General features: G+C 35.7%; 1 protein-coding gene across 2 annotated transcripts; it reads left to right on the top strand.

Moving 5' to 3' along the window:
- Positions 1-38,195: 38,195 nt before the first annotated feature.
- Positions 38,196-105,258, top strand: LOC131067553 (uncharacterized). Of its 2 annotated transcripts, none has more exons than XM_058002623.2 (4): positions 38,196-38,962; positions 80,806-81,734; positions 81,861-82,110; positions 104,772-105,258. In XM_058002623.2, exons 1-4 carry the CDS (start codon positions 38,258-38,260, stop codon positions 105,021-105,023), a joined length of 2,136 nt encoding a protein of 711 aa, XP_057858606.2. In that variant the 5' UTR covers positions 38,196-38,257; the 3' UTR covers positions 105,024-105,258. The 2 variants fall into 2 exon arrangements, with proteins under 2 accessions (XP_057858606.2, XP_057858607.2); XM_058002624.2 differs by lacking the exon at positions 104,772-105,258 and adding an exon at positions 95,461-95,960.
- The last annotated feature ends 38,921 nt before the right edge of the window (positions 105,259-144,179 follow it).

Raw genomic sequence — 144,179 nt, 5'->3', positions numbered from 1 at the left:
CCCTCTCCATCAACCACTGTAGAAGTCAATTTCTTTTTGGCCTCAATACAATGACACAAAAAGTAATATGTTACTTCTTTGTTGTTCTCATCTAGGGTTTCCAAAGGTCTACAAGACCATTGGTCAACCCACTCTTTTGATTCACATCCATCCCACACAAAATACATACACGAAAAGCAAAAGCATGCAATCTGTCTAGTATAAATAACTAATGATGTTGCATTTGAACTTCTAAATGAATGCATGTCACTTGATCTGATAAGTGTACAACAATCTAGATAGTTTTCAATGTTAGATTCACATATTAACCAAAAATATCTAGAAACCATAGACTTACCTGCATTACCTGGTCCCATCGTAGAGTTACACCATTGCACAATTGTTTCTGCATCTATTAACATTGCACCACCTTTGTACTTCAATTCCTCTTTAGTAAGAGCTCTTTTCACACATGTTCCTTCACCATCATGCTCTCCCTTTCCATGCCCTGCCTCAATGAAATTCCAAAAATGTTGCACACCACTTGTCACATGCATCCTAGTCAACCAGTAGAACATCCTTGCATTCTTAAATTGTGCGGTGCAATTGTCCGACCATATTAAGTGTTGGTTGTATCTTATATCTATTTCCCTTAAACTATCATAGAAGACTGTAAAGCATCCTGGCACAAACTCTGAGGAATGAGTATGATCATCACTGATATAGAAGTGATATTCTCTTATAACCTTTATGTCATCCTCGGTGCTATCATGTGCATGCATGAATGCTATGTGTACAAAAATTGTAACTTGTTTAGAGTGGTAATACATAGATTGTACTTCATTTTACGGCTTTAGTGTATAATTCTCAGCAAAATCAACGATAGAGACAATAGTACCGAGGGGGAAAGTGTCCTTACACAACTTGAATTTCTCATCTAACCACCTAGCTCTATGCGTGTGACCTATGTATTCATACACCAGTTTCTCTTGAAACATTTTCATAAAATCAGCTATGCATATATCCCTTTTCACTAACTCACACCTCTTTAATTATTTTCCATCTTTAGCACCATATGTGACTGACTTGTGTTTTCCAATAGAAACTAGTTCCTTACCAATTTCATGTGTGCTATCTAGATGTAGGCATCTATGCAACAGTTGCAAACCACCACATTAGGACAAAAACCTCTCAAACACGTCATCTTATAGTAAATGCACCCGTCATCTTGTCTACATAGTACACTTGAAATAAATTCTCTCAGTGACTTAGGAGGTGCTTGTAGACCACATTCCTGCAAAACATCATTCTGATTAATAAGAAAAACAGGTTTTAAGGACCCAAAACCTTTAACAAAGGAGCATATAATAGTTCATCAAAAAGCATTCAGATCTATTAGGAATAGCTAACAAAACGACTGGCAAAAAGCCAGTCAACTGAAAGGACAACAAAAGAAAGGAACAATAAAGCAGAAAAACCAGAGAAAACACAACACAACTATAAAGACTTAAGGAGCTCCTCCACCTTATTCACCAGCTGGTCATAGTTTGTCGCAACATATTTGAATTCTTCCATGTCCTTGTTTGGCTTTTTCTACTTCTTTTTACCTCTGGTCCTTGTTCTAGGTCCTTGCACTTCTCCCATGCCTTCAATGTCAGGTTCAATCTCCAGGGAGTCCTCCTCCTCCAGTTTGCTGATGAGGATTTTTGTATTTCAAGCTAAGGCCTTCAGAATATTTAAGCTTTGTTCTACAATGATTTTAAGGCTTTCTTGAATTTTATTGACTTTTTTATCAGTTTCCTCCATTCTTTGATCCATACCAATATCATTATTTTTCCTCTCAGTCAGGTCTTTCTCGATTTGCTCGAACCTGGGGTTAAAGGAATCTTTGATCTCTTCGGCTCTGGCAACAGTTTTAGTCAAATCCTTAACCTGTTCTGCCATAGATTTGCCTCCGCCAAAACTAATAGTCTCCATGATTTGGACTCTGTGGTTGAGCTTCTTATTATCCTCCACAACTTTCTTGTAAATGGTAATTATCCAATCAATGGTGTCCACAAAGCCTTTCAAACCCTCGAGAGGAGGATTTGAGGAGGGTGATTTCTCACCAGAGTTGTCCTTTTCCTTGTTAGAGATGTCTCCCACAGTGATTTTACCAAATTTTCCATCAATTCTCTGTTCAAAACCTTCCCCAGTGGTCTCCTCCTCCAAATTCTAGTCGAAATCTGGATTCTTTCTCTGCTCTTATTCTGTCAGCTCCATAACATTGACTTCCTGTTTCTTCTGTTTGTTCCTTGTCTGGATTGAAATTTTGGTTTTCTTATTCCGAGGAGACTGGGTTCCTCCTTCTCAGAATCCTCAGAGACCTCTTCCTCCGAGGAGGAGCTAATTTGGAGAACTTTATCTTTAGATTTTTTCTTACCCTTCGAGGAGGAAGGCTTGGTTCTCACATGTTTTCTTTTCTTACTAGTTTCAGCTTTAGAGTCATCCAGACTCTCTTCAGACTCACTCATCGAATCACTATCTGACTCCTCACCGATAGAAAAAACAGAATCTGACCCTTCCTCCTCAGACTCAGAGATATAAGGCTGAGGGCGGGCAATTTGGTTGGCTTTTAGGTGGTCATAAATTAATACCATGAGACCTTGATGCATGGTTGTATCACCCTTAGGGTTCTCTTTATGGGCCTTAATGGTAGCATTCATAGAGCACAACAGAAAATATGAAATATTAACTTTTTCATCATACCTAAAATGGTTCAGCAAAACAAAATGGTAGCCATATACTTTTGTGAATCTAACATCCAAAGTTACATAGCTCATTATAGCAAATAAGACCTCCCTCCATGGTTTAACAAATGCCCTAGGTGGATAGTAAGTTTTACTTAGCTTAACCAGGTGCTTTTTCTCCTTTGTTGTTTCAGGATATCTTTCAATGGCCTCCTTGCTCAATTTTTTGTCTTTGTAGTAATTGCTTCCTTCCCTACGGAGACCTGTGACCTGAGCAATGAAGTCTTCATATATGGAGATTGATTGATCTCCCATCTTCAGAGTGCCCTTTCTCCAGTTTTTATAGAAGAAATTAGTAACTGTGGCGTCACGCCCATGGAGCCTCTCCATAAACTTTGAAAACCCACCCTTCTGCAAAATGTTCCAGACAACCTCCTTTTGCTTCCACTCCTTGCAATTGTTGGGTTCATAGCGGCGTTGATTTCCTCCCATTTTTTCACTTTTCAAAGCAAAAGGTCGAGAGTTGCAGAGATCTTTAGGCAATAAATTTCTCGGAACTACCAAATATACCCAGAAAGTGTGGGATAGCATAAATCTTGCAATAAATGGTACTGACATTATTATAATTACTCATAGCACTCCTATTAATCCGTTTCATCATTACTTTGTCCATTTATGATCTTTGGGGTACTATTGTATCGATCCTTAAAAATGATTGATCTGACATCATCAAGGAGGTGCTCTTCACCCTTCCATGTGATCATTTTATCTTGAATGACCGCCACATTGGCTACCCAGTCAACTGAACCATTAGCTTCACGATAGATATGAGATATGAAGCATTTATCAAAAGTGTTGATGAGATCTCTAGCTGCCTTTATTATGTTATTGATAGTCCATGAAGGCTGAGAGGTTTCCTTTAGGCATTTGATGATGTTATTAGAATCCCCTTCAATCCATAGATAGGGACAATTCCATCTTTTGTCCAGGAGAATACCTTGGAGTGTTGCCATTGCTTATGCCTTGTGGTTAGTTTGACTCCCTATAGGAACAACAATCATTTTCTTACAGTTACCATTTTCATCTCTGAGGATTGCACCACATCCCGTAGGGCTAGGATTGCCTTTTGCAGCACCATCGAATTTGACTTTGAACCAACCATGTGGGGGAGTATGTCATCTAGCTTCTAGTCTTTTGTTTAGAATGGGATCGGAACTACCAGCATTCTTCAGATTCCAGGAACTTAAAATGTGAGTTTCCATGGGGTTGGCAGAAATGTAAGGATTCCCAATGATTCCAATGTTCTCCACAATAGCCCATTGAATTTTTTGGAAAACAACATCCTGGGTGAGAGATGTCCCTAAAAATATGGTTGTTCATTTCTTTCCATATCCCCCACGGAATGTGAGGGAGAGATAGTTGCCACAAAGATCTCAAAAAGGGGTTAGCCCAGTGATAATTCCAAGAATGGAACAAATCACTGATAGTGTTAGGAAAAACCCAATCAATGCAAAAATTCTTAAAAAGTCTTTCCCAAATTGAAGCAGTAAAGGAACAGTGGATAGCCAAATGGTCCACAGACTCTTCCTCCTCAAGACAAAGAGCACATCTATTAGGGAAAGAAAAGCCTCTACCCTTAAGATTATCTAAGGTCAAGATTTTATTTTGAAGGATAGTCCAATAGAAAAAAATGATTTTAGGGATTAGACCCTTTATCCAAGCTTTAGACCAAAAAGGATTCTCTGAGGGGGCAGGGGAAAGAACACCATACATTGAAGAGACAGTAATGTTGCCTTTAGGTTCATATTTCCAAATAAGGGAATCTTCCTCTTTATTCAGCCAAACAGAAGAAAGATGGCTCTTAAGATTAATAAGGTCCGGGTGAATACTTTCAATGTTCTTCCATTTATCACCTATCCAATACCCCTCAACCAAAAGGCCAAAGATTCCCTGCAAAACATCGTTAGTGTGCAAAGTACAACATATATAGTGATAAATATCATAATGCATGGAAAATTCAACATGGACCCTACAACAACATGTAGTACGTGCATGATTAATCTTAACATAAAATGGTTTTGTCATCTCAAAAAATCTTTGACTAATTTTAATCTGAGGAAAGCTTTGAAGAAACCTTTCATAAAATTGTGTTTGAGTTGTATCTAAATAGTGTTTTGGATGTGGCTCACGATTACTAATTCCAATTCACCTTCTAACAACATCTATTTGATTGGGTGAAACCCTTGTGTTGTCATGCCAATATTTCTCAATTAACATTCTTAGTGTATCAACAACAACCTTGTCCTTGCGTGGGAGTCTACCTGAGAATGCCCAAAGAGAATTATTGTTAGGATCCTCAATTTTCTCTCGCCTCTCTAAGACATAGTGTAATGTGGTTCTACTTATCCTTAATGACTTGCTTGTTTTGCTTATTAAACGAGATTTTTTCATTTCCTTCCCATTATGGTTATGTGAGGACACGATGAGTAACATTAGCATCTTTAGTGTGTGATTTTGAACCAATGGCTTGGTCTGCATCAAAAGATTTCTCACAATGGTTCTTTCACTATTATTTTCGGATGTTCTTAACTCCAGAATTTTTATTGACTCTCTATATTTCAGAATTTTAATCATTTCAACAACTAATTGGCATCTTCCACTTTGATTTAAGTTTTCAAAATAGTTATTCCAAATTCTTCTAACCGTTCTTCTACTAGTTCTTTCAAAAAATTTATCATGCATTGGCTTCACAATATTTTCATCAATATCTATTAGGAACTTTGGTTTTCTATGAATTATTCTAAGAGGTGTTAAGATTGGTGCATGCTCTTCGTTTTCATTAGGTGTATTATGTGCATTGATCACATCAAATTCAAATGGTGTATCTTCTTCAATTTCATTAACATGTGCATTCACCGAATCATTTTCAAATGGTGTATGTTCATTGCATTCATTAGGTGCATTCATCATATGCATTTGAATTGGTGTATGTTGATCATTTTGATTTGGTGCATTCATCATACCAATTTCAATTATTGGATGTTCGTCACTTTCATTAGGTGCATTAGATAGCGTACCTTCACACAATCTCCTCATACGCTCCCTTTGTCTTTCCTTTGTTTCCTCTCTTTGTTCATTCATTCCTCTCTTGTTCTTTCCCATTGTCCTACACATAACATCATGACGACAATCCACAATCAAATAGCAAAAACACAACAAATGATCATGATTTTTTTATAATCTAAAGTAACAATAATAAAATAAATTAAAAAAAAAACAAAATACAAGACAAATCAATCATGATCAAAGCAAAAAAACAACAAATGATCATCATTTTGTTATAATCTAAAGTAACAATGATAAAATAACTTCAAAAACAATCCAATATACGAGACAAAACAATCATTTCAAAGCAAAAGTGACAAAAAAATATGAAAACCTGACTGTTACTGTCCCAGAAAATCATGTGCAAAAGCAATGGGGCCTTCAAACAACTTGCAATGCTGGTTTTTAGGCTGTTGGGACTAAAATATATTAAGATTTTTCCATAACCTGTATGGGTTATGGAAACTTTTAATGTGAACGTTCAAAATTTCTCATAACCCGTACAGGTTATGTAAAACTATAAGTTTTGGCCGTAGTTCATAGAACTAGAAGTTTTGCCCTTAGTTCTACGAGTTATGTAGAACTAGGAACCAAATAGGAAGTGGGGAGAGAGGGTGAGAATATGATTTAAGAGAAGGGAGAGAGAGAGAGAGAGAGAGAGAGAGAGAGAGAGAGAGAGAGAGAGAGAGAGAGAGAGAGAGAGAGAGAGAGAGAGAGAGAGAGATAGAGAGAGAAGATGCTAAGGAGAGAGAGAGAGAGAGAGAGAGAGAGAGAGAGAGAGAGAGAGAGAGAGAGAGAGGAGATTGGGAGAGGGAGGGTGGAGATGGGGAGAATATGATAAAGAGAGGGAGAGAGAGGGAGAGAGAGAGAGAGAGGGAAGGGGAGAGAAAGAGAGAGAAGGGGAGAGGGTGAGAATAGGATAGGATAATGAGAGAGAGAGAGAGAGAGAGAGAGAATGGGATAGGGAGAGAGAGAGTAGGAGAGGGTGAGAGACATGAGGTAGAGAGAGAACGAGAAGGAGAAAAGGGTGAGAGAATTGATAGAGAGAGATGTGTGAGGGGGAGAGAGATGAGATAGAACTCAAGCAGGATAATTAGGGCTCAGAATAGACAGAGATGGTGATGGGGGAAGGAAGACGAGAGAGAGAGGAAAAGAAGAGATACATGCATGTATACAAACATATATAAATATATGTATATATAACTATAGATATGCATATACATACATAAACACATATTATATATGTATGTCTATACATATGTGTAGTAAATGCTAAGTTTACAAGCATACATTATTATGTCTTCATGACCCGTACGAGTTTTGTGAAACACAAAATAATGATTTTAGTTCTACATAACCCGTACGGGTTTTGTGAAACACAAAATAATGGTTTTAGTTCTACATAACCCGTACGGGTTATGTAGAACTGTGAATAGTGTAGACACCTAAAATTGTCATGTCTAATTAAATAAATATTTTATTTGTTTAATTACTTTAGCCTAATTCATCTATTAATTAAATAAATCCTTATTTATTTAATTCATTCATTTATCCTCTTCTAGCCTTATTTCTCATTTAAATAAATACATTTATTTATTTAAATTACCCTTTTCCTGAATTAAATAAATATTTTATTTATTTAATTATCCCACTTCCTCTATTAATTAAATAAATCTTTATTTATTTAATTAATTCATTAGCCTTTTCTACCCATGACACATGTCATTCATCTCTTAATTCATACACTACCTACCCCTTTCATTATTTTATTATTTTCTTTACCTACCCTCTAATCATAGCCGACCTCTTTTACACCTCTCAATCTTATCCCTCCATTTCATATAGTGTCTTCTATATAAGGAGATGCTTCCTTCATTATCAAACCCCGACGACTTGATCAATTGACTACACTACGCTTTGCACCTTCATATGCGATCCTACTTGCAACCACATTTCCGTTCTTTGTTGAGCTCTTGTGCATACATAAAATCTGAGAGCAAATATATCAAGCAAGATCAATGGAGATAGGAAGAATAGAGATTCAAACCCTATTGGACATGTGATGGTATAATCTTTGTGATTTCATTTGATTTGCATTGTCTTAGGTAATCTTCATATGTTATGGTGGATCTTTGTTGTTGTTAGGTTAGGGTTTTGTGGTTGAATCTATTTAGTCTTTCAACATTGTTGATTATCCATTTTCACCATATAAATTTTGGCACGCCCGGTGGGACTCTTGTCCCTTTTGCATTTAATATCCTTGTTGCAGATTTCGTGTCTTGAAGTTGCAGATCTGACATTTTCGACAGCATTTTGATATTTTCACGTCTGCGTACTTTCGGATCGCGTTTTTGGTTTTTTGTCGCGTCTGTGCACTTCCAGACCGCGTTTGTGATTTTCTGCCATGTCTCTAACATCTGGAATCACGTCTGCGTCAACGACACTGTTTCATCTTCTTCTTCTTTTTTACAGATTCCGGAAATCACGTTTGTGATCTCCAATCGCGTCTGTGGGGTTTGTAGGTGCATCTGCGTCCAGAAGCCACGTCTACGTTATGGAGCCACATCTGTGTCTCATAGAGGCATGTCTGCATCCCAAAGCCGTGTCTGCATATTGTACCAGCGTCTGTGCGTACTGATTTCATTTTTAGGGGTTTTTCATCGATTCAATTTTTAATCATTCGGTTTTTCAGATCTAGTTTATTTTGAGCTAACATCTTCAGATCTAGCTAACGAAATTGGTGCAGCTTGTCTTGAAAGCAAAATCGTTTGGTTGAAGGCCCCTATTTTCACAAAGTCTTTTGGATTTAAAATTTACCTAACTTGTGTGCTTGCAGGAAGGCGTGATCATTTGAAACAATCCAAACTACTAATAAATCTTTGTTGTAGGTCCTTGGCAAGGGTTTTGGGATTTTTATTATGTGCCTTGTTTTCATAGACTAGCAAACACTTCAATTGGTGCTTTAAAATTGAATCATTGTCTTTTGTGTCTTAATCAATAGGCTCTTTTTGTTTAATCTTTAGAGGGCCTGTCTTCCCGTGTGGTCATTAGGACTACTAGTGAGAAGAGAATGACCCAAGTGGTAGCAAGGAAAACCCACCTCTTTCGAACCACTATAAACAACTGTATTCATGGTGAAAACTATGGATAACATGTGCTGATTAGTTCATACCGACACTATGTCTCCCCATAAACCCGTTTGATCAAATTTATTTGATCATTTGTAGGGCGTAACCCCTACCGGCTGGGAGCCTTCTGTATTTACAGAGCTGAAAGTGTCGCATGTATGGCCACACGAGCGGATGCCCTTACTAGCACCTTTTTGTTTTAGAAGCCCAAATCCTTCTAGTTGTTGAGGCAGGAGGTTGGACCTCTGGTAGCGGCCCACACACATACGATTCTTAGTAGAGATATAAAGTTCGCCACAAGGAGTTTTTGTGGGGACTGATGCTTGGCTGCCCCGAGAAGTGAGTGCCGAGGGTGGAGCCAGTGGGGTCAAGCATCTAAGTATCCACTCTGAATAGCGTAGCCTCGAGGGTAAAACCCCATGTGGGATCAACAACTATTGTCTTGGCCAGCTATAAGAATTGTGCTTGACTTATTTTAAACATTCAAACATTCAAGACCAAACATCAAAACATTGTGTCTTTTATGTCTTCAAGTGTATGCAAAACAATTTTACATCAAATAACACACTTTCTTTGAGTCATATTTTTGAGTCTAGACACTTGCAAACATTGAGTCCTCATCAACACTATGTCCTCTTGTCACGAAAAAACAGTCAAACATTCAGATTTGGTCACAACAAAGCAACTTCACAGATTGGAAAAAAATTGCACAAATTTTGCAGAAACGTGTTTGTGTCTGACATAATAGCATCTGTGTCATATAACCGCGTCTGTGAAGGGCGGAAACGCATCTGTGTTCTCAGAATCAACATTGCATTTACAAAATCTCAGACTCGCGTCTATGTTAAACAGAACCACGTCTATGTTAGGAAATCGCGTCTGTGTAGTATACAGGCACGTCTGTGTTCAGAATTGAAAAACTTTTACAGTCCAACAAACAAACACAGTTAGTTACGAAATTCTTGAGCTTCCTAGGTTATTTCTCTAGGTTTTCATCTAGCATTCAACCTGTCTTTGGGTCTCACACAGTCCATCATTGCTTTACACCTTACATTACATTCAGATTTGTCTAAACTTGAGTCAAAAGGTCACTTGCTTGTCCTCATCATACTTAGTCAACTCACTACATACAACAACATTTTGCTAAGTGGTCCCTCATCAAGGTCTCACCTTTGGGTCTCATTTGGTCTTACTTAGAGTCAAGGTCAACTTACCTCATCAAGAGAAACTATCCTCTCTTTGGAAGCCACACCTACTCTACTACATACATACTTGGTCTTACACTTTGGTCATTGCAAGTAAACCTTAGATTCATTTACATTCCATCCAACTCTTGGTCTTCCATACTCTTTCCATTTTCATCTAGTCTCACACATCTTGGTCAATACCTAGTTCATGGTTGAAACCCGTCTTCAAAAATCTAGGAGAGAAGCTAAAGAGGCTCAAGAGTCTGCAAACATGAGCTCCTATGAGTATGACAATGATATCTTTTTCAATTCTGATCATACTACATTACCTGACATGGATGCCTATAGAAACATTCCAAATGTTGAGCACATGGACACTACAAACAACAATGATACACACAATGACAATATGGACAACATTTCAGTACATTCAGCAGAAGTGGAAGACACCATTATGAATCCCCATTTCAATCAACTAGTTGAGGAAATAATGAGGAGAGATAGACCATATTTTCTACAAGTGATGGCACAAAGTGGAGCCAAGATACCTCATGATTTTGCAATGTCTCAAATAATGAAAAATCGACCTTTGCAACAACCTCACTTCAACATGGATCAAAGGAGGCCTAATAGTGGAGGCAATAGAGGACCACATATGGTGCTTGAATCACCATCATCTTTGTTTCAAAAACCAGAGGTCCCTTATGGTCAAGCATATGATACTCACCTTCGCAGACCATTATGGAAGTCTTATGCAGAAAGATATGCTCAACCACGTACCAATGCTAAGGATCAACCACCAAAGCAATTAGATATTCAAAGGCATGCTCAAAATTTGGACATAAGGAAACCCCGTGTCAAATTTGGGGGCAACACACTAGAAAAAACTCATGACATGCCTGTAGAGTATGGTATACATGGAAAAAATAGATATTTTGTTCCTCAACATGAATCTATACCAAGTGGTCGATATACACAACATCATTATAGACCTCCTCCATATGAACATGTGTATGATCAATATCATCCATATATGCAACATGCTCCTCCTCCAATTGGTGCCTCAAGCATGGGATATGGTCCAAGGAGTCGATCTCCACTTAAGAACAATTTGGAACAACAAATCAAGGACTTACAAAAGAAAATGGAGGACATAAATACACCGAAGCCAACTTACACAATGAGAGACATATGTCCTTATCCATTTCACAAGAGCATTACAATGCCTCCTTTTCCTACACACTTTGTGATGCCTAAGTTTGATAAGTATAGAGGCAAAGGGGATCCTAAGGCACACATAAGACAGTTTTTCACAGCCTGCATTGAGGTAGCAGCAAAAGAGACATATTTGATGAGATTATTCCCACAAAGCTTAGGAGATCAAGCTATGGAATGGTTCTCCCAACTGCCACCTAGAATTAAGTCATGGGGTGATTTAGCTGAGGCATTTATCCAACATTTCTCATACAACATAGAGACAGACATATCAGTCACTACTTTGTGTAACACTAAGCAAAAAGATGGAGAGTCTTTTTCATCATTTTTACAAAGATGGAGAAATCTAGCTAGCAGATGCTCTTGTGAAATTACACAAAAACAAATGGTAGAAATGTTCACCCAGAATGTTAACAAAGACATTGGTTATGACTTAAGAAAAGCTTGTTTGTCCACTTTCAAGGACGTCATTGAAAAAGGCTTAGCGACATAAAAGGTCCTAATTGAACAAGGAGTCATTAAGATATTCAAGGAAAACAAAGATGACTTTAAAGGAAAAGATAAGCCAAGATTTTGGAATAAAAACAAGAACACAGTCAATGATGGTGTTGTTGATGCAAATACAGTGCGACCCAAAATCATTTTTTCGGGATCAAGCTCTACAAACAATCAAGTGAATACTCAAACAACTTCTAGATCATGAAGAAAGTACACTCCATTGGGAGAACCACTTGAGTCAGTTTTCAAAAAACTAGTGGCAAACAAAGTAATCACTATTGCAGATTTTCCTCCATATGAGCCAAAGGTCAAACCAAATTGGTGGAATGATGATGAATATTGTGAATTTCATAAGAGAAAGGGTCATAAGACAGGAAATTGTCATCGACTAAAGAACATCATACAAGATCTCATTGATAGAGGTGACATTGAGATTGAAGGACACTCATCCAATCAAGAACATGAGATGTTTAAGGAACCATTCCCAAAACATGACAAGGGAAAAGCTGCAACCACAGATGACCAGAACAACTATACCAGAGCATCTTATAACTATGATTCAACTATCAATCACATTTCGATGGACAATTATGTCTCTACTATTATCATCAAGGACAAAAACCCTGAGAATTCTACCTAGAGACACAAGATTGTCCTAAAAGGAATTGGATCTTCTTCTGAACCTACCTCTGAATGTCATGTTACAACCCGTCGAGGTAAATTCACTTTACAAGGTGCTCCAGCTAAAAACACTGCTTCCTCATCAACCAAGCTTGAGTATAACCTTGTAGAATAGCTAGGGAAAACACCCGCGCTCATCTCCATCCTTGAGCTCCTACGCATATCCCCCGCACATAAAGCCATTCTTGATAAAATCTTGAGAGACACTGTCATCCCCACTGATCTGAATGTGGACCAGTTTCAAGCCATGGTGGGATACCTTTCCATTCCACACTCTCTTACATTCACAGAAGCTGATGACGCCTCTGTAAGTCAGCCACATAATGCACCATTACACATTGAAGCCTTCATACACAAACATAGAATCAAACGAGTCCTGATAGATGGAGGAGCAGGTCTAAACATTTGTACATTGAGCACTATTAAACAATTGGGATATTCTGATAAAGCTGTGAATTCTACAAACAAAATTACTATCAAAGCATATGATGATGAAGAGCGTTCATCCAAAGGCACAGTCACCTTGTCTCTCAGAGTTGGGCCAGTTACGAAGGATGTGGTTTGTCAAGTCCTAGACCTAGATCTCACATACAACATATTGCTAGGATGTCCTTGGATTCATGAAATGAGGGCAGTCCCATCTACATATCACCAATGCATTAAGTTTCCTCACAATGGAGTTGAGATAACAGTAAATGGTGATCCTAATCCATTCATATACTGTAATAACTTGAGATCAAAAACTGAGACCATCATTCCCAGTAATCGCGAAGCTGTTCCTTCTTCGGCATACATTGATCCTGAGTCATTAAAACCTTCAACATCAAAACAAGGTGAGCTTAAAGGCAAATTTCAGGACAAGGGCATGGGTGAATACACTTTGAATCATACCATGTACTTACAACAAGTCATGAGTTCACCAAAATAATATGGAAGACCACATCCTAATAAACAGGTATCTATCATTGTACTCAAATGGGACCCTACTATCTTTCAAAGATGGGGTGAAATGGAAGAGGAAGACTTATACAAAATGCTTTACAAAGACCTTGAAAATGATACACAAGATCACATCAGTATACCATGTGAGAAATATGGCAAAGGTTTCAAGATCCTACAAAAATTTGGGTATGATGGCAAAAGCCCTCTTGGGTTAAGAAAGGAAGGCATCATTGAACCTTTACAACCTGAATTGACATTCAAAAAGGAATGCTCGAAGGGACTTGGTTTCGTGACTTCCAAGGTCCACACGCAAAGGACAGAAGAAGCATTACAAATCAAAGCTGCCAAAATTCAACAAGAGAATCGGTATTCCACAGACTCCAACGAATGGGAATGGGGTTCAGACAAATCCTCCAGTGACTATGAGCTCACTGAGACATTCAGAGAACCAGATGAACCCACAGAAGAAGAGGGATTTTATGAAAAATTCAAAGTTGGTCAAGAAACAACCCTTGAGGATTCCACACAGTCCTTGTCTCTAGGTCCTAGGTTGAAATCACATAGAATGAAAACACATGTCCCAGAATGCGCTACTAGTGATGATAATTTGGATTCATTCATGATCAAGACTGATGAGGAGAGTGCCAACGATGACCTCGATAACTACCTCGACATACCTGAATATAACTGCATCTTAACTCTTAGCCCCACTAACTTCGAAGACATAAAAGGCCTCCCCCTTGTCCACCACCAACTTATTGACTGGGATCATGAAGGACCTGCACAGTTTGACACATTCCAAAATGATGAAGCTTTTATTGACTATCTTGGCATACGAGATGATCTTCCCCTTGGGGACCATAAAGCGGGATACACTATAGAACTCAATAGCGTGGCATATTTCGGTGAGGGTGTCGGGCCTTCTAGTCGCAAAAATATAAAAATAAAAACAAACCAAGGGTCTTATGGCGAAAACCACACAGTGGCATTGTCTGACCCCAAAAAAGTAAAAAGAAAGGACGTATCTGAGGGCGGAAACCTCTCTGAGGCACCCGAAGATGAAGGGCTCGACATTCTCCTAGCATCATATGAGGAAAAGTCATCCATGTTGGTAGAGGAGACTATCAAAACAAACATTGGTACAGAAGAGGTTCCACACAACATATTCCTGGCTCAATCTTTGACGGAGTCAGAAAGGTCAAAATTCATAAGTTTCTTCAAAGAACAACAAATCAACTTTGCATGGTCATACGCTGATATGCTTGGATTGGATCTGGATTTGGTAATGCATCATTTGATAGTTAAACCAGGGGCAAAACCAGTGAAACAGAAATTAAGAAAGATGCATCCACAAGTCGCATTATTGGTCAAAGTGGAACTTGAAAAATTATTGGATGTCGGATTCGTACACCCAATTGATTATCCTGAATGGATCTCCAACTTAGTACCTGTCAGTAAACCAGATCGCAACATCAGAATATGTACAGATTTCAGAGACATCAACAAAGCTTGTCCTAAGGATGACTTCCCATTACCAAACATAGATTTGATTGTAGATCTCACAGCAGGTCATGAAATGTTATCATTGATGGATGGATTCTTTGGTTATAATCAAATAAAGATCACGTCTGAGGATCAACACAAAACAACATTCACTTGTCTTTGGGGAACCTTTTGCTGGAATGTCATGCCTTTCGGGCTAAAAAATGCAGGCGCTACATATCAAAGAGCCATGACTACTATCTTTCATGATCTCATGCACGTAACGGTGGAAGATTATGTTGATGACCTCTTGGGCAAATCAGTAGACAGAGATACACATTTGGACATACTTTCAGTCATCTTTGATCGGTTGGAAAAATACAAAGTCAGATTAAACCTCAAGAAATGTGTCTTTGGAGTAACCTCCGGGAAGCTCCTAGGATTCATTGTATCAAAAAGAGGAATCAAAGCCGATCCAGCAAAAGTCAAAGCCATCCTAGAGATGCAACCACCAAGAAATATCAGTCAACTTCGATCTTTACAAGGGAGACTCCAGTCCATACGAAGATTCATAGCACAACTTGCAAATAAGTGTAATCATTTTCAACACTTGCTACATAAAAACATCAAATTCAAATGGGATGATAACTGTCAACAGGCTTTCCAGATACTCGAAGATTATCTTCTGAATCTGCCAGTTTTGATGCCACCAGTTCCAGATCAACCTTTATTATTATACATATCAGCTACTTCGACAGCATTGGGGGCACTCTTAGCACAACAAGTTGCTGAGGGCAAAGAAAAGACAGTATACTATATCAGTCGCACATTGGTGGGATATGAGCTAAACTACACACCAATTAAGTGTGCATGTCTCGCTGTGGTCTTTGCTTCACAGAAATTATGACATTACATGCTAACTCATAAGACTAAGTTGGTTGCAAGGATCGATCCATTGAAATACCTTCTCAATAAAACAACACTTACTGGGCGACTAGCCAAATGGGTAAAGATCCTGAGTGAATTCAACATCGAGTATGTGGACAGAAAAGTAATAAAAGGACAAGCTATCACAGATCAGTTAGCAGATGCTCCCATGATAGATGATGTTCCTCTAATTTCAAAATTTCCAGATGAATCTATTTTAACAGTGTCACATGCAAAGCCATGGCAACTATACTTTGACGGCTCATACACACAGCACGGGGCAGGAGCTAACATCCTCTTCATAACTCCTCAAGGGGATTCTATACCAAAATCATATTGATTATCATTTCCGTGCACTAATAATATAGCAGAATATGAGGCATTAACAACTGGATTATAGATTGCAGTTCAGTGGAAGATCCAGGAACTTCGTGTTTTTGGGGACTCTCAACTTGTAATCCGTTAAGCAACTGATGATTACTAAACAAAAGATGAGAAATTAATGCCTTATAAAAGAATGGTGGATGACCTGAAACAACATTTCACGAAGTTAGACTTTGAGCAGATACCACGAGAGTAGAATCAAGCCGCAGATTCCATGGCTACAATTGCTTCACTAATTGATCTACCTCCGAATGAGACCCGCTATGAGTTCTTGGTGGATAACCTTTTGCTTCCTTCATATGAAATCACTCCTACTGAGATAATATGTGTCGTCGGTCCTGAGTCCCAGTTATATGGTTCCATTTTCACATACCTTCGTGACAATACCCTACCTCCTGATCTATCCAATAACCAACGTCGCACTTTCATTCTCCAATCTTCTCGATACATCATTTTAGTCGATATCCTATACCGTCGAGGTTTAGATGGCACTCTTCTTAGATGTTTAGAAAGTGATGAAGCTCAGATTGCGTTACGTGAAGTACATGAAGGGATATGTGGTCCACATTCTAGTGGTCCTACCTTAGCCAAGAAACTCATCAGGACTAGATATTACTGGCCCAATATGGAAAAAGACTCATATCAGTTTGTCAGGAAATGTAAGCAATGTCAACTTCATGGAGACCTCATTCATGTGCCAGCGCAAGAACTTCAACCAATTGCGACTCCTTGGCCCTTTTGTCAGTGGGGACTCGATCTCATAAGCAAGATTCACCCTCCTTCTTCCAACGGTCATAAATTTATTATCACTGCCACAGAGTATTTCACAAAATGGATTGAAGTCGTGCCTCTCATGCAAGTCACTAGAAAACAAATTGCTACATTCATTCTTAACTATATCATTTGTCGATACGGTATTCCTATTTCCATTATCACCAATAACAGTCGTCCCTTCAAAAATCAGGATGTTCGTGAACTCTGTGACCGCTTCCATATTTCCCATCATTTCTCCACAGCATATTACCCCCAAGGTAACGGTCAAGCTGAGGCATCTAACAAAACAATCCTTAAAATCTTAAAAAAGACAGTCGACGACGTTGGCCGTAATTGGCATATCCAACTTAATCCTGCACTTTGGGCCTACCACACAAGTGTCCGCACACCTACAGGAGCGACACCCTATTCACTTGTCTACGGTGCTGAAGCCATCTTGCCTATTGAGGTCGAGCTACCCTCTTTACGAGTCTCTTTGCAAAACATTATCAGTGATGAAGACTATAGGGTCTCTCGCTTACAAGAACTTGAACTAGTGGATGAACGAAGACAAACTGCTTTTAATCATCTCAAGGCTTATCAACAATGAATGAGTCGTAGCTACAATCACAAAGTCAAGCCTCGCACATTTGAGGTAGGTGATTTGGTTTTCAGAGAAAACCCCAAAAATCAGCAAGACAGAGAGAAGAAGGGCAAGTTCGAACCAAACTGGCTTGGTCCTTACATCATCACAACAGCATATGGGTCTGGGGCATATCAGCTCTCAACCATAGAGGGTGAACCTTTGGAGGATCCTATCAACAACATGCATCTTCGCAGGTTTTACACATAGCTCTTTAGAGTATCCCAATGTCAAAAATACAAAAAAAAAAATTCAAAATTTCAAAATACAAAAAAAATCATAAAACATAAAAAAAATCGTTACTTGGTGAAAACCTGGCAAACAGGCGCCTTGTGACACAAAAAATAAAAAAAAATTGAAAAACAAAAAAACATTTCGTCCAACGGTGAAAACCACTTCGGTGGCACCCTGGGCAAGTACCATGGTGAAAACTGGATCACCAGCGCCATGCGTAGAGACATTTCTCCTCCCTCCTTCAGGATTCATCTTCATCCTTCACTTTGCATACACTCACAACCTCTTCATCCATAATAAACTTTACACATTCCCATCATAGCTTGTTATTGATCTACCTAATATTGGTTAGCCATTCATAATAAACATTCATTTTCGCTCATTTCCATTTATAATAAATCAACTCCTATCTGTGGCTAAGGCAAATCCTACGTCTAGTGATGGGTGTGGAACTGAGAGTATCACATGTTCTGAGGAGTACAATTTCTACCAGTTTTCTTCAGTCTATTCGCGCACAATCCACAATAAAGCAGCACTTGCATCGCCAATTCACAATAAAGTATCAGTTTCATGGATTCAGTCAGTTTTAGATGAGACACAACAGTAACAATAGGCTTCAACAAATCAAATCTTTCAGCAGACTCAGACAACATTATGGTTCAGTGCTATCTATCCTTTTTGTGAAAGTAAACATTGTGACCACAATCAAATAGGACTTATACAAGTGACAAGAGACACTAAACTTAAGGACTACAGTGGATGTTGGTGTCGAGTCTTGGTTTTCTTTTGATTTTATCTTTTTGGTGACATGTCTTTTAGCTTTTCCGGGATGTCTCTGACTAGAGATTTTATCTCCAGGATGTCTTTGACTAGAAAGGCGAGGATGGGGTATCGTCACCTATTTTTCTTTGATGTCTATGGATTGTCTCTTAGTAATGCTATGACTTGTCCAAGGATATGAGGACACTGAGAGTCTAGTGTGAATTGGGGCATTCCTTGTTTGCGACTATCTTATCTCCATGCAAACGGGTACAATGACTTTTTGGGTCAAACATATGCCTCAATTGTCATAACCTATTTTACCATAATAAATCTCAATGATGATAACGCACAAGAAGCTCTTTCACTTTCATATCTTCTATCTTTCATCCCCCTTTCTTGATTGACTTCCATAGTCCTTCTTGAGTCCGCGTAACCTGCTATCACATGACTGAGTATAATGACATGCCAAAAACATTTGCATTTCATGTAGTTGCACCTGCATTACCACATATAAGCATTTCATACATACATATAGATACCACAATTGCATCACATCCTGCACATAACACATGTCAGCACATTCTACATTTTACTCATGCATTTCATCATTTGCATTTCATACATTCAACATTTTGCATTTGCATAACATATAAAACATAAAAAAACAAAAAAATATTGCATTTCCTCATGTACATATTTGTATCCATATCATAAGCATCACATAGAAACATACATCATGAAACATCTCATCAGATAGGTACACATGCATATAGTTTCCGCAAAGATGAATCATCTCATATATATATAAAGTGTCATGATACAATGATGTCAAAATCATATGGCTACAATCACCCAAAGGTGTCTACATCATAATACAAAATGGTATAACACACTGATACATAGGGAGCCCTCTACGGCTATGATGAACTCCCTCCCTCGGAGCCACCTGGCCTCGATGGAGTCTGAGCCCTAGAAGGACCCGCCCCAGGATCATCTCCCCTGCCCCCCTATCTAGTGGTGGTGGAGGACCCATAACCCCACCGCTGGATGCCTATCTCCTCTGGCTCCCTCCCGTAGTTGTCGCTATTCGCGATGGTCTGCGGAAGCTCCTCGCCCGCTGCTCTGGTGGCACTGCCTCGTAGTATAGGTCGCGCCAGTAACCTATCTCCTCCCCTGCCTGTAGAACATAGTCATATCCAGCCCCTGTATCCTCTGCTGCCTACCTCCCAGCCCTCAATGCTGTCTCAGCCTCAGTATAGTGCTGGATAGCCTGATCCCGCTCATGCTCTGTCTCCCTCAGTCGCTTCCTGAGCCTCTTTGTCTCCCTCTCCAAGTCCTGAATCTCATCTGCATGTCCCTGACAGATCTCCCTCAGCTCAAGCAACTCATCCTCCTCCTCCTCGACCCCCTGTGCCTCTGCCTGTGGCTCTCCCTGTACTAGTGCTTATGCCTATACCTGTACCTGCCTCTGCCCCTGTCCCTGTAGCTATCTAGGACCCTGTGCTGCTGGCACCTGTAGTGGCAATCCACCGCGACCCCTCACCACCCGAGCCTGTCTCTCCTCCCCACCCTCTCTCCGTGGAGCCACCCTCCTCTCTCCAACTGCACCCTGCCTCCTCTGTCGGCCTCTCCCCCCACCATCTCCATCATCATCCTCATCCCCACCACCATCTCCCTCTAGAAGCTCCCCTGGGTCTGTCAGTCATGGGAAGGGATGCTCAGCCCAATACGCTGTGTACTCGGCATCCATGCCTACATCCTCAATATCTAACCACATATCCCATGGCATCGGCACCATCTCTGCTAGCTGCGTCATGGCCTAATCATATGACAACAGTGGCCCAAAGTGTACTTGATCCCTGACTGTCCGAGCATACATCCCGGAACCCCGTGGCATCCGCTGAATATGACCAAACTGCCTGCATACTCTGTCAATCAGCTGTCTCTCCAAAATATAGGGCATCCGCCCAATCAGATATTTGCTCCGGAAGGTATAAGGTAGATCCACTGCGTCCTCCTCCCACTGCTCGCACCCAAGGTATGACCTCCATATCACAGTGTCGATCTCATCTAGGACTCGACGCCAATGCTCCAACCTGCCAATTCGTGGCTGTGTTGTAATCATGTCATACAGATGAACAAAGTTGCGTCCATGACCCCTGCCCCTGAAATGTATCGATCGGGTAACCGACAGATGCTCATAGGCCCATACCTGCAGCAATGTAACTCCGCAGCCCAATCCTACGGATCCATGATACACAAACTGATGCAACTCATAATACAAGTGTGCCAGCACACACGGTCCCCAGGCATATCTGGTGTGCTGTGTAACCAATGTCTCCAAGGTGCTCCCCTAGCCCACAGCCAACCCTCGTGTCACCCTGTCTGGACACAGGAACCCACTGATCACTCCCCCTAGCATTATTGGTAGTGCTAGTCCTGTCGCTGTCATCATGTCCCATGCCACGTGTCCAGCCCTCATCTCTAGTCCGGGATCCTGAAACACTCGTCTCAGGGCCTCCCTATCTCCCTCTCGATCATAAGGAATCAGCTCCCCATCGATCGGTACCCGCAATATCCTTTACACATCCTCCAAGGTGACTGTCATCTCACCCATTGGCAAATGGAAAGTGCACATCTCGGAGTGCCATCTCTCAGCTAGCGCGGTCAACAAACCCATGTTCACCCGAAACTCAGGCACATACATAATGTATCGCAAACCCATGCCCTCAATGGCAGCTTTGTCCTCGAATGTCAACTCTGGTCGCAACCTCTGAGTTGACGGGAATCTCTCTCGCGACTCCAACATAGGCAAATACTCCTGCAGTCAAGCAAACCAATCATGTCAGTCATAGTGGCATTCACTATTCATCACAAAATGCTACTCTTTATCCTAAGTGCTTATGATACTCTATCCTAGTGACACTCACTGTTCATCACAAAGTGTTGCTTCTATCCTAGTGGTACTCCCTGTTCATCACAAAGTGCTGCTCACATTTGCACTCCCTGTTCATCACAAAGTGCTGCTCATATTTTTAGTACTCCCTGTTCATCACAAAGTACTATGTCTTGGTACTCATTGTTCATCACAAAGTGCCTTGATCTATCCTATCCTAGGGCCTCTGCTTGAGTGAATCCTCTTGAGTAGTTTCCTAATTGGCAACGTATGTTCTATCACAGAATTGTCAATCATAGCCCTATTTGCTATCCTAGTCTTCCCTAGAGGACCTGCTTGAGTGTATCCTCTCAGCAGCTTATCTAATCGACAACATATGTTCATCACAGAACTGTCGATTTGACCTAGAAGACACAAATTCACATTTTTGACACAAACGCGCTTTCATGACATAAACGCGCTTAGAGACTGCATAAATGCGCATGTTTTGCACAGACATGCCTGAAATACACAGATGTGCCTATGCTCTGCACAGACGCGCCTGTCTTGCATAAACGCGCTTGCACAGCGCAGACGCGATCACATCCTGCACAGACGCCTTTTCTGGCACAGACGCGCCTGGCACAAACACAGACGCGCCTAGCCAGCGTAGACGCGCCTGGCACCAGCACAGACGTGCCTACATGTTTTGGACATTTTTTACATTATCCTAAAAGCACATTTATTGCGCTACCTAGCATGCATTTATGACAACATTTATTGCAACAAAGTACAAGGAGGTTTTGCGGTACTTACCGGCTCTCCTGCATCTGTTGGCCTCTGATATCGGCGAACACGATTGAATCTGTGAACCAATGCCATCACTACTGACTGCTACTGCTCTATCTCGCTCTGCACTCTGATCTCGTGGATGTGTGGATGACAATGAGGATGTTTTCCCCTCGTGGTCTATTTATAGACTACCCTAGCCCTCGTTTCCCGAGTCAGTCTTCTTTATCCCGTGACTCTGTCACTCTATCCGATCAGTCCATTCTAGCCATTCTTTCTTATCGAGAGATTGTCTGCGGTCTTTTCAGACATTTTCATCCAATCTCTCAAGGGGGCATATCATTCCCATCTTGGGGCAACTTTGTATCAGTTCATATTATCTTATTTGAAACAACGCGACAAGCCGCATTGTCTCAAAGAGGGGCAAAATGTAGACACCTAAAATTGTCATGTCTAATTAAATAAATATTTTATTTATTTAATTACTTTAGCCTAATGCATCTATTAATTAAATAAATCCTTATTTATTTAATTAATTCGTTTATCCTCTTCTAGCCTTATTTCTCATTTAAATAAATACGTTTATTTATTTAAATTACCCTTTTCTTGAATTAAATAAATATTTTATTTATTTAATTATCCCACTTCCTCTATTAATTAAATAAATCCTTATTTATTTAATTAATTCATTTGTCTTTTCTACCCATGACACATATCATTCGTCTCTTAATTCACACACTAACTACCCCTTTCATTATTTTATTATTTTCTTTACCTACCCTCTAATCATAGCCGACCTCTTTTACACCTTTCAATCTTATCCCTCCATTTCATATAGTGTCTTCTATATAAGGAGATGTTTCCTTCATTATCAAACCCGACGACTTGATCAATTGACTACACTACCCTTTGCACCTTCATATGCGATCCTACTTGCAACCACATTTCCGTTCTTTGTTGAGCTCTTGTGCATACATAAAATCTGAGAGCAAATATATCAAGCAAGATCAATGGAGATAGGAAGAATGGAGATTCAAACCCTATTGGACATGTGATGGTATAATCTTTGTGATTTCATTTGATTTGCATTGTCTTAGGTAATCTTCATATGTTATGGTGGATCTTTGTTGTTGTTAGGCTAGGGTTTTGTGGTTGAATCTATTTAGTCTTTCAACATTGTTGATTATCCATTTTCACCATATACAAATAGTACTTTTTGTTTTTCAAAACCCGTGCGGGTTTTGGCTTGGTAAGAGAGTTGGAAAATGACCCTAAGGCTTGCAAGCCCATTTTCCTCTCATTTTTGTCCTTTTACATGTTTTTTCATCATCCAACATGATTTCTCGAATTCATCGTCATCAAATTTACAAAAGATCAAGTGGGTATCTCTAAAATTACCACCATAATCTCACACATCTTCTCAGTTTTATGACCATATAAATTTTTCTATTTTTGGACAACATTAGCATAGTAAACTTTAATTTTCTTTATCAGTGCCTTGACAGTCTCACAGACATATGTCTACCATTTTTTTAATAACTTTTGATATACTTGAACAAATTCAAAATAAATTACATATTATTGTTCTACACTAGATTATATACATTTAAAAAAAAAAGTTTGCATTTTTTATTATTTTGATGCAAGTTACGCCCAACGCACGAACAGGTACCAAATTTTCAGGATGCGGTCACTTCAAAAAATCATAAAAAAAAATACTCAACGGAAAATTACAAAAAAATACACAACTTCTAGATCTCACTCTTACTTATCATCCTACCAAAGGGTTTTTCAAAATACTAAATCTAACTATACATTTTGTTCAGCGCACGAAAACAGCTATGTTATGTTTTTCTGAAAAAATCAAGAACAATTTTTTGTACATGAAAGGTTTGACCCTCTTAATCTTATCAATTTTTTTAAAAAAATAGTAGTTTAGAAACTAGATTCAGAGTACTACAATTCTTATTCTTTTCTCAACTCCTAGTTTTGAGTGCATGACCTTCAAATATCTCTTTGAAATTCAAGTTTACCTATTTTTAGAGGAAAAAAAAAAAGAAAAAAGAAAGAAAAAAGTGGCCACTTATACCCCCTTTTGTTCACCATCTTGGTGCACTTACCCACCTGATGGCTGAGTATCATAACTATAGATAGATAGATAGATAGATAGATAGACAGATAGACAAATAGATAGAGGGGCCCACCCATATTGATGAAGTGAAATTAGGGTTCCACCAATTAAGATAATAAAACCACTATGCTTACCTAGCTAACCAACACATTAAAAGAGGAGTAAATCTAATAGATCTGGCCACAATTCAATTAGGAAAAGGGCTGAGATATTGATTAGGTTTACTTGTTTGTTTTCCTCTCCATTTTTGAGTTGAAATTGGATGTAAATTGTGAAGTTTAGGGAAAAGCAATGGATAATTGAAACAAAACAGTAATAACATAGTGCTACAGATGTCAGATAGAACCACAAATAGAGATCTAATCAGAAGAAGTGGATCATATCCTATTGTTGGAAATTTAGGTAAAATTGTCAGGACCATGGTGGTAGGTTACCCTAATCCTATAACTCTCTGACAAGCAAGTGGGATCTTTTCCAAAGTAGGGAGATGCACCGGATCCACTATCGGAAGATTGAGCAAAAATCTTGTCTCAAATTCTATCAAAAAAAATTATTGCAACTTCTAAATCAATATCCTTCACATAGAAAGAGAGGAAAGGGTTATGGATAGGGATTTTCCTTGGGTCAAACCCTAGTTTAGGAATTATCCTTTAAATTGAAATGATAATTGTAAAGGAAATAGAATTGAATTACAACAAGATGCTTTCCTTTTGAGGGAAAGGCTAGATTTGAAATCAAATGCTTGTAATTGAAGTGTATACCTTTATGAAGCTTTCTTTAATCCTCACAGAACGATTTTAAGATGTCATGTAGAATACCTTCATAGAAGTTTAAACATGGATTCCATCTTGAATGCTTGAAATTGAATAAACTTCTCCTTTAATGCTTTATGAATACTTGATTTCTTGATCACTTGAATTGAATTTGAAATCTTAATTAAGGTTATTAGACATCGTAGACTTCAAATGAGAGGGGTAGGTCTCCTTTTATACTTAAATGTCTAAAAACTATTTGAATTCTCATAGCAGGTCGACATGGGAACTAAATTCTTGCCCACTTGATGTGACCATTGTTAGGACCAAATTGGGTCCTAATTGAGAGGACCAGGGTGCTTTGGTATCATGTTATTGAGCTAGGACTAGGGTGCCCTAGTGCCCTGGCCATGAGAATTAGGTTTCAGATTTGGGGAAGAGGCAAAAGAGAAAGTGAAAATGCAGGTTTGTGGGAGGTGTAAGTAGAATCAAAGAAATTATTAGGCATCAAAAGATAAAATGCCAAAGTGAGGTCTAGGTGAGGAATTTTTTTATATAAATATAATTTACAATGCTACAATCTCAAGAGTCTATAATTCAAGTCTCGCTAAGAACCTGATGGTCGAGTGTCATAACTATAGATAGATAGATAGATAGATAGATAGATAGATAGATAGATAGATAGAGGAGCCCACCCATCTTGAGGAATTATTGAGCCCCACCCAACCTGAACTTATCCTATATCCTCCCACCAATATCGAGAGCTAATGCAAACTAGGAACCATTTCCAAACTCCTTCACTAGAGAAAAAACAATTAGGCCCAACTCTGATCCCTTAGGAGAGTTGGGCACTATAGTTGATTGCTCCATTTTAAATGTTGATTGGATATGATTTAGACATTAGTTAATTAGGTTCTAAAGCATGCATAAATGAAAACATAAACTAATTAAACTAATAGATAGATAAGTAAAAAGTCATAGGTAAGTACATAAGTAGAGTAGTGATATATAAATGCACCTATGATAGAAAGTTGAGATCACAATGACTTGTCATTGGACTAGGCACCACAGTCCTTACACGTGTCCAAATGGAAACTATAATCTGGAAAATATACATGACTCTAAAACCATAAAATAAGTTACCAAAAACCCAATATCTTACAGAAAATCCATGTCACCAATGAAACAAATAGAAGAAGTAAACTAAAACCAACAAACCTCCATTTTTTGTCTCATTGTGTCCTATCACCTTCTACTCTTATTTCTTGGAGTTATTGCTCTCAGATTTGCACTAGTTTGCTTCAAGATGACAAAGATGAATGGACTGTGGTATGAAAGATGTAATATGCAACTAAGAAGGATAATTCAATGCCATGGTAATGAAAATTCTATAAAATGATATACTCTAAGCCAAAGGCACACTATTGAAATGTTCAAAATGCTGGATTTTCTCTAAGATTGCTTGATTGCTTGATAATGCCTAGCTTGAAAATGCTGGAGAAATGCTTCTTTTATAGACTTTGCACGAGCCAAATCCTATGTGGTGAGGATCAATGGTTGAGAGTGAATCTTGATAGATAAATGGACATGAATGATTGGTTAGAATATGAGTGAAAAAGGAGGGGAATGTTCCTCCTACACATGCAAGATGGAGAAGAAGGTGCAAAAAGAGCACAAGTGGCACTATGCTCACCTTGACTAGAGATGAAGACCCAAGAATATAGAATAGTTGGAGATATATAGGCATTATAGGACAAGTGGACCTTGACCAGGTTTATGTGGACAAAACCACCAACTAGGATGTAGGGGTGATGGAGAGAATATACAAATTAGGAGGACACCAAAGTTTCCTCCTCCTATTGACTAGGACTAGAAGTTGAAGATAGTTGAAGAAATTAAATATTAAAAATATTCAATTTAGTTAGCCACATATTTGTTGAGATGGCATGATGACTTGTATGAGAATATGATGTGGAATTTACATTGAAGGATTTAGGATAGATGATGAATTAAATAATTAAAATTGTTTAATCCAGATCAAAATTAGGAGAAATGATGCAATTTAATTAAATAAATAAACATTTAATTAATAGATTGACTTAGAAGAATATGAGACATGAATCAAATAAATAAACTTTTCAATTTATTTATTGATAGAAGAATAAAGCCATTGAATAAATAATAAATATTTATCTAATTACAGCTAGTCATTTTTAAGTGTATATATTTTGCCCTTCTTTGAGACAATGTTGGAACAACGTTGTTTCAAAGAAAAAATAAATCAAGTCTCGGTTTGCCCCTGACAGTGTGATATTAATGGTCTTCCCCCTCAGGAGATCGATTGGTGCTAAATTTTGAAAAATTTGGTGAAGCAAGCAATCTCACAAAAATTAGAATAATTTTAGATGAAAATTGTGTGGAAAAGATGTCGCCAAAGACATAAAAAATTGCCTTAGCACCACATCACCATTACACCTCCCATTAGGTTAAATTGACCTACATATAGCATTGGTAGGCCCACTTTCAACTCATTTGCACACTTGGAAATTGAGGAGAGAATTGTGCAGAGTCTTGTGATTGGAGAAGATCATTGCGAGCTATCAGAATGGTGATCCCCTACCATAGCCATCTATTTGAGCACGTTCGTAGATATCAAAGACTAGCTGAGTACAATCCCCCTAGTACATACCCTTGTACATTCCTTGTACTTATCATTTAATGCATCGTCAAAATTTGAATTGTTTAGCACAAAATTTAGGATTTAAAATTTTTAATTTTCTTTTAGCACATTTGCTTAGGTCAAATTATAATTGGAAATTTGTAGAGTAGAGGAAAAGAGAAGTAGAGATCGTAAGTCAATTAGGGTGAAGCTTGAAGTGGCAGGCTGTGTAAAAGGTCAAAGAAAACTTTTATGTAGGAAGGGTGAACTCCTTCCCAAGGTGCCTTGAAGTTCCTTACATGGAATGTTAGGGGTCGCAATGCCTCTGACAAGAGGAGATTGATCAAGAGATGCTTTGATCAATCGAAAGCTAATGTCTTACTACTACAAGAAATGAAACTCAACAAACAAGAATAAAAAGCTATGACAAATACATGGGGCAGATGGAGAGGTGTTTTTGTGGAGGTGAAAGGAGCAGCAGGTGGTTTGGGGATTCTTGGGAACTCAGAGATAGTCAATTTGTCAGAAGTTAAGAGGGTTGCTAACTGGTAAATTGTCAAAATAACCTCTTTGCTAAATGGTTTGGAATTAGTCTTGATTAACTTCTATGGCCCATCAAAAGTCACAAAAAAGAGAATTTCTTGGGAGCAAGTGTCAAATTGGCTGAGTGATAGTAATGTTGTAGTTGTTTTGGGAGGAGATTCAATGTGATCTTGAAAATTGTAGACAAAGTAAGGGGTAACAAAGGAATAAATTTGTTGTAAAGAGAGTTCTAGAATTTTGTATTGAAAAAATTGTCTTCTGGAAATCAACCCTAGAAATGGTAGTTTCAAGTGGACAAATAGAAGACATGGGAAATCATTTATTGCTAAAAAAATGGATAGATTTTTTGTTGTGGGCCCTTGGACAGAGAAATATTTAGTCTTCAAATAAAATATTCTCTCATTTGTAGGTTTGTATCATTATCTGGTGTCTCTCATTTGTCAAAAAGATGCAACCCCTATGTAGTGTCCCTCCTTGATACACTTTTACTTTGATACATTATTAGATGTTGAGATACATTTATGATACTCTTGGTAGGTGCTTATGATATTATTTATGTTTTGGTGATGGATATTCATGATTATAGATGATGTACTTTGTCATATTTGGATATATGCTACATTATGTTTTATGCTTTATATGGATAATGATGCATTATGGACTATGTTGAGATTTATGATTGGTTATTTATGCATATTCAACTTGATTTATGTTTACTTATGATGTTATCGTGTTATGTGTTTACCATACTTTATGATTATATGGAATATGGTAAAGATCTTGATGTTATTGGTGAAGTGTCTTTATGATGTATTGTATGTATGTGGAAGGGACGATGTCATACCAGTCATTGTGAGTGTGGTGTGACGTTGCGATTCTCTTACCACTAGTGTGTCTACTTCATGACTATATATATATATGTGTGTGTGTGTGTGTGTGTTGTGCATAGACGTTTGGTGTTATGCAAGATTGCACGTGTAAACACTTAAATTTGGCTAATCAATTTAGTCAAATTTATTTCCTTTAGTTATTTAATTAATTAAATATCTTAATTAATTAAGCCCATCCCTTGAATCAATTAATCTAATTAATTATCTCTCTCCCTCCAATTCCTTGAATTAATTAATCCAATTAGTTAATTCACCCCATTTCAATCCATGAATTAATTAATCAAATTAATTACTTCTCCTTTTCACCCCTTTTATTTGAATTAATTAAATTCAAATATTCCCTTTCAATCACATGTCTCCTAACTTCTAACTATCTAACTAACCCTCTTCTAGCCTAACCTCCAATCTAACCTTGGGTTCTAACCAACCCTCTCCCCCCAAACTAACCTTATCCTAACCTCCCCTCACATGCGTGTGCACACACATATCCCCTAATTTCCTTAATATCAGGAAATTGATCCTATTTTGGGTGGCTTCCTCCCAAAATGGACATGTCTCCTTGGAGGACACATGTCAATCCCCTTTTGACATGTGTCCCTCTTGAGGACACTTGTCAAGTCCCTCTTGACATGTGTCCCTCTCGAAGACACTTATCAATTCTTGTTGAGCCAGGATGACAAGTGTTGCCTTCTCCCATCCCCTTCTTTCCCTTCCAATCCTGTTTAATCCCCCCTCATTTTCAATTAAATTCTCCACTTTCTTTGCACCATACTATTATTATGCAGAATCATCTCCACTTTTCATACATTCCTAATACCATAATGCATAATTCTATCCACCATTTAGTACTCATACCATTATAATGCCCAATTTTAACACCATATCCACTCATCCAATCCATTCATCTTGAATCCAATCATCAAATCGCACATCATGGAGCAATCGAGCACAAGCTACATCTTGAGCGCACATCCAAATCGAGGATAAGTAAATCAAAGTTGGAGTATGAGGTTTGCATTTACTTGATTATTGCTTCTTTATCTCATTTCCTTCTTTCTAAACATCCCAATCTTGAGGTGTTTGGGGTTAATTGTGTTGCTTAGATTGTTTAGTATTATCCTTCAATCATTTACATTTGAGCACGATTTACCTCAGAGAATAGGTACTAGACATCGGCTCCACCTAGCTTCACAGGTCTAAGTGTGTCTCTAATCCCAATGGCAAGTTGATAACGGAGAATGATACGATGTCTTGTCACATTCTAGGCCTAGTCGACATCTTGTCAGTATCTTGGTTAAGTTGTCAAGTGATGTTATTTAATAATTAAATGGGTTGGTTATATTGTGGTAATTAATTTACTAATAATGTCATAAGTTTAATTGTGTAATTAATAGATAATATTTATTATGAGTTTAATACTATTAAATAAATTATTTTATTTGGAATTTTATGGGAGTTAAGTTGTTATGTATTTATTTAATTATTTAATTGTTAATTGTTTATTTATTTAGAGCTTTTATTTTATTGACTTTTTTATTGAAGCTTTTTATTTAATTGATTAATTAATTATTTATTGTTTTATTTAATTTTTGGCCTTATCATTTTATTGGGTGTTTTATTTAGTAATTAATATTTTTAATTATTCTCTCTTTGTTTTCGAAGGAGAAACTAGAGTGAGTCTTATACTTTGCATTGAAATCTTTATTTAGTTTTTAAGCATGCAAGATTTTTGAGTAGTTATTATTTTTTTTAGGATTTTGCTTTTAGGGCTTTTTGAGAATTTTTAAGGAGAGTTTTGCATGATTTTTAATATTTTTTGGGAGAGTTTTTGGAGAATTTGGAAGAAGTTTTGCATTATTGTATTTTCGAGAATATTTGGGGAAATTGTTGGAAGAAGATTTGCTTATTGGCTTTCAAAATCTCTGTGTTATTGGTTGTTGTGGTTCATGTATTGGAGAATTGCTTGCTCATCGTGGATTTTCTTGGCGTATTTTGGCTTTTGGATTTGCGCTTCAATTCTTCCTTCAGATTTTTACACCTTTCTTCCAATTTCCACGTTGGAGATATTTGTTTTCTACATTTTTTATTTTATATCTTTGTTTTGGAAAAGAAAGATTGTCTTCTCTGTGTGTGAAATTGTTTTCCAGAATTTCGGGAAAGAGATTGGGAATTAATAATTGTGTAAATTGAATTTTATTCTTATTTAATTATGTGAAAAATATCAAGGGAATAGTTATTTGCACACATAGGGTTTTTGTTTGAGGATTTTTGTGGTAAATTATTTTGTTGAAGGAGTTTTGTATTGTAAGATTTCAATTATGTATTTTCTATTGTAAGGAGATTTTAGCATCCTATGTTGGGTTTTGGGATTATGTTGTGAATCTCTTCTTGAAAGTATTTATGGTCATTTAGATTTATTATTTGCTCTTTGATGATATAATATGTCTTTTTGTATCGCTTGGAATTAAGTCTAAACTTTTAATTTGATTTTCCAAGTGTCAGATTTTGATTTTTAATACTTGTCCGTGTCGTGAGTTCTGTGTTTCATATGCGCTGATTTATTTATCTTATGTGCTAATTTATATTCCTTATGTGCTAATTTGCGTATTATATGCGCTACTTCATATGTCGTATGCGCTAATCTACGCATTGAATGCACTACACTGATTTACCGGATGCACTAAACGAATTACTGGATCCACTAAAATCATTACAAGATACGCTAAACTGGGCAATTTTGGTATTTTGATCTTTTGATCTAATTTTCGCCAATCTGTATCAGACTAGAGACTTGATTTTTGGACTCGAGATTATTGTGATGTCCTTTCAGACTGATATATTGGTCTTTTGAATGGAAATTGTGATATTGTATATAATACGTTCCTTAGAAATTATATTATGTTTGGAAATTAGATTATGGTCCTGTTTGTATCATGGGAACCATTGGTTCATATAGTATAGATGATCATGAGACGTTTTGGTGATTGGTTTTCTACCCTAGATCACAGGAGCATATTAGGGGAAGTGGATTCCAAGTGAGTGTCAGGGCCTAGATGTGGCTGCTAGGAAATCTCGTTGGAAGTTATTTATAAACAAGTGATAACCTTAATTAATTTATTAGGGGTTGGGTAGTTTTCACATTAATAAGATAATAATATGTTTTGGTGCCCCACTCATGGCCTAGAGTGCTAGTACAGGATCATGATGAGTTTGGGAAGACCTTGATGGTATGACTATACTCCCTTGTCTTCATGAAAGGTTGAGTTGGTTCTGCATGGTTGTCACTTGGCACCAGGGTCTAGAGAGATTGCTAGGGAAACCTTGATGACAACACGTGATGACACTTTCCCTGTATGTGTGTCCTTGGTCTTAGCCTTGTTCCATGGAAGTCTCTAGCATTAGACTTTGTTTTATTTGAGCCTATGTTTTGTGTTGATATTCTTGGTTCATGTTATTTGGTATTGTTCTTTGGGAGTCATGTGTCAGTCTAAGCTTAGTGTGTGTGGGGCCTTATATCATTCTCTAGGCATGGGGGGTGGTTCCTTTTGGTTCCACATGGTCAGGTGGTCGATGCCTTTTCTTCCCTTGGGATATCTACTTTGCGTTGGGAATTCATGAGCATACTGGATATTCCTTGTTCTCCGGATCTTATACTTGGGGTAGTAGAACTTCATGATTATTTATTTGTAGTAGATGATGTATATTGTATCAAAATTTTCTATATATGATGTAAAATATAATTCTATGATGATTTATGTAACATGGATAGAGAGACATGTATATACATTATATATGGACATTGACCATTATGGATGTTGTATATTATCTTACTTGTAATTCAGTCATGGTGTTAAATGATAACCCTAGGGAAATTGAAATTGAATTAGAAAATTTGGGCATTTGATAGATTGAAATATCGATAGATGATTATTGGTTTATTGGTATTTCATCTTGTATACTATGATTTACTATGTTCATGTTATAATTTTACTTTTAAATTCGTAATTTGTAAGCAATAGTGTAGTGTAATATGTAGTTGTTTCTTTTAAGGAAAAAAAGAAGAAAAATTATCTCTATTTTTCTTAGATTATGAGTTTGTTTCGCTAGGGTTTTCGTGGCGGGCATTACACCCTATTAGATGCCCATTTAAGCTTGAAAAAATATGGATTAGGGATCCAAACCTGAGAAATCTAGTGGCCTAATGGTAGCAAGATGCACCCAAGATGGATGGTTTGTAGGGCTATGTCTTTTGCAAGAAACTTATCTATGTCAGACATAAGCTAAAATATTGGAACATACTTTGTTTCAAGAACATCTTTGAGGAAAAACTTGTATTTGAAGTAAAATTGGAAGATATTCATAGTAAAATTATCCAAAGAAGAATGTTCAAAGAGGATGTCACTCTAGAGAAGAAACTGTTGAGTGAGTATAATGAAGTTTTAGCTAGGGAAGAAGTATGTTGGAGACAAAAGTCAAGGGAGTGTTGGTTGAAGGAGGGAGATTGAAACACCAGGTTCTTCCACAACTTTGTAAGGACAAAGAGATCTAGAAATAGATTTTACAACATAAAGAATTTAGAGAGTGCAATGTTATCAAAGGAGGAAGATATTAATAGAGAGGTTGTTAGTTACTTCAAGGATTTGTTGGCAGATGATGTGAGGAATCATAGCCTAGATGAGAAGTCGTTGAATGACATCCTTGTAGTTATCATGGAGTAGCAGAATGCATCCTTAATTCAAATATTCTCCAAGGATGAAGTTAAAAAGGCAAATTTTTCTATGATTGCTGACAAGGTACCTAGTGCAGATGGTTTCCCAAACCTTTTTTACTAGGTTTTTTGGGATATCATTTCAGATGACCTATTATTTGTGGTGGAAAAATCCAGGAAAAATATGTACATTGCTCGATACTTAAATGACACCTTCATTGCTTAAATTTTCAAGAAGGAACAAGCTCAGTCCTTTGAAGAGTATTGACCTATCTTCCTATGTAACACAATATATAAGATCATTGCAAAGGTCATGGTTAATATAATGAAGAGGATCTTGGATTTGTTGATTTCAGAAGAACAAAGTGGCTTTGTTCCTCAAAGGTTGACTATGGAGGGCATTATAGTGGCACACAAAGCGATACATACTGTTAGAAAAGGTAAAGTGGAAAGAATGTTGATTAAACTAGACATCTGAAAATCACATGATAGAGTTGACAAGGTCTTCCTTCTAAAGGTTTTAAGTTTTTTGGGTTTTGTGAAGAATGGGTAAGCAACTGCATTATTACACCCATATTTTGCATCCTTGTCAATGGAAGCCTGCAAGGTTTCTTTTAGAGTAATAGGGGTTTGAGACAAGGTGATCCTCTCTCCCCTTTTTTATTTATTATAATAGTAGAGGTTTTAGGAAGGATGATAACCAAGTTGAGAGTGGAAGGGAAATGGAAAGGTATAAAAATTTCCCCAAAAGTAGATCATACTATACACCAACAGTTTGTGGATGATACACTTTTATTTGGGGAATCGTCTTTAAGGGAAGGCAGGTGCATTAAACAAGCTCTAGACAAAAATTGTGTGGTGTCCAGTCAAAAGGTCAATTGGCATAAATCATAAATATTCTTTTTCAACACAAATTTAAACAAGTAGAGATAAATCTCCAAAATATTAGAGATGAAATCAGGGATTCTCCTAGGTAGATTTTTGGGTACACCTTTGTTTGTATGGGCTAACGGGGGACATATTTGGAATAAATTGATAGACAACTGCATAAATAAACTAGAGGATTGGAAAAGCATATGGTTGACTTCTGTGGGTAGGATCTTAATGCTAAAGTTAGTAATTTTGACCATCCCATTTATTTTATGATGTGTTTCAACATTCCAAGGAAGGTAGTGAAATCTATTAGTCAAAACATGAGGAGATGTTTTTGGAATGGAAAGAATTAGTAGGACAAAATTTTATCATTGGCTTGGGATTTATTATGCAAACCAAAGGAAGCAAGCGACACAGGCTTGAGAAATTGTAGTCTTTTGAATGAAGCTCTGGGAGCGAAATTGGTCTAGAATATTTATTCTAATTATACAAGGATATGCATCAAGGTTCTGAGAAAGAAATATTTGGACATGGACTGTCAAGATCAGATTATAACCATCCATAACACTCCTAAAGGCTCGACAATATGAAATTATATTCGAGATTGTAGAAAATTAATAACAGATCATATCTCTTGGCAGCTAGGTAATGGGGAGCAAGATGATTTCTAGAAAGGCTCATGGGATGGATATGAAGCCCTGAATACGATGAAAAAAATGACTCAGATTAAAAATACTACTATAGAGAAATGGGGTACAAGGGTATGTGATTATGTGCTTATGACAAGGGATAATGGGGTGGAGAGATGGATTTGGAAAATGATTAGAGATCTGAATCTCACATCTCAATAGGAAGCCTCGTTTAGTAATGTGTTGCAAAATAAGAAGAGAGTCTTTCTAGGTGCAAGGGATAAAATTATTTGGTGTGGTGCAAGAAATGGTAAATATTCAGTGAAGGTGGGCTATCAATTGTTGGAAAATGATATTACTAGGGATGCGTGGCCTCATAAACTCTTCTGGAGCAATCTTTGTCTTCAAAAGGTAAACACTTTTGCATGGTTGGTGGTCAGAGGTCGTATTCTTACAGGAGAAATATTTTGCAAGTTAGGATTTAATGGGCCTTTCAATTGCCCTTTGTGTAGGTAAGTGGAAGAGACTATTGAAGTTTCAAAGCTTTGATACCTGTTAAAGTTTTGAAGCTCTGATACCATGTTGATTTTTGCAACACAAAAGATTGCAACACAAGCCTACAAGATCAAAAGGAAAACAAGAACACCTTCCATAAATGAGAGCTGCACAAATGAATTATATATTACTCAAAAGCAGAGAATACAAAATTATAGGATGAGTTACAATTGTGCAATGAGGTGCTTATAAAGAAAGAACATAGCTAAATTTAGGAGAATTAAAGTGCAAGAATGAGGAGCTAAATAAAGCTCAACTCTAGCTAAACTAAATGCATAAAGTTAAACTAGGTGCACAACTAAAATAAGCACTCCTAAGTGAACTTAAGCAAAAAAGAAAAAAACACAACTAGTTGTAAAAAAGGCAACTAATAGCTAAATATGCGAAGGATAAAAGAATATTTGAGGCCGAAATATTTGAGAGAAAGGGAAGGGGAAATAAAAGATCACAAAGGGGACACAGCGCAGAAGAGGAAAAAGAATCAATATTTCAGCAAAGAGGATTATTGGGTAAGTCGTGGAATGCAAAAGGGGGAATCATCCAATCAGTAGGAGGAGCTTGAATCTCATAGGTTTTTTTGTTTGTTATTGTATGGCTTGGGTTTCTTGTTATCTTGTTCAAGGGATAGTGTTTTTAGCCAATCTAGATTTATGTAGATGTCAAGTGTAGGAGTAGTATTAAAAAATGGTGATATGAATAGTGTTGGTTCTAGTGTTGCTTTAGGCATGGGATGTGCTATAACACATTTTGTATCTCATATGTAATATTTTTATATCTATTAATATAAATATAACTTTTACTGATTAATTAAAAAAAATATTAATTATAAAATTGTATAATATAAGCATTTGAGTGAAAATATGCATTATTTTAATGACTAAATGAAATATATTTAAATTTATGATTAAAAGTTATTAAATTATTTTTTACGTATAAAATAATAGTAAAAAATTATGATTTTTAAAAAGTATTTTTTGATTGGTAAATAGGTCCATTTTATTAATATTAAAGATGTTAGCTTTACATAATATAAGTTTATTAGGCATGAGTAAAATACTGAAACAAACTATACCAATACAGTCCCTATAGAATTCTGCCATTGACCATACATGATGCCACCATAATCATCACAAAAACATCGCCAAAATTTAAACCCACCACAAATAAGCACCAAACAAGACATAAACAAAAAAGGGCTAAGCCCATTCCTATAAACCACCTGAAACCAACACCCTGTCATTACAATTTAACCAAAATGGGCCCTACCCAGAAACCCTCCCAAGCCCAACACCCTTTTACATAGAAAAACATTACATTTAAAGCACAAAAACTCTAGAAGACCCAGAGGAGTAGCTCGTTACTTGTTCATGACTTCCTCGGTTTCTCTATAGGGCTGTTGCACCAAGAGGCTCCACGCTATATGTCACTTTCATGCTAGTCTTCTTAATTTCCGTAGATTGCTTCACCTTCTCCTTCTTCTAGGAATGAAGAGTGTCCTTCAAAGAGTCACATCCTATCAGTGCCTCTGCACGATGCTCCTCTCGGTTGCTTGAAGCGCTCCAAACCAAAAAGCGTTGTAAGGGTAGTTACCCTTCTCCCACTCTACGTCAATCTCTAGACTTGGCTCGTAGACTGACCCCCAGCTCTGCCACAACCAAAATTGACACCATAACACCATTGATTTTCAAAAAATATTGACAAATAGAATGATTTAAAAAAAATATACAAAATTATAAATATAAAAAATGCATATAATAATTTAGGTTTATTTTTTAATAAAGAGGTTTGTTATATAATACTTGCAATGAAATAATTTAATTTTTTATTTAACTTAATTTAAATAATGTGAATCAAATATCTCTATAAAATATAAAAAATACTTTATTTACAACATTATAAATAAAAAATTAAGAGAAAAATATTTTAAAATAGATATTTATTTTTTAAATTTAAAAATTTGAAAAAAATCATAAAAATTTATTATTTCAAAAAAGTTTTCTCCTATAACAATACATTTTTAAAATCTAGATAAATAATTTCTATAATATATTAAATTCAAAAATATAAGAAATAAGTTTATTTTGGAAAAAAAAAAAAATCACTTTCAATTTGATTAATTTGGCTTTTGAATGCAATAGCCTACGGCACGGCAGGCATACAATTGTTTTGGTTTTCGGTTGGCAATTGATTTGGAGAAGAGAGGCATGGAATCGGAATCAGGGAAGGGCAATGGCAAAGATGCAGTGAAGCAAGCCTCGCGCTTTCTTTCTAAACTTGCACGAGCTGGGAAAGAGCGAGAGGAGATAGATACGAAAGAAGGCCTGGCTCTGTGCTTGGGGCTTGCCCAAAACTTGCACCAAAACGACATTTTTACGGGCACGGAATTCACAGTTGCTGACTGCGCGGCTGTGAAAGGCATCATCGAACTGATTGTGCGATGGGGGATTCGGCCCTACCTGCTTTATTCACCCTCACCTTCACCTTCACCTTCATCTTCACCGTCACCGTCACCGTCATCCTCATCCTCACAGGATGTTCTGCTCACTTCCTGCAATGTTCTTGGATCATTTGCTCTGGATAATCTTTACCACAAAGGCTTCTGCGTTTCGGTAGTGGTGCGGAACTATTATCTACCCGACGTTATGGCAGGCTTTCTGCAACTTGGTTTTGCCCCCCATCAAAAACATGAAAAGAGGCGGAGTATGGCGGTGGCTAAACTAGAGGAGGCGGTGGCAGCACTGGAGGTTGGAGATATGGTGGAAACGTTTTTAGTGTTGGTAGGCCAAAGAGATGGCCGCTCTCCTCCGCCATGGCTAAAACATGAAGCAGGGAAGATTCTTTCCAGACTTGTCATCAAGGATGGGGGAGTGCCCGCCGTAATGCACAGATTACTGGGCGCTGGGATTAAGGTAACACTTGCTATTCATGTGCCACTTACAGCATGGTTTGATGTAGTTGTTTAATTTTTATCGTTTTAAAGCTCAGGCGGTCGATGCGCACATAATTTAGAATCTTCTCTTAAAATGCTGGAGTTATTATAACATAGGATTGAAAGTTCAGCTGTAGATGGAAGGCATGCCGAAATAAGCAGCCAATGTTAACCACAAATTTGCTACCAGGCTCCACATTTTTTATTCTCTTCCTTTTTTTAAACTTAAACTCCAAAATCTTGTAATTACATAAAGAACGTAATTTAATAGTTCCTTTAAATAAGGAGAGAAAAAAATTATGGGACCACTGGCCTCAATAAAATCTCTCAAAAACTTTGAGCGGTGCGTACATTCATGCTTAAAAAATGTTAGCTAAGTGGCTCCACGGAACCCTGCTGTTAGCCAAATACAAATCCATCACAACTTATGAAGAGCGAGTGCTCTCTTTCATTGCTTTTTTCTACCATTTAGTATTTGATGACGTTTCTTACAAAATAGCACCATGCTAACTTTTGTTTCAATTATTTTCCTTTTCTAGAAGGAGACATCAGACTGTACTTATTGGGAATACTTGTGAGAACATGCATACAAGCCTCCTAAAGTCTTGTTTGTGTTAAAAAAATGGGGAGACGTAGAACTGGTAAAACAAAATCTATGATAGACATATTCACCTCATCCCACAACTCTCATAGACTGTAACATTGCAGAATACCAATCTCTTGTTTGTTAGATAAATGAGATGATGGGCCTGTTTGCCCTGTGCGGTTTTGCTGATTCAGGGACAAAATCATTAACCTGAGATATCTCACTTTGTTTGGGGCAAAATTATGATTCTCTGGAACAGGGGCTCGACAAACCACTTTCTAGCTGGCTGCATCATATTTCTACCCAGTGGTGGAAAAAGTTGATACATTATGATTATGATTTGTCAACGCGAGAAGATCAGATGTTATCAAATAAAGTTCAAAAGGAAATGTACAATTTTGGTCTACTAGATTATCTAGTTTATTGTGCAGAAATAAACACACATATTCTTCGGAGAAACCAAGTAGCCCCTTGCAGGATTCTACTTTTCCAAAAGAAAATCTATACCGTATAATGACTTTGAGAGTCCAATGAATGTTGCTGAAAAACATAACCACTAAAGAGAGCTGTAAAGCAAGTTTTTTAATAGAATAGGGTCAATCATTACGGGCACACTCTCTCCTATTTAAAACTAACAGAATAGAAAAGTATAGAAACAGAAAACTTAATTTCAAACTATTTGGGCCAGTGGTAAAGACCTAATTGCCATATTTCTTTTCCCATACAAACTAACAGTTTTTCTCCATTTCCAGCTACCAACCACATGCCTAGTTGCTGCACCAGGTCCGCCATGAAGGGATTTGTAACTATATGTAGATGAAGGCTGTAAAGAGTAACTAATGCTCATGTATGTCTCCTGCTAATATCAGAAAGACATTTGAAAATCAGTTGAACTGGTTTAGAAACATCCTGCTTGAAATCATCGAAGTCTGGAGACTCCTTTAGGGGGACAACAGCTTTGGATAGAGAGTTGGACATGTCTTCAGTAACCCGGCTAGCTTCATTCAGAGCAGCCTGCTGCTGAATGACAACTATTTTCAAGTTCTCCACCTCCTCACTAAGAATGCACAACTCTTGGGAAGGAGCTGGGGCTTTGTAAATTGTGCTAAAGGAAGCTTCGTAGGGAAGCCTAGATCGAGGAACTTTTGCTTGTACACATGGAAGTCAGGTGGCTTTCTATTCTGGCAAGTTCCTCTGCAATTGGTGTGATCTCATTGTTAGGATTTTCAATGCGTTCAATAATCAAAATGAGAATGGTAAACATTAAAACTCCATGACCGGAATAAATTTCATGTCCAATGGAAGCTTAAAATGTACAGGTGTTTTTCAATGACAACTATTAGAGATAAAAATAAACAGTGAGATTAGATGAAATGGAGAAAAGTATCTAAAATTCACAACTCAAAATTTACCCCAGGAAAAGTCAAAACTCTTCGGGCTAAAACTATAAACCAGAAATTTATTCCATTCACCATATTATTCCTTGAAGAGACTCTAAGTATAAATACAACAAGATTTTTTGCACCTTAGAGTTCTACATTCTGATTTTGAAGGAATTCTTTCCGCATTCCACCAACATCTCCCTACACAAATCTTCTCCCATATATTCCACTAAGCCAACACATAATAAATAGACAAGCGATAAATTCATTTGCCATGTGTATCATGGTGGACACTCAATTTGAGATTCGTCTACATTCTTTTTTTTTGGTCAGTAATTATATGTATTTCATTGATATTCAAAACAAAGTACATAAGTTGTAGTATCATCTATCCCACATCACAAAGAAAGTGTGCCAAAATTTGCTCTAAAACGATGTCCATAGTTTGACAAAACATCAACCAAAAGCCTACTCTCGCCTACCAATATTCTGTCCTATACACCCATTTGTACAATTTAATAGTTGAAACATATAACATTTGATAAAGCAACTACATAAACAAGCTTTAAACTAAAAAAACAGTGTTTCTTTTCATTTCTTCCTCACTGCTTTCAAAGGCCCATTAACCCACTAGTCTTTTAGCTCAAATCTTGCTTTTGGTTCATCCTTCGGCCCACCTTCCTCTTTCCTTTGGCTCGCTCTCATTTCTTCACCCGCAAGTAATTAATTGGCAAATCTCAACTGATATATGCTTCTGCCCGACGCTCATCCTTGTTTGTCCCCTTCGCTCAACGAATAAATAGCATCAGTTGTTGAGGAGTCTCCTCATTTGTGCCCTTGGCCACCTCCGCAGACATAAACCTTGCCCCCAAAATTGCCCTTTCTAACATTGATTGCTGACCATACAGCCAATCATTTTCCATACAACCCTTCAACACCCATTCAACATCTTCTTTCCGTCCAACCTCCAACCCCCACGCCGCCACCATTGACACAATGTCTATATTCGTCCAGGACCTGTGTTCAGTCGTAAAAAACTCTTCACCCAGAAGGATTTCCATGATTTGAATGAAAATATCTTCATCAAATTTGAAAAGATTTTTCATTCTTTTCTCAATGACTTTGCCCATAAATGCTAATTGTTGCCTTTGCATAATCAAGGAAAAGGTGGCCTCCATATTGAAATGCAGTCACCACCCATCCGCAATTGTGAGCACCAAGTGCTATTTCCGCAGGTTTTAATTACCACCTTTGCAACCCATGTCACATAACCCCTCCACCACACCCTTTCATTAATAGCTTCTGAAAACGGCGGCGTACTATTCCAACTTAGAGATCGAGCTCAAGATTATGAAAATTTTTCACCGTAATCTTCAGCCCATAATTAAGAGTCACTGCCCATTTGGACACCCTGTTCGCCTCGTTCCCTGATCTCATCACATGCCCAACTTCAATTCAAGTTGTATTTTTGAGAAGCCCAATTTTTTCCCCATTTTCAATGCTTCAATTGCTGCATGAGCCTTGACTTCATTGTTTGTTCCCTCCGCAAGTTTTGAAGCTTCAATTGCTACAATATTGCCCTCCCAATCTCGTGCCACAAATCCAACTCCCGATAGTCTTGGGTTACCCTTTGACGCCACATCAAAGCTAATTTTATACCATCCTTCCCTCGGCTTGGACCACTCCACCACCTTCACCTTCTCGGATTCCGGATTAGCCCGAGCAAGCCCATTAATAGGCTGAGACTCTTCTACGTTATTACATATTAATATTATATATTATTTTCTAAGTACATTAATATTATGGTTATGATATAATGTTAATGTTATAGTTATTATATTATTTGATATATTTAATATTTAATATTTATTCTATATTATATAATAAAAATTTATTCAGTATATATTATTAAATAGATATATTACATTTATATTTAGTATATTATAAATAATTTTTTTTTGTAATGTTTATTATAGTTCTCTCTTTATACTTCAAACTATTTTAATCACTCTTTATTGTAAATTTCTTTGTTCTTTGTTTTTGTTTTCTCCACTTATCCACCTCACACTTGCTCCTCACTTTCCTTGTTGCTCCTCCTTTTCTGGGTCTATCCTCTCTAAATCCTGTTTTAAGACTTGGTCTGCAATCCAAATCTTTACTCTTCCCCTTCTTGATGTTGAATTGCTAAGTGCAATCTGAAACATCGATTCAAAAAACATACACAATTTATCTAGAGACGCTTGCACATTCTTAGATCTTTCCAAATTGCATGTAATTTCCTTTGTCATAGATTGGCTTACATGCCCATTTGTTATTCCTGTCCTCATACTCGTACAATGTAATTTACAATTTCATACCAAACTATCCAAGTGATGAGTTGTGTCATACAAGGAATCCATATCTTAGTGCGGCACCTCATTCCACGAGGGCCAAATTGTTAGGAATGTTACATCATTAGTCATAGATATCATGTGTACAGTTTGCTAGTATGCTTGTTATGATATAACATGTGTGTGAAGATGAAAGCTATTGGTTGTGGAGTGTTTGTTTGAGTTGTTAAAACAACTCATAGTTTTAGAGGAGTTGTTTCTTATAATATACAATATTGAAATCCTATTAATATGTAATATTTACTATTGAATGAAAGAAGAGAATACAAGTCCCTGTGTATAGAATTTTGCATGCTTCTATAAATCTGCCCCTTGAATTTCTCTCATGGCAGTAGAGCACACCATTCCTGTGCCTATTGTTTTGTAGTTAGAGAGCCATTGAATTTGTTCATTTGGTTTGGTTAAATGTTGGCATATAGATGTTAGGTCCCAAAAAGCTATACAATTCAGTTCATTGGACTGCATCATTAGGTGTTGGAGCTGCATTGGACGGGATTTGCTTATTTATTTGATGCTGGCAACCTAGGAGGGTTCGGTGGAATGGAGAAACAATTTGCAGGTGGAGCCATGAAGGGGCCAACTGGGATTTATATTATTAATTACGGATGGTGGAGAGGCTAGGAAGAATCAGTTTCTCAAGACAAGAGAACTGCCCCAAGCAAAGATTCTACTGTATACCATTTGAAGCTCTATGAGGAAACTTCAAGAATGCCAAACAACTTCATAAGTATTGTCGATTTAGATCTTTTTGATTTAATCCATGAGGAATCATTGCCTGGACTCGAACTCAAGGAAATTGTACTAGATGGTCATTTCTATGTTTTGCTTCTAGAGGATTTTTGGAGGTGGATCCATCAATGCTATAGTGGACAAGCTAGTTCTAATCCAATGGGATACTTTTCTCATGATATTCTTCCCAAACTTTTATTATTTGATTGATAGAGCTCCCATCAGCCATCCACAGGCTGGCGTGAACTTCTCCAGGCATACAAACTTTCTCCAAAGCTCGTTTGTATCTGACAAATTCACTTTCCTCACTCACAGACTGCCAAAAACTCATGTCCACCCCAAACAGACACTGACCCAGAACCCTACTACAAAATACCAATAGACATGAGAAATACCAACGTAGTATGCTGATGTATAACAGCAGACAGATTATCAATGACACAAGAACTGTCAGGACAAAGGCAATGAATGCTGCTATGGTGCTGCACAGTGATCTTACCATCACATATTCTTCTTGACAAGCTCTGGCTATGATCCTAATTATATTTGAAACAATAAATAATGTAACATGATTCTAATTAATTTACTTAATTTAATAAATTTAATATGTTTGAACCAGATTAACATGTGACAAGCATTAAGATTTATGTACATTTTGGCTACAACTAATAACTGCATCTAATTAAAGTTTAATTATTTTATATACATTTATTTTTAAAATTTTTCAAAAATTTAAATAAAAATAAATTCTTTATTTTAATATTGTCCAAAATTCTCTCATTTCGTCGTATAACTGTAATGTGTCGAAAAATTTAAATAAAAATAAATTCTTTATTTTAATATTGTCCAAAATTCTCTCATTTTGTCGTATAACCGTAATGTGTCGAAACTAATAAATTGATTGAGAGAGACTGGTAACTAATCCCCAAAAGAAAAGTAAATCTCACCAACAACAACTTTATTGATTAAGACAAAAGAATTTCTGCCACTCAAAATTAGCTCAACTTTCCGCTACGCGGTGTGATGACATGTTGATGCAAATCTAGATATTATTATTATTATAGATTTTAACCAATAATTGTTATGTTTATTAGTAATCATATTTTGTGTAGAAATTCATGATGCATCATCTCAAATGAGGGCTCATAGTGATTAGTTTTAGAAAATTATTCGATTTATTAGTTATGTCAAATTTTACTTTTTTTTAATCTCACTAGTCCTTAATATATGGTTTCTTTACTTTAATTAAATTACATTCTAATTTGTCTCTCACTATACACACATGTATCGAAAATTAATTATTAATAATATTGTATCTTCCATGTGACTACTACTTTCTCAAAGATATTGCATTCATGTGCTTCTCATTTAAATTCATGACAAAGTTGTCATTATGAATTTTGTGAAAACTCAAATTTTAGCTTTTGCCTCTGCAATAATTGATTTTATTTAATAAAATAAAACAAAGCAAAATTAATAAAATAATATATTATTTATAATTAATAAATATTATTAATAATTATTTCACTACAAATTATTTTGGCAAGTACTCCCCACTATGTGGCACTTGTTCTATCATCAATGGATCAAAATATTTGGAAGCACATTCTTGCTTTGGTTTGGACTCGTTGCAAGAATAAATATCGTAAACCCTGGTGCAAGAGATATTTTTTGTGAGGTTTGATGATTACGAGAAAATTGAGGCCATACTGCTATCAAGAAATTGGAAGGTGAATGGTTACTAAAGTTGAAAGGTGAGAAATGGGCTCAACACAAAAGACTCATCAATACTGATTTTCACATGAAAGCATTAAAGACTTGACAATTCGTACGATTGTTGGGAGTCCGACATCCATGGTAGTAGACCAACGGAAGAAGTGGATTGAATCAGGTAGAAATGAGATAAAAAGTTTTTAAGGAATTTCAGACCCTTAGTGCAGATATAATTGCAAGGGAGTTTTGGCAGTAGCTATGAGGAAGGAAATCACATAATTAGCATGCACGATTGGATCCATTTGAAGTTATTGGAGATGCTGTCAAGGTTGTAGAAAAATGGAGTTAATCATTTCCTTGTCATCTCCCTTGTGAAGTAGTCTTTATGGGCTTGAAACATATTGTGTTCATTGTGGCTTTGTTGCTATTATTCATGGTGGGGTCAAGAGTTTAGTCTGTAGCTATCTCCTACCTAAGGATATTCATTTCTTTTACCTTGATTTGTAGTTTGTGGTGGAAAATCTATTAGTCATGCACCACAAGAAGACTCTAGAGGTCAATAGTTCATTGACTCTTTCAATGGTTGTCAATGTCATTCTTCTTACGACATAAAAAATCAATACATGGGGTTAACTTTCTCTAATGGTCAAACTAGTGGTCTTTTTGCAAGGGAAGGAAATAATATATGGGTGGCATTGATCTCTTAGGACAACTAAGCTGAAGGATGAAGGCTAGGAGGTTGGAGGACAACTGGTACCCTCTTGTCAATCACTAATGACAGGGCCACAAAATTGTATTAGTGACAACTATTTATGCTAATATGACTAAATCCAAGATTGGCAAGATTGGTTTTCAAGTAGCAGTAGTAACCGTCTCATATCATTTGTGATTAGAGTGTCAGTGATATATAATGGTAGCTGCATATGCAATAACAAGGACTTGGTTCTCAAGCTTTATATGTTGTGATTGGATGTGTCTATCCTCAACCACAATTATTAGTTGTTTGTGGTTGAATGAGTTTGTCTCCAATCACATTTGTTGATTATAGTGATTGGAAGTGTTTGTCATCAATCATAAAAGTCAGTAATTATGATTGGACGTGTTTGTCCCCAATTATAATCGTGAGCAGAAGTGTGTGCCCTTGTTTATAACTTTGATGCTGGATAGATGTGTTTATCCCTATTTAAACTTGTATGACCTTAGATAGATGTGTGAGTGCCTTGGAATATCCCTATTTAAACTTGTATGACCTTAGATAGATGTGTGAGTCCCTATCCTTGGTTCCAAGGGCATGTGTTTGCCCCTATCCTTGGATAAAGCTCAGAAGCATAGTGAGGCAAATTTCACTATTGCTTATCTTGAGGAGATGTGTATGTCCCTACTCATATATTGTTGATGAACTACTAAATGTGTCTATCAAGTGTTGTTAGTTCACTTGTCCCTATTTGGAGAAGATGTAATATGGGGGCCCGTGTTAGGAATATTACTATTATTACATCATTAGTCATAGATGTCATGTGTTAGGTTTGTTAGTATATTTGTTATGATTTAACCTGTGCGTGAGCATGTTAGTATATTGCTTGTGGAATGTTTGTTTGAGTTGTTAAAATAAGTCATATATTCTGAGTTTTTTCCTATAATATAGGATATGAAAGTCCTATTAATATGCAATATGTAATATAGTGCATTATTGCATTGCTGCATACAATATTTTACTTCCTACCTAATTGGCTGTCATAAGTTCTATATCACCTAATATATCAGTTATAGTTTAAGAACTTGTTGGAAACTTGCTAAACTTGTAAGGTTTTGCATGTGCAGAGTAACTTGCCCACTTACTATTGGGTGAGCACTGGTGAGTCAGAGTCAGAGTCAGGGCCTGCAACTCACTGTCTGTGAGTATTTGTTGAGTTTCTGGGTGAATATTTTGCATCTAGGGTTTATGATATTTGCCTGCTCTACTTGAGCTTCTTGGCAATACTGCCCTGCGCATGCTCTGCCTGTGCGTGCTATGAACCTCCTCTGCTATGCCTGTGCTCTGTCTTTGTGCCTGTGCCTGATCTCTGCTTGTGTGCTGCCCCTCATGTGTCTGCTCCCTAGTCTGGCCTAGCAAGGTTTTATGCAGTCAACCATATCTTTAAAAAATATTTTCATTCAAAGAACAACCTTTCAACAGAGACAGTTGGTCCGCCTCTTTTTTGATTATGCCAAGAGGCATTTACACTCACTTGAGGGTGCAATCAATCTATGTAAACAAAATCGTTTATTGAATAAATTTTACATCCTCACTGATAGTCAGATTGGTGGTTACGATAGACAAAGAGTGATTAATATCCACTCCCCCTCCACGTACTGCTCTTGTTACTCTGAGAGGCATCTACAGTTACATAAGGGTGCAATCAATCTATGTAAACAAAAACCATAGATCTAGGCTTTTGATTTAAAATAATGTTCATAATAAGGAAGATCTATTTTATGAATTATGTTTCAAATGATTTCGTAAAATGCTTGTAGGATCTCAATTAGGTAAGTGATATCACTAACCCTATTCCATTTCTAGTTTTACTTGGAAATTGTGATCTAGGGTAAAAACTAGGACATTCACAAAAAGGGGACATTACAATTGGTATCAGAATTGTTAGAAATGGGACATATCCAACCAAACTCTAGTCCTTTTGCCTCTTCTACTTTACTTTCAAAAAAGAAAGATGGGACAATGAGAATGTGCATTGATTATAGGTGACTAAATAAAAAGACAATAAAGAACCGATACCCCATTCCCCAAGTCTATGAGCTAATTGACGAACTCCATGGGATGGTATACTTTTCTAAGATTGACCTATGATTGGGGTATCACCAAATTAGACTAAGGGAGGAAGATATACCCAAAATAGCCTCTAGGTGCCACTATGGTCATTTTGAATTTCTTGTCCTACCCTTTGGGCTAACAAATACCCCAACCACTTTTCAGTCTTGTATGAACTACATCTTTAGGGGTTAGCTAAGGAAATTCCTATTTGTCTTCTTTGACAATATACTAATTTATAATAAGACTTGGGAATAGCACCTAAGATATATAGACGAAGTGTTGGGAATACTTGAGCAACATTCACTATTTGCCAAACTATCCAAGTGTGAATTTGGGATGGAAGAAATTTTGTACCTAGGGCAAAAAATTAGTGCTCGAGGAGTTAGTGTTGATGAAGAGAAGATTGGGTCCATATGAAGTTTTGGCCAAAGCCAAGAACTTTAATGCACCTTAGAAGTTTCTTGGGACTTTGCAGCTATTATCAGAGATTTGTCAAAGGTTTCTCAAAGTTGACTACCCCCCTAACCGACTTAACCAAGACAGGGGCATTTTCTTTGAGAGAAGAAGCACAAGTAGCCTTTGAAAGACTTAAAAAAGTAACGAGTTCCTGCCCCGTTTTAGCAATACCTGGTTTCTCTTTACCTTTTGAATTATATTGCGATGCTTCGTGGGAGGCATTGGGGCAATATTAATGAAAAACAAACACCCCATAGCCTTCAAAAGTAGAAAACTCTAAGAAATAGATATAACCTACTTGTCCATGACAAAGAAATGCTAGCAATCATGCATGCCCTAGTAAAGTTCAAATGTCTTAATATGTGGGAGATTTTGTGGTGAAAACTGATCAAGGTTCTTGATAAACCAAAAGGACTTGAATGATAGGAAACAAAAATGGGTAAGCAAGATACAATCATATGATTTTGACATTGAGTACATGAAGGGCAAAAACAATGTTGTAGTTGATGCCCTATCACGAAGACCCCATCTTGGCTCCATGACATCAATATTTATGGAATGGAAAACATTCTTAATTATAGAATATGCTAAGGATACATTCTCAAGTGACATAATAGAAGGGAAGGCACAAGATGAAAGGTATCAAGTTGTTGATGATCTCATCCTTTACAAAGATAAGATATACATCACCCCGGGCTCAAAACTAAAGAACGAAATTTTGAAAACCTACCATGACAACCCATTTATCTAGGCATCAAGGATACTTAAAAACTTACAAACAAATCAAGGAAAGATTCTCATGGAAAGGCCTCAAAGGAGATGTACTTAAACATACTAGGGAGTGCATGGTGTGCCGAAGAAATAAAAGAAGAGCATACATTCCCAGTAGGTCTTCTTAACCCCTGCCCATATTTGATTAGCCCATATTTGATTAGAAGTGGGAAAGCATTTCTATGGACTTTATAACAAGACTACCTAAGGTACAAGGTAAAAATTGCATCTTTGTGGTCGTAGACCATCTAACCAAATATGCACACTTCATGGCTATATGAATAGATTTTAGAGCCCCTCAAGTGGCCAAAGTTTTCTCTAAAGAAGTCTTCAGATTGCATGGTATACCTGAAAAAATGTAAGCGATCGAGACAACTGTTTTCTTAGCATATTTTGGCAAGAGCTACTCAAATTAGCCGGAACAAAACTGACCCCCAACACCAATTATCACCCGCAAATAGAGATCGTCAATAAGTGGTTGGAGGTGTATTTGAGGAACTTTGTCATGGGGCAACAAAATGGATGGATTAAATGGCTACATTTGGGAGAGTATTGCTACAACATCACTCATCATATGTCTATAGGGATGAGTCCCTTTTGAGCATTATATGGATACAAAGCAACATCTTTTAGAGATTTTATCTACTTAGAGAGTTGGGCGTCGGGAGCTAGAGATTTTATACAAAAGAATGTGGATATCATGAATACATTTAGGGACAACCTACATCAATCACAAAACCAGCAGAAAGTATATGTGGATAGGAAAAGAACCGAATAGACATTCGAGATCGGGGACCTAGTCTTTTTAAGATTGCAACCATGTATCATCCATCAAAAAGCGTGGGGTTGAGAAACTTCAACCCAGGTTTTATGGGCCATACAAAATTTTGAGGAAAATAGTAGAGATTGCCTACAAGTTGGAGCTACCCATGAATAGCAGGATTCATAATGTGTTGCATGTGTATTAGGGCAACATATTACCCCATGCCCAAAGTTTTCACCCTTAGATGATGAAGGCAAGTTGATTCTGGAACTAGAGACCATCCTTAATATGTGTGAGAAAAGATTAAGCAATAAGACCATTGAGGATTACCTAGTCAAATGGAAGGGCCTACTTACATGAGATGCAACTTGGGAAGGAGCTGAGATATTCGAACATCCAAATCTAAAATTGCTTGGGGACAAGCAATCTTGGGAAGGGCGGACTGCCATGCCCCTCGATTTGACATCCGATAAACAATGATCCTAAATATGAAATTGTCTTACAAAGTAAGACTTCACAATTCCATAAATCAAACAATATGCTTTAAATTGCCTATCTCATGTAGTCAGACTTGCTAGACATTAAACAACATCAGTTTTAAAGGATCGATCCTCCTCCCCTATGGTGCAGCGATTTCATTCATACTTATTAATTACTTAATGCAGATTAAAGTGGAACAGTTCAAATAGGATGAAATAAGGTGTCTCTAAGCAAGGGTGAATTATGAAGAGGCAGCGGTCAACCATAAAGAGGCGTCTCTATATAACTAACACGATTGTGGGAAAGATCATGACTCTCCACCATAGAAAGAGGGATATAAAAGATCATTTTAGCAGCCAAGAGGGCCCATCGAAGAGAATCAGATCTGATATTGATAACAGATTCAGGCATACAACAATTTGGCATTAATTTGGTATGGAGTTCTTGTGATATATATATATATATATATATATATATATATATATATATATATATATATATATCTTATCTATGATTGCTCACTTCTAAACAATGTTTGACTAACTATTATTGTTTATTCTCTGCAATGTTCCACTTCAGACTTAAATCGTTTGTTCTTCTTAGTCCCAAGCTATAGATCCACATTTCTTTATGATATTTTATTAGATGGATCTAGTGAGTTGTCTATGCTTTCTCATTTTATGTACTTGTAGTTTGAACCATTAATTCATTTATCACCTATTCTTTGATGATGTTCGTACCACATTTTTATTTTCAATACGTTTTCAAGGATGTCAATGGCATCTTTTATATTTGTGTAAATATTATTACAAATAGGAAGAGTGCTAGCAATATATGATGGTTGTAAGTACAATTCCATTCTACCATAGGTAGGGAGGATGATGGTAAAGGCTGTGGGATTTGGTTTTTACGCAATCATTTGAAAGTTTCTAAAACCTTTTCAAAAAATCCATTTTGTGCATATCATGCAAATTTCTATTTATGAGATCACATTTCTTAGAGACATTATGTCAAATAGTCTATGTGCCTAGTCTATGCTTCATTATTTTTCATTTACGTCTAGGACAGTTGCGACTATAAAATTTCTCTATATTTTATGCTTTGATGAATGTCTAAACCCTCTAGATTGTGATACTAATCTCTACATTTTAATGTTTGGAGAATATATTCTAAATGGGTGGCTCTACCTTCAATATTTAGATTTTCAAATTTCAATGTATTTATAGGTAATGTAGGTTTAGCTATGCAGTAGGATTGGCATAATTATCTTTTTCATTACATTTATTCTAGAAGAGGCACAAACATTATCATATAATGCATCTTATTTATATTTTGAAAATTTCTTCTATAAATAGTAATACTCTCACCCAAAGAAACGGGACTCGGACTCGGCTCGGACTTGGCAAGGCCGACTTGGACTCGGACTCGGGACTCGGGACTCGGAGTCGGACTCGGCTGGGACTCGGGAAAGTGAAAAACTCAAGAAATTTAGAGATTTTTAAAGATTTAAGACTTGTTTCATGCACCCTTTATTGAATACACCGTAAAGACACAATAACATCATCAAACTCGGCTCATTTGATTACATACACAAGTATACATCAATCACATAAGCATAATGCAAATTGTAGCATAAACACAAATTGAAGCCGAGTTTCAGGCACGGGACTCGTTGAGTTTGGCGATTTTAGGCCAAAATTGCCAAATTTGGCGAGTCTAGTGATTTTGTCTCCTGGACTCGGCCAAGTCCGAGTGCGAGTCTGAGCTCTGTAGACTCGGGAGGCATGATTCAGACCTGGACTCGCCGAGTTTGGGCAAGTTCGGGCGATTCTCGTCTCTCTGCTCTCACCTCATTGGGAGTATAATAAATTCTATAGTTCAGAGAAAACACATCAAGTGGTTTCAAGTGATCAATTCACATATTTTCTATGTTCTTTTGAGAATTTTACACTTGTATAGTGCCAAAAAGCAAAGCAATCTATGAATCGTGCATAAAAAAGCTTCACATTCAAATTACATGCTCGGTATATAAGAAGAATAACCATTGTTGAGTATGTTGCCTTTGAATGAGTAAGAAAAGTTTCAATTCATGTCTTGAAAATCTATAATTAAGATAAGCATGCTGTAATGCCCTGCCAGGAACCCCAAAGGAAAACCCACAACAAGGGTGAAACAATTTTTAAAAAAAAGTATAAACATATTAAGTGCATTAATAACAACGTTGCACAATAATAACACAAGCGGAAGACTTACACCAGAAATCCTTAAGGGTTACCAACGAAGAATAAAACCAAAAGTTAAATTCCACAATTACGATTAATCCAATAATCCATCAAACTCATAGAGCAAAATAAGCCATATGCAATAACAATTACACCATTGAAAGATTGAAAGGATACAATATAATTTCTCTTCAATAAGCATTTACACAAATCATAAAGAAAGCTGATAACAACATCCCACACTTAGGATTACATTGATCCTCCAATACATGGCTTTCAATATACATATAAAGTTACAACTTAACCAAATCCAAGGTTACATAAGATTATAATACAACTAACCACATAGGTCTCCAAAGAATAATAATCTCCAAACATGAGATAGAGCATGAGTCACGAACCACAGAAACACCTGCGAAGCCAATCCTCGCATGAAGGTACGAACAAGAACATCCGATGGGAAGTGGCACTACCACTCGACCATGTAATTCCCATAATGGAATCACCCCACCATGCTAGGAGATAGCAGAGGACCCTCAAGCAAGCAAAAGCATGACATGGTCGATAGAACAATACGACACCATGACAGCACAATAGGACTCCAATAATCCAAGTGACTCAACATCACAATACACAAGTGAACCTAAAGAGAGAGTGTCATCGCATAGCTTATGATGGTTACCATGGTCGGCCTCCATAGGCCCCAACCCCCATCCTAGGTTATCCTGGTAACCTTTCTTGAACCTTCGGCTCCAACTAAGTCTCATGCGGACCCTACCAGCCTTTCGTGAAGACAAGGTGGTCGGTTTGCCATTCCATGCCTTCTCACTACATTATGAGCCCTTTACAAGCACTCACCTATGCGCGAGGTACAATATCTTATATAATGTTATAAACTACCCACCTAATCAATTAATTAGATTATCACTTATTATCTGACTTTCGATGGGTTATCTTGCCATCCACTTTGGGCGTGGCCTCCACTTGAAAGCCACTCTCTCAAAGGACACTAAACAAACATGGTCACTCCCCGAGGACCCTATGGTGAAGCAGACAGCCATAACACCACTATCCAAAAACAAGTGGTCAAAACAAGGACATACTGACTCTTGGTTAACCATAAGGCAAAGACACTACATGGTTAAGACAACGAGGTCATCATATATCACTTGGTCAAATGTACCAATTACGCCACAACAGGACGACTGAACCAAAGACGAGAAACAACACAAATATATCTCTTTGCAAGGAAAGCTAATTTCACTAAGTCCGCACTCAGACAATCTTTGAGAAAATCAGCATCATAAGCACTTGCAAATTCATTGATTGAAAACTAAAATAAAAACACCCTTTCATTCAGAAACTTCATTCATCTCTATATAATTTTCAATTCAATATTCCAATAAGAATAAAATCCACATTAAATATTCAACTGAATAAAATATGAATTACTAATAGGCATTTAATCCATTTTCAGAATTCATCCAAATTTACCAATTTGAATTAATAAATAATTCATGCCTTGATTTCAATAAATAAATTTACTAAATCAACATAATAAAGATCACTTTACAAGTTACCATTGATATTTAATATTAAAAACCAACTTTAAAAATATTTCATTTTATAAAATTTAAATTAACGACACATACAAAGTTGTACCGCGAAGGGTACAAGGTCACGCGGGGGCCAAAGCCTACCTGCGGTAGTGTTGCTGCCGAGGCAACAGGCACTACCTGCCGGTAGGCCTACTACCAGGCCTACCGACCGGTAGTGCTGTTGCCGCCAGTAGCAGCCACTATCGACCAGTAGTGCTGCTACCGCGTAGCAGCCCTATCGACCGGTAGGGCTACTACGACCGGTAGTGTTGCTACCGCGTAGCACCCTACCGACCGGTAGTATTGCTACCTGCGGGTAGCAGACACTACCGACCCGCGTGGTGGGGCTAGCCCACCACGGGGTAAGGTAAGGTCAAATTCTAATAAAATTTATACTTCCATAGCATTTAAAAATCGATTTAAACATAAACTCGATTCATCCCCTGTTCATTTCACGGGCACACACACACATACACAGTGCCAAACTCCAGAATACAAAGGGATATTTACCAATAAGGTAAATGGTGAATTAAAATCACACAAGAACCCAATAAATAAAGATTTAGGCAACAATAGAAGAATTTAACAGATAGGAGAAGGATTAAGATCAATTTTCCCTTTTCCATTACACAGGAAGGATTCCTTACATCTATCAAGAGGTAAACAACCAATCTTTACCAACATAAACCCCAAATCTTGGGCAATTAGATACTAGAAAGCACACAACAAGCTAAATCTAATTCTTTCTATTCCAAATAGAAGAGGTAATTCAAGAATTTGATTTTCAAGCACAAATAACAAACAACAAATAGAGAAATGAACCATTTCTTTCCTATATGCAACCATTTGATATGAGTTCCACAAAAGCAACAATAACAGGCACTCTATGTTTCATTCCAACCATTCAACAAGGATTTACAAGAGATTTGCATTTTTTTTTATAACACAGAAAGCAACTAAAATATTCAAAATTAAATTTCAAACAAGAAGAGATTATCCAACCTTCAAGCAAACTAGCAAGCAAAATGATGGAAGAATCCCAGTCCTTGCAACCAAATCCAATTCCAGCTCCTCTTCCAGAATGGTTTTCCAAATTTCTCTTTCAAAATTTCTGCTCCCCCATTCCCGTGAACTCCCAGGAATATATGGGAAAATAATTTCAACCTAAACTTTCTAGGTTAAAAATTTCCTCCACCAATCAAATTAAATTATTTAAAAAGTAAAAAGCAATCAGATTTACCCTTTTTCCAAAAAACAATTCTTTTCCAACAAATAAAATACAAAAGTCAAATGGAAAGGTAAAAAAGAAAAGCTTTTATTAATTTTCTATTTCCATTTTCACAATACTTTCTTTCAACATAAGCATTTAAAACTTAAATGACTAGGCAATTATTTATTTCCTTCCACAAAATATTAATACAACTCTACATGATAAAATAACCCTTTTAACCATTTAATTCTAGCAAATCATTAATTTAATTAAATCAATAAACTCAAGAGCATAATAATCAACTAATTACTCCAACATAAAAATAGCATCATTCACTCAATTAAATAACCATTTAAATAAACAGAAACATGCAAAACGAAGGATGATCAAATGACGACTCACAAATGACCAAACCAAAGCACTATGACTCGCATACTGGCTAGACGGGAAAGACAACCGACTGACAACACTCACACGAGTGTAACTGTGGGTCAAGTTAGGGTCCAACAACTATCTCCTCCACTCCCATTAGACAAATAAGGCACGCTCAGACTCGTGAAACTAGGTGGAGTCGATACCTGTACCTACCCGGTACTAGTACCTGCAATGTCATGCACCAAAGAATCACATGTGCATATAGACAAATATATATACAAACACGACACACACACCGATGAAGGAGAATCGTGGCGTTCCCTGTCTCATCGAAGTGAGTGAAGGAAAATCATCCCCTCACAACCCATACACATGCAAACACGCAACATATAAATAATGCATCACACATATAAGGTAAAAGTGTCAGTCCATGATAATGATCCATAAAAATAATATTAATCATAAGCACTGAGATACTGCATAAATCATACACCACAAATACAGATAAAGCATGAAATAACATCGCATAAGGTTTGAATCAATATACAATAATGTTCCACTGAATAGTCAATTGAAGTCAAACATAGATACAAAAAGAGTTTGATCGAGGAGGGGTACTACACATGCATCATCAAAGAATGGTTTATTGAAATATTCTGCAACAAATTTACTTGGATCTATGTGTTGTCATGGTGTAGGTAGGAAAGATATTGATAAAAGGATTTCTAAAGCTGTAATGCCCCACTTTGAAATATAATTTAATAATAAATGATAATAATAAAATTAAAATACAAAAAAATGAAAATAAATATAAAAATAAAATATAAAAGAATATAATTAAAATTTGATTAAAGTTAATGATGGTCAAAAGGCATGAAATGATATGTCGTGACTCCCCAAATATGAGGTATAAAAGGGAGGAGAGAACTCATTTGAAGAGGGGATAATTTGGGAATGAGAAGTGCAGATCTGATTTAAATAAGAAGTGCAGATTGGATTGTGAAAGGTTGTGTCCCTTTCAAAGGGCAGAAATAATGAAGAGTTGCACTCTTTCAAAGGGTGTGTCTCCAAAGGGCATACATGATGAAGAGGTGTGACCTCTCCCTCACATTGAGAGATATAAAGGAAAGGAATCAAAAGCATCCAGTGACATCACCATGGATCAGATCAGATCAGAACTGTTATTAAGTTACAGGCAGTAACATCCTTGTTCTTGGTGGTATGCATGGGATGTGCTTAATATGTATGCTTAATATATGAAGCCTGATAATGTTCTTATGCATAATTTAATAGTAATATTAATATAAACTATTAAACTGCAATATGTATGACAGTCATACATAATATATATATAGAGAGAGATATAATGTTTGATCAGACAAATAACAATATTAGAATGTAAATCAGAAAGACCTCTTAAGTTAATAACAATAAGAAGGATATGTTTATATATAATGCTTGTTACTACTGTGAGTATTTAAGAAGTTGGAGATCGAGTTGTTTACAAAGAGGGGCAGTCTAAATCCAATCAATAGGATGACTCCCAAGATAGGGTAAGGATCAGCATCCCATAAACCTTGATGGCATGGTCACAAGATAGGGTAAGGGCTTGGATCTGTAAACTTTGAGGGAGTGTATTGTATTTTGGTCTCTAAGCACTTTGCTAACATAGACATCCTCTTCTTCCCTAGAACTGAAGTAGTAACAAAAGGTTGATACTTGCATTAAGAATTATGGATGATAAAATTAATTATTTAGTATGATAGAATTAATTATCTAGTATGGTAGATGAACAATTTACTTATAAATAATTGATAAATTAATTGAACTATGGAATATCACAGATTTGATTCATGTTAAGCAGATTTGTCTCCTAATCAATTTAGTTCAAGTCTTAAGTATATTGAAATAGATTAATTATGGTTAAAACATGCCTAAACCTAGTAGGGGACATTACAAAAGAGTATTTAACAAGTCCAATGTATTAATATCTTGCCTTTTGTGTTGATATTAATATACATTGTGTAAATTTAAGGTATGTAAATTCATGTTGCCCCCATTAGAAATATTTTATTTTCAAATAAACTTCCCGTACAAATGTATGTCAGGTAGAGATCATTTAGTAGGCAATAGTGAATGGTTTGATACTGATTGGTTATGGATATGATAAGTTTCATAGTAATAGGTGGTTTACATTTAAAATAAATCTATTTATCATTTCTTTAGTTATTAATGTTTTGATAGTATTGGGTATCATCTTATTCAAGTCATATGAAGATCCTTTTAGAAGTTCTCTCTTTATGTATCTACTAGTCATGGACTATGAAAGCTTGAAGTCTTATTTTTTTTGTTTTGTTTCTCGAATGACAAATCACATAGATTTTAAGTCTTTTAAGTGTTTTGTTTTGGGAATTTATACTCCAATAAGGGGTTATCATATCTATTCTAATGCTCAATAACATTCATTCTATATGTATTGTCTTATAGATAAATCATAACTCAATTAAGTAACAAAATTCACATTTGACAAAATCTAGTGAGGTTGTCTCTTGGGAGCAATTAAACTTTTAGCATTATATTCTTTTAATTTAGATTTCATATCTATGATTTCAAATTTTATTTGTATTTTGAAAAGATTTCATAGCTTTGTAATTTTTAATTGTAAGTGCATTGGATGCATCTTTGCATCAAACTACAACATATATGAATATGGTGCAATTACTTTTCTCCATTTGACAATTTTATTGGCAACTTTGTGAAACGTTTAAAAAGGTAAAATAAATGTTGGGCTTCTTACTAAAATTCAATAGTTTTTGATTAAGGCAAAAACAGGTTTTGAAGGGACCCGAAATCCTTTAACAAAAAAGCAAAGAGTAGTCTAGACTTAACAAGGCATTAAGCCAAAGAATACTACAAGATCTAATTGGCCCCATAGAAAAATAAATAGCAACATTACATCAAAGGGGCATTAGCAAAACAAGCCAAAATTACAAAACCAGATATGTAGATAAAACCGAACATAGAAACACCAGTAGAACCAGAACCAACACAGGGACAACAGAAAACCATCACTACTCGAGCTGCTTCATAGATTGTTCCATCTCTTTTTCGATCTCAATCATAGTGTTGATCTTTTTAAGCTTCTGAAAGTCGAGAGGAGGTCCCGCTGCCTTTCTCTTCAAAATTGCCTCTTGTCCTTTTACTGGGACCCGTGGATATGTCCTGTTCATTATTGGTTTCCACGTCCACCACAACTTTCAGCTGGAACTGCTTTTCAAGGCTGCAAATCATGTTCTTGAAGCTTTCCACTGTAGCACCAATCACACCTCAACTGGTCTTAACAACAACTTTGATAGACTCCTTAATTTTTGCAATTTGCTCTTCCTAAGTAGCCATCCTAATTTCATAGTCTTTTTTGAAGTTATCAAAAGCTTCCATTGTGGTCTTAAGGCAGTTGATGACAGAGGCCTTCACCTTGTCAGACCAAGGTCTATTCTCAGTGGAAACCTACACATTATCCATTTTCTTAACCTTATCTTTAACTATCTCCAGGTTGCTGCTGTCGGCTCTTTGTTTCAGCTGGATATCCTTTATCTCATGGAAAATCCACTTAAAGATCTTAAAGGAATCGATCGCCCCATCTCTAGCTAAGGCCAGGACATCAGTCACAGTCTCCTTCTCAGAATTGAGCAAATGCGAGGAGGGATCAAGGGTACTTGGAAAGGGCTAATGGCTCTCCATGTTTTGGTCAGGACAAGATTTATTAGAAGCTGAAGGGGAGGGAAGCTTACCTTGGCTCTGAGGGTTATCAACCAAAGCGCCAGCATACTTAGCACCCAGTTGAAGATTCTGAATAGGGGAAGGTTTGGGTCTGCGAAGTTTATTAGATTTAGGGCTTTTGGTAGCAATGGCTTTCCCTTTAGTTTTAGGGGGAGACACAGTGGGAGAAAAGCCATCATCATCAGTGTTGGTGTGGTAATCGTCCTTCAAAGACTGAGAATCATCTGGATTGATATTAATCTCAGGGGGGGAGGAAGACACAGGCGGCAAAGATTTAATGTAATGCCCCGCTAGGAAACCCCGAAGGGATTAAGCTAAAACACAAGAATAGAGTGCAAATAATTTGTTTTTAAAATTAAACACAACACAATGGTATTACGAGTTATCATAAGTTCAGATACTACAACGGAAGACTAAATAACACCTAAAGAGTTTCCCAACATGATTACTTAATTCATCATTTAACTCAACTCACGTTAATTAATCCAATTAAGCTGATTAACTTAATGACAAGATAATACTTAAACAAAGAATAATTTCTTTCGATAAGATAAGAATATAGTTAACGTGACAAGGTTCATCCATTGAGGTTAAAAGTATAGATAACATGATTAAATTCATCCAGTAAAATTTAATCATACATTACGTTCAAACTTTTCATTAAAACTTAAAGTCATGCATCTAATTTCATTACATACTTTAATTTCATTATAACTAAGGAACACTTTCCATGCATACTTAATTTCATTATCAATAACTGAATACATTCCATTATTCTAATTTACATTCCTTCATGATTCAAATTACTGCATTTAATAAAATGACTACATACATGCATTTAGGGTTAATTTCGTCTAATCCACTTATACATTCTAACATAATGCCATCCATACATGCTAAATTAAAAAGAAAACATAAGAACATAAACATCACATAACACCAAAATGATATCGGAGTTCACCCCTAGAGGGCTACATCTTCGGGTCTGCTCAACTGCAAGACCCCTTTGATAATTAAATAATAGAGAAGAATATATAAGGTCACATCATTTACAATCCTGCCATCAAGGCGAACATAACCAATAATACATACGACCACCTCGGTCAAATAAATACATAAATGATCCCTGAATAGGAAAGGATCCAACTGAACATAATAAGAAGCAATTACAAATATCAACTGGAGCATCCGCGACATTAAGTCTTCACAACCCAAGGATTAGCATGATGTCAGGTTCTCACGAGGGCATAAACATCAAGACGACTCCTCAACAATGCTCCTATCAAGACAACAAAACAACACACTAGCGAACATAAGGGACAAGTGTCATCACATAACCTGGTATGGTTACCATGGCAGGTCTTCATAGGTTTCGGCCCCATCCACTGGGTTACCCTAGCAACCTATTCCAAACCTTCGGCCCATCCAAGCCTTATGTGGTTCCCAACACAACCTTTCGTGAAGACAAGGTTGATGGTTTGCCATTTCAGGCCTTCTCACTGCATGCCGAGTCTGTGCTAGTACTCATCCCATGCGTGAGGCACAATTATCTTACTTAGTGATTCTTTAACTAACTCTTTAAAAAGCTATAAGATTATCACTTATTTAGACACACTTCCGATGGGTTACCCAACAACCACTTTGAGCGCGACCCCCAATCGAAAGCCACTTTCCCAAATGACACAAGACTATATTCAAACGAACTCCTAAACCAAGGAATACACAAGGTCAAACAAACAAAGTTCAATACGGTAGGAATACCCACTGGGTCAAACAAGACTTCATAAGAGGTGCACTGACTGACGGTACTCTAACCAGAGACCTGACTATCTATGGTCAACCACGAATCCACATTCAACACCCGCATAGGACATGACCGGTTACAACACCATCACAAAACAACAGTCAAAACTCGAGATCAAGGATATAAACCGGTACCCAAATCAATCATACGACAGGGTCCAACAAACAAAATCAAAGACTTGCCATTACTTAAGCAAATGCGAATACAAAAATTTAAACATGCATAGGCATAGATTGGAAAAGACAATCTTTTTCCATATTGTTTACACACAACAAATTATTCCAGTTTTCTAAAGGATCTAAGTTTGATTGCAGTTCGTCAACCTTGTCTAGGTACAGGCCGTTCATGGTTTTCTAACCCACTAAGTTCGTTTGCATCATAAAATAACATAAATACATCACCATGAGTTTTTCAAACCAAATTCACATGAATAAAATTTAATAAACATTAATCAACTAAATATGATATTCATTTATCAAAATAAAACATCTATTTCATACTTGTTCAAAAACAATAATCTATTCTCATCTCTTGCAACACAATTACATACTTTCCAAAAATGGATATATACATTAAAAAGGAAATAAATATCGATGATCATTTACCAATTAAAATGAAACTTCCTTGCATACATATAGAAAAATACAAATTAAATATTAAATGTATATAATTATTAATCCACAATTAATAAAATATATATTAATTAATAATTAATAATAAAATTACAAATTAAATATTAATTAATATATATATTAATCCTTAATTAATAAAATATATATTAAATAATAATTAATAATAAAAAAAACTATTTTAAAACTTTTTAATAAAATACTATTAAAAACTTTTAAATAAAATAAAATTTAAACTACAAAAAACTTTTTATTTATTTATAATAATAATAAAAAAAGAAACTTTATTTTTTTGTTTTAAAAGGGAAGCCCACGAGCCCCACCACGTGGAAGCCCACGTGGTTCCCCTTTCCTAAGGGAAGGGCTGTGGGGACCATGGCTTGGTCTCCCCACAACCATGGCTATGGGGAGACCAAGCCATGGCCTCCACGCCATGGCTCTCCCCATGGCTTGGGGAAGCCATGACTCTCCCCAGCCATGGGTCGAGGACACGGTTCCCCCAATTTGCCCCAATAACAATAATTTTTTTTTTTTAATTGTTATATATTTTTTTTTGTTTAATTTATTTCATTAAACACAAACCCCAATCTACAGTCTCTGAGACAATATTCTGAGAAAAAAAAAGTTTCCAGAATGTGCATGATTAATCTATAAACATTCTATATATATATATTTTTTAAAAAAACCAATGCATTTCCAAAACCACATAACCCAGGAAATGGCAGGGAGGATGAAAATAAGCAATCTATTGAAAATAAGCAATCCCAACAAGCTAAAATTGGGGAGAAATTAACCAGCATATCCAAAATGCTCAAATCTGAATTTTTTTTTTAGACAAAATTAAACCGTGAACAAAACCTCCAATTTTAATTTTAAAACAACCTGAGCAACCAAAATCAAAACTTGAGGTTGGAAAAGAAGACAAGGAAGGTTGAATTGGAGATTTAATTACAACTCCTCCATTGTTTTCCAAAATATATGAGATTTTTTTAACCTTCACAACCAGATTTCTACAAAATCCAAAACAATTTCTTTTAAACAAAGAAACCAATAAAATAAACCAGAGACCTACCTCATTTAGTATTCCTGGAAGGTGATTTGATGCAAAGCGCAACTACCAGCTTCAGAAAATTCCTCCTTCCACAAAATGCCCCAAAACCTTTCTCCATCCCAAAATATTTTTTAAAATGTGTCTCCCCGAAAATATTTTCCAAATATCATCCTCCCAAAATATTTTTCCAACCCTAGGTTAAATGGCCAAGTTTTTGACCAAAAATCTCATTTCTAAATAAAAATACTTTTACACAATTTATTTCTAATTCAGAAAAATCAAAATGCCTCTTCCTCATTTAATTTCTAATTTTCTCAATTTTAACAAAATTAAACTTTATATTCCAAAATATTAATGAGGGTAAAATATTTTTAATTAAAATAAAATTTCCAAATTCATTCTTTCAAAACTATATCCAAAATATACTAAACTCGCTTTTCTAATTAAAATTGATTTTCTTAAATAATTAAAATCAACCTTTCTATTCCAAAATGCCAAAGAAATTAAATCATTTCTATTTCAATTAAACTTAAATCTTTCCTTTCAAAAAGCATAACTGAAAATATTTATCATTTAAAATTAACCATTTATTTGAACTTGCTACCAACTTGCATTGAGCAATTCTAATTAACGATTAATCGCATAAAAGGGAACTTATTTAATTTAGTCCCTTAATTACAATGCAGAAACACACATTTAATCATATTAAATACTAAGGATTAAATACTCAATTTAACCACACACAAAACACACAACCCAAGAAAGCCAAGCAGACAGACGACTTGCATACCCACCCAAAGGGAATACCGACGACAACTGACGACCCTCACTTGAGCACGACTATGGTCAAACGAGGGTCTTACGACCACCTAATCCAAATTCTAAGGACCAAAGAGGTACACTCAAACCTGTGAATCCAGACGGAGATGAACCTCGCACCCATGCGTTACTGTACCTGAAATCTCCTGCAACCAAGAGTCGTACATGCGCACATATATATACTTAATGAAAGTGTTAGCCCGAGATTAATAACATGAAATAGGAGAACTAATAAACTTGCATACGAATTGGTGCGAAAACCACATTAACAGGTACGCACAAAAATCAAAACATCTGACTAAAATATTATAACATGATAAACTAACCAAGGTCAAACCGAGATTAGAAATTGATTAGGGCAGGGGTACTACATTTAACATATTCAAAAATAAGAAGGATCAAACCTTCATGCAAGACAAGGTTTTTGACATAATCCTTCTTATGTTCAACAATACTAGCATTCAACAAGGACACAAGAAAGAAGGGAAAATAAATTCTTACCTTATGCCAAAAGTGGTTTAGGAGTGCAAAATGATAAGCAAAAGCTCTGGTATACCGACCATCGAGAGTAACATTTTCGATAAGCACCTTCAGGACATCTCCCCAAATGGTCTTAATCTTCGTAGTATTATAGCTAGTTGTCCCGTCTCTTACCAGATCTTTCTTCTCCTTCTCCTCTTTTGGGAAAAGCTTAATCGCCTTTTCAGAGAATTTTCTCTCTTTGTAAAACTTTGCCTCGTCGGTTGGAGACCGGTGACAACTTGTAGTAACCCACCATAATTGAATCAACAAAATTGAGTATTCTTTTTTTTTTTTGTTTAATGAAATCATTATGTTTTATTCAATTGCATACTCTGGGCATCCATCCATTTAGGATTAGGCATTCATTCATCCGGGATGAGCATCTAACCATACAGGTTAGGCAATTGTCCATACGGGACATAAGATTCCATCTATCCAATATGGGATAGGCATCTACCCGTACGGGGTAGGCATCTATCCAAACGGGATAGGAGATGCTCTGGCCAGAGACTTAGACTCATCGGGTCCATTCGGGTCCTGAGCCACTCACTAAGTACTACACTCTTCTAACAAAAGTGCATCGAGGTCGCCGTCCTTAGGAGTAATTAAATAATACAAGCTTGAATTCCGCCTCGGAATTTGGCTTAAAGCCTCGGGAAGTCAAGCGAATCCATATGGGATTCCTTCAGAGTGTGCATTGAATTTCTTTTTCAATTTAATTATCTTATCTTTCAATTAGGATTCTTACTCAACCAAGCCTAGACCCCACCCACGAATGCCTGAGTACGAGGGACAACTCCGTCCCAAGACTGCCTACATACCCGCTTCGGCACGGGATCAAGGCATAAAGTATGTAGTTCTATTTTCTATTCTATGGTTTGATGTAAACTGATTTGTGGGTACGCAACCCTTTCTAGGGTCAATGTCCTAGACAGTTTCTCTGCGGTTGCTACCCACGATGGTAGCGCTTAAGCGAAGGCTCAAGATGGCCTATTGCTTGTGGCCTAAAAAAAAATAACTAGATCCTAATTCTTATCATGAGCGTCACCCTTGACCGAATTGCAAATCACCAATATCCCTTCAAGATAAAAAAAAGAAATCAATTTCATGAGAGCATTTAACTTGACCATCCCTAAAAGGGGTTTACTATGGTTTATCTCAACGGATGTGAAATCATTTAAAAGTTATCTTATTAGATTATCGATCCAAGGGGGATTACCCGCCCCTTGGATTTTAACTTCCAAGTGTCCCTTATTACTCCCCGACGATTTATAGGGACGATGCCACAGACGTCGTTGATGTAGCTTTATTAGGCGTTAAGTGCAGTAGTTTAACACGACGGCATTACCCGTAAGCGTGACCCAGAGGCACTGTATATACCGAACGCTACTTGGTTTTGGTTTTCCAACTTCCTTTACTTAGTTTTCTAACTACGAAAACATCATGCTTGAAAATAATCACGAAATGAAAGCGTAAAATTTTAATTAATTGAAATAACTACTTGGAGTATAATTTGCATAATAATGACCATCACAAAACTTGCATAATAGTAATTACATGTGTACTTGCATGAAAAATGTAATTAATCCATAAATAATTCGCATGCTATGAACCGTCAATGAAAGTAATTAATCTATGAGAAATTTGCATGCCATAAGAAGATTTAGCGAATCCAAAATAGCGATTAAATCTATGCATTTGGTTCAAATCATATTAATGTAAATTAATCTCTAAAGGCCAATCAAGTGTCCCAATGGTTCTTAAATGGATTGAATAACTCAAATTAAGAGAATATAGTCTACAATTATAAAGTTTACTAAGGATAATTTAATTACGAACTTGCTACGCATTAATCCCAATTTTTTTTTTCTAAGTCGAAATTCAATATCTTAAAATTTACACTAAGGAAAAAAAATCAATATTTCCTAAATGTCATTATTAACAAACTTAAAATCTAAACTAAGTAATTAATAGTAATTAACTTAGATTATTTTTTTAACCCAAATTAAAAACTTCAAATTGCTTAATAAATAAAACTAACTATAAATGGGTGAAACTTTTTTTTGAAAAGTTAAAAGGGCGCGGGGTGGGGACCACGGGTCCCATCACCCCTGCGGTCCTGCATGCGCAGGCCCGCAGGGTTGAGGGGACACCGGGGGCCCCTCCATCCCCCCTGAGGTTACAATAACGGCTGCTTGCGTACCATTGCCAGCCGCCCGAAATAATTTTCGGATGCCGTGCATTGCAATGTTTAGTAAATTTTGAAGTTTGAAATAAATTTTTATGTTTTATATATATATATATATATATGTATATGTGCATTTTTATATGCAAGAGGATTGCATTTCCAAATTATTAAAAATCACACAGAGAAGAGTAGATAATAGGTATGTAAAAACAAAAATATTAATGTTAGAGAGAATACAGATTAAGTTCCAGGGACGAAAATACAATAGAGAAATAACCAGAGAAGGATTATTTATTCCTTTTGTTCTTTACACAGGGAGATTTATTCACAGAGAAGAGAGATAAATTTATTTGTACACAGAGAGAAATTTATTCACAGAGAAGAAATATTAAATATATATATATATATATTTTTTTTTACAGAGAATTTAGATAACCAGAAAATGAGAAAATCACAGAGGGTATAATCACAGCGAGATCTCTTCAAAGGATAAGTTTCAGATTTCTAATCAATAACCAGAGAGATGATTCTAGAGAAAGGAAATAAAGATGGTTCTGATTTAGTTCTTCAGCAAGAATCAATCTAAAACTTAATAAGAAATTTTAAACAATTTAATCTAATTCCTATCAAGAATTTGAAATAAATGAACAAATTAATCTACTTCTTATCAAAAATTTGAAACTAATGGATCTAATCTCTTAAACAAATTAATCTAATCTAATTTGCAGCAAGGATGAGATGTATGAAAAACTAAATTGAAAGAACCTGGATGCTTGAAAATGGTGTAGAATCCCCTATGAATCTCCCTTGATCCTTCAAACTTGAAAGAAGTCCTCCAAAGCAAAATCTTAGCTGAAAAATGAAATATGACTACAAAAGAAAAATTTACTTGAAGAATTTCTTTATGGAATAACCAACTCCTTTTTTTGAAAACTTGTATATCTTTTATAAGAAAAATCCTCCTATTCCACTACCTAAATTTTTAATTAAAAAAAAGAGATTCTCTCCCAATTTGGCCTTCATGCAAATTGATTAGACTTAGTGGGAGGAGTTATGGTGGAGAAGCCTCTAGAAGCTTCTTATTCTTCCTACAATATGTGCCATAATTTGGGTGAGGAAATTTAAATAAACAATTAAGAAAAAAAAAAGTATATTTTCCATGTGTGTGTTTGTTTTATTATTTTTATTCCTTTATAATATTCATTCAATAGTTTATCCAAAAGAAATATAATAGAGTTTGTATTTAAATCCAAAGGTGATAAAGGAGGGTTGTGACACAACTGCAATGAGGTCCTCATTCACTGCAATTTCCCTTCCAAGAAGGGTAATCGACCCCTTATTGTAATTTCTGACAAACTCTCTCGTCACCTTGGCTTTAACCCCATGCAATTTTTCAATGTAGATGGTGAAACCACCTTTCTCCAGGATTCTCCATATAGTTTTATTGTTTTTCAGCACAGTATAGTCCATAGGCTCCACACGTTTTAGATCCCCACCCATTTGAATACCACCTCTGTGCCCAAAAAGAAGTCTGCAAATGGCTGAAGCACATGAGTTTTCAAACAAAAAATGTTCCCAAACTGAGAATGAATGCAATAAGAATACAACCGCACTCAGAAAACGTGTGAGGAGAAGGCTCTAGAATAGTAATAAATGCAGAAAGCCCGTGATTTGCCCCTCGCACAACACTCACAACTAATACTCATTGCAAAATAAGTCATGTCCAAATTAGAGATAATCACGGGACATTAACTTCTCGGCTGGTTAGGCTATACAACCTTATTAACCCCCTCGCTTCATCATCCAGATGGTCCCCTTTTCACCAAATAATTTTATCATGGGCTTTAACTCCAAAGTTGGCAAAGTGGTCCGCAACTTTATTACCTTCCCTATAAGTATGGGAAATTTGACACTTATCAAAGAGTCAATAATTTTATGAGATAAGCCAATCCAATTAGCAATATTCCATGAAGGATTCACTTCTTTTTTGAGGCACTAAATTATATTTTTGGAGTCCCCTTCAATCCACACCTTAGTGCAATTTATCTGTTTAGTAATTAAAAGGACTTGATAGGCTCTGATGGCTTCAACAATGTGGTTTGTTTGGCAATCCAAGGGGAGTGCCACAACAGAAATACAGTTGCCACTACTATCCCCGATCACTCCCCCACACCTAGCAGGACCCGGGTTGCCCTTCGCTGCCCCATTAAAGTTAATTTTTACTCAACCCGAGGAGGCTCATGCCAGCAAGTATCATCGCGTTGCTTTCTTATTGGCTTGAAAACTTTGGCAATATCCATTTGAATTTGCCAAGCATTTGCAACCTTATAATCATAATCAGTGCAACTTTGAACCTCATTTCTCAACTAGGCACTTTTAAGACAATTGAAATTTTCCTTCACAGCTCTCTGGATTTTGTGGAAAACGATCTCAATTGATAATGCAGAGTCTCTAAAAATTCTGTTGTTTCTCTCTTTCCATATGCCCCAAACAAGATGAGGAAGGGTATAAGACCAAAGTCTTTTGATAACTTGATTTTTGCTAGGAGCTCTCCATTGAAGGAACAAATCCGACATAGAGGAAGGGAAGTCCCAACATAGATCCCATAATTGAAGCAATCTCCCCCAAATCCCGTGAGCAAAGGGGCACCCAATAAAAAGATGGGAAACAGACTTTGCATTGGCCATACAAAGGAGGCAGATGTTGGGAAGATGTAATCCCATTTTGCATAAATGTATGTAGTAAGGATCTTGTTTTGGAGAAGAATCCATGTAAAGATATTCACCTTTGGGATAAGGTTTTTAATCCAGGCCTTGGCCCAAATTGGGCTTGAGAAGTTATGATTCTGAGAGAAAATAGAAAAGGCAAAAGAAACCGAATACAAACTAGAAGGATCAACTTTCCATACCATTAGATCATCCGACTGGTCCACTCATGCCGAATTCAGGAGAATTTGAAGAGGGCGTAACTCATAATTAATTTGAACTAGATTAACCCAACAACCATTTGCCCAATAATCCACTAGCATGTGACGAAATATTCTAATACACTCTTCTTTGAAGGGGTTGAATGAAGAGTTGAGATAAAGAGGCTCATTTCTAATCCAGAGATCTTCCCAAAAATTGACTCTAGAACTGTTACCCATCTTCCAACCAACACCTTTAGCTGCAAGACTTCTAGCCTTGATGACGCTGTTCCAGAGATAGGATCCACGGGGCAAACAATCAGAGGTGATGAATTCCTTGAAAGAAGTAACTTGACCTAAGTATTTGCTGTGCGATATTGAATTCCATTCCATTCTCTTTGAAAAAATCCTCCAAACCTGCTTTGCCAAGAGCACCTCATTAAAAGATCTAATATCACTCAACCGAAGACCTCCTAATTTCTTTGGTTTACACACCCCATTCTAGGCAATCAATGGAATTCTCTTTTTATTCTCAACTCCTGACCATAGGAACCTCTTTTGAATACTATCAATTAAATCAACAAATTTAGCTGGTATTCTGAATAGGCTCAGGGCATAGACTGGAAGGTTCTGCAAGGTCACCTTTAACAACTGAATTTTCCCAGCCTGACTAAGAATAGCACCTTTCCAGCTAGCAAGCTTCTTATTAAATCTATCAACTAGAGACATCCATAAAGAATCTGGCGGTGCAATCCCTAAAGGAAGACCCAAGTAAATTGAAGGGAAGTCTCCAACTGTACACCCCAGTATATTAGCTATTCTTTGCTGCCTTTCAACTGGAGTATTCAGAAAAAAGAGGGAACATTTACCTCTATTAATGAATCATCCTAAAGCTTCTTCATAGGTGACAAGGACGTTTTTGAAAGTTCTGGCCTCTCCAATTGCAGAAGTTCCCATCAATATATCATCATCAACAAACTGTTGATGCGAACAGATTGTTGTGTCAGATGAGGGGTGGAGCCCCTTTAAACAACCATCTCTTACCATTTTTTGCAAGTACCTTCCATGACTTTTCGCCATTATAGTGAAGAGGATTGGGGAAATGGGGTCCCCCTGTCTTATTCCCCTAGAGGACTGGAAAAAATGAGAGGGGGAACCATTAACAATAATAGAAGTGTTGGTCGTAGATATTAATTGCCATATAAGCTCCAAAACCTTATTTCCAAAACCAAAAGCCACCAAGACCTTAAGAAGAAAATTCCAGTGCTTTTTATCATAAGCTTTCAACAAATCCAGCTTCAAGAAAAAATCTTGTCTCTTGGATTCAACAAGAGAATGAATATTTTCATGCACAGTAATAATCGAATCTAAGATTTGTCTCCTTGGAACAAAGCCAGTTTGCTGGGAGGATATGAGAAGAGGAAGAACTGTTAGCAATCTGGACGTGAGCACTTTAAAAGTGACCTTATAAAAAGAATTGCAGAGACTGATAGGACGAATAGCATCAAAAGAATCAACACCAAGAGTTTTGGGTATCAGAACAATGAATGTAGCATTAATCTCTTTGAAAATTCTTCTAGCTACAAAAAACTCCTTCACTGCATTACAAACATCTTCAGCAACAATTTCCCAAAAGTTGTGAAAAAAGAACATTGGGAAGCCATCAGGACTAGGAGCCTTATTGCCTTCGAAAGGGAAAACAACTTTTTTAATTTCTTGACTAGAAGGAATAGCCGACAACATTTTGTTATGCTCTTCATTTAGAATGCAAGGAATAGCATCAATAAGACACTATTGAGCCTTAGGTCTCAGTCTCGTGTCAACAAATAAAAGTTCACCGAAATATGGGACCGCTCACAACTAATATTTTCCTTAGATTCAAACTTGCTACCATTTTTGAAAATGTGGTTTATTCTATTTGATGCCTTGTGTTTCATTGTAGAAAGGTGGAAGAATTTGGTATTCCTATCACCAGAAGCAAGTTAGGTAGCTCTTGATCTTTGCTTCCAAAATTCTTCCTCCTTAGAGATAATGTCATGGTATTTAGACAATATATCATTTTCTCTTGCTAGGTAACCATCCTTATAACCTTCCTCTTGGATTTTATCTTGGATTTCTTTCAACTCCAATTGGATAGCAGTCTTGTTGACAAATATATTCCCAAAGGACTCTTTGATCCAATTTCTGATGTTTTTCTTGACCTCTCCCAACTTTTTCACAACTCTAAACATGGTAGTACCATTAACACCAATATTCCACCACTGTTTGATTTTATCATGAAGAGAAGGATGGGAAAGCCACATTTTCTCAAATCTAAACGGGAAATTCCCTTTCCTTGAAAAAGAGTCAGCAGCAAAACTAACAGGATAATGATTAGAGCCAATTCTTGAAAATGTAGAAAGATAACACAAATAATTACACAACTAATCATTAGAGACTAGGGCACGATCAAGTTTGACCTGTATAAGGTCATTCCCAACTCTTCGATTCATCCAGGTGAAGGAGGCGCCTTTAAGGTCCATATCAATCGGACCATGATTATTTATAAATTCCATAAGATCCAATTTACTACCTAGCTGCACTTGGGATCCACCAAATATTTCTGAATCATTGATTGGGGTATTGAAATCACCCATGACAATCCAGGCATCATTCGAGAATTTATCCCTAAATTTAGCTAGAGAGTTCCAAAATTTTCTTCTAGCTGATTTACTATTTGGGGCATAAATGTTTGAAAGAATCCAGCTAAAATTATCTGTAACATGGTGAAATTTAGTAGCAACATGATTAGAACCTTCCCAAACAGAGGTTCCACTAATAATATTAAGATTCCAGAATGAGGCAATTCCTCCTGAAGCTCCTTCAGAACTATTACTATGAACACCATTAGAGGTCAAGAATTTCAATTTTTCCATTCCGTCCTTTGACATTTTTGACTCTTGAACAAGACAATATTTGGTTTATGATCTCTAATAAGATTACGCAAAATTTCTTGTTTATGAGAGCTATTTAGCCCTCGCATATTCCAAGACATTATCTTCATTGCTTACTAGGGGTTAGATTCTTACAAATCTCAGGGATAGTTCGCTTTTCTTCGTCTGCAATATCTTGGTTGCTATCTTTCTCTCTATGCCATCTTGAAGGTTTCCTCCCAACACTTCCTCTCAGTCCCACATCAGCTCTTGATTTGTTTCTAATAGTTACATGCTTTAGATGGCCAATGTTATTTTGCTAATGTAAAATTATCATTTCATTTATTCTATAGGTGGAGTGTTTTTTAGATAAATAGGACGGCGGCAATTGCTAACCAATAGTCATCATGATTTTAAGTCTCTTTAAAAGTTAATAATTGGTATTTATACTTATCACTAGCTTTTAAAAATCTTCATTTTAAAACTAATTGTTAGGGTTTAAACAACACATTTGATAGGGTTGAGATAAAAAGTTATCTTTTAAAATGGACATCTCTCGATGTATTTTACATAGATTTTTAAAAATATAGGTATGCTAATTATTTTCAATAAAAAATGACCTTACTACAGGGATTGTCGACTCTTCACAACTATTGTTCATAGCGATTCAAATTTTATTGTCATTTGAATATTTGAAATGATAATTTGATATATATTAATTACAAAGGAGATGAAGCCTCCTTATATAGAGATTACAAGAAGACTTTCCATAATGGAAATGATCAAGAATAGAAACATGAAAGACAGAAAGGAAACTTCTTAAAACTAAAGACAAAAGACATAAAAGGAAGTTTCTAAGTACTAACTAAATGACTAAGATGACCATTATATCAATATTACAATATTACTCTAATACCCTCCCTTAATGGTTATCGTACGAACTACCCTACAAAAGATTTGACATAATTTGTAGTTGGCCATGAATGCATAGAAGGCTGCCCCCTTCTCTTCAAAATGCTTTGTGACATGAGTTTGCTGTTGAGGCCCTCCATGGTTGGATTTCTGATCAGCCAATCGTTTTCTCTAGAACTTTTTCATAAGGCAAGAAATGGAAACCATCCCTTCAACATGATGCTGGGTAATGAAGCTATCCCTCTCATTATCTAGAGACATGAAAACCGCATCTCAAAAAACTTCACAATTATGAAAGAACATGATTTTGTCCAAAAAATGTCAAAAACTTTTGCAGAACACTGTTCGCCCTAGAAACCTTAGGTGCGGCCCAAAACAAGCTGCAAGAAACCACGTTTTTGTGGAAAAATCATCAAACCTTAGATGTGATTCTGAAATCACATGATTTTGTGAAAAAATCAGCAAAAACCTTCGTTTTGTGGAAAAAATGGGAAAACCCCATGACCACGATTTTTAGAAAAAAATCATGCAAAATCCTCCCTAATTTTTATGGAAAAAATTAAAAATCATACAAAACCTTTCCATGCTTTTTTGTTGGAAAAAGTTAGAAAACCCAAGACCCACAATTTTTACCAAAACATTGGGAAAAAAATCTGCAGAATAACACTAGAGACTTCAGTAGACCCATGATTTTTAGAAAATTGTGCAAAACAATCATTGCGAGAAAAAACATAGCCATTGTGCAAAGAAACAAACTGCAAGGTTGTCATAAACTCAGAAAATATTCAATCTGCAAACCCTAGATTTTTTCTTTTAAAAAACTTCTGAAAAAATCCAGGTAAAAAGACCCACGATTTTTTCCATAAAAAAATTGATTCAAAAAAAAAAAATCTAGAAATTTTGAGGATTTCCTTGAAATTTCTAGGTAAATGAGCCACAAATCCTTTTATTAAAAAAAATCACCTAAAAGGAACCAAGGCTCTGATACCACGAAATGATAATTTGTTATATATTAATTACAAAGGAGACGAAAGCTCCTTATATAGAGATTACAAGATCTTTTAATAATGGAAACAATCAAGAATAGAAACATGAAAGACCGAAAGGAAACTTCCTAAAACTAACTAAAGACGAAAGACATAAAAGGAAGTTTTTAAATATTAACTAAACGATTAAAATGAACATTATATCAATATTACAATATTACTTTAATACTGACTGCAGGTTGAGTTTTAAATTTTTTGACTATTGTTGGCAACATTGCACTCCTTTTTTATTCAAATCTAATAGAAAACATTTTTACAGTGTTTCACAGATTTATCTCGTATGTTTTGTAATTGTAATTCGAATGAAATTTATATTTTTAATGAATTTAAGTACTTTTTTGATTTGCCAAATTTAACTGACTCAAAATTGGGTTTGCCAAGTTGCAAGTTTCCGAAATATGCTTGGGACATCCCCATTAGGTAGATGCCCATTGATTGTCTGGGGAATGTTAGGATGTCCTGGACAAAAGAAGTAAAATGGCATATTAAATTAAATAGAAACAAAAAGGGGTCTCATTAAGGGCTCTTATCCTATTTCAATATTTAATTAAAAAACAGCTGGTTACAACCATGCAATTGAAAAGTTATGAGATATACATTTTGTTTTGATTTTTTTATATTTTAGAATTTTTATATTTATTAAGAAACCTATTATATTAACAAAAATTGGTGTCCCCAAGTCCAGGAATCATTTTATTTTTGTCTTGGAAAGACATCCCCTTTTGTACTATAGGTATGGAATGTGAACTATCAATTATCTTCCAATGTTGCCATTATCTAGAATGTTTGAAATTTCAGTTAGAAATTTCTTTATTGCAAAATCTCATTTCTGACCACCCATCCCAGTCTGGACCTGAAAACAGTCGTCTTACTTATTAAGATTCAACTACAAATGTGTATTGTAGAGAACAATATCTGTAAGTTCTTAAAATGTGTTTCCATATGTTAGATAACCTTCAACTTGTTCTTGCCATCCAATAACTACAAATGAGTCATTTCCACAAGTTTTTTTGAAAATGTCCTCCTTTGAAGCAGGATATTACTTTAAATTTCTAGGTTGTGTTTTGTGAACACCTATTTCAATGCGTTTGAAATTATAAATGTTTTATATTCATCTACCTCTTCAGAGGAATGCCTTTCCTATATCCAATATGGATAATGGTTGGGCAGCTGCAAAGGCCTGGATACAGATTGCATAGTTTTTTGTCTTCAAGTACTGTAGACAGTCCAGAGATCCATTGGATATGATCTGTACGAAATCTATGATGTATCCACAAAACAGAAAGATGAAAATAACAAAACTGAAATGAAAATAATGGGTGAAACCATATGAAGATTTAAAATTACCTTTTTCTGTCACAATCACTCGTCTTTGGGATCATGTTTGAGGGTTTTTGGTGCATGAGAAATTTAATTCTGAATTTTCTACAATTGTATGCTTGTGTTGCTCCCTCACTTAAATTTGTAATGTAATTTTTAATTTTATTTTATATGCCATATACCCAGCCAGCATGTTACTGAAAATACGTACAGCAGATGGCGTTTCATGTTTCTGGAACAGCTTGTGAATTGAAACACCTCGGGATGTGTCAATAATGCCAGCAACTGCAGGCGATTTTGGAAATAGCCCCTGTCAATAGAAATGGGAACGGAAATGTTTTGTGTCTGACAGAAATGGCCTTAGTTACAACTTTGGAAAGGGGTTGACTATGACATCAGGCCTGGTTTTGAGGCTTTATTGCTTGACATTTCTAAGTAAAGGCTTCTGTTATCCCACTTGTATTAGCTGATTCCAACCTTTTTTCTTTCTCTTCAAATTAAAAACTATCCAAACATATTCTGAGATCTTATAATATTCCAAGGATAGCTGATTTTTTAGCAACAGTGTTTAATTGATGTTCTGATTAATTTCGTGGGAGGATTGCACCCTTGAGGGAGGCCATCTGGCTCTCAAGTTCCTGGAGAAGGTGGAGTACCCCATTGATGTAGAGGTTCAATATAATCATGATGTGAACCACAAGACTAGGGATTCATTTGATGAGTGTGATACATTGGTATGTACTTTGAAGTGTTTGAACAACTAAATATATGTTATGAAACTTTTGAATTATCCTAAATGGATTTTCATATGCTTCAGTTTCTATTCCTGAATCTATTTCTGGCATTTCTGAATAGTTGAAAGTGAACACAAAAGATTCAAATAATTTAGACAAATAATTTCACAATGATATTATATAACATTATTTTCTTTCAAATCAATGTATAGCGTAGACTATGTGTGTCACAACCCTCCTTTATCACCTTTGGATTTAAAATACAAACTCTATTATGTTCTTTTGGATAAACTATTGAATGAATATTATAAAGGGATAAAAAAATAATAAAACACACACACGCATGGGAAATATACTTTTTTTTTTTTTCTTCTTAATTGTTTATTTAATTTTCCTCACCCAAATTATGGCACATGTTGTAGGAAGAATAAGAAGCTTCTAGAGGCTTCTCCACCACCTTGCATGTAACTCCTCCCACTAAGTCTAATCAATTTGCATGAAGGCCAAATTGGGAGAGAATCTCTTTTTTTTAATTAAAAATTTAGGTAGTGGAATAGGGGAATTTTTCTTATAAAAGATATACAAGTTTTCAAAAAAGGGAGTTGGTTATCCCATAAATTTTTTTTTTTTCTCTCAAGCAAAAATTTTTCTTTTGTAGTCGCATTTCTTTTTTTTGAAAATAGCTAAGATTGTTGTGGAGGATTTCATTCAAGCTTGAAGAGCAAGGGAGGATTCATAGGAGATACTACATCATCTTCAAGCATCCAGGTTCCTTCAATTTAATTTTGCTTATTATGCATCTTATCCTTGCTGCAAATTAGATTAGATCAATTTGCTTAAGAAATTAGATCAATATGTTTTAAATTCTTGATAGGAATTAGATCCATTCGTTTGAGGAATTAGATCAATATGATTCAAATTCTTTTTAGATCAAAATGTTTAAATTTCTTGTTAAGATTTAGATCGATTCTTGCTGAAGAACTAGATTAGATCCATCTATTTTTTTTCCCTTCTCTAGATTCTTCTCTCTGGTTTTCGAACAGAAATCTGAAACTTATCCTTTGAAGAGATTTCGTTGTGATTATTCCCTCTGTGATTTTCTCATTTTCTGGTTATCTAAATTCTCTGTAGAAAAAAAAAAAAAATTTAATATTTCTTCTCTGTGAATAATTTTCTCTGTGTGTACGAATAAATTTATCTCCCTTCTCTGTGAATAAATCTCCTTGTGTAAAGAACAAAAGGAATAAATAATCCTTCTCTGGTTATTTCTCTATTGTATTTTCGTCCCTGGAACTTAATTTGTATTCTCTCTAACATTAATATTCTTTTTTTTCACATACCTGTTATTTACTCTTCTCTGTGTGATTTTAATAATCTGGAAATGCAATCCTCTTGCATATAAAAATGCACACACACACACACACACACACACACACATATATATATAACATAAAATTTATTTCAAACTTTAAAATCTACTAAACCATTGCAACGCACGACATTCGAAAAATACCTTGAGACGGCTAGCGGAAGGCATGCAGGGACGACAATTAATGTAACCACCGCATGGGGAATGGAGGGGCCGGCGGTGTCCCCTCAACCCTGCGGGCTGTAGGGGTGATGGGACCCGTGGTCCCCACCCCGCACCCCTATTAACTATCTCAAAAAAAAAAAACCTTTTTGCCATTTAGTTTATAATTAGTTTTTACTTATTTCGCAATTTGAAGTTTTAATTTCTTGGGTTAAAAATCTAAGATAATTACTATTAATTATTTTAGTTTAAATTTTAAATTTTGTTAATAATGGCATTTAGGAAATGTTGACTCTTTCCTTAGTGTAAATTTTTAAGATATTGAATTTCGACTTAGAAAAAAAAATTGGGGATTAATGTGTAGCAAGTTCGTAATTAAATTATCCTTAGTAAATTTTATAATTGTAGACTATATTCTCTTAATTTGAGTTATTCAATCCATTTAAGACCCATTGGGGCACTTAATTGGCCTTTAGAGATTAATTTACATTAATATGATTTGAACCAAATGCTTAAATTTAATCGCTATTTTGGATTTGCTAAATCTTCTTATGGCATGCAAATTTCTCATAGATTAATTACTTTCATTGACGGTTCATAGCATGCGAATTATTTATGGATTAATTACATTTTTCATGCAAGTACACATGTAATTACTATTATGCAAGTTTCGTGATGGTCATTATTATGCAAATTATACTCCAAGTAGTTATTTCAATTAATTAAAATTTTACGCTTTCATTTCGTGATTATTTTCAAGCATGATGTTTTCGTAGTTAGAAAACTAAGTAAAGGAAGTTGGAAAACCAAAACCAAGTAGCGTTCGGTATATACAGTGCCTCTGGGTCACGCTTATGGGTAATGCCGTCGTGTTGAACTACTGCACTTAACGCCTAATAAAGCTACATCAACGATGTCTGTGGCATCGTCCCTATAAATCGTCGGGGAGTAATAAGGGACACTTGGAAGTTAAAATCCAAGGGGCGGGTAATCCCCCTTGGATTGATAATCTAATAAGATAACTTTTAAATGATTTCACATCCGTTGAGATAAACCATAGTAAACTTCTTTTAGGGATGGTCAAGTTAAACGCTCTCATGAAATTGATTTCTTTTTTTTATCTTGAAGGGATATTGGTGATTTGCAATTTGGTCAAGGGTGACGCTCATGATAAGAATTAGGATCTAGTTATTTTTTTTTAGGCCACAAGCAATAGGCCATCTTGAGCCTTCGCTTAAGCTCTACCATTGTGGGTAGCAACCGCAGAGAAACTGTCTGGGACATTGACCCTAGAAAGGGTTGCGTACCCACAAATCAGTTTACATCAAACCATAGAATAGAAAATAGAACTACATACTTTACGCCTTGATCCCGTGCCGAAGCGGGTATGTAGGCAGTCTTGGGATGGAGTTGTCCCTCGTACTCAGGCGTTCGTGGGTGGGGTCTAGGCTTGGTTGAGTAAGAATCCTATTTGAAAGATAAGATAATTAAATTGGAAAAGAAATTCAATGCATACTCGGAAGGAATCCCGTATGGATTTGCTTGACTTCCCGAGGCTTTAAGCCAAATTCCGAGGCGGAAATCAAGCTTGTATTATTTAATTACTCCTAAGGACGGCGACCTCGGTGCACTTCTGTTAGAAGAGTGTAGTACTTAGTGAGTGGCTCAGGACCCGAATGGTCCCGATGAGTCTAAGTCTCTGGCCAGAGCATCTCCTATCCCGTTTGGATAGATGCCTACCCCGTATGGGTAGATGCCTATCCCGTATTGGATAGATGGAATCTTATGTCCCGTATAGACAATTGCCTAACCCGTATGGTTAGATGCTCATTCCGGATGAATGAATGCCTAATCCTAAATGGATGGATGCCCAGAGTATGCAATTGAATATGGTGGGTTACTACAATGTGATGTATACATAGCCTCTAGGAAGCATTGTTAACGAAATACATCTTTGGTTTCTAAATATAAATCCCACGAAAATAAACATCTAAATATAAGATATTGCAAAAGCTCCAATTACGTATGCTGAGAAGCTTTGTGGACACACTTTCATTTGATTATTTCATATGCATATTATTAAATCTGTGTATAAATCTGTGGAATTGCTGATTTTGATCATTAGAGATTGACAATGCTAATGATAAATGCTACCATCTAAATGAGTGTATATCTTGCATTTTCAGGGGGATGTTCAAGTATATAGTAATGTGGCTGCACATTTAGCCAAGGTGCCAAAGTCTGTTACTAGCAGTGAAGATTATTACCGGGCAGTATGTGCTCAGATACTTCCTTTTTTATCTTATCAAAACTTTGCCAAAAACCGATTAGGGGAAGGCAAAACCGCACAGCAGATACTCCAAAACATGCACCATACTTCTTCATTACTGGCCTGCAACATGATTGTTTGCGAACCAGAGCTTTCTGATACTTATCTCTTCAAACCTATATTGGTCCATCTAGTAAAGTGGTGTAAGTTACAGACTAAGATATTTTTTTGTGAAAATATGTGGATTGAATGTGAAGGGGAGAAACTGACAGAAACATCGATTATACAGAGTTTGATGCAAATTCACACCTTATTAACAGCAGGTCATAAAGAAGCAAAGAAAGTTAGAAAGCAGGTGCTGGAAGAAACCCGACCTGCTATTCCTGCCTTGATGATGTTACATTATTTACTTGAAACATCTACAACATCCAAGCCTTTCTGCACTGGAGTGATGCCTACAAAAACAGAATTGTGTCTTTGCAAAGTGAAGCAAGGTGATAAGAAAGGATACAGTGAAACTGAAGAGGAGATAAATACGAGAGTTAAACAAAATGATGTGTCTTTGAATGAGAAAAGAGATAAAATTACAGGGTTAAGAAAGGGCTTTCTTGATGGACATGTTTCACAGACGTTAGATGAAGATGATCTTAGTCCTCTTGGAAGATTGAAAATTATCATTAATGATTTGATGATTGCACATGTTTGTGAACTGCCTGAAGATTTCACTCATCTTTTGTTAGATTTCCTATCTGATTTGGATGTAAAAAAATTTAGATGGCCTTCTACAGAGGGAGACATTTGGAATGCGTTGAATGTTACCAATTACTGTGAACACACCCCAACTGAGTTAGTTGCATTTTAGTCTTCTTTTGTGTCATCTCTTTCCTCTTTGAAGTGCATTAATTTTCTGGCATTTGCTAACCCTGAATGAATTAATTGAAAATATTTGTATGTTGCATCTATGCTTGTCAGGTATCTCTCAAGATTGTTGCTGGCCTGTGAAAGGTGGTCCTTAGTGGTGAGATTAATGGGTGAAATCTTGAGTAAAATATTTCATCTCCAGCAGTCTCTGAAGCCGCAACTGTTCTACAAAGACAACGATGGAGAAATTTCTCCATGGACCAATATGCTGCAAATAATGCAGTCTTTTGAAACTCTTAATGAGGTTGTAGGATCAAAAGCGTTGCAATATGATTCAATAGCTGCTTCCACAATAGTACAGGTAATAATGTGCCTTCTTTTAAATGTTCTAATATATGAAGGAATAAAGCATAAACAATTCAAATGCACACATGGGTATCTCACTACAGGAGACCACTTTTAACAGCCAGTAGATGACCCTAGAAATTTATTAATTCTTCAATGAATATCTTCTCTGTGCCCCCCCCAAAAAAGCAAAAAGACAAAAAGTAAATGATATCTTAATTCCCAAAAGGTCAAAAGAGCCCAGACGACCATTTATGACTTATAGAAACAAAGGAATTGGATGGAAATTCAGAGGGTATAAATGGAGCAAAAAATCAAAATGCAGGTTTGGGCAGCATAAACTAAAAAGGAAGATTATTGCCAACAAAGGACATAAACACAACAAAAGGACTTGAAAGAAAGGAGATTTCTGACATTCTTCTAAGCTGTTCCTAACCAAATATTACTTTCTTCCTCAAAACAAGCCTAGACACTGACATTAGCAAATGCTTAAGAGCATGCAATTGAGTTTGAGGATAGTATGATCACAACTGGAAAAAGTCAGAAAGATTCTGTCAAGTCATCGGTACAAAGTTCAGCTGATCCATTGCTGCAAAGGGTTGTCAATGGTGCAATTCTCATTGTAATGTCTCCTTTTGGGAGGACACTAAATCTTGCCCAATATACTTGTAGAATTATTTCGGGTTATGTATTTTCAGTCTGCTATGGTAATTTGGATAGATTCAATTCAATGTTGTTTCCCTTTTTAAATGCACAGGTCTGCTGTTTATATAAATCTAATCTGATCTGCTGCCTATACTCATGTGTGTGTGTGTGTTTGTATGAGAATCCTTTCTGTTCCATCACGTCTGATTCTCTAGTTATTGATTCAATGTATCCTCTTCTTTTCCTTCGATGCCTGCTTGATTATTGTTTGCAGATTTGTATTTGTGTTCTGATCTCTCTGATAAAGTTCATATCATTCTTCCAGATTTTCTTATAATTATGATTTAGGTATGTATGCTCCTAAATCTGCTTTTAATGCTTCAGATGTTTTTTTCTATTCCATGGATCCTTCCTTCTCAAATGAAAACTTCTCCCCTTTATATCCTCCAATGTGAGGGAGAGTCACACCTCTTCATAATGGTCACAACCTTTCACAATTACCACCCGTCGAAAGAGTCACAACCCTTCATCATTGTTGCCCCTTTGAAAGAGTCACTTCCTTATCTTCTTCCCATAAACGCTTCGTTAATTCCTTTGCTCCCTTCTTTCCTCCATCCCTTAATCCCCAAATGAAGTTCTCTTCTCTCCCTTTTATATCTCATGTTTGAGGGAGTTTTTCATTTCATGCCTTTTGACCATTCATTGAACTTAACTAACTTTTAATTATATTAATTTTTATTTGTATTTTATTATAATTTAATTTATTATTATTATTTATTAGTAAATCCTATTTCAACAAGGGGACATTACACTCATGCAAAAGCAAATGCCCCAAAGTGCTCTTGTCCAGCAATATAAACCTGCATCTCCAAGAAGGCTTGCCTGTCTTCCCTACAATAACTGTATTAGGCCTCATTGGCTGGCTTCATCAACAAGACTAGCTTCTGACCTTTCCAACTCGTCCTTACCGTAGGTTCCATGAGACTAATAAGCATGATGGAAGAAGTTGTCTAGAAATGCAAAGCTTCATATAGATACCGGTTCCAAATGCAAATCAAGGGTCTTTGGGTGATGCTTAACATCTACTAGGCAAACATGATGGTGGCTCTGTGATGGGATATATTGAATACAAACCTGATTTTGATAGTGCAAGGTGTAATTTGCAAAGTCTTATGCTAAAGGTTTTCATGTGCTTCACATAATTAGCGAGCTAGGGCTGAGCATGAAAAATAAAAGAAGAAATGTATGTGGATGGAATTGCAGTGTAACAACAATATCCAAAAGATTTGGAAATTTTGCTCGCTTTACTCAAATCGTAAGGTTGATGACGAGTTGTTGATTGAAGATGAACCTACTATTACCTAAGTTGTCGGTTCGGCAAAATTTTGAAAAGGGGTTTGGGTTCGTAAGTACAATATATATATATATATATATATATATATATATATATATATATATATATATATATATAAGCATGAATTAAGATTAGAATGTTATGTAGCATCATATAAACAACAAAACCACCATAAACTTGTTAGATCTTGTCTGTGACTTACAACTGAAGAAGTATTGATTGTATACAAATCATATCAGACTACTGATGATCATGAAAGTAGCGTGGGAATAAGAAGCTAATTGCAATTTAGCTTATGTTTATTTTAGGAGAAGATTGGGACTCTAAATCTGTGTGGAGATCAGCTATTCTATTAGAAGCTAAGTTACCGGGTTCGCCCTTGGACCCCCTTGGTACTGGTTCGAATGGGTTCGTGGTTCGGGTTTGGTTCGGACTGGGTTCGACCAGGGTTCGAAAAACCCAGAGGTGGTTCGTCCTTGGTCGAACCCAGTCAAACCCAGGTCGAACCCAAGTCGAACCCAGTCAAACCCAGGTCGAACCCAGTCGAACCCAGTTGAACCCAGGCGGACCCAGGCGGCTGGGCGGCCCAAAAAAGCAAATTATATGCAAAATTTAATTTTTTTTTGAATTCCGCCTACTAAAAAGTGAAACTTATATCCTAAAAGTGACTTCTAAAACATTATATTCACTCATTTCATCTCATTTGTGTTGCAAACATATGTTTTATGAGAGTAGGTTGAAAAAAGGGTGAACAAAATTTGGCTTCCAAGATCAAAGAGGAGTTGAAGACTGATGTTTGTTTTGTTGTTTATATGATGCTATGTGACATGCAAATTTTTAATTCATGCTTCTAGGCTTCACACACACACACACACACACACACACACACACACACACATACATATATATATATATAAAGAATTTACATGTTTTTGTACTAACGAACCCAAACGAACCCAAACCCCTTTTCAAAATTTTGCCGTGCGAGTGTACCGGGTTCTTCGAACCCGAACCCGTGCCCGAACCCGAACTGGCAACCTAGATTAGAAGTATTGTGTATATCTCAGATTGTAAGGTCTGATACAAGTTCAGGGATATTTGCATTCAGTGAGTCCAACTGCTTAAGTGTGTAAATCATAAGTGAGCTCAGGAAACTGAATATTTCTGTTGCTGTTCATAAGCCGAGGATTGTAAATCAGAATGAGCTAATGCATGGGTATTTTGCTTCAGAATGAGCACTGCTCCAGTACATTGTATAAGGTTAACAAGTAAGAGGTCAAAACTCAATTGTTTGCTGCTTTATTTTATCTTGCTTCAAACATAAACAAAATTTGAATGAATCTATCAATTGTCTGTTGCTTTTCTTAAATAGTTTTAAGTCTTAAAGCTGCATGATAACTTGCAAAACAATCACACAAGTCTGCAAGTCTGAAACACATATCTCTTTAAACAAAAAACCCTCTCTTTTCTATAAATTTTATAAAATTTTGCAAAACAAAACATAAATTTGGGTGCCCAGACGTCCAAGTTCATGCTGGGTTCGCCCTAGGTTTGCTTTGGACAAACTGGCTTGCCTGGGCACGAACCCTGGCCGAACTAGACCAGACCAGGACCTGAACCCGAACTAGACCAGACCAGTACCAGGCCCTGAATTTGGCGAACCCTGCAACTTAGCTATTACTCATTTATGCGATATGTTCTTTGAGGAACATGAGGTCATAATATTAGAATAATAAAGTGTATGTTTACACTTGTATATAATAAATTAAGTGGTTGGTTGCAGGTCATTAATCAGGTTGTTGTAAGGTGGTTGGAAATTTTGAAGGAGTTGGTTGTAGTAGGTAATATCTTGAATGTATATGATGTTACACTCCCTCAATGAGATTCATGTCAATATTTTCAATTTCAGTTATTTGGTTTCTACCAATCTTGGTATGAGAGTTGGATCATGCAACATCAATTGTACGAAGTTTGAAGGAGGTTGGGAAGGGAGGAGGTTGAAAGGCACATATCAAAGCAGTGAAGCAACAATCGTCAAAAAATTGCGATTATACCCGATTAATTGGGAATCGTCCAGGTCGTCGATTTTCCCCCCCCCCCCCGATTTTTTGAAAAATCGTGTATTTTTGGTCAACAACTTTCAACGATTTCTTCAGTGTTTAATCATGATTAAACCATTTGATTAATCGGGTATAAAAAATCGTGCCAAAAAAAGCCCTAAAATCGATGCTAAGACCCCAAAAATACTTGTGAATTGCATATATAGCAGCTCACGCAACATATTATTTCCACACCTGCTCAGGAAACGACCAAAAATCGCGTGAAAGGAAGGCGTGACGAGTTCCTGCAGGTTGCAAATTTGGCATCGCATATCTGCGAATACTGGGTATTAATCGTATTAATTAGCAACATGTATTCGCATATATTAACTATTCGTATTAGATATACCAGTTGCATCCACAAATTAGATACAATAGGTATTTCATTATATTATAATCGTATTAACTATCATTTCATTATATTCATTATTATTTATTAATGTTACTATTGATTAGTTAGCATTTCATTATATTTATTATGTATTTATTTATTCAGGAAAAAGTATTTGTGGCCAAGTAAATTTTTTTAAAATGTAAATTTTATTTTTTATTATATTTTTATGAAATTATTTTTTATTATTAAAATGATATTTTATTAGAATATAATATTATATCATTAAATTTTAATATTTCAATAATATTATATTATATTTTTATATATATATATATATTAGAATATTAAAATTAAATAATATAATAATACAATATGTTATATGAAAATATATTTTATCAATTTTCAGCCTTGTAAAATACAATTTAAATTTTTTTTTTTTTCAGTTAAGAGCTATCATTGTGGGGATAGCACCCTTGTATTGCTTTTAAAAAAGGAATACACACAAAAACTGCTCCCGCAGTTGCTACTATTACCAGCCATATCCTACCACTGCCATCTGCAGCGAGTACTACTACCTTCCACCCTAATTACAAACACAGACAGGGACATATCTGTTTATTATTGCTCCCCATTGAGGGTCTGTATGATAACCCCTGCATATTCCCCAATGCTGATTACATTAGCCATGGCTTCAGCTGAGAACCACCAAGTCTCTGAGTTAGTTACTCTGCGGAAAGGAGCCATATTGCCGTTCTGCACTGCGCACTGAAACACTTCCCATGCGTTATCCCCAAATGTTCTCATCATTTCTTTCAACTCTTCCCTCTCTACGCATCTGCGTTCTGCCCCCAATTTAAAATTTATTTAATATTTCTTATCACAGTAATTTTTGGTAAATATTTTTTCTTATTATAATAATTTATTTATAATAATATAATATTTACAATTAATAATATTAAATTCAATATTTTAATAAAATATTTTTTGGTCTATTTTATTTGCCTATAATATCTCTATGCTATGGAAATGCCCTTAAATATATATAAAAAATAGGTTTTTATTGTTTTTCTACAATTTTTTTACCTTTTTTTATAAATCCGATTTTTTCCCGATTTTTTTCCGATTTTCTCAAAAAATCTTTTACTTTTGTTTTGCCGATTAATTCCCCAAACGATTAATGCTTCTTTGTGTCAAAGTAGTCACCAAAAGCATGAGTTGCAAGCACTAATTCAAGGAGGATCATGATTGTGAAATTCGGAATCGTGCAACTATGGTAGGTTGTGTGAGATGCCTAAGGGTGTGATGTTAACAACTGCATGGCACACTAGAAATTATAGTGGTGGGAGTTTTAAAATTGGAAACACATTATAAAAAAATTGCAGGTATATTCACATTTCTAAGGCATGTGGGAATTGCACACAAAGTTTCTAGGTGCGAATATTAAAACCAAGAAAATTGTAGGTTACAACAATCAAGGGTGTGATAGTCATAGGTAGTAAAATTGGAGGAAGGGTATTTGGTTAGTGCTGGTAAATTAAGGAGTTTGAAGGTTGTGCAGCCTCAAGGCACATTATTTGCAGTCACATCGGCCAGCAACACAAATGTTTTGCCAACTATAAAATTCTATATCTACCTTTCTTTGTTCTCTTTGCACATAAAATAATAATTTAATTCCAATCTGATTTTATATCTTGGGTTAGTTTGTGAAAATATTCATTTCTACTTTGTACAAATTTTGTGAAAATTTGCACTTTTGAGTATAGAGTATCAGGAAATATTTATTTTTTGGGTTAAATTAAAAAGTTTGTTAGGGTTTGAATCTTGTGTCTATATCCCTATGGTGCAAAAAACCATTATTCAAAATCTTAGTTTGATAGATAATAAAAAACTTATTGAGAAAAAATATAGTATATGGAGTCACACGGTATTTATTATTGCTCTGTATTGAATGTGCAACAGAATATTGTTATGCATTGAAACTAGGCTAGCCAATGATTTGGATGATTTTGACAAATGTCATAGGGAAGCCCTATTTTTGCTCTACTTATTTAAAGTTTCCCAATTTAATCCTTAAAGTTTGTAATTATCTGTTTGCAAATACATTGTGGGTTGATTTGAAACGTAATTACTAAACTTTTGGTAAAGGTTAGGAATTGTATTTAAAAAAAATTTCAATTTTCTACTAAATTGTATGAGGTTTGGTCTTTGTCAAAGCATCTTTTGAAGCTCAAAGATATTAGGGATCAGCTCACCACAGTCAACAAACTAGCGAATGAGAAAGATATGGTATTTTGATTATCAATAGCTTTTGCCTTCCTTTGAGGCTTTTATGGAGTCCTTGAACCTATTGGTGAAAGGCAAACTTTGACCTTTGACAAGGTTAGTTCATATTTGTTGCAGAATTGCAACAAGAGTAGATGATGAAAGGAAGATAAGGTGTGGAAATGGTTCTTATGCTAATCTATGAAGAGAGGACATGCATAGAAGCTCAGATCTAACAATTTCTAATGACAAAAATGCACATACAATAACATGCGTTTATGTGCAATTATATGCAACTCACAAAACCATAACATAGAGGTAGATCTGGAGAAAACCTTTTTGGTTAGAAAGCCCATTCTAAAGCACAAAACTGGTTTTATTACAACAGCCATTTTTACATACAATTTCAAGCACATGCCCTTACAAGAGTATCACTAACATTAAATTTTAGAGTAATTTCAATAGCATAATGACATCCTTGCAACACAGTATGAAAATTCCATCCAAGTACCTCAATAAATAGAAGAGACACAAATTGAAACCAAAATCCAATGGTTTTGAAAAACATTGAGCTAACATGCAAGAGCTATGGTGCCCAAATCCCATGGCTTATATTCCAACACTCTATACCAAGTGAATTCCATGCTTTATTTAGAATATTTCTTACAATTGTCATAACTTGTCATAATTTGTCATAGTCAAGATTCCAACTTACGCACCCCAATTTGTCATGTTCCTCCATTCAAAGTTGCTTTATGACATGCATCATAAGATTGTCATAACATTGATTTAATTTCCAGTGTAACCACTAGAACATGCTATTATGCATCATAGAATCTGTCATAACTCACATCTTACAATGTTATAATGACATTAGATGCTTTTACAACTCCTTACACACTTTTCAATATGGTCAACAAATTGCAATGTGTGCGACCTCAATGTGGGATGCCCCACTTCTCATGTGAGGACAAAAATAATAAATAATAAATACATAACATTGGAAATGCAAAGCTGAGACGCCTTTCTCAATAGACAAATAAAGTTACTTCTAGGAGTTAATTTCCAGTTGCTTTACAAATATTCAAAGTTGCTTAATGAATAAAGTTACTTCTAGGACCATATTCAAAGTTGCTTTATGAATAAAGTTACTTGTTGGAGTTAATTTCCAGTTGCTTTACAAATATTCAAAGTTACTTCAGGAATAAAGTTACTTCTAGGACCATATTCAAAGTTGCTTTATGACATGCATCATAAGATTGATTTAATTTCCAGTGTAACCACTAGAACATGCTATTATGCATCATAGAATCTGTCATAACTCACATCTTACAATGTCATAATGACATTAGATGCTTTTACAACTCCTTACACACTTTTCAATATGGTCAACACATTGCAATGTGTGCGACTTCAATGTGGGATGCCCCACTTCTCATGTGAGGACAAAAATAATAAATAATATACAAGAAATAATAAATACATAACATTGGAAATGCAAAGTTGAGATGCCTTTCTCAATAGATGAATAAAGTTACTTCTAGGAGTTCAAAAAGTGTGATTGTTGCATTGTTTCATGGTATAAATTACAACTCTTCTCTTACAAATCAAGGAGAAAGGTACTGTGCTTTACAGTCAGAAATTTAGGCATGTGAAGAAAGATTGTAGAAAAAAGTAGTATGATTTATCCTACAAGTCATAGAACGAAGCTAATCTTTTGACTGCTATTGAGTAAGAACATGATGATAGTGTTAAAATTAGTTGCTAGTTCTTTGATTCATGTGTATCCAGACACTTAATGTGTTGAAAGGATTAGTATGATATGTTTATTTCTAATGATAGTCACAGAGATTTTGTTTCAATTGGTGATGGTAAGTCATCTACATTTAAATGGATAAATGACATGAGACTTGCAGTCAATAATGCCATCAAACTTTCGATATGAAATGTTGAAGTATATTTCAAGATTGAACAAAAATTCACTCTAGTCCAATTTTGTGTGACAGAGTGCATCATTTTTAATATGAAACATGATAAAACAATTGATTTAGGCATTATGCCAAGAATTGTGTACAAAACGCTTATACAAAATTGTTGGTCTTGCACGGTACACTACATTGGAGGAAACTTGGTTTGGTCATAAACCTAAGGAGGTCAATATAGGAGCTGCATTATGGCGCCATTGATGGATGCACTTTCTAGTTCATTGGGTATTCTAGTGCATTATACTTTGGGTGGTTTTTCTCCACTTGTGTATCAACAACACAAAGCAAAAGGGGTCTCTATGTTGGCTTAGGCTAGTTGAGTCTTTGTCTCTATGACATTCTTCTGTCGTGCTTCCAAGGCATCAACAGTATTTTGAAGTTGAGCACAATGTGGACTTTCCAAAATTAGATGCACTACCTCAAAGGTAGGCAAATTAATTAATAATTCTACAGCAACATGTTCATTTTGTTCCTTTTGTATATTTTTCTCAAGTGTTTACAATCATGAAAGTAATGTAGATATTTCTTCCCATTTTTGAACATCTAAAGGGCCATATTTTATTTTAATGACTTTACGTCTAGATCTTTCTTGTTTAGTTATTAAGGGGGGTACTATAATATTAGAACAATGATATAGTAGAGTGAATGTTTACACTTGTATGTAATAAATTAAGTGGTGAGTCGTAGGTCATTAATATTGTTGTAAGGTGTTTGTAACTCTTTGATGAGTAGGTTGAAATAGGAAGATTTTTGAATCTATATAATGCAATAGTATGCGAATTTCTCTCAAGCTCATTTCTTCAGTTTTTACAAACAACATTAGAATTTGAGTAGTAAAGTTGTGTTCCAATCAAGAAGACATAGCTATGTTGGGATGATGAGGCAGATTGCTTTTCCTTCATTTAAAGGTCTATTTAAAGAACCTGCACAAAACAAAATTGAAGAAAGTTAGTCCACTCAAGTCACTCAAATGATGTCTGTTGAGTAGATGGGGAGTCTCATGCAAGTTGTGTTATTCTTTAAAATTTGGCTCCTTTGCTAGAGGAGAAAATATTCTTCTCTCAAAGGATGTTTTAGCTTCAAACCAATAGCTCGTGTGTCAAATTCAATGAAGAGGATTTCCAATCTGCTTTGGATTCCTAGTTGATATCTTCTTTGGAGATGGAAAGTTTTATGCTAGAGGTGGAATTCTTTTGTTAGAATATCAATGACGGATTACATCGAGTTAGTCAAGAAATATATATATAGAAAGTTTGTTGCAGGAAGTTGACATTTTTTTTCAAAATTTCGAAGAGTCATAGCTTGAGGCTAGAGAGGTATACTCTTTGAAGGATTTAGTGCTAGACTTGGTAGTGCCCATTAAAATCTTTGAAGGGGTAGGTGTTGAAGAGTTAGGGGTTATTGGTGAGCCTATGTTATAAAAGGTTATTTGCATGTGATATAGAATATCAAGAGGGTGAAAATAAAATAGAGCATGAGATGATCATTGGTCATAAAGATATACACCATCATGCTTCAATAGAATATATTTGATAGCTATGGAGGAATTTCAATGATATTGAAAAAAATTCTTGTTTGCCATGAGCCACAAAGTAATGAATAGTTCTCATCCATGATTTTTTCACGAACATCAATGTCTTCTTGAGCCTTTCTACACAATAGATCTTTCACACAATTCAAAAGGTAACATATTTGTACAGTTGAATTCTTTGCTTATACGAAGGGGTTGCCACTTTTCTAAGCCTGCAAATGGTTTTGTGTAACCTGTTTTGTTCTTTCCCTTCATCAACGCTTGTAAAAGAGCATTTTTTGTATGTGTTCCCATTTGTGATGCAACAGTTACGTAGTGATATACTTCCCAATTCATAATTTAGTTTTTGATTCATGTTATTGTTGTTTAGGTGATTCAAGATTTTTATATTTTGGATGGTTTAAGAATAGCTTGACTCTATGTTGAATTGATAAGGCTTAAGTCCTACTAATAACTTGAGATTTTGAAGTTCTCTCGTGCTCCAAGTATGTGTTGTGCACAAATATAGCAATTCAAATTTTTTCATATGTTAAGTGGTAAACCACAAGCCATTAGTTTGTTTCTTGTTCGTCATACAAATGTTGTTGTTGTTGATATAAGCTAGCACCTTCGAAGGACTTGTGAAAGAAAGGTTTTGAGTGGATTGGACAAGACTAACATACAAACTTGAATATGAAGAAAGGCATTGAAGTAGAGGAATGGTCGTTAAAGATTCCAAGATTTGTCTTGACAAAGGAAAAGGTACTTGAAATTGCATTTTCAAGAAAAAAGCATATAGCCTGGTCTAGAATGTGCCAAGGAAGAGCCATATTGGAGAGCCAAAATCACTAAGAAGTGTCTCCAAGAAAGCTGGGGCATGTTTCTAGGTGGGTCCCTTTTTATGTTATTAAGGTAATAATCACTTAAGCCATAGAGTGCTTGCAAGTTTCAATGTCAACAAAGTAATGTATCACTCAAAGTGAAATTCTAAAAGTACTTTTTCACTTAAGTGATAAATGTTGATAAAGAACTATAACAAAACTAAATTAGAATAAAAAACTGAGATTTTGACTATTAAATGAAAAGGACATCTAATACAACTTGTGTTAAATTGTTGAAGTGAAATTAGAATCAATGATTTGGGTGCACTACTCATGACTTATGTGTCAAGTTACAAACATGGCAAAAGTCATGAAGTGTTTGCATTTTTCAATGTCAGCGAAGAAATTGATCATTTGAGTGAAATTTTAAATGAACTTTTTATAACGTCTCCATTTTTTAGCAGAAGTGATATGTGCACAATTAGCCTAGTTACCAAGCTCTTTTGTGTTGATTTTTAGCAATCAGACTGAAAGTAAATAACTGAAACTAAAAATGCAACACATAACAGCACAAAACAACACAAGAACAACACAGCAGTACCCTGGGAAAACCTCCCTCTTGGAGGTGAAAAACCCAGCAACAATTCTCAGATTTTTATTAGTCAAATTGAATTTACAATTAGTTTCACAGTTGAAGCTGTCAGCAATTATGCACAGAACCTTAGGGTAAATAGCACTAACAAATTTATCTGCAATACAAGGAGGATGGCAGATTGAGGTCACTGTCTACAAGATCGATCTGCTGTCACAAAGATGATGTTCCCTGACACTAAGACGATGTTTGGTGCCCCCTTAGACTAGTTGCAGTCCTTCAAGAGAGTTCGCTGTGCCTTGATGAGGTTCACTGACTGCAAAAGGTGTTTACTGTGCATCTGTTGATGTTCACTGGCTTCTATTACTGATTCGCTGTCTTCTGATCATGTTCGCTATGCTCTTAATGATATTCGCTGATTGCTGAAGGTAATTCGCTGATTACTGAAGACAATTCGCTGCTTGAGGACAGACAGAAGGTATTCGCTGGATATGTATTTGAGCAATGAGATAGGCTTCACATATATAGGAGACTCTAGCCTTCACTTCACCTTAGGTCGGCTAGGTTTAATTCCCGCCAAAATATAAACAAATAATTTCATTTTACAAGTTACAAGTATAGGTTGTGACCTATTTACAAGTTACATAACTTTGGTGGCAAGCCATATAATGTTTACATGTTATACATGCAAGTCACAGCACATTACATATGTATATAACATAAATTGCCCAAATAGGGCCCAGTCAACACGATGACAAATTGCTAAGGCTAAAAGGCCAATTTAGAGAGCTAGGTCGGCCCAAGCTAGGAATCCGACCTAACTATAAATCAACATTTTGGTGTCTAATTAGTGTGCTCAGGAGAATTCCAAAGTTCTTGGGAGGGTGCAGGTTCTGCGTTGCAGGGTTTTTATTCATGACAATGAGCTCAGTTGACAATGTGGAGGATCATCATGTCACTTTTTAAAGTGATTTTCGATCTTTTGTGTGCTCTCCAAACTTCTTGGAGGAGCAATCTATTTTTAGTAAGTCATCTTGTTGGCTAATCATCATCCCAAGTCTTCAGAATCATTTTGGTATTATCACAGTTTGATTCCGCAACTTGAGTAAGCTATCAAGTTATTATTTAATTAATTCACCTAATTTGTGTAATGTTGCGAAATATTAAAAGTACAACTTAGTGTAATATCTTGTTGGAAAGGTGTTAAGTTGTATGGAAAGGTGTTAAGTTGTATTTTAAGTTGGATGCCTAGGCTTGGAGGTCTTTTCTCATCAAAAGTAATATTAATTCTCCATAAAGGTCTTTGTGAGGCAAAAAAGGAATTATTATCATTTTAAATTGATTATTTTCCTCCAAAAAGCTATATAAGTAGTTGTTGGGCTTATTTTGGGAGAGACTTGTGAATGATATTGTTATGTTGTTGGAATGAACTTAAGTTCTAAGCTTCTTGAGGACAGAAATCCTCTTGGAGTTGCTGGTTTTGGGGATGATAATCCCCCTAGCTAGCTGAATGATTTCATACAAAGGTCACCATTGTGCTTCAAATTAGATTACCAGTTTTGAGTTGCAGATTATGGAATCATTCATGGGAATTATGTTGAAGTTTTCTATGTGAAATAGGATTGATTGAAGATTTTTCTTGTTAATCAAACACTTCCAGACAAGCTGTACATTCCATGCTTTGCTGTACAAGTTCCATTGCAGGTATAAGGGTTTTGATAAATTTACAATTGCTATTTGGGAGCCAATGTTATGTCTTTGCAGGGTGTTCAAGTTGAAGAAGATCAAATGAAGTAATTGCTTGCCATACTACATCAAAGAGGAGGGTGTGTGAAAGAACCAACTGAAGCCCCTATGTTTTGGGGCACATTCCTCCTAGCTTAGGGTCGCCTTGACTTTATTTGAAGAATTCATATAATTTCTGTGTGGTGAAGTGAACTATGACAAGATATGTTGATTTTATGCTTCTGATCCTGCAACATCAACAATAGTAATGTTCAGTTTCAGACTTGTTATGCCTGTTCTGTTACATCAGACCGAAATATATTTCCTTCCAGTTTTCTGAGTTGAAGCTTGGGTGTGTCTTAAGGTGTCTTTCAGTTTATAAATGTTTGGTGGTGTGTTGGGAGTGAGTTTGCTGTGATTTCTGAGCGTTTTACATGCTGTTCAGGCCTGCACAGCTTGTTTCCTGTACTTTTCAGATCTGTATCAGCAATAACACTCATCATTAAGGTATATTGCTGTTGTTTCAATTTGGGAGGGTTTGTTTATGATTTTGGGGTTCCATTTGGCGTGTTGCAGCAGTTTATTTTGCATCAGCACCTTTAGCAGCATTTAATCAGTGATAATATTGCATATGGACTATTATTGTAGTGCTTCAGATGGTCATACTGCCAGTGTGATTTTACTTTTGATTTATTGCTGATACCCACCCCACTGAGTAAGTGAATTTTTTTAATCGTCACCATTGGATAAGTGGAAGAAGCTGTGCTTTATTTGTAGTACTGTATAAGCTTTCCCATTGAATAATTGGATGTGCCCATGAGATTTTTCATTGAAAAGTGTAAGTGCCATTTTAATTCTCACTGAATAAGTGGTATTAGCTGGCTTTCTGCCTGATGCTTTCCTTTTAATTGTTGCTTTTAGTATGATTGTAATCCAGAACAATATATGCTCTCACCTTGCCCATTTCGGGATTAGAGTGATCAGAAAGTGGAAAGAAAGTTGATTTGCATCTCTATTTGAGTTGGTATAATTTTAAAAAAATCAACAGTGGTTATTACAGTTTTTCACATAAGCGATAAATCATAAATGTCAATGAAGAATTTAAACAGAAGTACACTTTTTGATTAAGTGAGCAAACGTAACATCAAATTAGGATGATAAAGTGACATTGAAAAGGGGGCCTAAGATGACTTATGTGTTAAATTGTCGAAGTAAAATTAGAACCAAAAAGTGTTCCAAAGGACTATTGGTGTGCCCCCATGACTTGTGTCAAGTTACAAACATGACAAATGTGCATGCAAGTGAAGTATGGCACCTGAAATACTAAGGTAAAGTTGCTTCTATGTTCTTTGTGAGAGGAAGTTAAGGTAGCAAAACAATTTCTTACACTAACCTTGAGAAGATGGTTATGCAAAGCTTTTCAGATCTTTACAACAATAACAAAAACTTAACAAAATAAATACAAATAGCATACATATCAAAACAATGATTTATGTGGGGAAAACCCTGTTAGGAGGAAAACCCCACACTCCAAAAGCTGCCCAATATATTATTCATAAATCAATAACAAATTACAATATATTTGTAGAGCAAACTTCTCACAGGAGCATCATCAACATAGATCCATAGGCAACTCAACAACTATCAGACTCTTACAATACATCACAATGCACAGCCATAAAACACAAAAATAGGTTTGCCTTCTAGGGCAAGCAAAGCACACATAATATCCATTGTTAGATTTGTGACCTAATGATAAATGGTCAAGATTTACAATGATAAATTATACATGTTTAGCACCAGAGGGTTTCATGCCTCGTGTAGCACCCCTTGTATTCATTGGAAGTCTCACTTCAGTTCCAGAACTCGTGTTTGTTGTCAGCAATTTGTATAAGGGGCTTTCTGGGGTAATCTCTGTTATTTTCCATTTTGGAACAAATTTTATTGCAACAAGTTTATTTTTCTGTACAATATGTTATACTTTCAATGGTTGATATTTTGGCTTAATAACTGATGATATTGTTGGATCTCTGATCTAAAATTTGATTGGTTAAAATTTAAATCATAAACCCTAGGGTTATCTGGGTATTAGCACATGTAACATTAACAGCAGATTGCATGTTGAAAAAGTTTCCTATGATATCTGTTATAACTGATTGATTATCCAAAAAGCCCTAGATTCCCAAGAAGGGGACATTACAGGGGGGTTGTGTTTTGGGATTTTATTTTTTGAGGTTATTTTAGGGGACGACACACCTTGTCTCCACGGGTTTGAGGGATTCCTTCTCCAAAAAAGTCTTGAAGAGAACAAGTGAAATGTGGTGGTTGCAAATGAACATCCTAATATCTCTAGCTTGAACATCCTAATATCTCTAGCTTGTGCCACCTCTTGTTCACCCAATTTATCTTCACCATGTCTTTCAATCTATCGTTCAACTCATGAATACATGGGGTCCAAAAGATGTGCTTGTAAGTATCCTACACCATGCTAGCTAATCTGCACACATGTGTCGAATCAATGACCACGTGTACCATTTGAGGTCCCAACCTCCTCTATGGCCTCTCTCAAAATGTGAAATTGGAAGTCTACATCCTTGTGCCTTTTGAACAATCAATAACTCTTAAGGAAATAAGAGCCAACCACACAAGTAACTATGATGTTGATGAGTGGCCAATGTCAAATAGCAGTTCACCCATCCATGACAACAGAGTAGCCTATCCTTATCCAAGTTTGTCTCATGTCCTCCATCACCAACTCACGTTAGATATTCTTTGTCAAGTAGGGTTTGTTGGGTCCCAATATTGCTCCTCACACTTCTAGAGGAACCAATTTGCTTTAGGGCCAAGGAAATGCTGTCTTAAAGGGGGATTGCCTAGCTTAGCAATAGAACTTGAGCAATTTAAGGCCAATTACTGGTAGTGGGAATTCTGTCCTTTGCTTTAGGCTTAGCAAACCCAAGAGGGTGTTTCTAGAGATACCCTTAACATAATTGGTCACAAATGAAGATAAAAAGTTGAAATCATTGACACTCTCCACCTTCCTTTGAGACATTTGTAGAATCCTTGAATCTTCTTGTTGAAACTAAATATTTACTTTTGATAAGGTCGGTTAGTATTTGTGGCAGAAGGAATGATGATAAGAGTGGATGGGTGAAGTTTCTTCTAGGAGTTCACAAAGTGTAATTTCTGCATGTGGTTAGGGTACAAACCACTTTTCTCCTTGTGCTTCACAATCACAAAGAAACATACAATGCCTCTATTACCATAACTTTGGGCATGCTAAGAATGATTATGGGAAAAGATAGTAGATCTATTCCAGAAGCAATAAAATGAAGCTAATAGGGCAGATATTGGTGAAAGTAGGAGTTTGTAATTTGGCTTTTTCAAATAGTGTTGAAAGCAGTTGCTGGCTCTTTGATTGAGGTTCATCCTAACCCTCAAAAGGAATGGTATATTAGGTTTATTGCTAATCATAGTCACAGGGATTCTATTTTGCTTGCTAGTGAAAAGTCACACATTAAAAGTGGTAGGTGATATTAGGATTGCTCTCAATAATGGCATCAAACTTTTAGTACAAAATATTAGGTGTGTTTTAGATTTGAACAAAAAATTACTCTCAATTAGCCAAATTATAGAAAATTGTAGCATTCTAGTTCAATTTCATGGGATGAAATGAATTGTTTGTTGACGATAACCGTGATAAATCAATTGCTTGAGCCATTAGGTTGGGCTAGGTTGGGCGGTGTGTACAAAGGCTTGTAAAAATTTGCTGGTCTCATTTTAAATGTGACATTAGAGGAACCATGGTCCAGTCATAATTTTAAGGAGGTCAAGGTAGAAGCTAGTGTTTTAGCACCATTGATAGATGTACCTTCTAGTTCATAAGTGTTACAATGCATCAACCTTTGGGTGATTCTTCTCGACCTATGTATAAGCAACCTATAACTAAGGCATCTCAATGCCGATTGAGGTTTAGACCATAGAGAGTTCATCTCTAGTTGAGACTTTGTCACCATGGCATTCACCTCTTGTAGTTTGAAAGTCCTAACGGTATTTTGAGGGTGAGCTTGATGGTGAATTCATTGAATTGGATGCATCAGTTCATAAGATAGCAAACCAATCGATAATTTTGTTGCCAAACATGCTCGCTATGTACTCTTTTCATATCTTTATCATGTGCCTAGTGTCATGAAGTTGCTCGTTCAGATATTTCTCCCCAGTTTTGCATATCTTGTAATTTAATGACATCCTCCAGATCCTTCTGCTTTAGTCATTAATGGGGGTACTAGGATGTTAATATATTAGAATAATATATAATAATGTAATTCCTATTACATTTGTTTGTTATATTTTCTAACTGTCATTTATTATGAAGTGTTTTTCAATAATATAAGGGTGCAATATCTTCTTGAGATAGATAAGTCTCTTCTCTCATGTCTTTTTTGTAATCACATCAACATTGGTATTAGAGTCAACATGGTTTGTTCCCATAGAGGTTGGGAAGAGATTGTCAAGGGCATAGGCAATGTTGAAGGACATGAGAAAACGTTTTCTGAGGTTGCACATGGCTAGGGTGTGAAGGGTCACAAACTTTTGAGTGAAGAAAATTGTGAAGGTACAAAGGGAAAAAAAATACAATTGCATTGAGCAAAGTTGTGGAATGGTGGAAGTCATCTAGTTGTATGGTTCTTTGTTGTAGGTTGAGCTAAAGATCATGTATGTGTTTTCCTAACACAAATTGTGATACTTGCAGTTGTAAAAGACATCTATAAATTGTAGGCCAAAATATAGTATTGGCCAAGTTGCGGCGATAGGGCACAAATTCTAAGTTTTTTTATAGTTTGAAATGGCTATGGTCAACAATCAAGGGTTTTGTTAGTAGAAAATCTCAAAGTCACAGTGAGGGTATTACATTTTCTGTTGTGGATGAATCTGGTGTTTTTTTTCTTCCTTTAAAAGTTTGCTCTTAAAACATTTTTTGAAGTTTGGAATTTTTTTTTTGTTGGGTCAGATCAAACGAATATTTTTCAAAATATTTTCAGAAGGCTAGACATTTTTTCGGAGGTTTATTTCTGGTTTGCTAAGTAAATGGTTAGTATTTAGAACATAGCATTGCTCAAGTCAGAGAAATTAAAGGGTGAAAATTAAAGGGTGAAAATTATAGCATATGGAGACACTAGATAATAGTTATCACTTAGTATCATGAACATGACAGAATTCTATCAGGCAGAACAATCAGGCCCATTAATAACCTCAGTGACTTTGATAGCCACCATAGGGAAGCCCTACTGATTTTAAAACTGTTAGTATTAGGTTTATCCATTCTTGAAGCTTAAAGTGCTACATCACACATACCTTGTGGGATAACTTAAATAGAAAAAAACAATTTTCAGAAAAAGATTGAGTTATCTATCTCAGAAACTTCTTTTTTATCAAATTGTCAAGGGGGGTAGGTCTTTGCCCAAACATCTCCTAAAAATCAATGATAGGAATCAACTTGTTCCAATCAACAAACTAGTTGAGGAGGACATGGTTGCACTAGATATTAAGAGTGTCCCACTTTCCTTAAGACATTTGTAAAGTCTTTGAATTTATTGGCTGAAACTTAAAACCATAACTTTTAATAAGGTGAATTAGTATTTGTTGTAGAAGGAACAATGATAAGAGCACATGACTGAACTTTCTTCTGGGGTTTCACTTGTTGCATGGTCTTAGGGGACAAACCACAATTCTCTTTCTCCCACTTCACAACCATGGAGAAAGGTATGGAGCTTCTATTGCCAAAATTTTGGGCGTGTCAAGAATGGTTTTGAGAAAAGACAATATGATATATCTCACAAGCAACATAATGAAGCTAATATGGTATTGGTGAGGAAGAGCGTGATTGCATTAATGGATTTTTTATATAGCAATTTCTAGATCTTTTATTCAGGTGCATCTAGACACTTTATGTGTTGAAAGGATTGGTATGTCAAGTTCACTATTGATGATGGTTACAAAGATACTGTTTCACTTGGTGACGTCAAGTCACCCATAGTAAAAGGGATAGGAGATGTCAAAATTGCGCTTAATAATGGCATTAAACTTTTTAGTACAGAATGTTAGCTATGTTCCAAGCTTGAACAAAAATCAATTCTTTATTAGCCAAATTTTAGAAAATCCAACATTCTACTTCAGTTTTGTGAGATGGAGTGCATTATTTGTGATGTAAACTAGGAGAAAGTGATTGCTTGAGGCATTAGGCTAGGCAGTGTGTCCAAGGCTTGTACAAATTTGCTGATCCAGTGTAGCAGCTGATCCAGTTTTGCATGCTACATGGAAGGAACCATGGTCTAGTCATAAATCTAAGGAGGTCAAGGTAGAAGCTAGTGTTATGGCACCATTAATAGATGTACCTTCCAGTTCATGGGGTGTTCCATTGCATCAACATCTGGGTGATTTTTCTCCACTCGCGTAGGTGTCTCCATTCTGATGGAGGTTCGGTCCTTATAGAGTTTGTCTGACTTTGATTCTATAGCATTTGTTTCTTGTGCTTTGGAAGCCCTGGCGGTATTTTGAGGGTGAGCTCAATAATGACTTCACCATATCAAATGCATCACCTTAAAAGATGGGAAAATCAATTGATAGTTCTGCAACATAACATGTTCATTATGTTCTTTTTGCAAATCATCATCCCATGCTTTCTGTCATGAATGTTGCTCGTGCAGATATTTCTCCCCATTTCTGGACATCTTGTAATCTATTGACTAAACTTCTAGATCCTTTTGGTTTCATCATTAGTGGGGCACTGGGAAATTAGTAGTATATTGGAGTAATATGTAATAGTGTAACTCCTATAATCCTATTAGACTTGTTTGTTAGCGTCTTTTGTAACTGCCAACAATATGGCCTATGTAATTGTCGTCTATTTTTAGGTGTTTTCAATAATAATACAAGGCTTTTATCTCTCCTTGAGATATATGAGCCTCTTCTCTCATCTCTTTCTTGTCCTCATACCAACACAAAAAACATAGGGATGAAGATTCTTACTCCATGAATGAATATCAATATACTTAACTTGATAGGATGAAATATAGAATTTATTACAAGGCTTTATAAAAGTCAGTTCATCAAATCCACCATTTAACTACCTTAGCAGACTAACCAACCAACATGTTAACTATTACGTTAACACCCTTAACAACTTACCACCCTAAACATAATAAATCACACAGAACTTTGGGTTATAATATATCCTAGGTCCTATTACTAATACTAACATTACAACACAACATACAACTTTTGGATCATAAGGATTTCAACAGACAAAAAACATCCCTGTTGATTTAAAAGGTGCAAATCCTGATGAATTTGGAGCATTAGTGAATCTGGTTAACTACCCAATCCTGCCCCTTTGTGACTTCGTTTCTTGGTACTGATCAACCTATATTAACACTTGCATGCATCTCCCTAAGCTTGACTCCGTGCCTCCATACTCCGCAGTGAGCAACTCATCAATCTCATACATTGAGTGCTCTCCTTGGTTATCCTGCCTGCTCCCTCACTACTCTCACAGGCCAATTATTGTTAAATCTCTGATACCACTTGTAGGGTCTAAAAGCACAGGGAATGAAGATTCTTAAACTATGAATGAAAATATAGTAACTTGATGTGAATGAATTTTCAGTTTATTACAAGGACTTGTAAAAGCCAATTCATCAACTACCCCGTTCAACTGCCTTACCAGACTAACCAATCAACATATCAACTATTACCTTTGCACCCTTAACAAATTACCACCATAAACATGATACATAGCTAGTAGGTTACAGTAGAACAGAAGTCCTGTTACTAAAAACTAATATTACAAACAGACAACTTTTGGATCATAAGCACCCTTAAAACCAACGTAGATCATGGGAAATGAATTGAGACCCGATTAAAGAAATGTTTTGTTCTCAATGTATGGGATGTAACGGTAACTGATCTGATGTGGCAATTTTTGTCATTATAGGGGCTTCTGTGTTTATTGTTTGCAGCCTGATAATTTTGTTTTCTTGTTAATTGTCAGGCATTGTTATTATATCTTTAGGGAAACGATTTGCTGATAAAGTCCCTATGGATTTATCTTCTTTGTATAAATAAATGGGTAAAGATAGAGAATTTAGTTACCAGGTTCGGCTATATAGGCCCCCGTATTGCCCAAATACGGTTCATGGTTTGTGGTCCATATATGGTTCGTAGTTCGGTTTGGTCACTCAGTTGGGTGAAATTTTTATTATGTTCCGCGCTTTGTTTTGGCCTCCTGCTTCTGACATTTCATCTGACTCAGCTGACATGCCACAGCCCTTGGTCAGAGTATCTCAGCAGCAGTCAAAGTAGCTATCGGGGTTTATTAATTTTTAAGTTTTTTTATTTTATAAATTGAAATTCAATGAAAAATATTATATTATATAATAATATTATATTATATAATATAATATAATATAATATAATATAATATAATATAATATAATATTTATTTTTAAGTTTTTTTATTTTATAAATTGAAATTCAATGATGTATATTATATTATAATATAATATAATATAATATATAATATAATATAATATAATATAATATAATAAAAATAAGTTTTATATATATATGTGTGTGTGTGTGTGTGTTTTAATTGTTTTTGTACTAAATGAACCCAAACCCCTTTTCAAAATTTTGCCATACTGGCGTACCGGTTCTTCGAACCCAAACCGGTGCCTGAACCCGAACCGGCAACTTAGAGAATTTCAATCCAATTATTGCATTTTGAGGAAAATTTACCATTTTTTACTCGACAAAGCATTCTGATTAGTGAGAAGTGTTCTTGAATTTTACAGAGTTTAGAAGTTTTAGAATATTGTTCGATATGAGGCCTGCTGTAAGTGGGAGTTATATTACAGAAACATTTGATTGAGACGAGCAGAGTTTATATTTGGCAACAAAAATACATAGTCTAATTTTGTTGATAATTTTGCAAATTATATTTAAGCCAACAATTTAAGCATAACTTGTTTGTTAAGAAATTAATCAGTTCATACTGTCCCAAATCACGAAGGTGTTAGCGTATTTATCAATAGATAAATATTAAATATCATACATGGAATCAGTGTTCCATAAGGTAGAAATATGTAGTCAAATTCTCATCCATCTATATCCTTATAACACTTGTTAAAAGAGGATGGAATTTTTAACCAGAACAAGAATATTTTTCTCACTGGATTCTTATGCTTTATTACTGGATTTCTTGAAGATTGCATTCAGGTTTCATTCTTTGTAAAGTTCTTGTTTGGATATATTTGTAAGGATTTTGACGTATTTGTGTCTTCTTGTATCAGAATTTGTTGAATGAGCAAGCTCTACTTAACGATGAAGACATGGTTATGATAGTGCTGCATATGGTACATAACGTTTTAAATGGTTTCAGTTCAAGGTTTTCAGAAGAGGGCCTTTGTAAACAAGGGAAAGATGTCCTGATCTGCATTTCATCATCGCTTGAAAATTTTTGCTGCAGTCAATCTCTGACACAAAAAGTGAAAACAATGTCATCTACTTTGAATACAAGGATCTGCTCACTTTTGGCATTGTGAAAATTAATAGTTGTCAATGTATAAAAATAAAATAAAGTTGTACTGTTCATTGTGTAAGATAAATGCAATGATCGTACTGTTAAAACTTAAAAATATCTTTGATTAACATAGGAGCAGACTACAATATGTACATTCTTGGTTTGGCATCCATATTTGGAGTATAAACTGGTAAAGAAGCCTAGATATCACTAGGAATTTAAGTGAAAGTACAACAGAATATCAATTATTTTGTTTCTGATGATTGTAAGAATAATCAGAGATTTGGGAATAACTGTGTGGCTTCTCAGACTCACCAAGTGCTGTTTTGAGTGAAGGGGATTACTTAGTATTTTAAATTGCAAAACAGCAGCAAATTGGCAGCTTATAGGGTAGGTGAAGGCTCTGATGTAATGAAGGAAATTGGTGTTTTGTTCAAAATTTTAGTAACCATCATAGCCTATAGGTATAGCGGCAGGCTGATAGTTTTTGTACATAAGCTGCACATGGTACGTAATGTTTTAAATGGTTTCAGTTCAAGGTTTTCAAAAGAGGGCCTTTATAAACAAAGAAAATAATTCTTGATCTTTATGTCATCATGTCTTGAAAAGTCTGAAGCAGTCAATCTCTGACACAGAAAGTGAAAATGATGTCATCTACCTTGAATAAAAGGAGAAAGTCTTTACCTGTATTTCATCTTTTGAAAGAATCTGCAGCAGTCAATCTGTGACACAGAAAGTGGAAATGATGTCATCTACTTTGAATAAAAGGATCTGTTCACTTGTGGCATCGTGAAAATTAACAGTTTTGAAAGTACACAAAATAAAATTGTCCTGTTAATTTTGTCAGGTAAGTGCAGTGGTGGTCCTGTTTGTTATGATGTACAGAGGAGCAGACCACAAAATGCACATTATTTGTTTGGTATCCATATTTGAAGTGTACAGAGGTAAGAAAACTAGATATCAAGAGAATTCAAGTGGAAGTACAACACAATATCAGTTATTTTGTTCCTGATAATTTTAGGAATGACCAGAGATTGGGGGTTAATTATGTGGCCTATCAAACTCAACGGGTGTTTGCTTTGAATGAAGGTGATTAGTTGGTGTGTTCAATTGCAAAATAGTAGTGAAGTGACAGCTTATGATGTACTTGGAGTTTCTGATGTGGAGGAGGAAATTTTGTTACATACAAAATTTTAGTAATTCTCATGGGGATAGGTTGCTAGTTTGGTACGGAGGCTGCATATGGTACATAATGTTTTAGATGTTTTCAGTTCGAGGTTTTCAGAGGGCCTTTATAAACAAGGAAAAGAATCTTGATCTGCATGTCAACGTCTCTTGAAAGAATCTGCAGCAATCAATTTGTCACAGAAAGTGAAAATGATGTCATCTACTTTAAATAAAAGGATCTCTTCAGTTGTGGCATCATGGAAATTAACAGGTTTGTAAGCACAAAAAAAATTGTATCGTTCTTTTTGTAAGTTAAGTGCAGTGGTACTGTTAAAACTTGCAATACTATGATGTAAAGAGGAGTAGACTACAAAATATACAGTTTTCATATGGCATCCATATTTGAAGTGTACATGGGTAGGAAAAGCTAGATATTAATAGGAATTCAAGTGGAAGTACAGCACAATATAATTAATTATTTTGTTTCTGGTGATTTTAAGAATGTCCAGAGATTTGGGGTTAATAACGAGGCATCCCAGACTCAGGAGGAGTTTGCCTTGAATGAAGGGATTAGTTGGCTAGTTAAATTGCAAAACAGTAGTGAATTGGCAGCTTATGATGGAGGCGGAGTTTCTGATGTGTCTAAGGAATTTGGTGTTTTATTTTTTGTAATATTGCACACCAAATTGGTGTGTACCTTGGTATTGACCATGGAAACTATTTTCACATTTGTTTACATTTTATGATGAAATGAAACTCGATGAGTCAGATATATGAAATCACTTAGTAGAACAAGTTTGAAGTGAGGGCAAACATGTAAAGGTCCAAGATTTAGTTATGATGTTAAATGCTAATTAAGACCACCATTTAAGCAAGTTACCAGGTTTTTAAGGGACCCAAAACCCTATACAAAACAAGTTTTAAAAGGGGCTCTTGCAACCCACCACATGAGATATTCAATCAAGTTCACAAAACGGAACATAACCAATACAAGACGAAACAAAACAAAGAAAGGGTAGAGACCCCAAAGAGAAAAGCTGCTTGAAAAGAAAAACTCAACTGCAGGCAGCCCATAACAAATAACGGGCAATAGAGAGAATAAAGCAAAGAAAGTTCTAGCTGCCCACAAGGGTAAAGACAACCCCCCAAACTTAGGATTTCCCTATGGAACCCTTCTTGTGGGATTGAAGGTTCATGTCAAAAGAAGGCGAGGACCGCCTAGAATGTTTGCCTTTGACCTTAATCCAGTCGTCTTCAACTTTAGCAGCCTCATCTTGCCACTCCAACGAATCAAATACTAGAAACCTAGCAACCATGGAGTGACCAACATATGACACAACTCCAATAGGACCAGCAGGGCTAGAGCCAGAAACAACCCTGGTAACAGAACCAAGCAAAGGGACCGCACCAACAAGTTCCCCAGAGACAGGGACAACCTCAACAGACCGGTCATATCCTACAATAACCAAAAAACCAACATCACCTTCCTTCCTAACAACACCGAGAGGGACAACCTCAACATAAGAAACACCAGCCAACAACCCACAACCCCCAGCAACCACCTCAAGCCGCGAGGAAATAAAGCCACCCACGATGGGGAAGCCTCCCCATCCGTCAACGGGGCCGTTGTGGCAGCCGAGTTGTCCTGAGTAACCACTTGGGAAAAACTTCGCCGTGAAGAATTCTTCACAACAAAATACTGTTGAGCTGAAGCATCGTTCCACCAAGACAAAGCGTTTCTTAGTAACACCAAGATTACATTTGGTAGCAACATGACCCGTTTTAAAGCACCTTCTGCACCTGAAGGGAATCCCTTCATAGTCCAAAGGTTGAATCCAATGGCCCTTAGGAGACATAAGTTTAATCTCTATAGGCAATCCCTTAGACACATCAATGTCCACCAAGATGCGAGCATAGGTAGAATGACGAATATTAAAGGAATTTGAATCGAACATCAGGAAGTCCCCAAGAGCCTCACCCACTTCCTCAAGAAGAGAATCCACCCAAAGATGAAGTGGAAGGTTAGGGATTCTAACCCATAGATGCATCTTATTGAAAGTTTCAGAAGAGGGATTGAAATCTTTGCGCCAAGGCTTAACCATTAACACAAAACGGTCATACCAATTGAAGAAATGATCACACAGAATACAATTTTTGTCTTCAACAATGTCAAATTTTGCTATGAAAAACCCTTTAGCTAAAGGGAAAATATGAACTGTAACAAAAATGAGGGGCTCCCAGTGCTTGGAAATCCACGCATGAAGTTCCGGAAGGCTAGGCCAAAAACCCCTGAATCTACAAATGAGACCGTGAGTAGCAAAAATGGAAGCAACATGATCAATCTCGGCCACAGTATCCTCCTCTAGAGATAGGGCAATGGACCTATAGACAAGAAAAGGCTCAACAACTGAAGCAACCTTCTTCAAGACCCCAACATATGGGCGGCTGCCCTCAGGAGGTGGAGCAGAACGGGAAGAAATCCCCTTCGAAAAGGGGGCGACCGCAACAAGCTCTACGTCCAAACCCACATTCCCATTGCCCCCAACAACAACTGATGACCCAAAGACGCCACATATCGCAGAGGGAGGAGCATGAGCAGAAGACGTAGGGTTTGAAACATCCACTGGGCGGGAAGTGACCACAACCATGATTTAGGTATTGGTAAATGCTTCTTTGTTAACATTCCTTCACAACACAATTACTTTAGCAAGTTACTTATCTTACCTTGATTAACGAAGCCTATATTAATGAGAGATCAATAATTTCCTTTTCTTATATTAGGTTTTAGACATTCGTGTATTATTATTGTTAGGATGATGACAATAACACCGACTTATAACCTCCTTTAGGATTGAAAAGAAATAAAGTAACTTTTTAGACTCTTAATTTTACGTTCTTAGGGTAGACAAGGCAATCAAACAATAATTAGTAAATATCCTAGACTATGAGTTGGGGCAGATTGTGTACCAAAGCAGCTATGAAAATAAAATGAAATAACAATAATAAAAGCATATCTTGGAGTTGGAAGCGAAAAAGATTGTACCATATGATTGAAATTTGAAATTTCAATACCATATTAAGGACAAATGGAACAATAGATTGGATTATGTGAATATTGTAACTATTTGTAACTTTGGTTGAATTTGTGCATGTGAATTTGATCTCTATGCAAAAATGAACATGATCCTTGTAGATGATTTATACTTGCAAGTGCAGTTTTTTTTTGTGTCTAGACTTGCAATGGCAAACTAGTAGTATTGACTAACACCTTTGGGTGTTTGCTAAGTGAGAATATTCTCTTTGTGATTACATTAGGCATTGGCCAAATAAGAGTGACTTGGAAGTTGAAACTTAAAATAATATGTGAAAGGGTAAGGTAAAGACCTAGTATGGAATTGGGGTTTTAGAATTTGTTTACAAAGAAGCAATGCAATCAAAATATGGTGATGTAGCATGATATTGTGACAAAGGAATAAATGATGTTGAGAGTGACTCATTTGAATGATGATGCCTTTGTGCATTTGGGTGATAGATGGATGAGGATTCTAGATGATCCAAATGACATGTTGGAGCTCCAGTTGACTATGCCCAAATTGTTGTGTCCATCGCTTTTGTGCATTTAGATGTCATTTTGCCATCTTATATAACCAAAATGAGAGAACCTTGAATGAGTCTCCCATGGTCAAAATTGTCTCTATGTTGTTGCTCATTACCCCTTCTCACAAATTCCTATTAGATGTTGGAAGTTGCAAAAATTCCAAACAATTCTAAGTTTGGGTGTTCTTGGTCATTTCTAAAGTTTTGGCTTAGTTGCAGGCTTTTAGTGGATTGCTAGACTTCTTTAGATTGTCTTGCCTCATCCTTATTATTGGAGCCACACAAACTTTTTACAATGCTCATCAAATCCTTTCTTCCTTCCATTTGTTTGCAAAATTTTGACTAACATCTAGAGTTTTGTCTCCCCACCCACCCCTTCTTTTGCATCATATCCTTACATTTTTTCCATTCCTTAGTTCCCATTTCTTTGCCCTACAAATTTGCAAAGTTTTGATTTTTGCAACTACTCTAGAAAGATTCTCCCACCTTAAAAATCAATGTCCATTATTTTGTAATATCAACTTTGGATGATGAGGGCAACCATGTTGCCAATAATGTGATGGTTGAATTCTAGATGTAGGTGATCATCACACAAGCTCTAGGTTTATCATTTAGAAGATTTTATTGGATTTTGACTTGTCCTTCACATTACATTTATAACCCCTAGTTTTCTATCATCTTGTTGTCCCACATCAAATCCTTGCATTTTTTCTTGTTCACCTCAACCACTCCCCAAACTTTCTTAGGATGCCATTAATGACTCAATATGATTCTTGCAACTACTTTTGGTGGATTCTCTCACCTTAAAATTCAATGTCCATCCAAAGGGTGCATAATTTCTTATAATATAATTGGATGATGAGGGTGACCATGTTGCCATTAATATGATGGTTGAATTCTAGATGTAGGTGAGCACCACAAGCTCTAGGTTGCTCATTTAGAAGATTTTATTGGATTTTGACATGTCATGTACACCACATTTATGGCCTCTAGTTTTCTATCAAATTAACATAAGGGAATGGACAATTAAAGTGTTACGCATACGAGTTAACTTGCCATATAAAAGGTCAGCCATTTCTACATTTCCACATGACTATAAGTGTCAATGATTTTATAGGATTTCAACTCTTGTATGTCTAGTTGCCCACAAAACAACATATTTTGTAAATCATGAAGGAAGTTTGTAAATGATGCCTAAAATGGAATGTCTCCTTTCCCATCTGTAGATCTTCAAGAAAAAGTTTAGTGATGAATTGTGATAGGTTTTTTAGCTTAGGAATTCCTTTTGCCATATTCATTGGTATGATTGTAATAAGGATTTGAGAAATGTCACAATATTTTAAGTCATTGTTTGTAAGGTCTCTTCCTTATTGCATGTGGATTTCTAGAGTTTGTTGAGGGATTCTTAAATATGTTAAGTTGTTTGATACCATATCTTTGTTGTTATATTAATATATTGTTCCTTTTGGTAGTGATGTGAGCCATTTTATGTTTCATTTTTTTAAACATGTCTTAATACCCATTTTTATACCATACTATATCATTTTTACTAAATTTTGCTATATATGATATAATATAAATAAGTAACATTTAATTTAGTTTTCAAATAAAATAAATGAATAATAAACATTAGATTGTGTATGTGGGAAAAGTGGGCAAATAAAACTTAAAACGTGAAAATTACAAGAAATACCAGTCCACACACACACACAGGACTTCTTGATGCAAGCTATGGAGTAACGTAGTGTTACTCAGCTTCCCAAGGAGGGTCCCATGGTTCTCTATCTCACAATGTCTGGTCATTTTTATACGTCTATAGATTGTATTTACTAATATTTACTACCATTATATTAAAAAAATAAATCTTGTAAAATATTAATAGAACGGTTCCACAAACTTCTTGTAGCCAATGATATTTCTTCTATTATGAGTGAGAGTGATTTGTTTTGTACTCATAAATGTTGGATAGCAACCAACGAAAAAATAATAGTCTATATTTATTTTACTTTAGTAAACTATAGTAATTGCGGGGTAAACAAACACTCCATTTTGGCCGTTTTGCTATCTGCAAACTAAAGAAACTAAATATGTGGCAAGTTTGTTATTACTACGCCAATCTCTTATATAACATGAAGTTTGAAAGTTGACGCAAGTACAGTAAAGGTGGAAAATAGTGTAGAAAAGGACTAGCATAGAAAACAAAGATGTAATTATGTCGAGAGGCATCTACAATGACATCAAAATATCCGTAAGCATAAATCCATTTTTGAAACAATTTGACATGCAAATGATAGGTAAATGCACAAAATATGCCATGTTTGAGCTTTTGTAGAGGTGTTATTTTATTACTCCAAATAAAATAGAACCCTTGCCACTTGTCTCCAGCTAGATTCAGAGCTTTTTGCATGTAGAGCTTTAATGCATTTGTATTCTTGGTGTTTAGTATTCTAGAAGAACATTTATTTAACAAATGATTCTCTTCTATTATAAGATATCTCTCGACATATTTTACATATATTTTTTAAATATAGGTATACTAGTAAATAATAATAGTGTAGATAAACAGATTTTGAAATAAGTATATATTGTTTATGTTGTGAATTTGTAGCAGAGCGTCTCAGTCACCCCATTGATCTATAGGAGGCCCACTCTCATGAAATGACAATGATGTTAATTTTTGTTCTTTATTTTGTGTATTCTTGTTTATGATTTTAATTTATTTGAGCATTGTGCAAATTAAATTTATTAAAATGCTAAGTATGATTGGAAATACTTATTTCTTATTTATTTAATTATTCTTTGTGACAAATTAATTTAAATAGTCTTCAATTTGCACAATTCTTGTTGTAGACAAAATTGTCCAACACCTACAATACAACATTATACCAGCTTTCATCTTAATTAATTAAACAATTTTAATAAATTAAACTAACTTTATTCTTCTATTTCAAAAATCAAAATTTCTTTCTTTTCTCATAATTAAATAATTTTGAATGATTTAATTATTTAATTTTCTTCCAACATTAATTAAATTCCTTCTCACACAAATAATTAAATAATCTATATTATGTAATTATCTTTCCCCACTGCACACTTTAATTAAATAATTCTTATTATTTATTTAAATATCTTTTCATTCCTTTTCCATAATTATATTAATTATTTTAATTATTTAATTATATAACTATGTCTTCTACAATTAAATAGGTTCTTTAATTTATTTAGTTGTCTATTTTTCAAAAATCTATTTCCTCTAGAATAAATAATTGATTATTTCCTCTATTTTCTTTATTTTACCTATCGCGCATGTTTAAATAATTGATTATTTTAAATAGTTAATTAATTTTTCCCCTTAATTGCCAAAGAGTCTGAGTTCCACTCACAATCCCCTCTTCTAACAAATTCATCAATTCACTTAACAACTCATTCAATTCTCTTAACATACCAACCAAGTTAGTTAATTGAGCAATCATCTCCAATCACAAAGTCAATTGGCTCCTCATCAATTCCTCTCAATAAACTTCATTGTTGATCATCCAACTTTCTCATCAGATATGAAACATTGATTTGTTGGAAACTTGAGTTGTTGTGCTATGTTGTCACTGATGTCAACCTGTTTGGTGTTGTCATTGATGTCATCGTGTGTTGTATGAATGTTGTAGTTGGTTTCAGGATAAATGTTGTGATGTTGTTGAGTGGTTTGATGGTATTGTTGAGGTGTTTTTGGAGGGTTGGTGTAGTGGAAGTTTCAATATGCAGGAAAAAATATTTATGCGGGAAACGTTTTACTATCCTAGTGGAAGAATATTTTGCAGTCTTCCGCTATGTGAAGATTATGGAGTGCAGTTCTGGATATAATGTTTATGATCTGCATATGTTGTACTATCAATTTTGTAGGTCTTTTATTGCTCAGATGGTAGAGTTAATTGTTGTTTCTAATAGCGGGGTTTCTGTCTGTTTTGGTTCAAATAATGCTTGACAGTTCTATGATATGCGATTTTCAGTGTTGCAATTTGGAGGGCATGTTCATTTGGTTTGTGCAATGTTCCAATTCAATTTTCTAGTGATGGTTTGATCGGCAAGTGAAGTTCTGATGTTTTGACTTCTGTGCTATTAGCTAGGTTGATTTTCGATTGACTAAGGTGGTGTATACTATTTGGATCATGCCCTTTTGATCTGGATATGCTTTGGTGGTTGAGTTTAGGTGTTGATATGGGTCTCACCATGGCATGTGTAGATCCACATTGTGTTTTATGCATTAGAGAATATTTTTGGGCTGATTGATTGGTGTGTTACATTGTCTATCTACACATTTCATTTGATGCCAACCTTAGAGGATGTGGTAGCATGTGCAATTCATTGGAATTGTTTGAGAAGGATGTGCAGTGATGTGTCTAGGTCCCCTCTATCTCTTGGACTGCAATGGATATTATAGGTATGGGTGGTCGAAATTATGTAATATTGTTTGTTCTATTTGTGGCTGGCCCTCAACTAGGGTTTCAATAAATTATCTTGTATATATAGGAGTGCATATGTATGAGTTGATTATGGGATGCATGTGAATTGGATATGAATGATGCACAAGAAGATTGGTATAGGAGAAGTGTGAAAGAGAATTGTGAAGAGCTTTGAGATAGTGTTTAAGGTTAGATGTGTTTGCCATAATATTGGTCACTTAACATAGTGGTTCAAGGACAATTTCATGATTAGGAGATCTTGTTTATTTCAGTTCATTGATCCTCTGCACTTGTTGGAAGAAGGTGTGTTCTTTTTGACAGTTAGTGCATTCATTTGTATTTTGCCCTAAGTATTGCAAGTCCTTTTAGGGGTAGTGATCTCCTTGGCCTTGAGCCTAAAAATTTGTAAATCAATTATTCATAGTGTGATTGTGATTCTCATCATATTTTTTCTCTATTTATGGTTTTCCACGTAAATCTAGTGTTCATGTGTTTTTTGTGGTTTGTGCCTTCATGTTTCATGATTGCAATACTAAGTTAATTGTGTTTTGAAGTTTAATTGATCAAAAGTAAAGTATTTTGAGGTCCAAACTAATTCACCTTCCTCTCTCAGTCCGATGGTGTGTTCAACATTTGGTATCAAAGCGTGATGTCTCTTAGAGAAGCTTAACTACTTGAGGAAGATCCAAAATATAACAAAAAGTTAATTTCAAAGCACTAAAGTTTGATGGCACATGTTACTCTTATTGGAAGGAAATAATAGAATGTCATTTGGAATCTCTACAAACTAGAATATGGGAGAGTATCCAAAAGGTGTATACTACTTTGGCAAATGGTCCGTAGACGTTGGATGAGATTAAGGAACATGAGAACAATGTGAAGGATAAAGTTGCAATTATTAGCTATTTAAGTGATTCAATATTTGCAAAAGTTATAGGGTTGAGTTAGCTAAAGAGATATGGGAGAATTTGAGTAGTGTATATAAAGGTGATTAGAAGACAAAGCAAGCCAAGTTGAAAAATCTAAAGCACACGTTTGAGAACCTGAGAATTTCTGCTGATGATAACATTGAAAGCTATCTACACTGAGTAAATGAGATTGCGGGTGCAATTAGAGGTATTGGTGGTAAAATAAGAGAAAGTGAAGTGGTGAAAAAGGTGATATTGACATTTCCTGAAAGCTACAAACCTAAGAAGTATGCCATTAAAGAAAGTCATGATATTGAGTACACCTTGTTGGATCAGTTGTATGGCTCACTCTCTACCTTTGATATTGTTGAGTTGGATGATTTGTGGAAAGAAAATAAAGAAGAATTCAAAGCTACCAAGAAGACTAAAGGCAAACCTAATCCTAGCAATGACATGGATGAGATAGAAGCAAAATTTGTGAGAAGATTGAAGAAATGATCCACAAAATACAAAGGTAAGTTTCCCTTAAAGGGTTTCAATTGTGGAAGAATTGGTCATTATGCTTCTAGACGTACTTATAAAGAAGATTATGGTAAAAGACCCGATGATGATAACAAAGGAAGAAATAATCGTAGATGGAAGAATAAAAATAAGAGAATAGATGACAAAGATAAACACAAGAAGAATTTTTGTTCAATGAAGACCTATTCAGTTGAAGAAGAATATGGTGATGACTCAAATGTAGAATCATTGTTTTTAGCTATAAAGGAGTGATGAACAATGAGAAATCAGTAAATGTGAAGATTGCTCTACATCCAAAAGTAGAGCCTAAGGCATGGATAATTGATTTCGGATGTTCAAATCATATGACAAGTGATAAATGAAAGTTTATTGATTTTTAAAAGTATGATGATAGTTTTGTAAAATTTGCAAGTGAGGAAGCTGCAACTATTTGTGGTAAAAGTACTATTTCAGTTGATGATAAGCATAAAACTGATGATGTTTATTATGTTAAGGGTTTGAGACATAATCTTTTAAGTGTGAGTTAGATGTGCCGTAAGGATTATAAGCTTATATTTCACGGGTCCGGATGTGAGATTAGAAAAGGAAGCTCCAGAAGATTAGTTGCAAAAGGTATAAGAACTAATGGCAATGTTTACTATGTGGAAGATAACAATGGAAACAATTGTATATTGGCATAGAGTAGTGGATGTTTGTTATGGCACAAAAGGATGGGACATCAACATTGACAATATGGTGAAGATCGGTTCTACTCATGTTGTAAGAGATTTATCAAAGATTATCAAACCTATTGATGCTATGTGCAAGGAATGTTAGTTGGGAAAGAAAACAAAGAGGAGATTCAAGAACAAGGAATATTCAACTTAAAAACCTTTGGAGCTAATTCATACATTTCTATGTGCACCTACAAGGACAAGAGGAGTGAATGGTGAATGATATTTTATATTGTTTATTGATGATTAATCTAGAATGACATGGGTTACCTTCTTGAGAGAAAAGTTTGAAGCATTAGAAAAGTTTAAAATATTCAAGTCTATGGAAGAAAATCAAGGTGATGCTAAGATCAAATATATAATATTTGATAGAGGATAAGAGTTTACATAAAATGAAGTTGATAGATTTATGTGAGGAACATGATATTAGAAGATTTTTTTTTGCTCCTAGAACCTCTCAACAAAATGGAGTTGTTGAAAGAAAGAATAAGTTTGTTATTGAAATGGCTAGAACTATGATGAAGGATGCCGACCAACCTAATGTTTATTGGAAAGAGGTTGTGCATACTATTGTTTACATTCTTAACAAGGTTCAAATAAGAGAGAATCACACAAAGAAACCTCATGAGATATGGAATGGAAGACCTACACTCAAATATTTCATAATCTTTGGAAGCAAGTGCTACATAAGAAGAGATGAGGAAGATCTAGGGAAGTTTGATGCAAGATTAGATGAAGGCATACTCTTGGAATATTCTACAAGGAGCAAGGCTTACCAGTGTTACAATAAGAGACTAAACAAGATTGTAGAGAGTTCAAATGTCAGAGTTAGTGAAGAATAGAATTAGACTGAGACTGTACTTGAATCTGAGACTAAGATAGAATTTGTTCCTGCTATTGCAGAAGATAATTTTTCTTAGGAAGAGAAATACAAGACAAGTGTAGAAGAAAAGGAACCTAAACAAACTCCTATGACACCAGCAAAGTATGTGAAGAAGAATCATTTAGAGGAACACATTATTGGAGATAAGACTAAAGGATTTTAGACAAGAAGAAGACTTGTAGAAACCAGTGAACAAGCAAACAATTGTTCCTTATCTCAAGTGGAACCAAAGACCCATGTGGAAGCAAGTAAGGATGAAAGTTTAATTAAGGCAATGGAAGAGGACCTAAATTAGATAGAGAAGAAACAAACATGGGAACTAGTACCTAGACCGATAGACAAGAACATGATATGAACTCAATGGGTGTTCTGAAACAAGCTAAATGGAGATGAAAAGGTTACAAGGAACAAGGGAAGATTAGTGGTTACTCATAGGTTGAAGGCATAGATTTTGAAGAAAAATTTGCTTTGGTTACAAAAATGAAGGCTATAAGGATGTTTATTGCATTTGATGCTTACAAGAACTTCAAGGTATATCAGATGGATGTCAAGTCAACATTCTTGAACAAAGAACTTGAGGAAGATGTATACATTGAACAACCAATTAGATTCAAACTAATAGAAGATTTGGATATGGGTTTTAGACTCAAAAAGGCACTTTATAGACTCAAGAAAGATCCTAGGGATTCATATGCAAGGTTATATAGGTATTTGTCGCAACAAAATTTTAGAAAAGATACTACAGATAGCAATCTTTATTTCAAAGTTGAAGGTTATAAACTATTGATTTTTGTTGTGTCAATTCATGATATCATATTTGGAGGATATGACAATGTATGTAGGAAGTTTGCAGGAGAGATATAGAAGGAATTTGAGATGCCTATGTTAGATGAATTAACATTTTTCTTTGTCTTCAAGTTACTCAGTGAAAAAAGGCATTTTTATTTCTCAGACCAAGTATATCAAGGAGATGTTGAAGAAGTTTGGGATGTGGAATTCTAATTCGATTGCAACCCCTATGGCTACTAGTTGTAAGCTAAGCAAGGATGATGAATTTTTGGATGTTGATCAGAAACAATATAGATCTATGATTGGAGCATTGTTGTATTTGACTGCTTCAAGACCAGATATTATGCAGGCTATTTTTTGGTTTCTAGATATCAAGTTAATCCTAAACAATCTTATGATAAAACAACGAAAAGGATATTAAGATATATTAAGATTATGGATTGTTGTATAAGAATGATGATGATTTCACTCTAAAAGCATATACAAATGCTGATTGGGCTGAATGTGCTGATGATAGAAGTACAAGTGGTGGTGCATTTTTCTTGGGAGACAAATTATGTTGATTGAGTAAGAAACATAATTTAGTGCCATTATCTATTGTAGAAGCAAAATACATTGCAACATATTGCTGTACTTAGGTTATGTGGATGTAACAAAATCTTAGTGATATTAAGGCGAAGTATGATGAGGCAATTCCTATTATGTGTGATTGTACAAGTGATATTAACATCTCAAAGAATCTGGTAATGTATTCAAGGACTAAAAACATTGCAATTGGGTATTATATCATAAGAGAGAAGGTTGCAAAGATGGAAGTCAGATTGGAGTATGTATCTACTAAGTAATAGATTGCATATATCTTTACTAAGGATTTGGTGAAAGATACCTTTGAGTATGTCTGGTTGAATTTATGAGTTGTTGCCCCTCCATTAATTCTAATTCTTTCTTCTCCAGTCGACCTTCCTTGATGGCTGAAGGGAAGGGACCCTCCCAAGAGGGGCCCTGACCTGAAGATGAAGGGCGGGAGTAGTGAATTGATTTCCTGACTATACTTACTCTAAGGGGGTCTTTCCTCCGTAGCCCATAAAGGCGAAGGGAAAGAAATACTGAACTACAAAGTCATGATAGGAAGGAAAAATGATGAATGAAGAGAGGGGGGGGGGGGGAGGCTTTCCTGAAGTACTTCGTGAGGGAAGTATCCCCCAATCGGGGAGACTTCACTAACGAAGATGAAGGAAAGCGACAGTACAGTAAATGAAGAACTTGGGCCTCCATCCAGCAGTCAAGAAATCTGGTTCCTTGCCCCTTTCTATTACATATGTAATCCTTAAATTGTTGCCCATTGGGGTGGGGTCCCCGAGGCCAAATACCCCTACTTCCGAAGGAGGGGTATTGGTTAGGCCTCGTCATTCTCCAAATCCGCAGCGGAAAAGAAAAACAAATGCTCAAATAAAGGCAACAAAAATGATGCCACCTATTTGTTTGAATTTCTGAGCTATTGAGCTAATAATCTGTTCAAATTTCTATTTGAAGTTCATCTTTTTCCCCTGGATTGGTGTAGTGGCTTCTCTCAAGGGGAGCAACGAGTGTTGCATTTATCAAATTTTATCAAAAAGGGAGAGAGTTTAGTATTGTACCCTTTATCTTTGATGTTAAAGGAGGAGAGATACAAATTGGGAGATAGATCAATTGTCTTTGTTGTTGGTGGTGAAAGTGTTGTCATCAATGACAAAGGGGGAGAATGTTGGAAACTTGAGTTGCTGTGTTGTGTTGTCATTGATGTCATTGTTTGTTGTATGAATATTGTTGTTGGTCTAGAAGTGAATGTTGTAATGTTGTTGAGTGGTTTGATGGTATTGTTGAGGTGTTTCCAGAGGGTTGGTGTAATGGAAGTTTCAATACGTAGGAAGCAATATTTATGTAGGAAAGAGTTTTTAATGTCCCAATAGAAAAATGCTTTGCATTCCTTCGGTACGTGAAGATTATAAAGTGCAGTTCTACATATAATGTTTATGATTTGTGTATGTTGTACTATCACATTGTAGGTCATCTATTGCTCAAATGGTAGAATTAGTTGTTGCTATTTTTGATAGTAGGGTGTATGTCAAAACTAGTCCAAAGAATGCTTGGAGATTCTCAGATACGTGGTTTATAGTGTTTTGGCTTGGAGGACATGTTCATTTGGTTTGTGCAGTGTTCTAGTTCAATTTTCTAGTGATGGTTTGATTGGCAAGTGAAGTTATGATGTTTTGAGTTTCGTTCTATTAGCTGGGTTGATTTTTGGTCAATTGAGGTGGTGTATCCTATCTGGATCATGCCCTTTGCATTTGGATATGCTTTGATGGTTGAGTTAGGGCGTTAATATGGGTATCACTAAGGCATGTGTAGATTTGCATTATGTTTTGTGCATTCGAGAATATTTTTGGGCTGACTAGTTGACATGTTACATTGTTTGTCTACACCTTTCATTTGATGGCAACCTCAGAGGATGTGATAGCTTGTGTGGTTTGTTGGAATTTTTGGGAAGGATGTGTTGTGATGTGTTTGAGTTTTCTCTATCTCTTGGAGTGGACTGTAATGGATATTATAGGTTTGGGTGGTCCAAAAAATGTAATATTGTTTTTTCTGTCTGGTGGTCAACCCTCAACTAGGGTTTCAATGAATTATCTTGTATATATGGGAGTGCAGATGTATGAGATGATTAAGGGATGCATGTGAATTGATGTGAAGTGGATATGGATGATGCACAAAAAAATTATATAGGAGAAATGTCAAAGACACTTTTGAAGAGCTTTGAGACAATTTTTAAGGCTAGATGTTTTTTTCCATGATATTGGTCACTCGACAAAGTGGTTTATGGACAATTTCATGATTTAGAGATCTTGTTAATTTTAGTTCATTGATCCTCTACACCCACTAGAACAAGGTTTATTCCTTTTGGTAGTCAATGCATTCATTTGTGTCTTGCCCTGAGATAGTTTGCCTCATTACAACAAGTTCTTTGTATCTTTCCGTAAGATTGTGCACCTTAGTCTTGCAAGTATTTTAAGGGGAAGTAACATCCTTGGCCTTGAGCCTAAACTTTGTAGATCAATTATTCATATTTTTAGTGTGATTCTCATCATGTTTTTCCCTATTCAGGGTTTTCCGCTTAAATCTAGTGTTCATGTGTTAATTGTGGTTTGTGAGTTCATGTTTCATAATTGTAGTAAAAAGTTAATTATGGTTTGAATTTTAATTGATTAGAAGTAAAGTATTTTGAGGTCCAGACTGATTCAACCCTCCTCTTAGTCCCATAGTGTGTTCAAAATGATTGATATCCCAAAAAATATTAATGCAATCTTCATTCTTATTCGAAAACAACTGCAGTCTTCAAGCTTGTGAGAAATCACACTTTTGAATGAAGTGCTACAATTCTGAGAGCCAAATCCATATGACACAAAAGGGATAAGGAAAATGATTATTTCATGCAATGACGCGATATTGGTTTTCTTTTCTTGTTGATTTTGTTTATTACAATTTTCTTGCATTCCTCCATTGATACGCTTAGAATCTTGTGTAATTGATTTTAAGTTTTGTGGTCTCTCTTATCATCTCTTACATGATTGTCAATTTTATAGTTGTACATTTTGGTGAACATGACATGAATTCATGCCCTAATCTAATCTATTTTATGAATTTTTAGATTCTACAGGTTGCATGGTATGTAGTGACGCAATTGTAGAATTTGTCATGCAATCACTTTTATCCCTACTACAATTGCATCTACTTATGCTGCATTTGTTAAATTTGTTACACATTTGATTAATCTTTAAGGTATTTATTTTTGGGATTATTATTTCCAGTTTCCAAGTTTTCCATTTTGCAGGTTTTATAGTTTGTAGATTTTACAAACTAGTTGCAATGTGATTAATAATATTTAACACATTCATCTATATTTGCACTGCATTCATCTTGATTTAGATTTCATATATCAAATCTTTAATGCATTCATAGAAATATCTGCTACATTTGTTTGGTAAGTAACAACAGGTAAAATTGGGTTTTCTTTCATTTCAAGTTTTTATTTTTCTTCTTGTTTGATTCATTCAAATTTTTTGGTGTTATTAATCATTTGTGTAGAATTTTGGCAAACAATGAGCAAGGATCTTGAGCAAAAATTTCCAACATGTTTTCTTGTAGGGCATAGTCAAAGATAAATTCTAAAAAATGAGTTTTTTATTAGATAAAATTTGGCTTTTTACGCTTGATGAATGGTTATTTGTTGTCTTTGGTTCACTTACACATCTATTCCATGTTACCCAAGGGTGTTGTGACGTATCTTCTCCCCTTGCATTTGTGGAAATTGGGTGCCTAAGGAATCATATCATTCTTCTTTTTCATTTTTAGTGGGAGGCCTACATAGGTATTTCTTCACCCTGAGGTTTGACTTCAAGCACGTATCTCCAATGGGCTATATAAATGGGCAAGAGAAACATCTGTAGCTCAATCTAATTATTTCATGAAAGGTGTCTCCTCGCATTCCTTGGAAATATAGGATACAAAGGGGTTATGGACTAGGTTTTCTCACTACAACTTGATTGAATAATAATGGGTCTCAATATTCTATTCATGTATTGGTGTTCTTAGGAGTTCTCCTACTTGAAATCATTTGTGAATTTACAGGCCAACCTTCGACATTATTTGATTGGTGCAAGGGATGTAGATCGTACCTTGAAGATACTCAACATGTAATCCTCTAAGCGATATAGGAACTCTTGGGGATTTGGCTTGATTGCCTCCTTGGGAAAGAGAAAAGGGAAATATTTTGTAGGCCTGGATCTCTATTTATTTTCTTCTTGGTTCTATTTTATCAATTGGGCTTGGTCACACAACAAGCCACTTGAGTGCTAGGTTGTGATTGCTTAAGAGTGTTGTCAATTGTGATATAGTAGTGAAATTTCAAAACTTTAGGGCTAATCTAAGCCCCACTCATATTCAATGTTTTAGAGTCAAACAACCATGTTGTTTGTTGTCTTTTTATATTGTTTGCAAAATAAAAACTGGTCAAAAATCAAATCGAACCCTATGTTACTAGAAAATCAATTAGAACGACGTTTTCGATCAATTATCTATAACTAAAGTGCAATTGATAATAAATCTACTGCAATTGATACTATATCTAATGCAATCAACTGTTACTATGGCAATTAATCTTATCTATGATGCATTAGTTAGTAACTGTAATGTATTTGACTGGTGAAATTATTGATCCTAAGACTTACAACAAAATCCTATGTTAGGATCCAAATCAGATTACAAGGATTATTGAGATTGTCAAAGACTATTCAGACTTATGTTTGCATATCATTTAGGAACTACATTCATAATTATATTTGCACTTTTAGGATTGCCTTAGTCAAAATTAGTCCAAGCCATCTTTAGTATTAAAATTGCATTCTCAATTCTCCATCCTCAACATAGGTTATCAGTTGTCACAACTTATATCTCATCATTTAGTTTGCATTGTCCAAATCAATGTTGAATTGCTTAGTTCCAAGCTTGTGTATTAGCTTAAACAATTCTGGAAACCTAGAGAAAAAACTTTGGATCATACCATAGTCATTATTAGGATATCTTGACCTTATCAACCCTCTTTTATCTTTTTCATCAACAAGACAAGCCTATAGATTTAAGTGTAGTGATACCTATGAGACTTTATCAAATCCATCACCATTATTTTGATTTTTGAGGTCTAGATGTTCCTTTTAGTCACTTACGTTTACACAGGTTTTTGTTCAAATTTTTCCAAAATCTTAAATTTTCAAAACATATAATCATTGTCATTTCCTTAGTTGCATTTTCATCCAAAAATTTCAGAGACCCCAAAAACATAGAGTGCATTGTCATTTTCTTAGTTGCAAATACACCCTTAAAATCTAAAAATGTCAAACCATACAATCACACTTTCATCTTGAAAATCTCAAAATCTAAAAAATATGGTATAACTTATAATAGTTTCATAGCATCCTAGTATAGTCTTAATTTTCACATTATATTTTTCATCCATAAGCATAACACTAGAGGTAAATATGAAACATCTTGCATGTTCAAAACACATTCACGATATACATGAATACACATCCTTGAATCTTTTATGGTCAACACATAATCTCAAACCAAAAAGAAAATGGACCCCTTTGGATCCTAATTATAATCCTACTAGTACCATGAATTTTAGGTAATCTTCAAGTTTATATCATGCACCTCGAAGGGGAGTTTTGTTGCCACCCCTAGTGATGAGTTTTCATTGCAAAATATTGAAAAAGGCATAATCCAGGAAGAAATTGATGACGTGTTTGAAGACCCTCGTCTTCTTGTAATCATGAATGTATTTTTTTTTGGCTGATCTTAAATAGATATTTCTATTGTTTGCACAAAATGGAGAAAAACTTCTCATTGACTTTGACATCTTCATGGTAAAAGAACATGATATCTACACCACATTACAAAATCTAGTATCTTCACATGTACAATCCTCATCTCAACAATTGATCACAAGTATGCCATTGGTTAAAATTTACCATGATATTACTCACATTAACACGTCTACGCCATCCACACATGACTTATAATACAACTACCCACTCTTCAATGTACAACCCTTAGACCAAACTAACACAATCCGAACTCCAAAAAACACTTTCCCAAACAAAAACAACCAAAACTCAGCTAGCATACCACATCCCACATCAAAGGAAGACAACAATAACATTTCTATGTCCCAATCTGTGATAACATCGATCGTATCCCAAATAAACTCCTGACTCCCATTAGGAACCTTGACCAACAATCAATAATCTACCTCCCACAATGCACCACTTAATCAAAATTTAATATATAAAACCTCATTCCACTATCACAACAAAATGTGATTCCTTCTAATAGACATAACCATCCCATAAACCAACATCATACTTACTTCTACCAACATAAACACATACCTCCACCCAATCCAACATCTTTGTTTAACTTCATTTTTATTACTAAACATATGAAAGACTACAACATATTTCACCATAACTTGTAAAACCATCACACCTTTAGGCAACCACCTTTTTTATCACAACATGAATCCTTTCGCGGATCCTAACCAATCCCTAATATGTAATATTTCATAGAACACTCTGTAGTGTCGTTAATTGTAACCACTACAATTTACACCTCATATTTGTGCTCCTACTTTAACATGTCATATCCTCATCCCCTCTCTATGTTCGATTTGACCCTGTTATGCAAATTTGATGTCATGAACAACACTTGGTAGGTCTTATCTTGGAGGTCCTTCCCCCATTTCTCTTTATAGTGGTCCTATTTGCTGGAGGATTAAGGTGTGGAGCATCTTGGTCTTGACTAGGGTGCTCCAAAATGCCCTAGTCCCCCTCAAACATGCCCCAAATTGAAATGGGGTCGATCCTTTATCTCTCTAATGGTTTTCGGTGTCCAGGTCTACATATGACCATTGGAGGTCGACCTAATTGGTAATTGACCTAGAGAACCCTATATAAAGACATCCTATCAATTCATTTTAGATCATTCATGAAGAATTCATCATCAAACATCTTCAGAGATTCAAAGCTGCCTACTCATCATTCAAGCATTATGGGGAAAATTTGCATCAATCTTCATTCAAGCATGTGTGTGTGATTAGGGTTATTCATGTTCTTGTGTTTTTCATGCCATTACATTCAACATTTGTGATTACATTCAAAGAGCATTGCATCATCATCAACAATTGCAAATCTGAGGTATATCTCCTTAAAATTTATTTTAGTTTATATGCCTTATTTCATTCAAGGTTAATTCCTAAACCAGGGTTTGACTTAGGAAAACCCCTATCCACAACATCTTTCCCTTTATTTTTGTGTGCAAGAAATGGGTATAGGATCTATACTCGAGAATTTCGGTAGTATCGACAATGACAAACGTGTTTATCTTTCAACGACAAAAAAATCAAAGGACTAGGGTGGATATGTGCTACCTGGTCTTGAAAAATCAAGCCGAACTTCTGGGTACAAGTTTCAAATCTTTTCTTTTTCCTAGATCTTAGTTTGTGGCTTCATGGGACATTTGTAGAATTTTGTATTCATCAAGTTACTTCAAATATCTCTCATTTTCTCCTAATTTCATAACTACATTATGAATTCAATTAAGAAAGAGAATAATCAATTCCAAGTAGTGAATCCAATCAGAATATCAACCCTTTCCCCATTGGGATTGCGCCTATATCTATTGGTTTCAATCCTCTTTCAATATATGTTGTGTTAATTGAGTTATTTAGTGAATTTACTTGGTGAAACCCTAAATCCTAATTTTCACTATATTACATAGTCATGCCCCATTGTCTGCCATGGAGGGCCTAGCACAACAAGTCTAAAGTCTACAACAACAAATGGTGAAAATGCAAGTAGGTGGACTTAAGATAACATACACAATGGAGGACTTATTTCCTTATCCAGTTGTTCAAACATTATACGTGCCACCATTTCAATGAACTTTGAAGTCCCAAAATTTGATAAATACATAGGGGATCCTAGAGACCGTACTAGGTAATTTTTCATTGCTTCCCTTGAGGTTGCACATAATGAAACATATCCTAGGCGTCTCTTTCCTCAAAACTATTGGAGGTCAAGCTATGGAATGGTTATCACATTTTCTGCACAGTATATGAACTTGGAACAAGTTAGCTAAGAAATTTATTTCACACTTTTCACAACATAGAACATGAAATAAAAATGATTGACCTTTGCATACCTAATGGAAGGGTAATTTTTCACTTCCTTCTTACAAAGATGGAGGAGTCTCACAAGCAAACATTCATGTCCCCTATTATAAAAAGAAATAGTCCCAATATTCTTTGAAAATCTCAATCTAGAAATGATGTTCCAAATTTAAGCTTGTTGTCCTCGATTTCAGACTTGGCAAAAACATGGGATAACCCCTATGAAATCAGTCAACTTCATAGCCTATGAAATCTAAGAAACACTTATCGAGGTACAAGTCATGTACTCTCTAGCATAGTTATTTTGAAAGTTGTTTTTCATTAAAGGTCAAAGTCTAGGTCATCATTTTGGTAGGTTTTAACGGTTTAAAGTTAGAGTTTTAAAATTGTTTGCAAAGTTAGGCCTCAAATTCAACATTACAAACTAGTTGCATTGTTAATTTTAAATAAAGTCTTAAGACTTGACTTACAAGATGAGCTCATGTCCCTTTGCAATTGGGTCTCTAAGACCCAATTACAATTTGTGATGCATTAATTGCCACTAAGTGGTAAAAACTAAATATGTTTTAACCTCTTTTAATATGTTTTTAAACTTATTTTGAGTTTGTTAAGTGACATTATTTTTGCTTTTCTCGTTTCCTCTTCATAGAAGTGATCATTATTTTTGTGTTTGGGATTCAGAGAAGCAAAATTTTTGCACTTAGGCCAAGTATGATCAATTTCCCTTTCCATTTTAGTAGTTTTTGTTTTTCATGTTAGGGTTTTTTAAATTTTGATTTCAAGTTTCTTGTTGTGATCTATATTCGGGTCTCAGAAACCCTTGTGCTCCTTCATTTTATTTGTTTGTACCAAAGATCTTTCTTGTCTCATTTGCAATCAGATACTAGAGATCACTTATGATTCTAGTTTGATAAACCTCCAAGCTTTGTGAATAGGGTTTTGATACCTGATCACAAGAAATCATTGAAAAATACAAGTCACGAGATCACGAAGTCAAACCACTTACAATCGGGTCCCAAAGACCCGATTGCGAGGCTTTAACCTTGTGATTCTCCTAAAATTTGTAGTAAGGTCTAAAACCCCTGACTACATATAAACAATTCTACATGTAACTAGGTCTCAAGGACTCAATTACAAGTACAATATCGTCCTTAAGTGAAATAAAGTCTTTGAGAGTCGATTACACATTTAAGTATTACCCCCACATGTAGTGGAGTCTTTGAGACTTGATTGCAAAGAATGAATTATCCCTACTTGCAGCTGGGTCTCAAAGACTTGACTGCATGTCAAACACCATACATAGGTGTAATCGAGTCTCTAGGACTCAATTGCACATGATATACACTTTGTTTCACTTGAAATCATATCTTTGAGACCCAATTGCAAGGTTTCTTTGTACTTTAATATACACATGTAATTAGGTTTGAGAGATTTGATTACATACACAATGTTGTCTTTCACATATGTAATCAAATCTTAAAGATCCGATTACACTTATAATCTTATGCATTTCCCTTCACTTCCAATTCGAATCCTGAGACCCAAATTACAATTGTGACCCCACACATAGCTTGGTTGACCTTCCCATGTCAATTTCACTTTTGGTCAATCATCTTTGTTTGCACACATGATCTTCCAAATTTGATAAATCAAGGAATTGGCCTTGGTTTTGCATCACTTCCATTCTAAGGGCGTGGTTATGGAGCGTTCAGTACCTCATGCAAATATGCTCACACTATGTTTGCAAATAAAGTTGAAATGTTTGAAGAACCAACCACCATGCCAGATAAGAAGATGAAATATAGGTACCAAAAGTATCAAAATTCCATCTCACCTTATTTAATGGCTTCTAACATTGAAGAGATCAAGGGCACTAAGATAGGACATAATGACATGTTAGATTTTATTAAAAGGACTCAAAAGCAGTCAACAACACTCGACATGCAGTAACTCCTTAATAGTCACATTCACTTGGCATCATCTTTCCTGGTGGTAAATTTGGAACCAAAGTTTGTTCTAGCTTGCGCTTCTCATTTTGACAAGGAAATGAGGACAATCAAGGATGATGATGGAAAGGTAATATTCAGGTTGAATCTAGAGACTATTGATAATTTTTTTGAGATTCCAGCTTCTCCTGCACATCCTAACATCATGAAAGAAAAAGCCCAGGCTCACTATAATTAGAATAAGGAATCATGTAAGAAGAACATTGGTACTAATTGGGTTTTGAAGCCAAGAGCCAAAACCAATAGGTGGCTAAGTTGTATTGGTGTGTTTGTAAAGAGGAGATTAATGATATGATCACTCTCGTCAACAACATCAAAGGATTGAATAAATATGATATATTTGAGACTTGGATGTATAGCTATATTTCCATCACGAAAAATGGTGTTCAATGAATCTTCTGGGGTGAACATACTAGTGATTCTTTGTGTGATAAATTCTAACAGGTTCCTACCACTCTAACTTTCTACATGAATTTATACTTAGTGTATATTGCAGCTTTATCCAGACAATTGCCATGTCTCACCACTGATGGTGATAGGACAAAGGTACCAATATGGATATAGTTGTTGGCAATATTACAAGGATATTGAGAAGATTGTTGATGATTATGGACATAACAGGTTAAAGATGTTTTACTATCTTGATATTATTATTTTTTCATTGATGTCAAGAAAATGATTTTCTAATTCCGTATGATGTTGCCATATCTTAAGAAATATGATATGAAGATTATAAAGAAGTCGGTAAAGACACAAGAAAGAATATGATTAATAAGGGGATAAGTTATTCAATGGGCAACTCTACCGAGTCAGACAATGATGAGATCTTGATGTTTTAGATTGTTTTAACATCATACATATGTTGTAAAGTGTAAAGGTTAATACTATACTATGTTATCAAGCAAAGAACCTAGTCGGTAAACCCTAAGGAACCTAGTCGGTAAACCCTAAGGTTATCACAGTCGGTTAATGAAGACATAATGTCTACCGAATGAAGTTTAGTATTCACTGAGTTGTAACCGAGCTATAACAGAATGCATTTAATGTTTACATGTGATATTTAATGAAAGATGCTGATGAGCTGGAGCGGATCAATGATTGGCAAGATGTAAAAGAAGTTTGTTAAACGAATCTAAGGCAATGGAAAGTTGGCAAGAAGATCTACAGCTCAGATTGAACCACATTACCCTAACACAAGTTCCAAGGTGATTATGCAAGTTCCAAGGCGGGGTAAAATGTTTTCAGATCGAAAGATACAATGAACCTGGACAAGATTGAAGATCTGATGGCTATGATTGATCATGCAAAATGTGATCAAGGAGATTAAGCAGTTAGAAGATTGTTTATAAATAAGGAGCTATTGATAAACAATGTATGTGGGCAAGTGTATGCACAGGGATGCTACATAGTGATTACCGAGCACAGAAGCTTGAAGACCTGTTAGAATAATAGAGTATTGACGCCCAATAGATAGACAAGATTATTTCTATGTATAGATTGTATTGAACAAATAAGAATATGCTTTAGCATTTTAGATGTGAAGTTGCAGATAGATTGTATTACTGTTATTTTGTGAAAGTGACAGGAAATCTCTTAACCGAGTGGACTTAACAGTCTTATATGTAAATCCTCTAACAAGGTGACATTCTGATTGAGTGTTTGAAATCCTTTGAGAAGGTCACTTCTAACAAAGTGAAGATCCTAACAGATCTGAGGGAAATCCCTTAATCGGGTCACATCTAGCAATGTGTTTGTAATCTTTAACAAGATTTGCTTTTAACCGAGCATACTCTAGAAGAGTATATTTCTTAGTGGGTTCGAAATCCCATAGTGGTTTTTTCCTATTTGGGTTTCCACGTTAAATCTGGTGTTATGAGGTTTATATTGTTCATATGCTTTTGAGTTTGCATGTTTGACAGTTTTTGATTATATGACTGATATATGTTACCAAGGTTGAATCTGATGTTTTTATGGATGATTAAGTTTGTATGATTCACCCCCCCCTCTCATCTTGTTGGCTATTGGATCTGTACTTATATTAAGTATCAGAACTATCAATTGGTATTAGAGCTTTGGACTCCAAAAGGAAAGTTTAAAGGCACTTGAGTTAAAGATCCAAAGATGTATAAGAGGGATGCACCTAAGCTGAATAAGTCAAGTTTCTCTACATGGCAGAAAAGGATGAAGCTACATCTATCAGGATTTGGAGAATATGCTTTATACTATTTGGAGAATGATTTTGTAGCACCGAGCACCTATCCATTAACTATGGAAGAGATAAAGGCGAAGCAAGAACATATTCAAGCAATGATTGAAATAACATTTGCATTGACCGATTCTGAGTTTAATGATCTAGAAGGCTGCAATGATGCAAAGGCAATGTGGACTAAGCTCATATCTGTATATGGAGGAGATGAACATGTTCAAAGAGCAAAAGTTGATAGTCTAAGAGGACAACTTGAATCTATGAGGATGAATGAAGGTGAGAACATAATCCAGTACAGTGCAAGACTAAAGGAGATTGTAAATCAAATCAAAGGAGCAGGAGGAACTATTGAAGAAAAGGATGTGACAAGTAAGTTGTTAAGAAACCTTCTACCTGCCTATGCAATCCGAGTCTCTGCAATCAATGAATTGAGGTTCGTACCTAATATGCCAGTTTCCTTGGATGCTACTATTGGTAAGCTACATGCATTTGAGTTAAGTAATTTTGATAATAGTGGGTCATCGGTAAATAAAGTTTAATCTGCATTTAGTTCTTTTCATCTGAATGAATCTAATGATTACAATGAAAGAAAGTATAAGTACTCTGAAGGAGATCACAGTGGAGCAAGTGAAAGATTTCGGAAGAACATGGAGGAGGTACACAAACTGTATGAAGAAATCAGAAAGCAAGAAGAGTTTGAAGCACTATTGGCCAAAAGGTTACCGAGAGGCAAAGGTAAGTATAAAGGAAAACTACCTTTGAAATGTTTCAATTGTGATAAGATTGGACATATGGCTTCTAACTGTCCTGACAAAGATTTCATTGAAAAGAGAGATTACCGAGATGATAGACAGAAAGATAATCATTACAGAGGACACCGAGACTTCAGAAGAAGAAAGACATGCTTAATTGCTGATGAGGAGTCTGAAGATGATAAATTAGATGAGACTGATACAGAGGAAGTTGTTTATGTGGCTATCAAGGATGGATCAGATGAAGAAAGGTATGAAGAAAAGGCGCTAATATCTCACATAAACACTAATGATTCTTGGATTAGAGATAGTGAATGTTCACATCATATGACAAGAGATAAACACAAATTTATTATGTTAGAAGATTATGATGGAGGCTAGGTTAGATTTGGTAATGATGCACCATGTCCGGTAAGAGGTAAAGGATCCATAACACTTCTTGATAAAGCAAGATGCAATGATGTTTATTGGGTTGAAGGTTTGAAATATAATTTGTTGAGTGTAGCACAACTAAACAACACAGGTTATGGAAGAGAATTTCAAAAAGGAATTGTCAAAGTTCATGACAAGAATGGAAAGTTAGCTTCTACCGGGACACAAACAAAAGGTAATACATTTCACCTTGACTCAACTCACAATAAGTGTTTGCATGCAAAGATTGATAATACCTGGTTATGGCATAAAAGGTTTTGTCATGTTAATTTTGATAATCTGATCAAGATAAGCAAGATGCATAGAGTAAGAGGTCTACTGAGTCTTGAAAAACCTGAGAATGCTATGTGCCAAGGATGCCAGATGGGTAAGATGACAAGATCTAGCTTTACAAGTAAGTCCTACACTTCTAAGGGAATTTTAGATCTTGTGCAAGCTGATCTTTGTGGTCCTATGAAAGTTCAAAGTTATTATGGTGATAAGTATTTCATATTATTTGTGGATGACTATTCAAGGATGATGTCAGTAATGTTTTTAAAAGAAAAATCAGAAGCTTTTCAAATGTTTAAGTGGTACAAGGTTAGAGTTGAAAATGAAACAGGAAGACAACTAAAATGTCTTAGATCATATAGAGGAGGAGAGTTCACATCTGATGAGTTCAACCTATTTTGTAATTGTCATGGTATTAAAAGACAAGTCTCTGCACTGAGAACTCCACAACAGAATGGAATAACTGAATGAAGAAATAGATCTATTGTGGATTGTGCTAGAACACTGATGATTGAGAAGAAGGTTCCACAAACATTTTGGAGAGAAGCAATAAGCACAGCTGTTTACACCTTGAACCGAGTTCAATTGAAGAAAGGTACTTTGAAGACACCTTATGAAATCTGGTATGGCAAGAAACCTAATGTAAGTTACTTTAAGATCTTTGGAAGTAAATGCTATGTTCATAAAGATGATAGAAATGGAAAGTTTGATCAGAAAAGTGAAGAAGGAACATTTCTAGGATATTCTTCTAGAAGCAAAACATTTAAATGTCTGATCAGATCATCTAACAAAATAGTAGAAAGTGCAAATGTGAAAATAGATGAATTTACAGAAAGAACTGATGAAAGGAATTCCAAAGAACCGGAAGACTATGATGAATTTGTCTATGTGCAACCGAGAAGTCCTACCAAGATAACTGTTGAAGAAAATGAAGAAAATATCCAGTTACCGAGTGATGAAGAGGATCATACAGAGCCTACCGAGCCTGTATTAGCCAAGTATGTTAGAAGACATCATGCACCAAGTCAGATTATAGGAGATAAGGATGATCCAGTGATGACAAGGAACAAACTGAGACAGAACACATGTTTGATATCTGAATTTGAACCGAGAATAGTGAAAGAGGCATTTAACAGTGAAGATTGGATAAGTGCTATGACTGAAGAGATTGATCAAATCAAGAAGAATGACACATGGACACTAGTCCCAAGACCGAAGGACAAAAATGTAATCGGTACAAAGTGGATCTTCAGAAACAAGCTAAATGAGAAAGGTGAGGTCATTCAGAATGAGGCAAGATTGGTTTGCAAAGGTTATGCCCAAGAAGAAGCAATTGATTATGGTGAGACTTTTGCACCTGTTGCTAGACTTGAAGGAGTTAGAACATTGTTGGCTTATGCTGCTTTCAAAAATTTCAAGGTATATCAAATGGATGTCAAATCTGCATTTTTGAATGGAATATTAGAAGAAGAAGTTTTCATTGAACAACCTGAAGGATTTGTTGATGACAATAATAAAGATCAGGTATGTAAATTGAACAAAGCTTTATATGGTCTGAAACAAGCACCTAGAGCATGGTATGAAAGATTGCACTATTATTTGATTAAGATTGGTTTTATAAGGACAAGTGAGAACAACATGTACATGAAGAATGATGAAAATGGAATACTAATCTCAGCCATATTTGTTGATGATATTATATTTTGTGGAAATGACTCTTTATGCAAGAACTTTGGAAATGAAATGAGCAAAGAATTTGAGATGTCATTAATAGGTGAGATAAAGTATTTTATAGGCTTACAGATATTGCAAATGAAAAATGAGATTTTCATTACTCAATCCAAATACATAAAGGAAATCTTGAAGAAATTTGGAATGGAGGATTCAAAGCCAGTAAGTACTCCCATGACTACCAACTGTAAACTATCAAAGAATGATGAATCTGCATCTGTTGATGAGACACTCTACCAATCCATGATTGAAAAACTACAATATGTTGTTCACAGTAGGCCAGATATAGCACATGCAGTAGGTATTGTTGCAAGATTCTCTGTAGATCCTAAGGAAATACACATGACAACAATCAAAAGAATTTTCAGATACTTGAAATGCACTGAAGATTATGGCTTAGTATATCAGAAAGGAAATGATTTTGATCTAAAAGTTTATACTGATGTTGATTGGGTAGGCAACATTGATGACAGAAAAAGCACAAGTGGAGGAGCTTTCTTCTTAGGAGAAAGACTAGTGAGTTGGCTTAGCAAGAAACAAGGATGTCTTTCTCAGTCAACAGCTGAAGCTGAATATGTTGCAACAACACTGAACTGTACCAACATTGCATGGATCAAACAACTGTTGGAAGGTATAAATGAGAAAGTTATCGAGCCAGTAACTATATTTTGTGACAATACTAGTGCCATTAATATTTCAAAGAACCCTGTTATGCACTCTAAGACAAAGCACATCTCTATCAAATATCATTATCTTAGAGAAGAAGCTCAAGAGAAGAAAGTGGTGTTGGAATATGTCAACACAAAGGAGCAAATAGCTGATATCTTCACCAAGCCACTACCAAAGGACACTTTTGAATATCTCAGAAGTAAGTTAGGGGTCCTACCCCTATCTTTTACTCACTGACTAAGTTCGGTGAAAGCATCACTTCGATGACTCTATTGAATATCTTTTGGGGAGCTCATGCTAGAGTGATACACTTTAGAATGTCTTTCTAAAAGTGTACTGGAAATAATACTGGGATAATACATAAAATAATACAGGGAACAGGAATTGTAAACAAATTCTCTGACCGAGACTTAGTTGATACACAAAAGCAGGAAATAACTTCTTACAGAAAGAAATTATGTTTTAGTTCTATTCTTTTTGGCATTGTTGTCAAAGGGGGAGAAGACCAAGAAGGAGAACCAAGAAGGAGAAGACCTACCCAGGGGGAGAAGACCAAGAAGGAGAAGATCTACCAAAAGGGGAGAAGACCTGAGTAGACTGAGAGAAGACTACAGATTGAATTAAAAACTGAAAATAGAAGAGAAGTCTGATGTATGGGGGAGAGCATTTCAACATTTCAGAATCACAACAATCCGAATTTTTTAAAGGTCAAATCAATTGGTTTTGCCATCAATGCCAAAGGGGGAGATTGTTGGCAATATTACAAGGATATTGAGAAGATTGTTGATGATTATGGACATAACTGGTTAAAGATGTTTTACTATCTTGATATTATTATTTTGTCATTGATGTTAAGAAATTGATTTTCTAATTCAGTATGATGTTGCCATATCTTAAGAAATATGATATGAAGATTATAAAGAAGTTGGTAAAGACACAAGAAAGAATATGATTAATAAGGGGATAAGTTATTCAATGGGCAACTCTACCGAGTCAGACAATGATGAGATCTTGATGTTTTAGATTTTTTTAACATCATACATATGTTGTAAAGTGTAAAGGTTAATACTATACTATGTTATCAAGCAAAGAACCTAGTTGGTAAACCCTAAGGAACCTAGTCGGTAAACCCTAAGGTTATCGCAGTCGGTTAATGAAGACAGAATGTCTACCGAGTGAAGTTTAGTATTCATCAAGTTGTAACCGAGCTATAATAGAATGCATTTAACGTTTACATGTGATATTTAATGAAAGATGCTGATGAGCTGGAGTGGATCAATGATTGGCAAGACATAAAATAAGTTTGTTAAACAAATAATCTAAGGCAATAGAAAGTCGACAAGAAGATCTAGAACTCAAATTGAACCGCATTACCCTAACACAAGTTCCAAGGTGATTATGCAAGTTCCAAGGTGGGGTAAAATTTTTTTAGATCGAAAGATACAATGAACCTGGACAAGATTGAAGATCTGATGGCTATGATTGATCATGCAAAATGTGATCAAGGAGATTAAGCGGTTAGAAGATTGTTTATAAATAAGGAGCTATTGATAAACAATGTATGTGGGCAAGTGTATGCACAGGGATGCTACATAGTGATTACCGAGCACAGAAGCTTGAAGACCTGTTAGAATAACAGAGTATTGATGCCCAACAGATAGACAAGATTAGTTCTATGTCTAGATTGTATTGAACAAATAAGAATATGCTTTAGCATTTTAGATGTGAAGTTGCAGATAGATTGTATTACTGTTATTTTGTGAAAGTGATAGGAAATCTCTTAACCGAGTGGACTTAACAGTCTTATATGTAAATCCTCTAACAAGGTGACATTCTGATTGAGTGTTTGAAATCCTTTGACAAGGTCACTTCTAACAAAGTGAAGATCCTAACAGATCTGAGGGAAATCCTTAATCGGGTCACATCTAGCAATGTGTTTGTAATCTTTAACAAGATTTGCTTTTAACCGAGCATACTCTAGAAGAGTATATTTCTTAGTGGGTCTGAAATCCCACAATGGTTTTTCCCTATTTGGGTTTTCATGTTAAATCTGGTGTTATGAGGTTTATATTGTTCATATGCTTTTGAGTTTGCATGTTTGACAGTTTTTGATTATATGACTGATATATGTTACCGAGGTTGAATTTGATGTTTTTATGGATGATTAAGTTTGTATGATTCACCCCCCCCTCTCATCTTGTTGGCTATTGGATCTGTACTTATATTAAGTATCAGAACTATCAATAGTATGATCAATTGTCTCTTAAGACAAGTATGAACCATTATAGAGGGGTTCATGATGCCTTTTATGGTGTGTATATGTGTTCTTTTGATAAGAGACTTGAGAAGTGAAGAGTATTTGAAGCAACATGGAAGAAGGTCAATGAATATGGATGCCTTTTCTTACAGTTTCCTACATTTATATATTTGAGAGTAGGCTATTTTGATGATCATCCGTATACGCTCCCAAGATATCCTATGAATAAAATCATCTTGATGGAGCTAGGAAGACAGATGCTGGCTGTTCATGCGAAGTAGTTGGCTATTGATAAAAAAGGTTTCATCATATCCACCCAAAAACCCCTCATCATTGGAAGGTATTCGTTGACAACATTTTCTAAAGCTAAGGCCATGGAGACCAAACTTCAATAGATAATATTGAAGAATTTCAAGATCAACAAAGATTTTGATTACAAGGGAATGAAGGACGAGATAAAGAGAGCCTTTACACATGTTCACCATGTTGAGGATGTTTGGATCGATATTTGCATAGACAAAGACACTAGGAGAATATATTACAGTAGGATTACTGTAGAGAAAATTGTGGATCCAGACCTAGCTGATATTACTGAAGACATGGTAGATGATGAAGAGATTCTTGATCCAATTTATGGTCAATTGAAGATTGCAAAAACTCCTATCCCTCCCATCCAATGCTCCCAAAAGGAATGTTTATCAATCAAGGAAATATTTCAACCCATATTGGCTAATACCAATGTCTGGTTAAGAAGAAAAAGCATAAGGTTGAAGAAGTTCAAAACTAGGCCAAAAGATGATACAATGGGGCCGATTAGTTGTAGATCTAAATTGAGAACAAATATCTAGGAAGATGCCTCTTCTTCTAAATGGATTAAGATTAGAATCAATATTGATATTAAAGCTAAGAATAAACCTCAAGATGAGACATCTACTAAAGAAAAGGGACAGATTGAGGTGCAAGATGTAGATCAAGATGAAGAAGATCAAGAAGAGGAAGCACAAGAATATCTAGTTTCATTGGATGTAGAACCTACCCCTAATGATTCTCCTTAGGTATCTAAACCTATAAATATTTTTTTGTTTCCTTTAGACACTAATGTTGATTATTTATCCATAGTAGTGGTTACTCTTGTAGCACCCATTGTGTATACCTAGACTATTTCTTCTTCAACCACTAAGTTTATCTTATACACCCTATAGGATAATCTAGACAATGTGTATAATTCCTACACTTCATTCCCAAACTTGTCTGATGTATCTACTTTGGTGCTAGCTTCTACCACCATTGACTTTGATAAATTCATGTCAGAGTCTATGATACATGTATCAATAAAGCATATCTCTTTTGTAATATAGATTGTCACCCCACCCATAATATCCACTATAGGGTAGACACAATCTATCCCTTCCCAAACTATAGTTTAAATTATCCAAGTAGGTTCCCTATTCTTCCCCCATGGCTAAGTACTGTCACTCCTAAGAGAAAAAAAATTTTCTCCAAAGGAATTTGATTTTAAAAAGCTTGTTTTGCCTAAGCCAAAGGGTGCCAAGAAGGCTAAGACTCTTTCAAAATTCATGGTCAACAAGGAGACGAACAAATATGGGGAAGTGGTTGAACCCCCTCCAGATAAGAATGATGAAGATATTTCACATTCAAACTACACATTCAAGAGGGTGGAGTTGGGCAAGCAAACCCACGAGAGCACTAAGCATGATGCGCACTCATCCATGAATACATTGATATAAAGGCTTCATGTGACCAAGATAAATAAGGATTTGATAAAGAAGCATAATGCACAACACATTTTAGTGCTTCAAAAAATCACCAAATCTATGGAAACAATTTATTTGTTAGCTCATCCATTGCTGATGAATCCATCAAAAAGGCTGAGAGAGATGAAGACAAAGCAAGTGCAATAGATTATTGGTCCAACAAATTATTGCAACAAGGTACTTAGCTCATGATGAAAGCTCTTCAAATTCTAACAAATTTAGAGGAGCTCAAATCCAGCTTGAGACACACTTTGGAAGTCATGTCTCAAGACTTACAGTCTTAGTAAAAATATCTAGAAATTTGGCTCAAATTAACAGATTTGGAGTTGGATATGTTATGTGATAATGGTGTCATATCTTTCCAAAAATAATATATTGATTTTAAAGAACTCATGAGTAACAAAGTTGAGCTAACTGAAGATTTGATAAATGATTTGGAATCAACTATCAAGTCAAGTACTGAAAAGGGGCAGGATATCCTTGCCAAGTTCGAATAGATTCACTACAAGTTGGTAGGTGAAAATGAAGAGTTGTTTCCTAAAGATACTGTTCTTTCTGAGTTCACTTCACTAGTCTACATGGATCTCGAGGTCGATCATTTCTCTTTGGATTCCATTGATAAATTTATAGGTCTTTAAGTGTTCTTAGACAAGATGAAAGGTATTATAGGGAAATACAAAATTTTCTTCATAAGCTTTCATCACAAGATTCATAGCCATTGCAATTCATACATTTGAAACAAACAATAATGAGATTCAAGCTTCATTACACAAGTTTGAAGAATTCATGGCCAAGGATGAAGACAATAAAGAAGTGTCTCGTGACAACCATTTTTCTATACTTTCTAAGGTGTTATGTAGTTTTGTTTTGGCATACTACATGTAAAGTTATAAGATGTAATTACATGTGGTCACATTACAATTCAAAATAAATTAGGACTATAATGTGGAATAAGTCAATAGTAGTTAGCTTTCTGCGACTTTTTTCTCATAGCCCCTCACCTATATATAGGAGGGAGCTCTTTGTAAATATTTATCTTTTATGCAAGCAAGAAAACTCTATCAAAATTTGGAGCGATATAAAATTTTGATTTTACACTACAAATATGATTTTAAAGTTAATAAAAATATTGATTAGGTTTTCAATTTTCGTGTAGAAGCTTCATCTTATGCAATCATTATGTTCCTGTGTCATAGTGATAGCATTATCTTGAGTTAATTAGAAATATATTTAGAGTATTATTGTGTTTTAAAGAGAGCTTTAAATCTAATTTATTGCAGACTTTGAGCTGCAAACTTCAATTTTAATTAAAGAATAGTTAATACTTATGCTAAGGAGAAATCATAGTCTTTGTGCCACGATTCTTCTTACCCTTACAAATATTGAATTGCATTATATGGAAAGTCTTTGAGCTGTCATATATTGCATTTATATTGTCAAACAATTGTGGAATAGTGCACAAGTCTTTGTGCTTGTGCAACTTCCTAAATAGTTAGTTCATTGGAATGTATATGGCAGGATGTTGCGGCTCGAGGAAGACAAAGAGGCAAGATGATTGATCTGATCTTGCAGGACAATCCGATCCTTGTGGTTGCTGGTTGAAACCAAAAGCTGAAACATTAATGGTGATGTACAAAGAAAGGCCGAAAAGCATGCTGCAGACGTCTAAAAATAGAAAATGCGCATTGGAAGGCAAATAGATAGTGGTGCTGATTGATGTGATGCAGATCATCATTCCATAAAAGTAGATCCAATTAGATTTGATACAAATTGAGTTGGTGGAGGAAAATCCAAACACGCCACCGTTTGAATGTTGCTTTTGGTGGGAACATTCAAATATAAATATGTGAACTGGACACTGAAGATGTTTGATGTTGAATGACAATGGTGAGAAGAGTGAGTGTCTAAGCAAGCAGAGAGAAGTCTGTTTGAAAAATATCTCGCTAAAAATTAGAGTGTTTGAGTGTTAGCAGGCTGAACCGGTGAGAGGTTCTAACCGACAGAGATAGAGTAACCGGTGAACTATTATAGTCTTAATAGTCAAGTGTACCGGTAGGGATTAAAAGGTTAGGAAGGCATCCAAGTGTGGTATTGTGCAGTGTGAGGTTCAGAGAAAGAGAAGAAAGGCAGAGAGTAGATGATAAGTGATCAGAGAGTGCAATTTGATAACTGACAGTGGAAGAACCAGTGAAACAAAGGAGGTTGGTAACCGACATACATTAGTTGACCAGGTGTTGCAAAACTCATTTGCAAAGAGGTGCTATTATTGTATCAAGTTTTATTTCATTGTATTACACCAAGTTGGTGCTTGGTGTAGGGGTTGGTGCTCCTTGGGTTGGTTCCCTAAATCATTGTAATCCATTATTTAATTGTGAGGTTGGATTGGAGCAGTAGACTCCAACAACATTTCTCACCGAGATTTTTCCCATATTGGGTTTTCCTTGTATATTTAGTTTTGTGGTTTGTGAATTTGTGTGTTTGCCTTTTTGATATCCTCACACATCTTAATGGTTTGATTTCTTAGTGCTTAGGTCGTTAACCGATACTCAAAGCTTGGTTTTAAAGGTAAATATTTCTTAGGACCATTGATTCACCCTCCTCTTAGTGGTACATTGTGTTCAACAATTGGTATCAGAGCATTAGGTTCCTGATTGATCAAAACATTCTCTAGCTTGGGTAGATTCAAGTCAAAGAACACAATGGCAAGAAATGAGTCCGCCTCCTCAAAAGCTCTTATGTTTGATGGAACTAACTATGCCTTGTGGAGCAGAAGAATGGAGACCTATCTTTCCTCTCTTGGTTTTGATGTATGGATATCTGTCAAGAATTGATATACTATCCCTAGTGTTCCTCCCACAGATCCGGATGCTAAGGAGTATGAGAACAATGCAAAGGCTAAACATGCCATTCTTAGTGGGATGTCAGATAGTGAGTTTGTCAAGGTCATGCACTGCTCATCTGCCAAGGAGAATTGGGATAAATTTCTGAGATTATTTGAAGGAGATGCTAAAGTCAAAGAGGCCAAGATGCAATCTCTAAGAGGTCAACTTGAAGGTTTGAAGATGAAAGATGAAGACAAGATTGCAGACTACCTTTATAGAGTAGATGAAACTATGAACATCATCAAAGGACTTGGAGAGGAAATTGCTGATGAAATTATTGTCAAAAAGGTACTTAGATCACTCACATCTAAGTATGATACTAAGGTCTTTGCTATAGAGGAAGTGAAGGATCTGAAAACCTTCACAATGGATGAGTTATTTGGCTCCTTAACTGCCTATGAAATGAGAACAACTGGTGTGGCATCTTCAAGGAAAAAGGGAACTTTCAACTCCATCAAAAGGGCAAGGAAGAGGTTGCTCATAAAGGATCTAATGAAGACTCAGATGCAAAGGTAGCAAATTTTTTTGGAAAGTTCAAGAGAGGATCTGGTAAGTATAAAGGAAAGTTACCACTCAAATGCTTCAACCGTGGTAAAGTTGGGCACTTTGCTACAAAATGTCCCTATAATGAAACCGATGGAGATGAGAAAAGGAGTTTTGGAAGATCTTTCGGTAAAGACAAATAGAGGAAAGTCTACCGGCAAGGAAAAAGAAGCTACTAGAAGCAGAACAACTTATATACCATTGAGGATGATGCCACAGATGAAGAAAGTGAATCAGAAGATGACTTCCATGAGGATGAAAGAGAAGTTAATCTCTTTATGGCACTAGATGAGCTGGTTGGTGAAGATGAGGAAGAAGAAGACATTGAGGCTGAAGTGGATCTAGAAAGTGAGCTCATAAGTGCGCTTGAGGAATTAAGTAAGACAACAAGAGAACTCAAAAAGGTCAAGCTTGCTGCAACAAAAGAACAAGATCTCTTGAAGCAATCCCTGGATAAGTCCAATCAGGTTATTTCTGACTTGAAACTCTAGTTGGAAGAAGCCAAGAGGATATGTGAAGTTACATCCTCTGATTTGATGAAGAAGGAGAAGGTGCATCAAAATATGGAAGAAGAAATTGTGAAGGTCAGAAAGGAGCTTGAAAAGAGTAAGGATGAACTGAAAATGAGGAGCAAGTATGAGGGAAGTACTGAAGCCTTGGACAAGATGTTGAGCAAACAAAAGCAATCAAAGGATACTGATGGCTTAGGGTTTGAAGAAGGACAAAGTTCAAACAACAAAGACACATCCGACAAGGAGATACAATTCACTTGTTCAAGTGAAGGTGAAGAGAAGAAAACATTCACTATAAGTAAAGATATTGGTAATAAGACTTATGCAGAAGTTGTTAGAAATCGCCCCACAAACCGGTATGCTCAATCAATGAACCAGAGGCCACACTCAATGTACCGGAATGCAGATATTAGGAGAAAAGAAAAAGTTGATCATGAAGGGTTCACTAAAGTCAACAACATGAAAGGAAGACTCCCAGTGAGACAAATGTTTGTAGGACCAAGGCAACCAAACTGGTATGTATCAAACTTTCATGGCTATTGTGATTGGTGTAACAAATTTGGACATAGGTTAGCTGACTGTATATTGATGAATAAGCCCATTGTGAGTTATGAAAGTAGAAACTCTTTTGCTGAGATGAATGTCATCTTCTATCAATGTAATGTTTTGGGTCATAGGAGTTATGAGTGTAGGAGAAGTCAATCGGTTTCCTACAATAATTTTTCAAACTCATCATTTAATATGAATGTGAAGTGTTGTAATTTTCACGAGTTTGGACATGTTGCAAATCATTGTAAGAACAAGAAAATCAAGCAGAAGAGGACAACTCCTGATAAGTAACCGAGCCAAACCAGAGCATAAAATTGCAGTTAAAAAAAAGGAAACTCAACCGGTTTGGGTTGAGAAAGAAAAATACAAAGCAGAATCAAGTCTGATTGTGCAGACTTCCCTACATACAGAAAGAAGAAACTTGTGGGTTGTAGACAATGGTTGTTCTAACTACATGATTGGTGATAAAAAGAAATTTATCAAGCTTGAAGATTGGAATGGAGGCTCAATAAGATTTGAAGACAATTCCTCCATCAAGATAAAGGGAAAAGGTACTCTGAATATTGATGAAAAATTGAAAGCACATGATGTAGATTATATGGAAGGCCTGAAGAACAATTTGCTAAGTGTGAGTCAAATGTGTGAAAAAGGTTATAAATTCACTTTTGACTCTACCGGTTGCCAGAAAAGGAAGGAGAGTATCGGTCAGGTTGTAGCAGAAGGTAAGAGGATAGATGGAAATGTATACAATCTGAAAAAATGTTTTGAATCCCAATGCATGCTGGGACAAGTGGATG

This window comes from Cryptomeria japonica, chromosome 10 (assembly GCF_030272615.1).
Source record: "Cryptomeria japonica chromosome 10, Sugi_1.0, whole genome shotgun sequence".
In the NCBI taxonomy this organism is placed as follows: Eukaryota; Viridiplantae; Streptophyta; class Pinopsida; order Cupressales; family Cupressaceae; genus Cryptomeria; species Cryptomeria japonica.
This window is presented reverse-complemented; position numbering and strand designations above follow the sequence as displayed.

Bases quoted from the DNA above. Each gene is read 5' to 3' on its own strand.
- LOC131067553 (XM_058002623.2), top strand. From the start codon at position 38,258: ATGGAATCGGAATCAGGGAAGGGCAATGGCAAAGATGCAGTGAAGCAA. The intron at 38,963-80,805 runs GTAACACTTGCT...TTGCATTTTCAG, and splicing joins TACTGGGCGCTGGGATTAAG to GGGGATGTTCAAGTATATAG. The intron at 82,111-104,771 runs GTAATAATGTGC...TTCTTGTATCAG, and splicing joins CTGCTTCCACAATAGTACAG to AATTTGTTGAATGAGCAAGC.